General features: G+C 54.3%; 10 protein-coding genes across 24 annotated transcripts; 3 read left to right on the top strand and 7 right to left on the bottom strand.

Annotated features, from left to right (window-relative positions):
- Positions 1-15,967: 15,967 nt before the first annotated feature.
- On the bottom strand, positions 15,968-34,807 carry CPT1C (carnitine palmitoyltransferase 1C). Of its 2 annotated transcripts, XM_032325006.1 has the most exons (20): positions 34,233-34,805; positions 33,621-33,854; positions 33,356-33,510; positions 29,122-29,261; positions 27,340-27,511; positions 26,979-27,080; positions 26,741-26,878; positions 23,022-23,099; positions 22,682-22,789; positions 22,482-22,566; positions 21,742-21,937; positions 21,416-21,598; positions 20,720-20,825; positions 18,934-19,050; positions 18,488-18,652; positions 18,117-18,251; positions 17,338-17,490; positions 16,783-16,896; positions 16,552-16,644; positions 15,968-16,306 (listed from the first exon to the last, which is right to left on the bottom strand). In XM_032325006.1, the coding sequence occupies exons 3-20, from the start codon at positions 33,494-33,496 to the stop codon at positions 16,121-16,123; spliced, it is 2,412 nt and encodes an 803-aa protein (XP_032180897.1). In that variant the 5' UTR covers positions 33,497-33,510; positions 33,621-33,854; positions 34,233-34,805; the 3' UTR covers positions 15,968-16,120. The 2 variants fall into 2 exon arrangements, with proteins under 2 accessions (XP_032180897.1, XP_032180898.1); XM_032325007.1 differs by lacking the exon at positions 22,682-22,789 and having other exon boundaries at positions 34,233-34,807.
- Positions 34,808-35,221: 414 nt separating this feature from the next.
- ADM5 (adrenomedullin 5 (putative)) lies at positions 35,222-35,756 on the bottom strand. Its single transcript, XM_032326071.1, has 2 exons — positions 35,689-35,756; positions 35,222-35,477 (listed from the first exon to the last, which is right to left on the bottom strand). The coding sequence occupies exons 1-2, from the start codon at positions 35,754-35,756 to the stop codon at positions 35,222-35,224; spliced, it is 324 nt and encodes a 107-aa protein (XP_032181962.1).
- Positions 35,757-37,211: 1,455 nt separating this feature from the next.
- PRMT1 (protein arginine methyltransferase 1) lies at positions 37,212-47,407 on the bottom strand. Of its 4 annotated transcripts, XM_032325009.1 has the most exons (11): positions 47,242-47,407; positions 45,021-45,074; positions 44,366-44,467; positions 43,415-43,570; positions 43,210-43,273; positions 40,978-41,120; positions 40,107-40,194; positions 39,884-39,999; positions 38,853-39,003; positions 38,490-38,611; positions 37,212-37,513 (listed from the first exon to the last, which is right to left on the bottom strand). In XM_032325009.1, the coding sequence occupies exons 1-11, from the start codon at positions 47,275-47,277 to the stop codon at positions 37,430-37,432; spliced, it is 1,116 nt and encodes a 371-aa protein (XP_032180900.1). In that variant the 5' UTR covers positions 47,278-47,407; the 3' UTR covers positions 37,212-37,429. The 4 variants fall into 4 exon arrangements, with proteins under 4 accessions (XP_032180900.1, XP_032180901.1, XP_032180903.1 ...); XM_032325010.1 differs by lacking the exon at positions 45,021-45,074 and having other exon boundaries at positions 47,242-47,392; XM_032325012.1 differs by lacking the exons at positions 45,021-45,074; positions 47,242-47,407 and adding an exon at positions 44,716-44,813.
- Positions 47,408-52,322: 4,915 nt separating this feature from the next.
- On the bottom strand, positions 52,323-59,868 carry BCL2L12 (BCL2 like 12). 2 transcript variants are annotated; one of them, XM_032325503.1, is made up of 8 exons: positions 59,804-59,868; positions 58,464-58,565; positions 57,706-57,835; positions 57,357-57,499; positions 56,407-56,493; positions 56,211-56,302; positions 54,405-54,692; positions 52,323-52,544 (listed from the first exon to the last, which is right to left on the bottom strand). In XM_032325503.1, the coding sequence occupies exons 3-8, from the start codon at positions 57,810-57,812 to the stop codon at positions 52,494-52,496; spliced, it is 768 nt and encodes a 255-aa protein (XP_032181394.1). In that variant the 5' UTR covers positions 57,813-57,835; positions 58,464-58,565; positions 59,804-59,868; the 3' UTR covers positions 52,323-52,493. The 2 variants fall into 2 exon arrangements, with proteins under 2 accessions (XP_032181394.1, XP_032181393.1); XM_032325502.1 differs by having other exon boundaries at positions 57,706-57,820; positions 59,804-59,864.
- IRF3 (interferon regulatory factor 3) lies at positions 58,654-64,966 on the top strand. Of its 6 annotated transcripts, none has more exons than XM_032325495.1 (7): positions 58,654-58,850; positions 59,570-59,742; positions 60,380-60,551; positions 60,638-60,708; positions 61,349-61,541; positions 61,640-62,020; positions 63,856-64,966. In XM_032325495.1, exons 2-7 carry the CDS (start codon positions 59,578-59,580, stop codon positions 64,176-64,178), a joined length of 1,305 nt encoding a protein of 434 aa, XP_032181386.1. In that variant the 5' UTR covers positions 58,654-58,850; positions 59,570-59,577; the 3' UTR covers positions 64,179-64,966. The 6 variants fall into 6 exon arrangements, 5 of the variants coding, with proteins under 5 accessions (XP_032181386.1, XP_032181385.1, XP_032181384.1 ...); XM_032325494.1 differs by having other exon boundaries at positions 58,654-58,885; XM_032325493.1 differs by having other exon boundaries at positions 58,654-58,889; positions 63,856-64,965.
- Positions 64,967-65,417: 451 nt separating this feature from the next.
- On the bottom strand, positions 65,418-78,842 carry SCAF1 (SR-related CTD associated factor 1). 3 transcript variants are annotated; one of them, XM_032325489.1, is made up of 11 exons: positions 78,584-78,842; positions 75,782-75,895; positions 75,472-75,529; positions 74,622-74,716; positions 74,199-74,299; positions 73,992-74,107; positions 68,200-71,040; positions 67,497-67,579; positions 67,048-67,266; positions 66,151-66,279; positions 65,418-65,847 (listed from the first exon to the last, which is right to left on the bottom strand). In XM_032325489.1, exons 2-11 carry the CDS (start codon positions 75,887-75,889, stop codon positions 65,656-65,658), a joined length of 3,942 nt encoding a protein of 1,313 aa, XP_032181380.1. In that variant the 5' UTR covers positions 75,890-75,895; positions 78,584-78,842; the 3' UTR covers positions 65,418-65,655. The 3 variants fall into 3 exon arrangements, with proteins under 3 accessions (XP_032181380.1, XP_032181381.1, XP_032181382.1); XM_032325490.1 differs by lacking the exon at positions 78,584-78,842 and adding an exon at positions 78,236-78,577; XM_032325491.1 differs by lacking the exon at positions 78,584-78,842 and adding an exon at positions 78,121-78,206.
- A 1,390-nt stretch (positions 78,843-80,232) lies between these two features.
- Positions 80,233-84,150, top strand: RRAS (RAS related). The gene is made up of 6 exons (XM_032325504.1): positions 80,233-80,466; positions 82,351-82,438; positions 82,534-82,636; positions 82,720-82,828; positions 83,603-83,721; positions 83,795-84,150. Exons 1-6 carry the CDS (start codon positions 80,314-80,316, stop codon positions 83,877-83,879), a joined length of 657 nt encoding a protein of 218 aa, XP_032181395.1. The 5' UTR covers positions 80,233-80,313; the 3' UTR covers positions 83,880-84,150.
- Positions 84,151-88,188: 4,038 nt separating this feature from the next.
- PRR12 (proline rich 12) lies at positions 88,189-114,813 on the bottom strand. Its single transcript, XM_032325488.1, has 14 exons — positions 114,223-114,813; positions 112,587-112,699; positions 111,475-111,636; positions 108,071-111,390; positions 106,874-107,540; positions 104,601-104,989; positions 96,309-96,425; positions 95,932-96,065; positions 95,223-95,695; positions 91,575-91,700; positions 91,369-91,466; positions 89,825-89,971; positions 89,633-89,728; positions 88,189-89,168 (listed from the first exon to the last, which is right to left on the bottom strand). The coding sequence occupies exons 1-14, from the start codon at positions 114,306-114,308 to the stop codon at positions 89,022-89,024; spliced, it is 6,075 nt and encodes a 2,024-aa protein (XP_032181379.1). The 5' UTR covers positions 114,309-114,813; the 3' UTR covers positions 88,189-89,021.
- A 181-nt stretch (positions 114,814-114,994) lies between these two features.
- Positions 114,995-120,812, bottom strand: PRRG2 (proline rich and Gla domain 2). The gene is made up of 7 exons (XM_032325505.1): positions 120,365-120,812; positions 119,588-119,685; positions 119,211-119,392; positions 119,025-119,064; positions 116,960-117,095; positions 115,936-116,082; positions 114,995-115,617 (listed from the first exon to the last, which is right to left on the bottom strand). Exons 2-7 carry the CDS (start codon positions 119,670-119,672, stop codon positions 115,599-115,601), a joined length of 609 nt encoding a protein of 202 aa, XP_032181396.1. The 5' UTR covers positions 119,673-119,685; positions 120,365-120,812; the 3' UTR covers positions 114,995-115,598.
- A 112-nt stretch (positions 120,813-120,924) lies between these two features.
- On the top strand, positions 120,925-134,045 carry NOSIP (nitric oxide synthase interacting protein). 3 transcript variants are annotated; one of them, XM_032325500.1, is made up of 9 exons: positions 120,925-121,186; positions 130,185-130,255; positions 130,846-130,951; positions 131,225-131,306; positions 132,784-132,943; positions 133,035-133,153; positions 133,315-133,502; positions 133,622-133,730; positions 133,934-134,045. In XM_032325500.1, the coding sequence occupies exons 2-9, from the start codon at positions 130,186-130,188 to the stop codon at positions 134,003-134,005; spliced, it is 906 nt and encodes a 301-aa protein (XP_032181391.1). In that variant the 5' UTR covers positions 120,925-121,186; position 130,185; the 3' UTR covers positions 134,006-134,045. The 3 variants fall into 3 exon arrangements, with proteins under 3 accessions (XP_032181391.1, XP_032181389.1, XP_032181390.1); XM_032325498.1 differs by lacking the exon at positions 120,925-121,186 and adding an exon at positions 121,226-121,328; XM_032325499.1 differs by lacking the exon at positions 120,925-121,186 and adding an exon at positions 121,230-121,328 and having other exon boundaries at positions 130,157-130,255.
- Positions 134,046-134,435: the final 390 nt, after the last annotated feature.

The raw sequence follows: 134,435 nt of genomic DNA, 5'->3' as shown, positions 1-134,435 counted from the left end.
TATAAAGGGGTGCCTGGGTGGTGGTGTTAAGTGTCTGCCTTCAGCTCAGATCATGATCCCAGGGTCTTGGGATCGAATCCCATATCAGGCTTCTTGCTCAGCAGGGAGCCTGCTTCTCCCTCTGGTGGCTGCTCTCCCTGCTTGTGTGTGTTCTCTCTCCCTCTCTGTCGAATAAATTCTTTGGGAAAAAAAAAGATATTACTATGAAGATGTTACTTCTTTCTAGTTGATTTATAGATTAAATGCTTGAAGATTTGAGGTTTATTGATGTGGCTTCATTTGTACCCACAACATGATGGGAACTGGGGGTTCTGAAACCTTCAGAGAGTGAATAATTATTCTTATTTTACAGAGTGCTACAGACAATATGCTTGTATCCACCAAAATTCATATGTTGATGCCCTAATCCTCACTGTGACTCTTGGAGATGGGTCCACTGGGAGATTTAGATGAGGCTGTAAAGGTGAAACCCCATGATGGGATTAGTACCTTTACTTATTTATTTATTATTTTTAAATTTATTTTTTTATTTGTTAAAGATTCTAATTTTAAGCAATCTCTATATCCAAGTTGGGGCTCAAATCCACAACCCTGAGATCAAGAGTCACATGTTCCTCCAAATGAGACAGCCAGGTGCCCGGGGATTACTGCCATTTCAAGAAGAGACACAATCTCTCCTCTCTCCCTCTCTATCCCTCCCTCTCTCTCCCTCCCTCTCTCTCTCCCTCCCCCTGCAGCATGTGAGTACACAGTAAGAAGGCAACCATCTGCAAACCAGGAACCGACACCAAATCTGCCAGCAGTTTGATCTCGGACTTCCCAGCCTCCAGAACTGTGAGAAATAAATGTTTGTTATTTAAGCCGCCTGGCCTACGGCATTTTGTTATCTCAACCAGAACTGACTAAGATATAGAGGAAGAAATAAGGCCAAAGGGGTTCCTGGCTGGCTCAGTCACTGGAGCATGTGACTTTTGATCTCATGGTTGTACGTGTGAGCCCTATGTTGTATGTGTAGCGATTACTTAAAAATAAAATCTTTAAATAATATTTTAAAGAAGAGAGTCCAGGGACACCTGTGTGGCTCAGTTGGTTAAGCAGCTGCCTTCAGCTCAGGTCGTGATCCCAGCGTCCTGGGATCGAGTCCCACATCAGGCTCCCTGCTCAGCAGAGAGCCTGCTTCTCTCTCTGCCTCTGCCTGCCTGTGCTCGCTTTCTCGCTCTCCCTCTCTCTGACAAATAAATAAATAAATAAAATTAAAAAAAAAAAAAAAAAAGGAAGAGAGTCCAGAGGGGATGTTGTATACATAAGGACGTGGTCGTTAAGAGTCCAAGAACTATTCTCATTGCGACACATCTGTCGGCCCCCAAGCCTCTTCTACATTCCTCCGAGAGACAACATATTCTAGAAAGAACTGGACTCCCCTTTTCTACCTGCAAAGATATCATTTCATTAAAGCACACACCAGTGAACCAGCTAACCCCAGAACTCCAGCTGGGGGATCTGTTGCCTGAAGCCACTCTTGACACCGAGAACAACTGTAGTAATCAAGACCGAACCGAACCAACCAACAGCAACTACTCGGAACGGGTGAGGCAACTACTTGGAATGGGTGAGGTAGGTGTGAGGTAGCATTGAACGTGTGGTTGCCTGGGTAATGGGAGACCTGAGGGGCCAAAAGGGGATGTTGAGGGAAGCCAGAGATCAGCATCAGGAGGAAGCCACAAGCACTCCTAGGCTGGAAGGACAAATGGAGGAAGTGGTGATGTTCAGGGACTGAGGTCACCTGATGGAAGAGGAACCACAGCGGGTCTGTCTAGAGAAAGCTACAGCCACTGCCAGAGAAGCTCCCTGAGGCAGAGAGGGAGCAGAAGAAATGTTCTGTCATCTCTCCATCACATCAGTCTCTCTCCTGCAGGGGCTGGGCGGTACGGAGAGCTGGGGAACAGAGTCTCTGAGGGCCCCCTCCGAGGTACAGGGCAGATACTGAAAACCGTAAAGAAACAGATTGGATGTCAGACAAGACCTGGTATGTGAATGTTGTCAGAGATGCTTCTAGATACCCAAAAGGAGATACTGAGTGGACTACTGTGTCTTTTTTTTTTTTTAAGATTTTATTTATTTACTTGAGAGGGAGAGCATAAAGGGAGAAGGGGCAGAGGCAGAGGGGGAGAGAGAGGCAGGTTCCCCACTGAGCAGGGAGACTAACCAGGAACCCGGCATCATGACACAAGCCAAAAGCAGACACTTAACTGACTGAGCCATCCTAGGCATCCTGTCTATTGGATCTTGAGTTAAGGAGAGAGGCTGGGATATATAAATCTGAAAACCATTGACATAGAGGTAGTAGTTAAAGAAAATTATTGGAACAAAAAGAGTAATATATATATATATATTTTAAGAAAGACAACAGGGGTGCCTGGGTGGCTCAGTTGTTAAGCATCTGCCTTTGACTCAGGTCATGATCTCTGGGTCCTGGGATCAAGTCCTGAATCAGGCTCCCTGCTTGGTGGGGAGTCTATTTCTCCCTCTACTCTTCCCCCATGCTTGTCATCTCTCTCTCTTTCTCTCAAATGAAATCTTTTAAAAAAAATTTTTTTTAAAGTAGTTTCAGTGGAGTGGTGGCAGGGAAAGCCTGGAGGAGTGTACAGATTCCCCTTGGTATCTGAAAAGAGAGCGTTCATATGAAAGCTTTCATGAGCAGAAATGGCATAAAGCAGAGAAGCAGTTTGCATTTCGTAAGAGCGAAAACCCTCTTTGGATGTCTTTTGATTAGCGTCAGTAGGTACCAGTGTGGGTCCTTGGTAAAAATGAAGTTGTGTAAAATGAAATTTTGGATAGTGGGGGGTGGCTGTGTTTTTGTTTTGTTTTAAAGATTTTATTTTTAAGTAACCTGTACACCCAATGCGGGGTTCAAACTCACGACTCAGATATCAAGAATTACACACTCTACTGACTGAACCAGTCAGGTGCCCCAGGAAATCTGTGCTTAAGAAAGGATGGGTGGGGACGCCTGGGTGGCTCAGTTGGTTAAGCAGCTGCCTTTGGCTCAGGTCATGATCCCAGCGTCCTGGGATGGAGTCCCACATCGGGCTCCTTGCTCAGCAGGGAGCCTGCTTCTCCCTCTGCCTCTGCCTGCCGTTCTGTCTGCCTGTGCTCGCTCTCTTCCCTCTCTCTCTCTGATAAATAAATAAAATCTTTAAAAAAAAAAAAGGAAGAAAGGATGGGTGGCATAAAATCTTTAAAAAGGAGGGGGCACTTGGGTGGCTCAGTTGGTTAGGCAGCTGCCTTCAGCTTAGGTCATGATCCCGGAGTCCTGGGATCAAGTCCCACATGGGGCTCCCTGCTCCGCATAGAGCCCACTTCTCCCTCTCCAACTGCCTGCTGCTTCCCCTGCTTGTGCTCTCTCCCTGTCAAATAAATAAATAAAGTCTTTAAAAAAAAAAAAAAGAAAGTAAGGATGGAGAGGCAATGATTTAGAGATGGTAGGTATAGATCACTCTTTTGATGACCTGATGACCTTGGTCACAAAGGGGAGTGGAGAAATGAAATGGCAGCCAGTATGGAAAAGTAGGACAGAGAAAGTTCAAGATACTTAGGTTTATCTGTCTCCAACTAGACATCCCCACTGTAAGTCTCAGGATCCCACTCTTTCCCATTCAATGCCCAAACCTTTATATTAGAGGTTTAAGCCCTGGAGAGGGTTTAAGTTCAATGGGCTACGTCATTCTGCAACCCACACAGCCACAATTTCTGTTGGATTTTCAGTACTGCTAACCTTGTATTTACAAGAAATATTTTATTGGGGCTTCCACAGAAGCTAGCTGGCTCTCCAAGTATAATTGGAGCTGAAAGTTTAAAGACCTGAGCTTATAATGTTTGTTCAATAAGCATGTCAGGCACTCAGAAGAAGCCACCGAGTATTGGTATCCTGTGGCCATCATGTCGTAATGATCGATCGATCGAAGCAGCCATTTGATCTCCCAAGTCACTCGCTCCAGTTGGAACTCCATCAAAGTCAACCCAGGTGATAACATATGATTGACCTTGATGCCGCCGCACACCACGGATCACTAGCATCTCATTTCTCGTTGGCAAGGAGCTCATCACTGGGTCCAACCCCTAAACAACAATGAAACCACCCCTCAAACCCTGCCTTTGAGAATCGGCCTCCTGTTGCAAATACTGGTGCCAGTCAAGGTGTATCGGGAGACAGAAATCACACCATGATCGTCACAGAGCTGACTGCATATAAATGTTACTTAGATTATAAAGGATTGGTGAAGCAGGTAACGGAAAGGCAAAAAGAGAATCCAATGGTATCACGGTAGTGGTTAAGTACAGGAAGCAGCTATTAACCCTGCGACAGAAAAATCAAAGGAGAAAATTTAGAATTACTGAAACTAAAGATTTGGATGAGGGGTCCGTAGCGGACGAAGGTCAGGTAACAGAAGGGGACACTGCTCATTTGATGCAGGCATGTCCGAGCTCAGGGGACCACTAGCGGCTGGGGCCCTCTTTGGAAGCACACTGTGAAATGGTGTTGGTCTCTGGGGGCGTCCAAGATTTGGGAAAACTGCAAATTCTATCCAGCAGCTGCTACAGGAAGGAACTGCCTCACCCTGGGGCAAAATAGCTGTGCTTGGTAATGCTGATGCTGATGGGAAAAAGCAAGGGACAGGAAAGAAGCAGAGAGCAAACAGGAAGGAGCACGGTCCCTACTGCTTCCTCCAGGCTTTCACAGTCTCTCTGGCGCCCCCTGTTGGCAGAGTCCAAAGCAGCCCATGGGCAAAGTGGCTGCGTGGTTAGCAGGGCGTCTATCTCAGGTACAGGAAGCTCAGAACCCGGGAATGGATCTGGAGCCAAGAGGTAATAGCTTAGTAACTGGCACACCAAACAGCAGCGTGTGCCAAGGGCCAGTGACTATGAGTAATCCTGTCTATACCCCTAAGGCCCAAATACACTTTCAAAAGAGTACTTGAACGCACGACGGACTAATTGTTTTCCTGGAGAGAGAGTCTGAATGCTATAGTGATGTGAATTCTATCCAAATTATATCGTGGTTTTAGTACAAGTTCAATCAAAATTCCAGTGAGATTATTGTTTTTAAAGATTTTATTTATTTATTTATTTATTTATTTATTTGACAGACAGAGATCACAAGTAGGCAGAGGCAGGCAGAGAGAGAGAGAGGAGGAAGCTGGCTCCCCAGTGAGCAGAGAGCCCGATGCGGGACTGGATCCAGGACCCTGAGATAATGACCTGAGCTGAAGGCAGAGGCTTTAATCCACTGAGCCACCCAGGCGCCCCCAGTGAGATTATTTTTAAAGGATCTGACCCAATTCCTCTTAAGATCTTCTGAAGAAACAGATGAGAGAAGCAAAGATTCTATTTTCAACAGAAGAGTAAGAAGATGGGTCTAAAACCAATATATTAAACTATCCTGTAACACTTACCAGCATGGTCCTCAAAGATTAGAAAGATGAGAAACATTAAAACTTCGTAAATAGGGGCACCTGGGTGGCTCAGTGGGTTAAAGCCTCTGCCTTCGGCTCAGGTCATGATCCCAGGGTTCTGGGATCGAGCCCCGCATCGGGCTCTCTGCTCTGCAGGGAGCCTGCTTCCTCCCTTCTCTCTCTCTGCCTGCCTCTCTGCCTACTTGTGATCTCTCTCTCTCTCTGTCAAATAAAATCTTAAAAAAAAAAACTTCGTAAATAATAACAGTTGACAATTTTTTTTATAGATTTTTATTTATTTATTTGACAGAGAGAGATCACAAGTAGGCAGAGAGGCAGGCAGAGAGAGGAGGAAACAGGCTCCCCGCTGAGCAGAGAGCCCGAAGTGGGGCTTGATCCCAGAACCCTGGGATCATGACCTGAGCCGAAGGCAGAGGCTTTAACCCACTGAGCCACCCAGGCGCCCCGACAAATATATTATTGTAAAGCAATCGAGAATAGCGATATTCTTCAAAATCTTTTTTTTCAAGATTTTATTTATTTATTTGACAGAGAGAGAGAGAGAGATCACAAGTAGGCAGAGAGACAGGCAGAGAGAGGAGGAAGCAGGCTCATTGTCGAGCAGAGAGCCCGATGCGGGGCTCGATCCCAGGACCCTGAGATCATGACCTGAGCTGAAGGCAGAGGCTTAACCCACTGAGCCACCCAGGCGCCCCGAAATTCTTCAAAATCTTATTTTGAGGGTTGAAAGGTTTCTTTTCCTCCGTGACATCAAATACATCGTGTTTTTCCACACCAACTAATTCTCAGATTCTCTGCCACCAACTAAATGTCCAACAGGTCAGTTCAATGTCCATGCTAGCGATCCAGAGTTAACCCAAACCCCAAAGGTTAAGGGCTCAGTCCCACAAGACTGCCCGCTTCGGATGCTGGTGGCAAATAGCGTGCCCAGGCCACGCACATCTCTGCCCAGCCGACCACAAATTCAGGGGATCCCATAACACCTGCCTCTCAGGGTTAAATTCATTTACCAGAACAACTCACAAAACTCAGGAAAGCACTTTAGTTACTATTACTGGTTTATTATAAAGGATACAGCTCAGGAACCACAAACAGAAAAGAGGTGTAAGGCTAAGGGTGGGTAAGAGGTTTGGAGCTTCCGTGCCCTCTCCAGGCACACCACCCCCACAGCACCTTGATGTCTTCGTCAACTGGGGAAATCACTGGACCTGATGTTTAGGCCTTTTTTTTTTTTTTAAAGATTTTAAAAATTTATTTGAGAGAAAGAGTGTTTGTGGGCCAACTGAGAGGAGGAACAGAGGGAGAGAATCTTTAAGCAGACTCTGCTGAGCAGGGAGCCTGATGTGGGGCTCCATCCCAGGATCCTGGGATCATGACCTGAGCCAAATGCAGACGCTTAACCAAATGAGCCACCCAGGCGCCCTGCCCAAACATTTTTGTCATTCAAAAGATTCCAAATAACTCCTTTTTCTTCCTTCCTCCTCCCTCTCTCCCTTCCTCCTTCCCTCTGTCTCTCTCTTCCTCCCTTCATCTCTTCCTTCCTTCCTTTCCTTTCTGTTTAAGATTTTATTTGTCAGAGAGAGAGAGAGTGCGCACAAGCAGGAATAATGGCAGGCAGAGGGAGAAGCAGGCTCCCGTTGAGCAGGAGCCCGATGTGGGACTTGATCCCAGCATGCTGGGATCATGATCTGAGTCGAAGGCAGACGCCCAACCAACTGAGCCACCCAAGCATTCCCTGTTCTTTTTTAAAGATTTTATTTATTTATTTGACAGAGATCACAAGGCAGGCAGCGAGAGAGAGGAGGAAGCAGGCTCCCCGCTGAGCGAAGAGCCTGATGCGGGGCCTGAACCCAGGACCCTGGGATTATGACCTGAGCCGAAGGCAGAGGCTTTAACCCACTGAGCCACCCAGGTGGCCTGCATCCCTCGTTCTTAAAGTGATTTTTAGGAGTTCTGCATCAATGAAGGGCATCAGAATATGCCACCCCAAAATATACCACTTGGGCATAAGGACTTTTTTGAGCTGGAGGCAAATGAGTATCAACAGAGGCAGAAAGAAGCCTTCTCAGAGTTTCTTTTATCTGACCACGGGCAGAAATTCCTGAGAAATGAGGACTTCTGTAAATATCCCAGGGGGGAGATTAAGGCTGTGGAGAAGATGGGAAGTTGGCACCCAGAGGGTTCTTCAAACAAGCGTTTCTAAGATAATCCTTATCTCTGCATATTTCTCAGTCACTTCCCCGCAACTTAACCACCCCTAGCCTAAAACCCTTTTACTTTGGTCTCGTGGTTTCTTCAGAGTTTATTATTCGTTGTTAAAAGGTATAGAAGTATGGGGGGGGCACCCCTGGCTGGCTTACTTGGTTAAATGTCTGCCTTCAGCTCAGAGAGGCAGGGAATAGAGTCACTCTCACAGCTTTGGAAGGAACCAACCCCTGCAGACACTCTGATCTGAGACTTCTAGGCCACCTGTCAGACAAGGTTTGTTACTGAAGTCACCCAACAGTGGTACTTTGTTACAAAAACCCCAGAATACTAATATATCCCTTGCTACCAGGATAAGCCCTCATGGCAATGTTTGCCTATTAGCCAAAATACAACTGAAGGTAAGAGAGGCTACTTTCCTTGTTTTAAGCCCCAATCTTTTCAAAGATTTATTTACTTGAGAGAGAGCGTACGAATAAGCTGGAGGAGCAGAGGGAGAGAGGATCTCAAGCAGACTGCACTGAGAGAAAAGCCCAATTCGGGGCTCGATCTCACCACCATGAGATCACAACCTGAGCCGAAACCAGGAATCAGAGGCTTAACCAACCACGCCACCGAGGTGCCCCATAAACAGGAAGGATTTAATACAAGGAAATAAACACGGGAAATGTCAGGAAGGGTTGGAGGAGTGGACTCTGGGCTACAAGTTCAGGAAAGCCTCCCGGAAGGACACTGCTGAAGCATCCCCTCCAGGGGAGCTGGGACCCCTGACTATCCTGAGGGTGGAAACTAGGGAGCAGGTCGCTGCAGGAACACACACAGTTCGCTGCTATGGTAGTCCGTCTCATCAGAGGCCCAGTGAGCCCTAAATCCCAGGGGTCACACCCTGTGTAGGCCCCGCCCCTTCAATCTGGCCTGATGACTTCCTTTCACCAGTTGGACAAGACGGAAGTGAGGTTCTGCCTATTCTAGATTGAAGCTTTACAAGGCCAGCAGGTCTGTTTTTGTACCCTGGGCAGCCCTGGCCTACCATAAAATAGGTCAGGCTGCCTTGCTGGGGAGATCTCTTGAAGAGATCCCGTGAAGGGGGAGGGTCCTGGCCACTTCCCAGCGGAGCTATGCAGCCACTCCGGTGACCGCCGCAAGACAGACAAGACCAACCCAAACAAGGTCGCAGGATCGTGACCAAATGGAACTGCCGGCTTTTCAGATTGTGGCTAAAACAAGCATGGCATAAAAGTTCCCATTTTAACCATCTTTACCTTTACAATTTAGTGGCATTAATTACTCTCCCAATGTTGTCTAACCATCGCCACAGTCTATTCTACTGGCAGAACTTTTCATTATCTCCAACAGAAACTCTGTGCCTATTAAACAAAACCGCCTCATTCCCCATTCCTCCCTTCTCCCAGCTCCTGGCAACCACCAGGAACATCTTTTCATGTGCTTATTGGCCATTTGTGAATCTTCTCTGGAGAAATGTCTATTCAAGTCCTTGGCCCATTTTTGAATGGGGTCATTTGTTTTTTGTTTTATGGATTTGGAGGAGTTCTGGATATTAACTCGTTATCAGATAGATGACATGCAAATATATCCTTCTAGTATGTGGGCTGCTTTTTCACTCTGTTGGCTGTGTCCTTGGATGCATGGAAGTTTATTTGTGTTCTTTTTTTAATGTGTTTATTTTATTTATTTTTTAATTTTATGTTTAATTTTGTTGTCTGTGCTTTTGTTGTCACATCCAGGAAGTCACTGCCAAATCCAAAGTCATGAAGCTTTTGCCCTGTGTTTTAAGAATTTAATAGGGACACCTGGCTGCCTCAATGGGTGGAGAATGAGACTCGATCCTGGGATGTGAGCTCAAGCCCTGTTGGGTGTGGAGATAACTTCAGAAAATAAATAAATATTTTTTTAAAAAAGTTTTAATAGTTTTATTTCTTACATTTTGGCCTTTGGTCCATTTTGAGTTAATTTTTGTACATGGGATAAGGTAAAGGTCTTATTTTGTTCTTTTGCATGTGAATATCCCTTTTCCCTAATATCATTTTTTAAAAAATATTTTATTTATTTATTTGACAGACAGAGATCACAAGTAGGCAGAGAGGCAGGCAGAAAGAGAGAGGAGGAGGAAGGCTCCCCGCTGAGCAGAGAGCCCAACACGGGGCTCGATCCCAGGACCCCGAGTTCATGACCCAAGCTGAAGGCAGAGGCTTTAACCCATTGAGCCACCCAGGTGCCCCTCCTAATATCATTTTTGAAAAGACTGTCCTTGGGGTGCCTAGGTGGCTCAGTGGTTTAAGCCTCTGCCTTCAGCTCGGGTCATGATCCCAGGGTCCTGGGACCGGAGCCATCCATCAGGCTCTCTGCTCTGCAGGGAGCCTGCTTCCTCCTCTCTCTCTGCCTGCCTCTCTGCCTACTTGTGATCTCTGTCAAATATATAAATAAAATATTTTTTTAAAAAAAGAAAAGACCATCCTTTCTTCATTGAGTGGTCTTGGCACACTTGTCAAAGATCATTTGACTACATGTAAGAAAGTTTATTTCTGACTTCTCTATTCTTTTCCATTGGTTCCCATACCTTCCTTTATGCCAGTACCATGCTACTATGATTACTGAACTCTGTATTCACGAGCTCCTTCTGCTGGACCCCCTCAAGCATTTTAGGTTGGGTAGACCAGAAGATGGACCTGGGGTCAGACAAGCAGAGCCTGTGGACACAAATAAACTGCATAAGCAGGTGGGCTAGACCCCTGTTGCACAAGCCCCTGTCCTTGAGTTGACACTTAAGACTACACTGAGCAGGGCTGAAATGAGGAGGAGTTCCCTAAAATCAGCTGACAGAGGTAGAAAAAGTTTGGGCAATATTTTTATTCATTTAACTCTTCGTTACAGAAATTCGAAGCATATACAAAAGTAAAATAATATGATGAAGTCAGGACACCTGAGTGGTTCAGTCATTAAGCATCTGCCTTCAGCTTGGGTCATAATCCCAGAGTTGGGGTTCCTGGGTGGCTCAGTGGGTTAAGCATATGCCTTCAGGTCGGATCATGATGTTAGGGTCCTGGGACTGAGCCCCGCATTAGGCTCTCTGCTCAGTGGGGAGCCTGCTTTCCCCTTTCTCTCTGCCTGCCTCTCTGCCCGCTTGTGATCTCTCTTTCTCTCTCTGTCAAATAAATAAATAAAATCTTAAAAAAAAAATAATCCCAGATTCCTGGGATTAAGCCCCATATCGGGCTCCCTGCTCAGCAGAATCTGCTTCTTCCTTTGCCTCTCCTGCTCCCCCTGCTTGTGCTTTCATGTGCATGCTCTCTAACAAAATCTTTTAAAAAAAGGAACAAAAATGGATACGTATTTTAAAAATAATATGATGATAATGAAGTTTCCACCCCCCCCCATGACCATCCCCTAGCTTTACTACTTATCAATTTGTGTCCAAGCTTGTTTCACTCTTGCCCCTGTGGTGGGCTGAAGAATGCCCCCCCACAAAGATGTCCACGTCCTGATCCCTAGAACCTGTGACGGTGTTCTGCTACATGGCAAAAGGGAATTAGGTTGCAGATGGAATTAAGGTTTCTCAACAGCTGGTTTTAGGATAGGGAGCTATTCCTGGATTTTCCAAGTGGTCCCACAATATCACAAGGGTCCTTATAAGTGCAAAATGATGGCAGGCATCAGTCACAGGAAGATATAGAACAGAAAGGCACAGCGGGGACAACAATGCTGGCAAGGAAGAGGGAAGAAGCAGCCCAGACCCCAGGAGTGTGGGTGGCTTCTAGAGGCTTTCTAGAGGACAATGATATGGATTCTACCCTGGAGCCTACAGGAAGAAACCTGCTGACGCCCTGCTTTCAGCCCAATGAGAACCATTATATACTTCTGGGCTCCAGAGTGTAAGATAGTAACTTAGCATTCATTACTTAAAGTGCTGAATTTGAGGCAACTAGTTACAGCCACAAATAGACAGCAATGTAACGCCTCTCCACGGGATCCCTGGGAAGCTCACCCATACAGTCTTATTTTATCCCTAAACACTTCAGTGTGCATTTCCTTAAAGATAAGAGTTCTTTTTAACATGACCACAAGACCACTATCACCCATGAATAATTAATTATTTCCTAATAGCAAATACCCAGTCAAGAATGGAACTTTATAAACCATATACATATATATATATATATATATATATATATATATATATATATATGACACTTAATAAAGTTTGTTGAATGAATACACGAACGAACTGGTCTTTGACAAGATTTAAGCTAGTCATACGAGTCTCTGATCCACACTTGTTAGCCTCACCGTTGAGAAGCCCTTAGCACATATGTCCAATAACCTTAAAAATGGTTATTTTAGGAGCACCTGGGTGGCTCAGTCGATTGAGCAGAGGACTCTTGGTTTCCACTCAGGTCATGACCTCAGGGTCCTGGGACAAGCCCTCCTTGGGCTCCATCCCCAGCGGGAGTCTGCTTGAGGATTCTCCACCTCCCCCCTCAAATAAACAAATAAAAGTAAAAAATTAAAATACAAAGAATAAATGGTCACTTCACCTTTCCAAAGAGCTGAAAACACGGCGGAAGCAAAGCGGTGAAAGTAGAGCGCCCTTATGTGAATTCATCTAGAGGAGGGTGGTCCTCCACCAGCTGCTGGTGCCGTCCATGAGCGTCCGACGCTCCTGACGCATATGACGCTCCTGACGCATATGACGCACCAGACGCACCTGACACACCTGCCCAGCGCCCCGCGTTTGCGCGGGAAGTGGCGCTCACTGCTAAAGTGCCTGTGCAAGGCCAAGAGGGGGGCTGTGCCCTGGAGAAACCCCAGATGGTTGAGTTGCCCCTGCGGGATGTGATCACCCTGCCCGAGGTGGTGGCGCTCCTGGCGGGTGTCTCCCAGGGCAAGACCTTTCCCAGATGGGAATCAAGCCCAAGATGACTGGCCACCACCGGGGCGAGTTCTCCATCACCAGAAGCCTGTGAAACCCAGTCGGCCTGGTATCGGGCCACCCATTCCTGCCGCTTCATCCCTCTCAAGTAGCCTGTTTGGCCAATAAAGGCACAGCCTTCTATTAAGAAAAATTTGAAATAAATTTGGATTAGAGAAAGTCGCAAAAGTGATGATGACGTGTCAGTGTTGGTTCCTGAATTGTACCAAATGTCCCACTCTGGGGTTGGGGGTGGTGGTGGATGGAGATAATGGGGGAGGCGAGCAAGGGGGTAGGGGGTATATGGGAACTCTCTGTGACTTTCATCAATTTTTCTGTGAACCTAAAGCTGCTCTAAAAAATGAAGTCTATTTTATTATTATTATTTTTAGTTGTAGATTACAGAGAGCATGAGCCCAAGTGGGGGGCGGGGCAGAGAGGGAGAGAATCTCAAGCCAACTCTGTGCTGAGCAACCGACTCTGGTGCGGGGCTCATTGCAGGGCTCAGTCTCACAAACCTGAGATCATGACCCCAGCCAAAACCAAGACTCAGATGTTTAACCGACTGAGGCACCCAGGCACCCCAATAAAGTCTATTTTTAAAAAGTAGTACAGGGACACCTGGCTGTCTCAGGCAGTAGAACATGGGACTTGTGATCTTGGGGTCATGGGTTCAGTTCCATTTTGCATGTGAAGCCTAATTAAAAAGAAAAAAAAAATACAGATGGTTCCTGCACACCCTTTGCTCACCTTCTAATGTTAACCTTTTTCCTAACCATGGTACAGTGATCAAAACTCTGTACAGTGGGTTGAATAACGACCTTTATATCAGTTTTCTTAGGCTGCCATCACAAAGTACCATAAACACAGTGGCTTAAACAACAGGATGAATTCTCTCACAGGAAGTGGGGATGGCTTGGTGGGAAATGAAACGGGATTGTGTTCATTGTTGCTGCATGACAAATTACCCCAAACTTAGAGGCTTAAAACACACATTGATTATCTCACAATCTCCATAGATCAGAAGTGCAGACAGAGTTCAGTTTTTTTCTCCACTTCGGGGGCACCTGACTGGCTCAGCCAGAGGAGCACGTGACTCTTGATCTCAAGATTATGAGTTTGAGCCTCTTGTTGGGTATAGAGATTACTTAAAAATAAAACCTTAAATAAATTTTAAAAAAAGATTCTCCATTTCAGGGTCTCCCCAGGGTAGAATTCACGTGCTGTCCAGGGCTGTGTTCTCATCAGAGACTCTACTGAGGGGACAGCCACTTCCAAGCTTCCTTAGATTGTTGGTGGAATCCATTTTCTTTTGACTGTATAGCTGAGGCCTCCAGAGCCTTCCAGGGTGTTGGCTGGTGGTGACCTCTACTTGGCCACCCACAGTTCTTTGGAAAGGAAGCTTTCTCAACATGGTTGCAAGCCAGCAAAGAGAATCTCTCACCCCATGGAGAGATTAAGGGGGTGACATGCCATTCCTTTTGCCATATACTGTTGATTGGAAGTAAGCCACAGATCTGCTCACACTCAAGGGACTGACACAAAGGTGTGGACATGAAGAGGTAGCAGATCGTGGGGGTTCACCTCAGGGTGCGTCTCCTATAGGGATGGATTTGGAAATGGGATTTGGAAGGGGGGTGAGGTTAGGGATATGGGGTTGAAGCTGACGTATTGGGAGTTTGCATTACTTTTTATCCTGTTGCATACAAAGACATAACCCAAGACATACAAAACCCAAGACATAACAGCTGAAAACAACATTTATTATCTCAGTTTCTGCAAGTCAGGAGTCTGGCTCAGGATCTTACATGAGGTCACAGCAAAGAAGTCAGTTGGGCTGCTGTCATCTGCAGGGTTGACTAGGGTGGGAGATCTGCTTTCAAGATGGTTCCCTCACTGGTAGTTGGCAGGAGGCCTCAGAGCCTCAACATGTGGGCCTCCCCACAGGCTGCTTGAGTGTTCCCACGACACGGCAGATGGCTTCCCACAGAGCAAGTGATTCCGAGAGAGAGTGAGAAGGAACCAGAAGTCTTTCATGTCACAGTTACTTCTACCATATTCTTTTACTTGGGGGAAAAGAGTCACTAGTTCCAGTCCACACTCAAGGGTGCAGGGCGAGGGGGGAGGATGAAGGGATGAAGGTCCACCTTGTGGAGGGAAGAGGGTCACAGCACTTGTCAAAAATTTTTTTTTGATTAAGTGAACTCGATCTCCAACACAGGGCTTGAAATCATGCCCCTGAGATCAAGAGTTGCAAACTCTACTGACTGAGCCAGCCAGGCACCCTACTTGTCGACGTTTTTCAGAATCACTAGAGTTAGTGGGTTAGATGTGGAGGTTGGAATGGTGGCAGTTAAGGTGTTCAGGATTTTAATGTGTTGTGGGGTTTGGGTTATTATGCTCAACTTGATGGAAAAAAGGGGCTTGGGATCATAGAGTATGGAAATTATGGCAGTAGTGGATTGGATCATTGGATTTGGTGTGGTTAGATGGGGTTGGTATTGATATGACTGCGGCCGAGCTGGTGGGGGTTGTAGGGGTAGTAGGGGTAGAGTGGAGGTGCGATCAAGGAGTGTGCTGTTTAAAGTCATAACTATGGGTCAGGTTCAAGTTTGGGTTATGATGGGGATGGGATGGAGTTTTAGTGGGGTGATGGGAATTTAGGGTTGGACATTTTCATGCTGGTCGTATGCTCTGAATTGTGGTTGAGGTTTTGGGTGTAGTGGGGTGTGGTGTTTTGGAATTGTTGGTTATTGGAATTGACAGTAGTGCAGGGGGAACATTAGTTGGTGCATTTCCTGGTTATGGGAGCTGAATCCCTCACCGAGGTAGAGGTTGAAATGGCTGGGGTTGGGGTTGAGTAATAAGAATCTTGAGTGGATGGGGCGCCTGGGTTGCTCAGTGGGGTAAGCCTCAGTCTTGATCTCAGGGTCCTGGGATTGAGTCCCACATCGGGCTCTCTGCTCAGCGGGGAGCCTGCTTCCCCCTTTCTCTCTGCCTGCCTCTCTGCCTACTTGTGGTCTCTGTCTGTCAAATAAATAAATAAAATCTTAAAAAAAACGAATCTTGAGGGGTTCATTTGAGGGGTGTCAACTAGAGTGAGTGGAATGGTGTCGATTTTTACTTTTGGGGCAGGCAGTGGTACTGGGGCTGCAGGAACTGGACTAATGAGAGTTTAGGGGATTGTTTGGCTGGGATGGGCCTTGGATGCTTGGCTTTGGTGTGCAATGGAATGGGCAGGGTTGGGGGTTGGAGCTGAAACTGATTGTAACTGAGAATTCAGGTTGGGCCTGGGGATGGAGGGGAACTCTTCTCCTTCTCCACCCTGATCCTCACCTCTCCCACCCCTGCCCAGCCCAACAGCACCGCAAACACCACAAGCCCAGCTTACGGATCTTTATTGGACCAGATGTGGGATTTTCCAAACCCAAAAGGCCACCTCTGTCCTGCACCAGCCCAGTTGTAGAGACCCTCTCCCTAGTTCTTGGGGAGACCAGCTCCCTGCAGGGAGGGGTCAAAAGTTGGTGGATTTTGTGGTTGCCTTGGAGCCCCTCTTGTGGCAGGGGAGACAGCTACCCCCATGCCCCGAGTCCTCCTCCGGTAACCCTCTGCATCTGGGCTTAGGACGCTGTCCCTCCTGGAAGAGGGAGGCTACGTCCAACAAGGCATCCTCAATGTGCTGTCCCAGTCGGTGGGAGTCCTGGAAGGAGAAATACATCATGTCCAGGAGAAGCTGGGAGAGGGGCTCCTCGGTGCTGGAAAACAGGAGGGCTGGTATCCCCGATGCCCCGGTCGGAGGGAGGAGGGGGCTGGGCTTCCTGGATCATAGGGGCAGCAGGGAGCTAGGATTCTAGACTGGTTGGTAAGAGCAGAGGGAGTTAGGAGTCCAGACCCCTGGGTCCTGAGGGAGGAGGGTCCAGGGGTGTGTGTTCAAGTCTGTCTCACCGTTTTTGTGCTAGATTTTTTGCTGGAGATGTGGAAGGTAATGGTGTCATCCCCCATGAAGATGTACGAAACGCCATAACCGTGGTCATCGGCCTGGAGAGGGACAGAGGGAGGGGAACCAACTAGACTCCGAACTCCTCCTCTCCCACTAGGCCGGAGTGCAGACCCCAATGCCCTTCTCCCTCAGGGTCTAGGGTCCAGGGAGGTGGGATCAGGCCCAGTTCCACTCACAGGCCCGAATCCACCACCAGAGGAAACGTAGTCAGGGTAATTGTGGACGTCAAACAGGTGGATTTGCTGAACAGGGATCTGGCTGGTGGCGAGCTGCCACTGCTCCGAGTGAACCTGAGGGGCAGAAGATGGGCAAGCCTGCGATAAAGACAGACAGACCCACCAGTCCACGCCCCCTTGGCTCAGCTCCCTGCAGCTCTGGCCCTTTCTCACTTCTAAATCATCAAGTTTCTCCGCCCTTCCCCTCCCTGACACCTGCCCTTCCACTCCTTTCGGACCACACCTCTCGGCTTCTGCCTGATCCCGCCCTTTTCTCAGGTCTTCCAGACCACACCTCCTTTCACCCCACCCCCCCCGCTGGCCACGCCTCTTCTTCTCCCTGACCAACCCCCCACCCCGTCCCATCCCCTTCTCTTTTCCCCTTTTCCCTCTCTGCGCCCCCTACCGACTCTCTCCTCTAACCCCCTTTTCCCACCTCACCCTCCTTGTCCTGAAGTACCCTTCTCCTCCCATGGTTCCCCTCTTCCATCTCTAACCCTTTCCCTGCACCCCAACCTGGTCCAGAAAGGGTGAGCGCAAGTGGAGAAATTGGGACACGATGTAGAGCGCGAAGAGGTGGCGGTCAACTCCCTGTCCGCTCATCGCTGCCTTCAGCAGAGCCTGGTGCTTTTCCACCGCCAGGCGGAACAGAGCACGGCGCTGGGGTTCCTGGGGGTCCCCCAGGGGGAGGTGACAGGTCATGGAAAGACAGGAAGTGGGCTTACTGCTGCGGTTTGTCACATACCCCTGGCCTCAACCCAGCCTGCAAAATCCCTGCAAGGCAGAGATATCAATTCTACTTTACCAAGAGTAAACAGGCTCAGAGAGGGGATGTCACTTGCCCAGGGTCACACAGCAAAGCAGAATCAGGTAGGTTCCCAGGTCTGTCTGATCTAGGGCCCCAACTCCTTCCACTGATCCAAAATAGGTAGGGGGAGAGGGAACAGAGGTACCCAGGGGGGTTCTGAGTAAAGAGGTTACATAGGGACTACATGGGAGGGTACCAACGGAAGCCACAAGGTCACCTAGAGGTTAAATAATCAAAGAGAGCTACATTGTGGAACCCAGAATCCCTGTTGGGTACTACCCCATGAAAGCATATATCACACTCTGCTGAAATATCTCTGTCTCCCCCCACCAGTGAGTTCTTAGAGGTCAGAGACCAGGTCTGGTTCCTCTTTTGTCCTTAATGCCCATCATGGGGTCTGGTCCTCTGAAGGTACTCCAGAAATATTTGCAAATGTAGGAATGAGTGTATGGAAATGACCAAAGCCTCAAACGAGGTCTTCACCCACTGTTTTCTCTTTGTCCTCCATGGCTCTCACGAAGTTGCAGGCCTCCCTCGTACAAGACCGCACCGTTTCTGTCCGACCTTCCAGGAACAAGCGAGTCATAGTCGACTCATAAGTCAGGCAGAATTCACCCCTGTCCTGGGGGACAAGGGAGGAGCCTGTCAGCTGGTCTCTGGAAATCTTCACAGACTTGACCCGCCTCTGTGTAGGCCTCCCGCCTCCTCACACTCAGGGAATATGTGGTCGGGAGAGAGAAATCAAGATGGCGGACCCCCAAGGGCAATGACCGAGAGGAGTCATTAAAGGGACTGACAAGGCAGGCCCAGGGGAACCAAAGTCCTGGCAAGGGGCTGAGGCCGAGGGCCCCGACTGACCCGGAAGTGGGCCAGCTGCAAGGCCACCTGGGTGAAGCTGTCTGAAGAGAGATGGCAGCGTTTGATGAAGCTCTTGCCAAAGTGGGAGAAGGGGAAGACGTGGCAGTCAATGTTTCCAGACAAGGTCTTGGCTCCCCTCAGGGCTAGAGAGATGGACAGACGGATCTGCCAGAGGAAGAGGGAGGGACGGATGGCTGGGGTTACAGATGGGGTAGGGTTAGAGCTGGGAGTGGGGCTGGAAGTGGAGGTGGGAATCGAGTCAGAGTAGGGGTGGAATGCAGAAATGAGGACAGAGACGAACATGTCACTGAAGGATGCATTAAGGATGGGGGTCAGGGTGGGACTGGGGTCGGGGTTGGGGTCGAGTTTGGGGGTAGGGATGAGCTTCGAGTCAAAGCCAAGGGGGCTGTGGGACTTGGAAGAGAGCCCCCAAAGTCCGGTCTCACCTTTTCTGGAAGGTCCCAGTGCAGCCGCTGGGGCTGGGGCAGTGAGGGCTCAGGATGGCCCTTGCAGTGGCCGTCTGCCGAGTAGCCCAGCTGAAAACATTCCGTGGCCAGAGTGAACTGTGTACAAACAGAGGCTGTCAGAGTCCTTTCTTCCCTCTGGGCTGAGAGCCGTCTAACCAGGGACTTCTTTTCATAAGTCCCTCTGGGGTTTGGGGGGTGGGAGGCAGTCCTTGGGAATCAGAAACCTCTGATATTCACAGGTGGGTTCTCAGGGTCAAGTTCATTGAGAGTAGGACTAATACTAACACTCAGAGGGGCCTTACTGACCCTTTGCTTCTGACTGGTAGACAAAGAGCCATCAACAGCTGCCCCCGCCCTCCCAAGACACCCCACCCCCACCACTCCCACTACCCCCACCAGGATCCTGAGACAGCAGAGGAAGAGCCCAACACAGCATGGACCTCCAGAGGGGGCCGCCTCCATTCTGATTGTTAAATATATACATTTTTTTAAGATTTTATTTATTTATTTGAGAGAGAGAGAGAGAGCATGAGCAGGGGCAGAGGGAGAAGCAGACTCCCCTCAGAGCAGGAAGCCTGATGCAGGGCTCGATCCCAGGACCCTGAGATCATGACCTGAACTGAATGCAGAGGCTTAAATCCATTGAGCCACCCAGGGGTCCCTTGTTTCAATATTATAAACCAGGAGTTGGGGCACCTGGGTGGCTCAGTGGGTTAAAGCCTCTGCCTTCCACTCAGGTCATGGTCCCAGGGTCCCGGGATCGAGCCCCATATCTGGCTCTCTGCCCAGCAGGGAGCCTGCTTCCTCCTCTCTCTCTCTGCCTGCCTCTCCGCCTACTTGTGATCTCTCTGTCAAATAAATAAATAAATAAAATCTTAAAAAAAACAACAACAACTAGGAGCACCTACCACCTGCCAGCCTTCCACTTAATTCTCACAGTAACTTAGGAAGAAGGGATTCACATCCCCATTGTAACGTTAGAAACCTCAGAAGAACAACTCACTTGGGGCCTAGTTGTTTCCAATGATCTATACCATATTCTATGTGACATCTCTTCTTTCAAAGTCAATGGGCTGAGACCATAATGTTGACAAGAAGGGTCTGAGGGGGGCACACCTGGGTGGCTCAGTGGGTTAAAGCCTCTGCCTTCAGCTCAGGTCATGATTCCAGGGTTCTGGGATCGAGCCCCATGTCAGGCTCTCTGCTTAGCAGGGAGCCTGGTTCCTCATCTCTCTCTCTGCCTGTCTCTCTGCCTACTTGTGATCTCTGTCTGTCTAGTAAATAAACAAAATCTTAAAAAAAAAAAAAAAAGGGTCTGAGGGGTCTGAGGTTCAACTGTCAACTGAATTGACAGTTTCATTTATCAGTACCACCAAAGGGGGAAATTCTCATTTGTGAAACAGTGCTTACTGGGGACTGCTCTTATGAGCTGAAAATGGCCTCCCTTCTCCACATACATGCCAGATCTCACCCTGGGCCCCATCCAACACCCCGTGTAACACTACGGAACAGCAGGAACCTGATAGGGCACAGATACCACCCCCTATGATTTAGGGACTACATAAAATAGAGATGCTAAGGTTCTTAGGATTGGATGGGAACTTACAGATCAAAGAAAATCCAACCCTTTCAACCTGATGAAGGAAGAACCGAGGTTCCTGGTCCCGTCTGAGCCTCTGTCTTCCCCCTGAGTGTAACACCCTGGAGAAGAAGGTCTTTGGAAGTGGGGCTGATGGTCCCCAAGGCAGGGGGCTGGCTCTCCTACCTCCCACATGTGTCCCGAGATGGGGCAGTCTGCCCACGAGTGCTCCACGCTGAGGCCCAGCTTCCCGTTGGAGAAGACAATCAGAGTGAAGGATTTGTCAAACCAGCTGCAGGGGGAGAACTCAAAGTGGTCACCAGGGAACCAAGAGGGAACTCAGGTGCTCGAGTTCTGTGGGACGTAGGAGTGTCAGGGTGGATGGATTTTTCCGGAACCAGGGTTGATCTGGGGCTCTCTGAGAGGGTGGGGTCTCTACCAGGTGGTCTAGATGGTTTCTGGGCACGTCTAAGGTTTGTTAAATTGGAAGATTTTGGGGGGAACATGCCCAGAAAGGGTCAAGGCTCCCAAGTTGCTGAGAGGTTAGGGGGCCTCTTCTGGGAACCTCAGAAATCAGAGTGATGCCTGGGGGTGCATCTAGGTTGTTGTCTGAGGATCTCTAGGTAGGAAGTCCCACAACTGAGGTCCTGAGTCTGGGATGCCTGGATGAAAATCGAAGGATTCTGTGGTTCTGAGCCTGAGGTCCCCAGGCTTGAGGTTCTGGCTTTGGGGTCTCTAGGTCTGTAGGTCCAGGTGTGGGGTTCAGTGGTCCTCAGATCTGGGATCCAGGGTCTGCTTGTCTAGTGTCCAGAATCCTAGGTCTGGATACCAGGTTCTGGGGTCACCTGTTGGGGTGGGGTTCAACTCCAGGGGCTGACTCACCGGTCATGGCCCCTGCCAGCCAGGAGGGCACGGGCATAGGCATCCAGTGAAGCTGCAGGGTCCTCCCTGGTGAGCCCCGCAGGCTCGGAGTCCAGTGATACAAAGAAAGCTGCTCCTTCCACGGCCTCCAACGCGTCCTCGGCCTGGATCTTCAGGGAACTCCGCACCTGGGCCCACATATCCCTGGAGGGAGAGTGGGGAAAGACACGTGCCTGAGCCCAGGCCACCCCTGCACCCCACCCAGCTTCTGCCCAGCCTCCCACCTTGCCTTTCCCCAACCTCCAGAGGGTGCTTGGGCCTCCATGACCCTGACCTCTTACTCTCACCTGGGTGCAGCAGTCAAGGCAGCCAGATGCTCCTCCTGGGGGCAGGCGGGGGAGGGGTCGTCCAGGATTCGCTGGAACTGCTGCTCCAAGGCCCGTGGGGAGAGTAGGCCGCTTGGGGAGTGGGTCCCCACACGGAAGAATCGGCCTCGGTGGAAGACAGCCACATGTCGGCTGTCCCGGAGGTGGCGGATGTGATCTGGGGGGAGTCGGGGGGGACAGAAGGGCGGAGGGCAGGAAGGTCAGATACACTGCAAGAATAAGAACCATTTAGGGTGCCTGGGTGGCTCAGGCGGTTATGTGTCTGACTCTTGGTTTTGGCTCAGGGCATGATCTCAGGGCGGTGGGATCCAGCTGTTCCAGGCTCCCCGTTCAGCTGGGAGTTTGCTTGGGATCCTTGTCCTGCCCCTCCCCCTCCTCCTCTGCTCTTCCCTGTGCCACCCCACACATGCACACATTCTCTCCAAAATAAATTTTAAAAAAGAATAAGAACCATTTATTAAGCCCGTCCTGTATGGCTCGCACTGTTCTAAACACTCATAGAATCCTCCCGACCCTATGTACCCTTATTTTCCCATTTTAGAGATAAGAAAACTGAGTCTCAGAGAGGGCTACAACCTACCCGAGATCACACAGCTAGGGAGCAATGGTGCTGGGATTCGAACCCAGGAGAACATGCGCTCAACCCTATACTGTATGTATACTGTATGCCTTGCTCAGTGAGAACGCCGGAGAAACCTCACCTTTTTGGAGGCCGGGAATGCGCGTGGTATTGAATATCTTCTCGTACTGGGCGGAGCACAAGGGCCGCATTCCCATCAGTAGAGTCTGCAAGAGACCATGGGCTCAGGATGATGCCGCCTGCCAGGACCCACATGGCCACACAGCCACAGGACCACAGCCACCGACCCCAGCCCATGGGTCGGGGAGAGGGGGCTCTTACAGGCAAGATCTCCTGGCGGTTCAGCCGGTGGCGGTAGAGGAGGAGGGCATGGACGGCGTTCCCCGCACGAGCGGCCTGCACTGGTGTGGGAGTGACGTACAGGAAGTCCTGGGGGCCAGCCGAGGGGACGGCAAAATGCCTGGGATCAGGTCGGGCCCCTGCTCGGGGCACAGACCCCAAACACAGATGCTGACCCCAACAGTCGGCAAGATGGTGAATTAGACTCTGATGGGGGTCACTGACCCTAAACCCCACTTTTTATAGAGACATCCCAACCCTAGACCCGGGGAGCTAAGAACCCAGCCCCTTCCCAGCTCCTAATCCCGTTCCCCCGTCTCACCATCATGTAATAGTTACTGTTCACCATCAGCGAGTGCCGGGAGCGCAGATATACGAATTCTTCCCACCAGTCACTGACCTAGGAGTGGGGCAGAGAGACGCAAGGCTGGGGCAGCTGTGGCCAAGGTCAGGGGGTGGGTCAGTGGGAGCAGCAAGATGCCCCAGACTTTGCCTTGTCAAACAGGAGGGTAGAGCTCAATGCAGGAGGCCATCATGATCAGTAACTAGCAGTAACCTATCAGTCTTACAGTTGGGGAATCTGTTAGCTAACCCGTGCTACACTCATGTCCTAGAATATCATCAAGCTCTCCAAACAGATCAAGGTGCACCTATCTGACCGCTGCGGAATGAGCGAGCACTGAGACAGCTGCCGACTAGGTGCACAATAAGATATGTGAAATGATATCATATAAGATTTGACTTATTTTTTTTTAAAGATTTTAAAAATGTATTTGTTTGGCAGAGAGAGAGTGTGCACAAGCAGTGGTAGCTGGCAGACAGAGGGCAAGGAAGAAGCAGGCTCCCCACTGGGCAGAGAGCATGACCTGGGGCTCAATCCCAGGACCCCAGGATCATGACCTGAGCCAAAGGCAGATGCTTAACTGACTGAGCCAGCCAGGCACCCCACATATGAGATTTTTAAAAAATACCACCGAGACCGAAGTATCCATCAACAGATGAATGGATAACGAGTGTGGTCAATCCATACATAGAATGGGTTGGGTTTTTTTTTTTAAAGATTTTATTTATTTATTTGACAGAGAGAGAGGTTATAAGTAGGCAGACAGAGACAGAGAGGGGAAGGAGGCTCCCCGCTGAGTGGAGAGCCCGACGCAGGCCTCGATCCCTGAGATCACGACCCGAGCCGAGCTACCCAGGCGCCCTAGAGTGGGTTTTTTTAAAACAAAAGATTTTATTTTTAAGTCCTTTCTACACCCAATCTGGGACCCAAACTCACAACCCTGAGATCAAGAGTCACATGGTCCACCCACTGAGCTAGCCAGGCGCCTCTGCGATGGAATATTCATATAAAAAGGAATGACAATGGGGCACCTGGGTGGCTCAGATAAGTGTCTGCCTGTGCCTCAGGCCATGATCTCAGGGTCCTGGAATCGAGTCCCACATCGGGCTCTCCACTCAGCGGAAAATCTGCTTCTTCCTCTGACCTTCCCACTCACTTGTTCTCTCTCTCTCTCAAATAAATAAATAAGAATCTTAAATAAATAAAAAGGAATGGAAACCTGATGTGCACTATGACATGGGTGGACCCTGAAAACATCAGTCCAGGTGAAATGAATCAGACACAAAAGGACAAATCATGTATGATCCTACTTACACGAAAACTCCAAAACAGACAGTTTCCTAGAGGTAGTAAGTAGACTAAAGTTTACCTGGCACTCTGGGGAAGTGGGAATGGGGATGTGTACAGAGTTTCTCTCTGGGATGTTGAAAGGTTCTGGAAGTAGATTGTCGTGATGGTTGCATGACATTGCAGATGTACTTAATACCACTGAACTGTATACTTAAAAATGGTTAAAATGGTAAATTTTGTATTTTGTCCATTTTATCACAATAAAAATTATATGTTACATATATTTTATATCATATATTTAATATGTTTCTGTAAGTTATATAATATATAATCATGTTATATATTATATAACTTTAAAATTACGCATAATTAGGAACACCTGGGTGGCTCAGTGGGTTAAGCCTCTGCCTTTGGTTCAGGTCATGATCTCAGGGTCCTGGGATGGAGCCCTACATCGGGCTCTCTGCTCAGCAGGGAGCCTGCTTCCCCCTCTCTCCCCGCCTGCCTCTCTGCCTACTTGTGATCTATGTCTGTCAAATAAATACACAAAATCTTTTAAACAATTATACATAATTATATAAATAAAATTTATATTATATATAAATACGTGTTATATATATAATATACATATTATATAAATAAAATGTATATAACATAAGTAAAAAAATAGATAAAAAGTCTGATAAGATAGCACTGTATCAGACTTTAGTTGGCCTTGTTTTTTTTTTTGTTTTGTTTTCTTTGTTGTATTTAAGATAATGGGGTATGTTATAATGGGCAGTGCCTCAGAGATACAACGAAATATATACAGTGTGTGTGTGTGTGTCTGTCTGTCCGTCTGAACACACATGAGCATATGTACTGGCACAGAACCTTGCCCAAACAGCTTGAAGGGAAAAAAGTGTAAAAATTAAGGTCTGGCTTTCCTCCTACCCCTCTAGACATGACTCAATCCCCTCCATGGAGTTTGTCTGACTGACCTTTCCATGCCGCTGCCCCTTGGGGGACAATGTTTCAAGTTCCTTCTGCCCATGAAGGTTCCGTTTGCTGTCACCCAGGCCTCTTTCCTGAGCCCTCACTCAGGAGTCGGGCTGCCCCAGGGCATCTCCCCACCACCCCCCAGGCACTCCCATGGAGCTCAGTGGCTTCACCCCAAAGCTGCTCCCCTTCTCCCCATCTCAGGGAGAGCCCTCAGGGGAGGCCCGTGGGTGCCATCCTTGCCATCTCCCCACCCCCAGCATGGCCCTCCCCTCCTGCCTTCGACTCTGCCTCATCCCCCACTTGTCCTTGTCCTCTCCCCCACTTGTCCTTGTCCTCTCCCCCTTGTCCTCCCCCCCAACACCCTCTCCAGCCCCCCAGGCTCCACTGTCTTCCCTCCAGTCTTTCCCCCACAGCAGAGGTGATCCCGACCCACCCCTGTGCAGAACTCTCCCATGGCTCCTTGGCATCCCCTAGAAAAAGTCCTGGGTCCTCAGCTGGAGTTCAGGCCTCTCCCCACCACTCTGCCGTCACCTCTAGTGAGGATCATCCTTCAACCCTTTGTTCCAACCAGAGGAAAGCTCTCCTGGCTCCCAGCCCTTGCCCTGCAATCTCCTTACTTCCTCACCTCTCTCTGCTCAGCCCTTTCCCTCCTGCCAACCAGCTTGACAGATTCAAGTTCTGTCCAGTCCTCAGGGCTCAGCCCTAAGAACTTCTCCTCCTGGAACCCTAATCCTCTCAGCCAGTGGTGGTGTCCCCAGACCACCCCATCCCTCAGGCATTCACACCACCCAGTGTGTCCCTTCACTGCTACCTCCAGCTCAACCCACGCTGCCCGTGGCTATTTATGACTTCCCACAGAAAAGGACACCCATAACCCCTGATTTGGGTGAACTGCTGTCTTGTTCTGTGCCTCAGTTTCCCAAGAAACTCAAGTCAGAGTACTACCAAAAGCCTACTAGCTCCTCAACTCAGAATAGAAACCCATCTGGGGGAGCTGCCCTCGCGCAGAAGGAGCGGGTAAAACAAGAACATCTCCGAGGGCGGGGGCTCAAAATGTTTTTTGCCTCCTGCCAAGGGAGAGCTGAAATGTTGGGTAAGTCCTGGAATTGTGGTTCCAGTCCTGGAGGGTTGGGGCGGGGCTGTGGAGGTGGGCAGGCTGAGATTATTGAAGTCAGACTCAGAATGTCGGAGCATGGGGTGGGGAGGCTCAAAATGTCGGCCCATGACGGATGGGGTTCAGAATATTGGAGAGTAAGAGCAGCTTGGAGGAGCATCTGGGGCTGGGTTTAAACTATAGGAGGGGGGGGCGGGGCTCAGAGTATAGAGCAAGGGGTGGGGGAGTGGGCGGGGCATGGGGCGGGGAGGGGCCTAGACCTACAGGGGCTTAAGGATCCCTCAAACCCTGCGGATCCGAGTCTGGGACTCACGTAATTGGACGCCCACCAGGACTTAAGCTGCAGGTACCACTGCAGCAGCGACGCCTGCAGCCGCAAGAATTCCTGCGCAAGGACGGACGTCCAGTCGAAGTCCTCGTTGGAGAGGATGGGCCGGACGGATTCCAGGTACTGAGCGGCAAGAAAAGGGTAGGTCACGCCCCCTGCCCGCCCCCGCCCGCCCCCGCCCGCCCCAGTCCATCCCAGGTGGAGGTCCTCCAGGCAGACCCACCTTGCGCACAGTGTCCTGCACGGAGGGCACGGGCTGGCGTGGCAGGGAGCGCTGGTAACTGAAAAGCATTGTTTTCCGGCCGGAGAAGATGCGGACCAGGGCCTGGAGGGAAACGGGAATTAGTGGATCATTACACCCCTCACTAGGGTGGGGGACCAGGTTTGGGGGTGGTGTGGCAACCTACAGAGAGAATGGGATAGAGAACCAGAGGAAGTGGGGGGACAGAAACTCAGGAAGAGGAATAGAGACCAGAGAGAGGTGGACAGGGTCCCAGAAAGGTGGGGACAGAGACCAGAGAGAAGGAGACAGAGAATTGGGTCCCCGAAAGGCCTAAGGAGGGAGGGCTCTGCCCCTCACATACCAGCCAGGTCTTAGTGGGTGAGGACATGGCTCCATGGGGTTCAAGGAGCCAGCCATGGTAGGACAGAAGCAGCCTCAGGGCCACATGAAGCGTAAAGATCAGGGCTCCCCACAGGCACGAAGCAAACAGCGCAGCTGCCAGGACTCCCCGAAGCCTGTGGTGCTGCCCACCCCTGGGGGAGTAGAGAGAGAAGGGGCCTGGGTTTCCTGGCCCCTCGGCCTCGGACTGCTCCTCCCCTCCAACCCCACCCAGCCCTTGCTTTCCCCAACAATGACACCAAAGCTACTAAAATCACTTCCCATGGAAACAGATAGGTACTTAATACGTGGGAGCTGGTTTTTTTTTTTTTTTGGAGGGATACACACTTGGGGTGCCTGGATGGCTCAGTCAGTTAAGCGGCTGCCTTCAGCTCCTGCCATGATCCCAGGGTCCTGGGATGGAGCCCCACCTCGGGCTCCCTGCTCAGTGGGAAGTCTGCTTCTCCCTCTCCCTCTGGTCTGTCTCCCACTATGTGCTCTCTCTTCCCCCCCCCCCCTCTCAAATAAATAAAATCTTAGAAGGAGAAGGAGAATAAGAAGGAGGAGGAGGAGGGGGAGGGAGAGGAAGAGGGGGAAGAGGACGAGGAGAAGAAGAAGGGACACACTTCTCTCTCCCAGCATCAAATTATACTTTAAAGCAATGGTTCTCAAAGTGTGGCCCTTGGCATCTGCATCTGCAGGGCCTGGAAGCTGGTTGGAAATGCAAATCCCCGGACCCCACCCAGACCTACTAGGACAGACTCTCTGGGGGTGCCCCCCCCATCAGTGTTTGAACAAGCCTCCCAGGTGGTTCTAACACACACTCAGGAAACGCTGATCTGCGGATCGGAAACTATCACAGATCAGCAAGTTTGCAAAGCGGCATCAGACACACGAGCAAGGCCCACCTAGAGGACTTGGGTCCTCCGAGTAAGGACTTGGGGCCCTTACTTCCCCTCTGTAGACGGGGTAAATCTGGACTCCCTGGAAATTCCTACCCCTGATCCTGGTTCCTACCTCTGATCCTGTGTCTGCCTTTTGGGACTGTCTGTACAAAACTGGAACCTTCTTCCCCAGGAGGACCAAGCCAAGAATTAGAACCATTAGAACCTGTCACTTCCCCTGCACCTGGGTTCCAAATCTTTCCCCAAAATGACAATTATGATAACACAACCCCTCCCGTTTAGTAACCTCCTGGCACTGTACTGAATGGATCATGTGCATGCTTTTTTAAAAGGAATTTATTTGTTTATTTATGTATGTAGGCTCCATGCTCAACATGGGGCTTGAACTCACGACCCTGAGATCAAGTGTCTCATGCTCCACCAATTGAGCCAGCCGGGTGCCCCTCCAAAATGGGCATGCTTTTGTTTCTTTCTCCCAACCACCATGGGAACCAGTTATTATTACCTGCACTTTATAAATGAAGACTGACAAGAGAATAACATCTCTTGCCTAAGACTACAAAACTGGAGCATCGCATAACTCCAATTTTTGTCAGTACATAAATAACCATATCTGGACATTTTCTAGCTTGTCAGTGTCCCTCTTAGCAAGAAAGGGAGGAAATCACCTCCATTTTACTCATGCCATACCTTTATTAATCTGACCCAAAGTAAATCTCAGAGGTTACTTTTCTTTTTATTTATGTATTTGTTTATTTGTTTTTGAGGTTACTTTTCTTTAGCAGGCATTCCACGCTGAGAGAGAAACTCACTGGTTGGAGGGAGAATTAGGGATACTAGGCTCAGATGGGGGAGCTTACCAGTCTGGCAGCAACTCTTTGATCTTTTCCATCAGTCCTAGAGAAGGATCCAGCTGGAGGAACCAGGCGAGCTGGATTGCACTGAAGAGGAAGAGCCAGCTGAGGGGGCTGGCAGGGAACACACCTGTGAGAAAGTCATTCTGTGGGGAGGAAAGAGCACCCATTCAATCAATGATCCCTCCTCTGAGCAACATTCTTAGATACTGTCAGAGCACCCAGAGTGTGCTGAGCCCCGAGCTGGGTGTTCAAGACCCAGGGGAGACCAGACAGATCTGGGTCCTGCTCTCAGGGAGGTTAGTCAGGAATGAAGTGAGTTCTACTGGACATAAGGCACAGGAGCCCTGAGGAGGCGAGTTGCTCAAATTGAAGAAATCAGGGAGGGTTCCCTGGAGGAGGGTACTCTCAGCCAAAATGATCCCCCATATGTCACAGGGTCTGGAGCTTGGTAGGCCTTCTAGAACTATATGACCATGAGATGAATGAAAGTCCTGGGGTACTAACCAGACTCCCAGGGAAGTGCCATGGAGATAACTAACGCTTAACCAAGTCTGACGACTAAGCACCATCATTGTTCTAAGCACCACCTACAAGAATGAACTCTGAAAATCCCCCCAGCAACCCTGTGAGGTGGTACTTAAGTGACCTCATTTTACAAAAGAAAACACTTCGGTCCATGGTCACGCAGAGAGTATGACAAGAGCTACTGTTAGTGGGGGTACTGGCATCAGGGCTGAAGAAATCGAGTTCTCTCTGTTCTCCACATTTAGCCAATAGAAAAGGCTCAGGGTTCATGGATGAGAGCTTGGGCTCTGTCACTAACAAGCTAAGTGATCTCAAGCAAGTGGCTTCCCCTCTCTGTTTCAGTTTTCTCATCTCTAGAACGGGAACAATCCCAGTAGTGGGCTCACAGGGCTGTCACGAGTGTGGGATGAGAAAACGTCCTTCGGCAAATGCTGATCGCAGTCCTAGAGCAGTGATGAGACAGTAAAAGTCCTGCTGTCCTGGGGGACAGAGACAGCAGCTACCCAAGAAAAGTATTTAGGGTAGTGTGACAGAAGGTAATAGAGACTATGGAGAAAAATAAAGCCAAGGGGACTGCGGGGACGGAGGAAAACTGCATAGCTCAGAGCCAGGCACACAGTAGGTACTCAATAAACATGATTACCATGACCTGTTCTGTTGCTACTCTGCCTCTCCTTGGGGATTTATTCACTTGACGATCTTTCTTTGGTTCGGCCAGAAAAGCTTATAGGCAAACGTGGTGATTTCATTATTTATGATTCCTTTTTTTTTTTCTTTTTAAGACTTCTTATTTTATTTTATTTATTTGACAGAGATCACAAGTAGGCAGAGAGGTAGGCAGAGAGAGAGAGAGGGAAAAGCAAGCTCCCCGCTGAGCAGGGCCCAATGTGGGGCTCGATCCCAGGACCCTGGGATCATGACCTGAGCCGAAGGCAGAGAGAGGCTTTAACCCACTGAGCCACCGAGGCGGCCTATGATTCTTTTTTAAGAGCAGCTACAGGTTCCTTTATCTGCTGCTCTGAATTGTGGTAGGACAGGGGCTTCGTAATAAGGGGAAATGTCTCCCGAGCACTTTCCAGGGACCAGGAGCATCAATAAATCATCTCATTGCCCCGCTGCTCAGTAAGGTAGCAGTAAATATCACTATGCCCATTGCATGGGTGAAAAATACTGAGAAGACAAAAAGTTTGAAGAACTTGTCCAAAGCCATGGAGAGGCCACTGTGAACCCCCTCAAATCATCCAGAGGGTCTCGGGACCCTAATGCGACAGATACAAAGCAAGGTGTCACGTCCCACGTGCTTTGGGAAACCATCTCGGGAGTCACTCTGATCTCCTGCTGATGAACAACCCACACGGATGCTGTCCCACATGCTTGGCCAAAATGACCCACTGCACGTGATGCACGACAGCCCTGTGGCACAGGTCATTAATACTAATTAATTAATACTAATGAGAGAGTCTGGGGGGACACAAAACTAGGGGTCCGAATAGTCAACAGTGCAGCACCAGTCAAAATCCACCGGCAAGCCTAGAAATCGGAACAGTGGTTGCCTTGAGGGGGGGTGCACACCGGGAAAGGGCTCAAAGGAACATTCTAGAATGGCCTGTCTTGCTAGGAAATTGGTTACACAGCTGTTGTCAAAATTCAAGGGCTGTGGGGCGCCTGGGTGGCTCAGTGGGTTAAGCCTCTGCCTTCAGCTTGGGTTGTGATCTCAGGGTCCTGGGATCAAGCCCTGCTACAGGATCTCTGCTCAGCCGGGAGCCTGCTTCCTCCTCTCTCTCTCTCTGCCTGCCTCTCTAACTACTTGTGATCTCTCTCTCACTCTGTCAAATAAATAAAATCTTTAAAAAAAAAATTTAAGGGCTGTACATTTTAAAAATCTGTGCATTTTTTCTGAAACTATATCTTAAATTAAAAAAATATATGTGTGTATATACATGTGTATCTAACCACAGGCTAATGGCCACATGGTAATGTTTTAATTTGATGGATTAGCCTGAGGGCGGGGGGGGGGGGTTCCTAGCAGCTGCTGACAAAGGCCTTTGGGTGGGGGATGGCACGTGGCTGGTTCAGTCAGTAGAGGGTGTGACTCTTGATCTCAGAGCTCTGGGTTCAAGCCCCATGTCAGGTGTAAAGATTACTTAAAAATAAAATCTTAGGGGTGCCTGGGTGGCTCAGTGAGTTAAAGCCTCTGCCTTCGGCTCAGGTCATGATCCCAGGGTCCTGGGATCGAGCCCTGCATCGGGCTCTCTGCTCATCGGGGAGCCAGCTTCCTCCTCTCTCTGCCTGCCTCTCTGCCTACTTGTGATCTCTGTCTATCAAATAAATAATAAAATCGTTAATAAAATAAAATCTTAACAACAACAACAAAAGCTCTTTAGAGGTCTGGGGTAGGGGCTTTTTGTCCACTGGAACAGATATGTCTCTATTTTAACAACTCATAAGGCTATAGAGGTTCCATCTAGCCTGCCCTGCTATAGAGGTTCCTGAAGCCTGCTTCAGGAGATCCTCCAGGCCCCAGCCACCCCCTCTTTTAGTGACAACACCCCCAGCCTCCCTCTTCCAGCCTGGCTCTACTGTTCTTCTCTGTTCTTCCAGCGCACAAGTCACATGATCTGACATACTCCCCATCTTGCTTATTTGTCCTCTTATTGCCTTCTCCTCCAACTAACTCTAGAGTTCCACGAGGGCAGGATTCTGTCCTGCTCCCTGTCATGTCCCCAGTGTCCCAAGCAGTGGCAGACCCTTAATAAATGCTCCATAGATATCTGATTAATGAATTAAGAACAATATTATCAAAAGCTAACACTTACTCCACACTTGACACAGGCCAGGTGCTTACGTGTAAGAATTCACTTAAACCTTGCGACTGTCCTGTGGGGGGGGGGGTGTTATCATCCCCCCCTTTTGACATGTGGGGAAACTGAGGCTTGGAGAGGTACCCTTGCCCAAGGTCACACAGCTGGTAAGTAGCTGAGCCATGATGCAGTCAGGCTTGGCCAACCCCACAGGTGTTTAAGACCCGTGTTCACAGACAGGACATGACCACCAGGGGGACTCTGGATGCTCTAGAACTGGGGACCCTGGGGGCAGGCATAGGCTCTGGTTAGATGTTGGGCCAGGACAGCAGGGTCTGTAATGATGGAGAAGTGTGGATATAGACATTTGGAGGTTCACGTCTGGGAACCACAGGGAAGGTGCACCGCCTACTGGAGACGTGTACTGGGGATTCAGAAGCAAGGGCAAGGAGATGGCCCCCAGACCTAGGGACAAGAGCTAGGGGGAAGAAGGGCCCTTCAAGACTGGCTGAGGGCTGACAAGATCAGGTCACAGTGTTCAGAAATGAGCACCCAGATTAGAACCTGGAGATGAAAGGGGAAGCTGAGGGGAGCACCATGGAATATAGGGTATGAATTCTAGAAATTGGGTGGAAGTTGGGTTTGGGGGTTTGAGGAAAAAGGGAAGTGATCCAGGAAATGGTATTAAGAGGTGAATAGAGGTTCCCAGTAGGTGAGGTTGAGGGTTCCCAAGTGAGCCTTAGAGAACCCAGAAACGGCTATTTAAGGGGTTCTAAAAGTCGACAGCAAAATTCCCAGAAGGGGGAGATAGGATCCCATTAGTGGAACCACCAAGATGCTGGAGTTGGGCCTCGCCCACCCCAGAGCCTAACTGGATTCCTGAAAGGAAACCAAGACGTTGCCCTCCTCACCCAGAAACGGGCGAGGTGCCTTTTCCAGGAACGCAGTCCGGAGAGGTAGATCTCCTGCAACACGGGGGCACTGAGCTCCACTTCGGCCCCGTCCGAGGTCATCGAGGGTCGGAAGCCCACAGCCTGGTGCGCTTCAGCCATGTCCCGCTAGAGCCCTGGGAGGTGGACAGAGGGTCATTCTCCATGTCCCCAGCCTCAGACCCAGGAGTCCGGGTCCCCAACCCCCTCCTCCTTACAGACCCAGGAATACAGGACGGCGGCTCACGCCTCCTTAACCACCTAAGGGGTCTTGAAGGACTTGGCCAGACACCTCCAGTGTTAGAGGGACGTCAACTGAGGACCTCTGTGAACGCATAGAGAGCCAGGAGGAACAATTCGCGTTAATCCCTTTTGCGGTTCTGCTGAGAACGAGGTGCAAGGCAGTGCGCCCCTCCCCATGAAGGACTTTCAAGATTCAGGGTTGGGGGCGGGAAACCGGTCCAGGGTTGAGTTGCGGGGTCTAGAGAAAAACATCAGTCCGAGACCCATTTGAAATGAACACCTGCCAGACGTTGGCACCGTCCGCCCCATTTCCGCTTCCCACGCCGGGGCAAGGAGGGGGGATGGGGTGGGTGGGGAGTGGCGGGGGAGGAGCGGGGGCGGGTGGCGGGTGGGGAATGTCTATAAATTCGTCCGCTCTAGGGCGTCCCCCTCCCCCCGCGCTGGGAACTGGAGGGGATGGGGTAGGGAGCACCCTACTGCGCATGCCTCACAGCCAGGGATGCTGAGGCTGTGAGCGGCTGCGAGCTTCGAGGACGGGTGATGGAGACGCCCGCACGCCCAACACAAGCCACAGGCCTCCAGGCTCTGCAGGAGCTCGGGCCCCTCCGATACTTACCACGCTGAGTCAAAGGTCCGCCGATCCGATCCTGGAGACCCAGCCCGAGCACAGACCCCCACCCTCGATTTAGAGTGCCAGACCCAAGTCTCCCACTTGCATATGTCCAATCCCAGTGCGATTAGTCCACGACTTGGTCGTCGGGCCTCCTGAGCTTCTGGTCGCCCCCGATTATCCAACATTCAGGAATCCGGGTTTCTGCCACGCGTGCGCCTGGCCGGGTATTCCAGTCTCTGGTTTTATCCCCGCCCCCTTCTAACCCTCCGCGTTCTATCCCCGCCCCCTCGAATCCCAGCGTCCAATCCTCTCGCTCCGTTCGAGCCCCAGTCCTCAGTCGTTTTCTACTCGGCCGGATTTCTCCACCGTTGGCTTCCCGGGTTCTAAGCAGCTCCTCTCCTCCAAACCCCAGGTTCTTGGGCTTCCCACTCCGCCTTGTCTCACTCTCCCTCCTCTCTGCAAAACGAGGCTCAGCTTGGAACTCACAGCCCACATTTGGGCACACGTAAAGTCACGCGCGTGGGTATTGAGCCAGACCGAATCAAAGTTCTACCAACCCGAGGAGGGAGGGCTGTTCTGTGGGTTGGGTCAGCCTCCCGGGACCGCCCACAGAAAATGCAGCTGCGCGGACTTAGTGGTGCGAAGGAGAAGCTACAGCGGGTTGGATTCAAGTTAGACAGGCAGAGGGACTTCTGTGTGGGGAAAAGGTGCATAGATAAAGGGAAAGATTATGTTAGAGACTGGGCTCTGACTGGGAGGCTGGAATGGGCACAGACAAGCGAGGCTGAAAGAGGAAACTCGTTTTATTAGGCTCCGGACTCTACGGGTATTCTAGTCCCGGTGTCCCCCTGGGTCCAGCCCAGTCACAGCGCGGGGAGAGTTTTTGAGTGAGGCCAGGAGATGGAGTTAGGGGAAAAAGAAATCTGGGGTCGTGGCCCCAATACCGAGATGGGTAAGCCGAGGCCACGGGAGGGCCAGGGACGTGCCCAACGTCACGCAGCAAGCTGGGCACTGCGCTGGCCTCTTTTCTTCAGGCCAGGGTCCTGGAGACGGAGCAGGGCTCTGGCCTCGCGCCGACGGCGGCGTCCGTAGCTGTGGGGGTCCTGGGGTTCGCGGCCGGCCTTCCCTGAGAGCTCCTTGGTGGAGGCGGAGCTGAGCCAGTAGATCATCTCTGGCAGGCGGTGGGTCTGGCATGTGACCAGGGAACAGAAGCGCCTGCGGTGCTGGGCGACCTGGCGCTGGGGCTGCCTGGGGAGGGAGCAGGGGAGAAGGCCGCGCTCAAACAGAATCTTCTCGAGGAAGGGGTGTAGGTGGGATCGGGGCCCGCAGAACTCCGCGACCGCAGAGGCGCGCTTACAGTTCATCATCCCTCCACGCAGAAAGCAGTGGCCTGAAGGGGGCGCACGCTCCTCGCCGTGTCTTTCCCTCCCTGTCCCCGCTGCCGACCCGCCTTGCTCACCTGCCCACGGGGTCCCGGTCCCCCAGGACCGTGGAGGCGAGAAGCAACACAAGGATGTGGGGGGTCATCGTGGGGCGGGGCCGGGAGTGGTCCTTGAAACCCGTGAGCGAAGCGGCCCCTCTGGGGTGCGGCTCCGCCCTCTTCCCCGAGTCGGAGAGTTCCCTGGAGGCCCCCTTGAGATCCAGGAATCACGGCCAGTCCCCACTACCCACGCGGGGAAAAATGAGGCCTAGACGAGGAGGCCACACCACACCAGAATGGCAAGCTTAGAACCCGGATTCCCACGTCCTACTCGGCCTCCGAGCCCTGGCAGGCACAGTTAAACGGAAGAGCTGTAACCCTGGGAGGCCTTGGGAGAGGGACCCCTTTAAGGCGGAGGGAGAGGGGCGGGGCAGCTGACACCTGCTAGTGGTGACACAGCTTAGGGCTTCCAGGAAAGGGAGGTGCTGGGCTCCTGCGACCTCGACCTCAACCTCAACCCAACCCATCGGGGACCATGAGGTTTCGTGGGCCAGGCTCCTTTGTGGGTTGGACGATGCGGGGCGCACACGGAGCCCTCTTGAATGGTGGACAAAGGGAGTCTGGGGCCTAGCACAGTCAGCAGACGTCATCCCATAAGAGGACTTGGTGTAGTCGGGTGTGAAAAGCCACCGGGCCTAGGGCTCCAGCTGTACTGAAGCACGTGTAGCCAGGACTGTGGACAGCGAAGTCATGGTGGCTTAGGTGACCTGGGTCCTGTGGACAGCATCCTGGGGGACCAAGGACTCTGCACAAGGCCATGGGCAAGGGTCAAGTATATATGCCATGCCTGCAGCAGAGGGTGAACACAGTCCCTGGGGAGCTGTCAGTGGGGCCTCTGAGTCCATCTCTGTAACTAAGGGAAACAGGGAGGCCCGGCTGCCCTCCAAGGGAGGCCCTCCAAGTCTCCAGCGGACTAGGGAAGGAAGCCGACACACAAGGAATTCTCACCCCTTAACACAACCCCCCCATGACTCAGTTTCCCCAGCTGCAGAGGGCAGGACAGTAGTCACTGCCAGTCAGCCCTGGCCTGGCCTTGGAGGGTCCTGGACAGGAAAAAACAGCCAGACACTGAAACAATGTGTGTGCTGGGGGAGGAGGTGGGGGGGGGGAGAGATGGCTTTCTGGGAAACTTAAGGGCCCTGCTATGCTGGGAACCCACACCCCAACCCTCCCACAGCCCAGCAGGGCAACTAGGGGCAGGAGCCCTGCCCAATGGGGACAAGAGGGAACAGGGCCTCAGGGGGCATATGGGGGGGACGGGGGAGGTGGGGGAGAGACATGGACCCGAGGAGGAGGACAGGGGAGCAGACCCTGGCAGGGGGCCATGGATGACAGAGACCACAAGAGGCCAGAGCCAGGGAGCGAGACCTGGAGACACAGCAGGGGCGACAGAGACCTACAGTGACCATCAGGCGCCCATCTCAGGACCGCCAGCTGCTCAGGCCGTCCTAGCAGAACCTGCATGCAGAACCCCAACCCCACTACCCCAGGAAGCCGAGCCATCCCAGCTGAGGATTTATTGGCGTAAATGCAACCATATAAAAACATAAGTTATGAAAAACACAGTCACGATGTGCCCTGCCCCAGCCCAGACCCCTAAAACCCCCTTCTGAGGGAGGGAAGGAGAGGAAGGGGGCGCCCCCAAACTGCCTAAGAACGCCGCAGCCCGTGGGCCCATGCAGGGCCGGCCCGGCCGGGGTGGGAGAAGCCGGGTGTCGCCTCAGCGCATCCGGTAGTCAGTGGAGCAGGACAGCTCGCACAGCTGGCCCTTGAAGTCCAGGTCAATGGTGAAGTCCAGGTCGCGCTGTAGGGAAACGGGAGATGTGAGGGGGACTGGACACAGGACAGGCAGAGGTCTGGAATGGTCTGAGTCGGGAGGCCGCGGCAGGGGGTGTGCCCCCAGCCTCCTCCCATGCTCCCCAGAGACCCCATGTCCTGGCTGGGAGACGCTTCTTTGCTGGTCGCACCCTCAGCACCTGCCCACAACCCTGACTCGAGCCTCGGCTCCCGTGACACCCTCAGAGACTCTGGGATCCCAGCCAAGCCCGCCCCTCCAGACCAGAGCTCGGCAGCTGTCTCTTGCATAACGATTGTTCCTGCCATCAGAACCATTCCCACCAGTAAAGCAGTTACTCCTTCCCTCTTTTCTAAGAGGCAAACATCTCTTCCAGCACACCTCCCCACTCACTGGTCCCAACCCGACTGTCCATACGTCCTCGGCTCCCTGGCTTCCAGAAAGCCAGGCCTCACTCTGTGCTCCCCACCCCCCAGCACTCTCTGGAAAAAGCTTGGGCCAAGGTCGCCAGTAACCGTGAAGACTTCTGCCCTCAGTCCCACCACCTTGGCCCAGGCTTCAGGCTTCCTCCTGGCTTCTCTGGGCCTCTCCTTTGGTCTCTTTAGCCAGGCTGTCCCAAGCTCTGTACTACGGACATCTGGGGCTGGAAATGAGGCTTCTCCACAGTCCTGTGCTAGAGGCCACCAGCATCTTTCTCCAGGTATGAGCGCCCAAAATATCTCCAGACAGGGACAAATGCCCTCTGAAACGGGTGTACCCTTGGGACAACCCCTCTGGCCACAACCCCTGAGCATTACCCAGGCCCATACCCACAGATCCACACTTCTAGCCCAAGCCCTGGACTCCAGGCTCCAGACCCTGTGTCCTCCCATCCACTTGGGGTCTCCCCAGCGGTCGCACACTCAACCGAGTGGAGGGCTGCTGGGACCCTGGAGCAGGCAGTGGAGCCCCTCCCGAGCACTGCCCCGCCCTGGCAGTGTCTCACATTGTTCTTGGCATTGGGCCGCATGCCGATGGTGCCAAAAATCTCCTCTCCCGTCTTCACAGTCAGGTAGTCCTCCATGTAGAACACGGTCTGCTTCCAGTGCGTGTAGGGAGACTCGGGGCCTGGGGGTACAGTCGGGTCAGCCAGGCTGTGGCCAGACCCCGGGGCCTCCTGCCCGGCCCCCACCCTAGGCCTTGGCCTGGCCCTTCCCTCTGACCCCTCCACGACCCGAGTCCCTTTACCCTCATCAAGCCTGAGAGAGGGACTGTTGGGTATGGTTTTAGGGGTGGGGAAACAGACATGACAGGCCCCCGGCTCCCTCGGCTGCCCCCGTCCCACACCCTGGCCCCACCCCACGCTCACTGGTGGAGAAGCCCGTCCTCTTGTGGCAGCGCGTGAACTCGATGTTGAAGTAGGCCACGAGCGCATGCACGTAGTCGTTGCGCTTCACTTGCAGGCAGAAGGGGGACGTGAAGGTCAGGTCCTCCACCTTGACGGTATAGATGTCCACCTCCTGCGGGACAGGTCCCGTGAGCCCCACGCCCCAGCACCTGGCCAGCAGGTGGCGGGAAAGCCTAGGCTGCCACACTGCAGTCCTGCCCCCTTCTCTCCCACGGCCAAAGCCCACACTGGACAGGTCCGCGTCCTGGAGCCACTACTGCCGCTTCGGAGAATCGCCCATTGTCCCTTCCCCATGGCCTCCGCCCTGTCCGGGGCCACCATCAGCACCTGACCACTGCAGGGGCCTCTTCACGGGGCTCCCTACTTCTGTCCCCGCCTCTCCCCACATCCTCTTACTCGACAAATCAGCCAGTGTGACGATTCTAAACATTGTCCATCAGATCACATCAAACTCCTGCTCCAAATCCCTCCACCGCTCCCCGGCGCCCACCCTCCCAGCTGCCGTCTTCACTCCCTCTGGACTTCCTCCTCCTCCACCAGCTTTGGGCCGCCTCTCGCAGCCCAGCGCCAATTCTAGGGTTCACCCCAGTGTCCAGCTCAGTGCGCGCACAATGGGGGCTCAGAACCGATCACTGGCCCGGCAGCCCTCATCAGCTCACTCGTGGCCTTGGGCTTCTTGCATCTGGGGCACAGCCAAGGGGCTTAGCTGCCTGGCTCACGGGTGCCCCCGTGGGACGCATCCCCCAGAGCAGTCTATGCCGGTTGGGTCTTGCTCACCCTGGCACCTGGAACCCCAACCCAGCTTGGCTCATAAGCTTTTTAAAGGGATCCAGTGGCTTCTCCGGGCCTCTACCACCACCTCTGGCCGACTGGCCAGACTCCCAGGCCTCAGGCAAACACTGCGAGACCTCCTGTCTTGCTCAGGCTCAGGCTCAGCTGGTGGCCCTTCCTTGGTTCCGCCCCTGGGGACACCGGCCACACCCCGCCCTCACCTTTATGAGGCAGGCGTTGGTGACCAGCTGCTTGGGGTCCACCACATCCACCAGAGGCTCCTTGATGGCCACATCTTTGATGCAGGACATGTCAAAGCCATATACGTTCTCCCACCCTGGGGAGGCAGGCAGGTAGGCAGGAGGAGGGGTGAGTCCATCAGGGGCGCCCAGCCCAAGCCTGCCCTGCCCCCCGGAGTTCCTAGGGGGCCTCCCCCGAGCTCACAGTGAATCTTGTAGTCTTTGTACTGCCGATCTTCAATGGCTGTCACATACAGTGTGGCTCGGTCCGGGAAGATGAGGCCATCGGGGGCCTGCCAAGGGGGAGGGGGTGTGAAGAATGTGGGGGGCCTTGGAACACTGCCCCCAAACCTTGACAGTTTGGGTCTCTATCCACACACACTATCCCCACACTGGTCTGAGCCACCCGGGCTCCTACAATGGCCTCCTCACTGGTTACTGGCTTCTGCCCTCACACCCACCTCTACTCCCCACATGGCTGCCGGAAGGCATCCAGGAGCACCTAAGTCTCAGACCTGTCCTTCACAGGTTGTAAAAGATCTGCAGCATCCTCCCCGGCTCCTCTTGCGACGGGGTGCGCAGGCCCCTCCACCCCCTTCCCTTCTACTGTTCTTCCTGACCCCCCCCAGTCCACTCCCTGCTGTTCCTCAACACCCAATAAGGAACACTCCTGCCCCAGGACCTTTGCACCAGTTCTTCTGCCCAGACGTTCTTCACCCCGGATCTCCTATGGCTCCTACCCCCTGTTCAGGTCTTAGTCACCTCCCCCTGGGAGGCCTGCTTGGATCTGAGCACCTGGAACCATGGCCCTCCAGCCTCTCCCCCATCCTTCTGCCTTGCTGTGGTCTTCTTCCCAGCACCACCCACCTCCTGACACTGTCTGCTTGTTACTGTCTAGCTCTGGTGCCTGTGACCTCCCATTCTGGCTCTGGGCCCTGCAACATCTGGGCCATCAACCCCCTACATGAAATCCCCGCTGGGGGAAATATCTAGCCCAGCTTTTGGTTTTCTGCCCAGACCCCTGATGATAGGCGCTCAACCTGTGTGAGCTGTTCCCACCCCAGCGCAGGCCTCACCAGCCACTTGTCTCGGGCATAGAGCACGGTGTTGAGCATTGACTCGTAGAAGAGGCAGTAGCCCATCCACTCGCTGATAATGATGTCCACCTTCTCCACCGGAAGTTCCACCTCCTCCACCTTCCCCTTGATGATGGTCACCACTGCGGGGGGCAGAGACAGCCACATGCAGCCAGCCCCATGGCGACCCATTCGCTCGCCTCCCCTGCGGGGCCAGGGCCCGGGGACCCCGCTGGAGCTGCCCCCGTCTCCTCAAGGAAAGGCTGGGAGCTGCAGGTAGACATCTTCAAAGAACTCTGCTGGCTGAAGCCACACTCTCTGAACTCAGGGTTTTCTGCTTTGGGTTTTGGTTTTTTTTCCTAAGTAATCTCTATGCCCAACGTGGGGCTCGAACTCACCACCCCAAGTCCAAGAGTCACACACTCTACAGACCAAGCCAGGCAGGTGCCCCTCTATTAACTCAGTTTTAAAATTCATTCATCTCTCTAGATGTTTTGTTGGCTCCAACCCACTGAGCCACCGAGGCACCCCATCTCTAGATGTTTTTGTTTTTTTTTTAAAGATTTTATTTATTTATTTGTCAGAGAGAGAGCGAGCGAGAGCAAGCACAGGCAGACAGAGTGGAAGGCAGAGTCAGAGGGAGAATCAGGCTCCCTGCGGAGCAAGGAGCCCGATGCGGGACTCGATCCCAGGACGCTGGGATCATGACCTGAGCTGAAGGCAGCTGCTTAACCAACTGAGCCACCCAGGCGTCCCTCTAGATGTTTTTAAGGCAGAAGCAGAAATGCATGGATTAGGCACAGGATGGTAAGACTGCGTGGTCTTGTTCTTTAAAAGGGTCTATCAGGGACTGACACGCACACACACACGGTAGGATTTATAGGAGAAATGACATCATGTTTGAAACTTGCTTCCAGGGGAGATATATAAAGCTCAGTGGTATGTATCTGGGGGCTCACTATACTAATCTCTCTCTCTATATATATATATACACATATATAAATATATATAATCTCTTTTTAAAAAAATCACTTCATGGGGCGCCTGGGTGGCTCAGTTGGTTAAGTGGGTTAAGCCTCTGCCTTTGGCTTAGGTCACGATCTCAGAATTCTGGAATCAAGCCCCACGTCAGACTCTCTGCTCAGCGGGGAGCCTGTTTCTCCCTCTCCCTCTGTCTGCCTCTCTGCCTACTTGTGATCTCTGTCAAATAAATAAAATCTTAAAAGAAAACAAAAGTCACTGCAGGGGCCCCTGGGTAGCTCAGTCAGTTAGGCATTCCACTCTTGGCTTTGACTCAGGTCATGATCTCAGGGTCAGAGGATATGACCCCGTGGTGGGCTCCGCGCTTGGTGTAGAGTCTGCTTGAGATTCTCTCCCCCTCCTCCTCCCTGCACTCACTCAATCAATCAACAAAATCTTAAAAACAAAAACAAAAACTTCAGTTTCTAGAATGCTAGGAGCCTCCACACACAGAAAACCCATCCATCTTCCCACATGCGCTGCCCCAGGAACCTGGCAGGTAGGAACTCAAAGGCCATGTGGCAACATCTGCACCACCGGCCTTTGTGACCTGAGCTACCCTCCTTTAATAACCCGGCTTTCCAGATGCTCAAGTTCCTGCATGAGCCGACACTGTGGGGAAGGGGATGAGCATCGCAGGGGCTACTGGAATGCCCGCCCCCAGGGGCCTGAAGAAGGGAGCTGCAGGACACGCGGGCCACAGTGGTCATAGGAAAGAGCAAGAACCTCTCACATCTGGAAACGTGTGCAACTACACGGTGAGCAGGTAGAGGAAGTGAGGGCGAAAGCCTCGTGTGAAATGCTATTTACGTACAAGACGAGCACGTGGGCGTGAAAACATTTACACATGTACAAGCCTGTGGGTGCAGACTTCTCCGGAAGGGAATGTGGGCTGAACTTAAAGGGGTGGCCAAGAGACTCCTCACCACGGACCCCCCCACGCCTCTGCGAGCTACAGAGTGCTCCCTGCCCCAGGGTTTGACGGGTGAGGCCCCTAGCTCAAGACCTCGCCACTCAGTTTCTAAACCGGCAGAGCCAGCTCCTTGTCACTACCCGTTGTTGTGGGTGCTGAGAAGGGGGGATTCTTAGAGCCCATGGCGGGAGAACAGCTGAATCTGTTCAGTGACAATCCCTACCCCACTGCCAAGGGTCCCAGGGAAGCGGGAAATCACCCACTCCATCCCCACAAACCCATTCTCTTCCTGGGCTCACCATGGTCTAACTTGTTGGCTTTGACGATCTTCACCGCATAATCAGAGATACTGGAACACTCGATCTGGGGGCCCAGGAAGAAGGGAGGGTGAGACCCCCCCCACTCCCACCCTCCACCCCCAGTCCCCTCCATCCAATCCCTGAGCCCTGAGGGGCCCCTCTCCGTCCCCAGGCCCTGACCCACCCGCCTACATGCGACACTCACCCCAATGACCTTGCGGGCTCCAGCCTTGGCAGCAAACATACAGAGGATCCCCGTGCCGGAGCCCACGTCCAGCACCACCTTGTCCTTGAAGAGGTGCCGGTTGTGAAACATGGAGTTCCGGTACGTGAGGGTGCGTACCTCATCTTTCAGCATCTCCTGGACAGGGACGTGGGGGCACAAGGTACAAACATGCCATGAGGGGACCCGCGTTCCCAGCTGGAAAACGGTGTGCTGGCCTCTGACACACTGGCAGTTTGGAGAGCCAGAGCTCAGTCCTCCCACTTCCCCAGTCCCCTTGGAACAAATCGTTTCCTTCCCACCTGCCTCAGTTTCCCTATTTGTAAAATCAGACTGGATAGGCTAAACTCCCTACTGCCTTGGCCTGATTTTACCACTGCCTCCCAAGTTCTATTTCCTCGGCTTTCCCCAGAATTTAGTGCCACTGAACTGTACTACGCCGTAAGGAAATTTTTGTTACGTATCTTTTACCACAATTTAGAAAAGAGGTTTCAGCAAAAGGAAAAAAAAGAAAAAGAGAAAGAGAAAGAAAAAAATGTTCAGAATCCCATTCCCACCGCTTTCTTGTACAGGATCTCCCTGAGACAGGGTCCAGAAGCAGGGGGCACGGCAGGCGGGAGCAGCTGGGGGACAGTTCCACCGCGAGCCACTAGAGGGCGGCGGAGACTGGCAGGCCCTGACCTCCCGCTGAAGTCGCAGGCAAGCTCGCCTGCGCTCCCGTTCCCACCCCAGCCTCCCGAGAGCTCCTGGCGAAGCTTCGTCTCCAAGGCAACGGCTGGGAGAGGCGACCCCGGGGTGTGTGCCTCACACCCAGAGGGGCGGCTGGGCTCGGTGCCAGAGGAGGCAGTGCGCATGCGTGAGAAACTGAGTTCCAGCCCTCCCAAACATTAACCCCCTCAAGATCCAGCAGCTTTAGAAGCTGTTCACACTCACCTCGTGAATGCCGAAGTGAGCATAGGAATCAAAGTAGTAATCTTTGGACGTCATGTCCTCAGCATTGGGCTTCTCGCTGCTTTCTGCCTGGCCGCAGGAGACCTGGGAGGAGGTGGATGGGAGCATGGGTCAAATCTGAAGGCTCTCTAAGGCCTCTTAAACCTCCAGGTCCCTACTTCTCCCTGGAGAACAGACACACACACCCCAAATCATACCATGGCAATCCTACAGACCCCGTCTGCCATCTTGCCTCCCCAAACCCCAAAACCTACAACCCCACTCTCCTCTTCCAGGACCTCCCCCCCAGAGCACCATCCAGGGGAGTACCCAGATACCTCAGCCACGCCTACCATCTCTCCAGTCTCTCTGCCCCCGTCTCTAGCTCAGCCCACAGCTGGGGAGGGGAGGGGAAGGCAGAATTGGGGCAGACACGGGAAGGGGAAAGGGGGGGCTGGAAATGGAGTTAAGGAAGTAGCCACAGTATTTGGGGAGGCCAGATGGGAGCCACAAACCTGGAGGGGGGTTGTACTAACAGTTTGGGGGCACAGGGTAAACTGATTTGAAGCAAGAGGAATCATGGTTAGGTTGCCTGAAAGGGCCTGGGATGTGGCAAGATATATTTATATGGGGAAGGGTCTCACAAAAGGATATTTACTTCTTCAAGAGGCGGCTGGAGGCTCATCCCATTAGCCAAGGTGGCTACAAAATTCTAGGAGAGAGTAACAGGGAGACAGGATTAGCTACTGGGAGCGGCTAGGGGAGGGCCAGGCCAGGGGACCCCAGCTCACAGGGGAGGGGGTGTTTCTTGCAATTTTCCTTTTCCTTGGCATGGCAGGATGAGGCAGCAGAGGGAGCAAGAAAAGAGGCAGGGATGTTTTTAAAAGGGATGGGAGAAGTGGGGGGAGAAGAGATGGGGTTCTGTCCCAGCTATGGCTGGAGAGATGGTGGCCCGCCCCCACGCTGTCCCTCTCTGGCCAGACACCTGACCATACACACCTCCCCCAACCAGGACAGAGGAACTGGCACCCAGCAGGCACACAGGCACTGCCAGCTGTCGCTCCCCCTCATCATCTAATCCCCCCAGATTAGGTGACATTTCCTGACACACACACCCCATCCTGGGGTGCCATGAGTAGCTAGGGGAGGGGAGGGCTGGCAGGATGTGCCCACTGGGCATCTGCCACCTCTGCAAACAAGTCTCTTGTCTGAGAGGATTCCAGAAAGGAGGTGTGGCACAAAGGCACCCCCACCAGAGTTGGCACTCTGAGCCCTAGCTCCTGCCTTGGACTCAGGAAGCCCCAAACAAAACCACCTGGAGCCACTCTCCTAGCTTAGCACCCTCTTCCCAGGAAGGCAGAATCCCACGGAGGAGGAGGCCAGACTCTGGACCCTCAAACCCCACGACACGACACCTTGGGGTGTGGGGCCAAGTCCTGAGGCAACCTCTAAGAAAGATATTTCCTCCACCCATAAGGACCCTGGTCCAGAAGAGAGTCAAGGTGGGTGGGAGTCACTGGAGTGACCCCTAGGAGCTGCCTGCCCCACAACACTACAAGGCAAAGGAGGGAGTCCGCAGGCCCCATCAGACTACATCTCTTCCAGATGTGACCACCCTCCAGGCGCCAAGAAGCACAAAGTCACAGACATGACCCACAGAGCTCCAAGCCCCGCCCCTATTCTCTCAAGCCAGCGAGGACACCTATAAAAAAGGGTGACTGGTAAGGGGATTTCCCACTGGGACACATTTCTCAATACCACTAATACCAAGACAGCGCAAGTCCCAAGAGGTCCTGAAATAGCACCGGAGCCAACCCCACATGGCTGCACAAGAACCAAACCGCTCAGGAAACCATTTCAAGCCTTCAGGCTCAGGACTCTCAAACAGAGCTTCAGGAAGGGGGAGGTCATCTACCACCTTCGCATATGCGCCCGGGAGAGACAGATCTCCAATAGGTGGTAAAGCTAGTAGCTCATATTCCCCACATCCTCTTCCCAGCAGAGACTCTCCCTCCCCTCGCCCGGGAGGGCTTCAAAGGGGGAGATGGGCTTTGGGACACGCCCCATGAAAAAGATGTCCCTCCCACACACCCAGAAATGGCCACAAGGGGGTGCACGACACCTTATCGGGAAGGATCTCCTTCAACTAGAGGCCCCCCCACCACCCAGGGGGAGGTCACAGGGGCATGCCCCATCCCCCCAGCTCCCAAAGCCCCGAGCAGGGGAGAATCCAGGGACAGGAAAACGGGGGTCCGGAGGGAACCAATTTTCCCTCTTCCTCCAATCCCAAGCCAGGAGAGCACGAAACCTGGACCGAAGCCTAAGCATATGCCTCGGTATCAGGAACGGGGTTTTGGAGAATAGAGATACACTGCGCCTCCCGAAAGACTCTTAACTTCTCGTAGGGACCGAAGCAAGCCCTCCCCGAAGGGTACATCGCGATCCCGGGGGAGAGGGCAGGGGGCCTCCTAGGGAGGGTCGGAGCCTCCTCTCCGCCCCCCCCCGGGGCGCCCCTCCCCCGGCCGGGGGCGGGGCCTTTGTCCCGCACGTGGAGCCCGCCGGGCCACCGGGCACGGCACACCCCCTCCCCACCCACCGTGCCTCGGCCACGTGGGGGCCAGGCCGGAAGCGCCCCCAGCCCTCCTCCACGTGGGAGGGGGCACAACACCCTCGGCTTGACCCGGTGCCGCAGGCCCTCGAAAGCCAGGAAACCCGCACCTCAGACTATATCCCGGGATCCGGAGCATGCGGCGTCCCCTCCTTACGGCTGAGAGCCTTCAGCCCCAATCCGCCCATTCGGAGCCCCTTCCCCACGACGGAGGCATACAACATCGACCAACAAACCGCCCCCCACCCCCGACGGCGCTCCAGGCGCTCACCTCCATGATGCAGTTCGCGGCCTCGGCTGCCGCCATCTTCACCCGCACCTACTCCTCCTCCTACCGCCGCGACCCCCCCCTTTCTCCGCACTCCCCCGGGACCGCCTTATACCGGAGGGTCCACGTCCCGCCCACAACGACCCCGCCAGGAGATTTCATTGGCAATGGAGGCGGCCCGTCTGAGAATGTCGTTTACCAACTGGGCAAAGAAGACGCCCATCAAAGTTGAGGGTCCCGCCCAGTCTGGTGTGCAGAGCCCCGCCCCCTTAACTCGACCGGGATGGGAAAGACTGCCCGTCTATCGCAAGAACCACGACTGATGATTGGGCAAAATCTACAAGAAGTTCCCGCCCCCGTCCACCCCAGCACCGCCTCAAAGCTTCCCGACGGGCTCCGCGCTAAGCGGACATCTTGAAAAAGAGCTGTCCATCACCAAAACAACCCGCCTCTTAGTAGCTGCTATTGGTTTATCCTGGGTGTGACGTCACGAAGCCTTTAGACCGCCCTCGTCTAGCGGCTTGTCTCAAGGAGAATGCGGTGATTGGCCCACGAGGAGGGAGGAAGGCCGGCCTCTAGGCTCCAGCGACTGGCTCAAAGAATTGTCACTCCTCAGCCATTCGGTGGATTCTCCCAGCCGGAGGGGAGTTCAGAAGGAATGAGGGAGCTTGTGCCCGTTTACCTGAGGGACAGACTGGAGAAGTGAGAGCCCCAAAGAAAAGAGGGCTTGTCTGGGGTCCGACACAAGTCAGTAATAGGACTCAGGCCTCAAGACATATAACTATCTTGCCCTCTACCTAACTGTTCCGAGTTTTTTAAATCCAACAACCCCACTCAAGCCACTTGGCCTTTGCCAGGTCCTGCCCCTGCTGGAACACTCGTCTCGCTTTGCCTGCAGACTTCTATATATCAGCCTTCGATGCCACCTCTACCGGGGAGCCTCCCTCCTCTTGCAAAAAAAGTCGCTACAGATCTTCATGAGTTATGATGGGGTTACCTCCGACTCCCAGAAAACCCGCCCTAAGTTGAAAATATCATAAATTGAAAATTTAATCCACTTAACCAGCCGAAAACCAGAGCTTGGCCATGCTTGGAACACTTGGGGCCAACACAAGTGCTCAGCAGCTCATGTAACTCATGAATACTGTGGCATGGTCCTATGGGTACGGAACGGATGTAGGTGTATCCGTTGTTTGCCCTTGTAATTGCTTGGCTGTGAGCTGTGGCCTAACATCAAGAGAGAGTATCATACAGCATATCAGGAGCCCAGGAAAATGCCCAAATTCGAATTCAAAGTATGGTTTCTACAGAAAGTGTAGAGCTTCACATAAAAAATTGCAAGTTGAAGCATCTTGAGTCGAGGACATCTGTCATTAAATGAGGGTGAACGCAACTGGTAGACTAGATCCATTACCCTTCATGACTCTTTCCAGTCAGTACCTCTCCCACCCACCCCAGAAGCAATCACTTTGTTTTCTGTCTCTCCAATGTAGCTCTTTCCTTTTCTTTTTCTTTTTTTTTTTTAAGCACAAAGCCCAGCGTGGGGCTTGAACTCACCACCTCGAGATCAAGACCTGAGCTGAGGTCAAGAATCAGACACTTAAAAGGACTGAGCCACCCAAGGGCTCCTGCTTTTTCTTTTCTAAGATTTCACAGGGGGACACCTGGGTGGCTCAGTCGGTTAAGTGTCTAACTCTTCATATTCGGTCAGGGTACTGTCTCAGGGTCCTGAGACTGAGCCTCTATCTTGGGAGCTCCGTGCTGGGCGTGGACCCTGCTTAAGATTCTCTCTCTCCCCCATCTCAAATAAGAAAATAAATAAATAAATAAAATTTCATATGAAAAATTCTACAGTATGTTCTCTTTTGTGCCTTTCTTCTTTCACTTAATATAATGCTTTTGAGATTCATTCCAAGTTGTTGCATATAATGTTGGTGTGATCCATTTTTTTTTTAAGATTTTATTTATTTATTTATTTGACAGAGATCACAAGCAGGCAGAGAGAGAGGAAGGGAAGCAGGCTCCCCACTGAGCAGAGAGCCTGATGCAGGACTCGATCCCAGGACCCTGAGATCATGACCTGAGCCAAAGGCAGAGGCTTAATCCACTGAGCCACCCAGGCACCCCCCGTGTGATTCTTTTTATTCCTGAGAATTCCATTGTAGGGATGTATTCACAGTTTATCCATTTCCCTGTTGATGGACACTCTGGACTTTTGGGGGGTTATTATGAAGAAAGTGGGTATCCCATGCTCATGTGTGAGTCTTTCTGTGGATGTACCTTTTTGTTTCAGGTAAACCTAGGAGCAGAGGGCTGAGTTGGACGCTAGGTGTATGTTTTAAATTTTATGAGAAACTCCCAAGAGGTTTTCCAGTACATTCTACCATTTTGCATCCCCATCAGTGATGCATGCCCCCACACGCTCCACATCCTCACCAGCACTCATCTTGAGCAGGCTTTAATGTTAACAATTCTGGTGGGAGTGAAGAGGCATCTCGTTGCGGTTGTCATTGCCACTGTCCTGACCTTAATGTTGAGTGTTTTCTCACGTACTTATTGGCCATCTTTGTATCTTTTTTTTTTTTTTTAAGATTTTATTTATTCAGGGGCGCCTGGGTGGCTCAGTGGGTTAAGCCGCTGCCTTCGGCTCAGGTCATGATCTCAGGGTCCTGGGATCGAGTCCCGCATCAGGCTCTCTGCTCAGCAGGGAGCCTGCTTCCTCCTCTCTCTCTCTCTCTGTCTGCCTCTCTGCCTGCTTGTGATCTCTCTCTGTCAAATAAATAAATAAAATCTTTAAAAAAAAAAAGATTTTATTTATTCATGAGAGACAGAGAGAGAGAGAGGCAGAGGCAGAGAGAGAGGCGGGCTCCCTGGGAGCCTGATGCAGGACTCGATCCCAGCACCTCAGGATCACGACCTGAGCTGAAGGCAGATGTTTAACTGAGCCATTCAGGAGCCCTGTAGATCTTCTTTTATTAAATCCATTCAAGTCTAGTTTTACAAATGGTGTTGTTTTCTTATTCATGAATTGTAAACATTTTTTATAGAGACAGAGATGCAGGTGTCTGTCAGGCATATCTACTTTGAATATTTTCCCAATCTGTGACCTGTCTTTTCAGTTTCAGTTTTCAAATATTGTCTTTTTTTTTTAAGATTTTATTTATTTATTTGACAGAGATTACAAGTAGGCAGAGAGGCAGGCAGAGAGAGAGAGAGAGGAGGAAGCAGGCTCCCTGCTGAGCAGAGAGCCCGATGTGGGGCTCAATCCCAGGACCCTGGGATCATGACCTGAGCCGAAGGCAGAGGCTTTAAACCACTGAGCCACCCAGAGGCCCCCAAATATTGTCTTTTGAAGAACAAACATGTTAAGGTTTTTTTTTAAGTTTATTATTATTATTATTTTTAAGGATTTTATTTATTTATTTGACAGAGATCACAAGTAGGCAGAAAGGCAGGCAGAGAAAGAGAGAAGTGAAAGCAGGCTCCCTGCTGAGCAGAGAGTCTGATGCGGGGCTCTATCCCAAGGAACCTGGGATCATGACCTGAACCCTAGACAGAGGCTTTAACCCACTGAGCCACCCAGGTGCCCCAAGGAGACAATGGGCTACACCGGGAAATTGTAATCAACTATTTCCATTGATTTTCTCGTTGTTGTTATTCACTTGACAGAGAGAGAGAGATCACAAGTAGGCAGAGGGGCAGGCAGAGAGAGAGGGAGAAGCAGGCTCCCCGCTGAGCCGAAAGCCTAGAGCGGGGCTTAATCCCAGGACCCTGAGATCATGACCTGAGCTGAAGTCAGAGGCTTAATCCACTGAGCCACCCAGGCACCCCTTATTATTATTATTTAGTCATCTCTCCACTCCAAGTGGGGCTCAAACTCACAATCCTGAGATCAACAGTCCTATTTTCTTCCGACTGAGCCACCTAGGTGCCCAACAAACTAGCTTATACACAGGTACAGAGTCCAGGAAAGTGGTCTGAGCTGAAATCAGAGATGGGGGAGGTGTCCCCAAGGAACTATGCATCTTCCAGGGTGGCGGCCACTCCCCTCATGGGGCTAATGAACACTGGACTGTGGCATATCGGAATGAGATGTGCTCCAGGCGGTGAAGACTTGCAGGGGCATCTGGGTGGCTCAGATGGTTAAACATCTGACTCCTGGTCTCCACTCAGGTCATGATCGCGGGCTCTTGGGATCCAGCCCTGCATGGTGAGGGGGGAGGATTTTTTCCCTCACCCTCTGCTCCTCCCCCCAACTCACGTGATCTCTAAAATACAAGAAATCACCCCTAAAAGTACAAATATGCCAAGAAATGTGGCACCACATAGTTCGAGGAAGGGATGCTTATTTGCAGAGTGAGAGCAGAAGGAGGAAGGCAGGGTAGGACTCTTGATTGAACAGGAGCTCAATCTTAGCCAAAAAGGTCCACGCTGGGTGAGTCAAATCTTGCTTCTCTGGGCATTTGCATGCCAACCAACAACCACAAAAACCCAGTGAGTGTTAACTTGGGGGCTACAAATAAATTTTAGTGAGTAGGCAAATTCGCAAATATGGAATCCATGAATAATGAGGATCCATGGCTAAGTGGTTTCCTTTGTGATTATGTGCATCTCAGTTTATGCGCTTTTAGACATAATTTTGTGAAGTGGGGGTGACAGCCCTGAAAAGGTGATACCCCTGGTCTATATACAGATGGGGAGTAACCAGCCAAAAATGTTCAGAAGGAGCAGTGGGAGGAGAAAAACGAGAAGAGGGTGGTGTTCTGGAGGTCCTGTGTAGGAAGATCACAGCTTTCTTCTGGAACTAGCTAGAAAGACTAGCTAGAAAGACTTCATGACCGTCAACACAGGATAAGCTGGAAATGATGCAACAAGAAAAAACATGGAATTAGCTGGAACTGTATCCACAGATATCCTCAAGCAGGTTGTACGTTCAAGTGACAGGCACTTGAAGGTGCCCCAAATAAGTATTTCTAGAATGAATGAACTGGCTCTTTCCTCAATTCATAAACCAGAGAGAGAGAGAGATCTCTTACCCAAATCTCCTACTTAGAACTTAAGTTTTCGAGAGAAGGGACAAACAGTTCAATACCTGACAAAGTTTTTAATATGAAAAAAATCTTAATTTCTTTTTGGCAAAAACAGGGAGGGCAGCCACCACCCCACAACCCTGAGTGGAATAGGAAGGCTTGGACAAGCACACAAAGACCATAGAGACAGGAGGTCTAATCTTGTAGCAGCTTCTGAGGAAGATCTCAGTCCAGGGGTAAGTTCAAGTCCACGGGTGAAATGGCAAGGATGCCCTCCTGGAGGGGAAAAGTGGAAGAGCTCGTGAGCATTCACAGGTAGACCCTGTCCTCCATTCACAGTGGCATCCCCGCCAGCCCAATGACAGCAGAGACAGGGACAGGGGTGGGAGGAGGAGATCCGAAGAATCAGAGACCCAGGGGTGGACAGGGACAGAGTCCTGGGAAAAGGGAGGAGAGATAAAGCCCCAGGGTGGAGGGCAGAGCACCAGTGTCATGGAGACAGAGAGACAGGGACCAGAGACTCAGAGACGGGGAGCAGGGTCCCCGGGTTGTAACGATCAAGAGCACTGGCTTATGTCAAAGTCCTGAGTCCAATCCTCTGCATGAGGGACAATCTCCATAAAATCGGGATAACATCCAATCCCAGAAGGTTGTCGTGGGGTTTAAACTGAATCATTCCACTAAAAGTCCTTGGCTGTGCATGTGGCTGAACAAAAACAGAAACAAAAAACAAAACAACCCCCACAAAACCCCCAAAACAAAAGAACAATTTCACAAATAAACAAGCTTCTGCACTGAGCTCCAGACACGTATATCTACTGTCCCCTCCTCATCTCCCTTTGAGGTCTCAAGGACGTCTCTCCCCTACCTGGACCACTTCCAATCATCCCTGACTCAACCTGCTCCTCCCCACCTGCTCCTCCCTGTCTCAGGGAGCAACCGAAGCAGCCCTACTGCATCAGGCCGGCATCCTTGATTTCCGTCTCCCATTCATTAGCACTCCTAAATAGCACTCGTAATCCACTCATAAGCAAAATCTGTCAATTCTACCTCTGAATTAACTGGGAGACTCCTCCACTACCGCCACTGCGGTAGGATCCAAACACCATCTCCTCCCTGAACCAGCGGACACCTCCCCACTCCCTACTTCCGCCTCGCCCTCTATGGTATCGCCCCATGCGGCCGCTAGAGGGCGCAAGTTAACACCTAAATCAGCTCTCGTCGCCCTCCGCTCAGAGAGCTCGCTCAGTCAGTGCCCAAGTTCTTACCTTCACAAGCCCCGCCCGCTCCTGCTCTCAACTCTCGCCCTCTCCCCTTCGCTCACCCTGGTTCAGCCCTACCGGCCTCTCTGCTCCTCAAACACCCCTGGCCAGCTCCTGCCACTCTGAAGCAATAGTTTCATCAGTACCCCGGAGCCCAATCCAGCTCTGAGCCTGGCCTTGAATTTAAAGCAGTGGTCTTCTGAAGCTGATAGGTCGGGGCCAAGAGAAAACAAAAAGCAGAAAGAAATAAGTAAAGCAAGTCAATCCTACCATCTGGTAGAAGCTTGCGTTAGAAGGTGCAGGGTGTTATGAAGGAAGTAAAGCAATGAAGAGGCAAAGGGAGTGGGTGGGAGGGGATGGAGGTGGCTCTGATTTCAAACAGGGACCAGGAGAGGCCTCACAGGAGGGTGACACCCGAATGGAGCAGAGGAAGTGACACTGGGGGATACCTGGGCAAGTGCATTCTGGCAGGCAGTGTCAGAGCAGACAGTCACCAGATAATCACGCAAATGCCCACAGGGTGCCAAGATCTTACAATGGTCCCATTTTAATCTTTACAATAACCCTTTGAGATGGGTACTTCTACTTGCCCTACCTGATGGATAAAGAAACCGAGGCCCAGGAAGGGGTCTCCCATGTTTCCCACTCGTAACTGTCAGTATGTATCAGAATGGTTTAAGCCAGGCACAGGGTCCACACTGATTACCTACTGGTGTACAGCTGGTGCTCAATAAACACAGAACAATTGAATGATTGGGCTGGGAGACCACCTGTCATGTCTGAAAAGAAGCCAAAGAAGCCACCCCCCACCCCACCACACAGACACAAGTTACAGTTGGATAAAGGGGGGCCCAGAGAAGCTCTGGCAGCTCACCCAGCCCCCGTGTGCCTGGATCCAGGGCCCGAAGCTGTGCACGTGCTCCACACTGAGACCGGCCAGGGTGCCCCCAAGCCGGGCCACGCGGCGGCTCAGCTCCATGGCCAGGGCCAGACGGGCCAGGGGCTCCGGGGAAGGCGGTGGAGGCCCAGGGCAGGGCAAGTTGGGGCGTGGGTGGCTAGGAAGAGGGCTGTCCTCCCGGTTGGAGAACAGCTCCACTAGGCGGGCGAAGGAGCCCGCAGAGAGGCGGGCCAGCTTCCCACGCAGGGCCGGGTCGGAGGCCAGCTGTGGGGTGGGAAAGAGACGAGACTGGGTCGGCCTCCGCCACGCCCCCGCAGCCAGCCAATAGGAGGCTACGAGGCGTGACTTCCTGATTAAAGCACTCCCGACACTGAAGCTCAAAGCCACGCCCATCCCTCACACCAGCCAATCATAAACCAGAATCTGAGGTCTCTGCCAAACTACTCCTAGAAAGGTGGCCGACAGCCAATGAGGGCCAAAGCCCTAATTAGCTGAGTTCTAGAATACAGATCTTATAGCCACGCCCCCTAGAGGTTCCCTGAGAGTCCCTGGAACCAGGCCGGTCCCTACAACAATCCTGCCTTCCACCGTACAATTAATATTTTAAGGTCATACACTTTCCCCAAGCTCCTGAGCCAATGAAGTTCCAGGAGCAAATCATAAGCCAGACCTCCTCCGGCTGCTATTTCCCCCCACATTCCAAGGCATACCCCTATACAGCTAACCAGGGTTTCATATTTTAGACAGTCCTCTCCGAACAAACTCCCTTCCCCCCACCATACAGTCCCTAATTCCTCAACTGGTCCCAGTTTCCCAGATCACGTTTCGGGTGCCCACACCCCTTGTCTAAAGGCCACACCCTTCTCACTGTAAATACAAAACTATCCTGACCTTATTCAACCAGTAGCGGAGAAGCTTAGCACGTCTGACCCCATAATGCTTCTATTTCCTTACTGCTGGGACCTATAGTTTAGAAACTTCTGCTTAGCCCTGCACATTGGCACGCTACAGCTAAGATTCACAAAAACGGCTCTTTTACCAGAAATCTACTTCACTGGAGGAGATAAGGAAGTCCTTACAGAAATGACGACGCTCTATGTAAGATTTATAGGAACGACACGACTTGTACACAAAGATCAACTGACCAAGGACAGGGCGAGGGGGTGGCTCAGTCTATTAAGGGTCTGCCTTCCACTCAGTCATGATCCCAGGGTCCTGGAATGGAGCCCCATGTCGGGCTCCCCGCTGAGCCCGGAATCAGCTTCTCTCTCTCCCTCTGCCCTCCCCACCCCCACCCTGCTCATGCTCTCTCTTTCTCTCTCAAATAAAGAAATAAAATCTCTAATAAATAAATAAAAACGCTTGAAAGAAAAAGCTGACCAAGGACAAAAGAAGTCACACAACATTCCTCTGCTGTCTATAGACGGCAGCCACTTTTTGACTCCAATCCCCATCCCCTTCCCCTTTCTAACATAAAAGCAGCTCAGATCTCAGGCTGGGGGAGACAGTTCTTTGAGACGGTTGTATGCCATCTCATCAGTGTGCTGCCTTTCCAAATAAAGTCGCTTTCCTTACCCCAACATCTTCGCTCTTGGCTCACTGGCCTGTGGTGCTGGGAGCAGAATGGGCTTGGACCCCGTTACGAACCCTTCATAGAAGTGGAGACCCACCCTCTCCTCACCTGACCATCTAATGAGAATGCAGATTCAGGTTCTGATCCCAGTGCCCAGCCATCCCGCAATCCCCATCCCAGCTGAGGGATGGAACAGACAGACTTGTCACCTTCTGATTGATGACTTCTGCCTCTTCCTCCAGCAAGGCCACCAGCTTCCGCAGTAGGGCTTCCTTCTCTGTGGGTGGGGCTCCCTGTAACTCTGGGGGGTGGGGGGTGGAGGGCAAAAGAGAATCAGCTGGGGGCAGAACCCTGCCCACCCTTCTGCCCTCATCCTTCCTCGCCCGGGGCCCCTTGGTCCCTCACCTGGGCTAGGTGGGGATCTCAGTTGCTCTTGGACTAGTTGTTCCAGCCGCTGGGCCACCAGAGCATAGAAATCTGGAGTTGCTGGGCCTGGGGTCAAAAGGGCCAATGATGGGTCTCTGGGACATCGAGCAGTTATGGATTCTCTCCTTGTCCCAACCATCTTGCCAGGTTGCAATGATTTCCATTCCATAGTGGGGTAAACTGAGACCCACTGAGCACACTTGGTAAAAGGCCTTGGTACTTCCCATTTTACTGTGTCCCTCAAACTAGACTTAGAATGTTATGGCCGAACTAGACCTTGAAGATGATCCTATCCAAGACAGGCAAATGCAGGGCACTCCAGCGATTACCACCCTACCTACCCCTTGCTGATTTCAGGCATCATCTACTGATCACAGAACTCTTCTTCCCCAGCTGTGAAATCCCTTTCAAGTATAGCCATTACTAGTCTATCAAGGCTCCCACATGAGTAATCCAAATGGTTACTCTTGACCATGCCCAAGGACACCCCTCCACACACATGCACACATTCCTACTTTGCTTCTGGAGAAATATAGGAGCAAGAAACAAAAGGAATTTCCCAGAGTCATGTAGCCTAACAGCCAGGGAGTTGTGACTCAAAACCAGGTCTCCTTCCTCCCTACTGCGGGTACTGGAGGCTACAAAGTCCCAAGGGTAGGGAAGGATACATGGGAGGAGAGAGATAACAAACAGAAAGGGACCAAAAGCCCCATTGGGAAGCCAGTTCACAGAATGTAACAGGGGGTGGGGGAGCAGAGAATGTGAGAGTAGTTCCCACTCAGTTCCCCTCTTAGCTAAGTGATCTTGGGCTAGTTCCTTATCCTTTCTATGCTTTAAAGAATCAAAGCTTCTTAAAAAAAAAAAAAAAAAAAAAAAAATCAAAGCTTCTGGCCCTACTGGTTCATGGGTGATCTAGGGAAATCTCTTACCAGGCTCTGAAACATAGCATGGGCGGAGGGGCAGGGAGCAAGGCCGAGGGGATTCAGGAGGAACTGCTCCTCGACCCAGGGGGCAGGGAAGACATCGGCGAAGGCGGCTCAGGAAATCTGTTGTCTCCTCCTGGGCAGGACTCCTAGGAAAGGGGACCTCAGAGAGTGACCCCAGAGGCCCCTTTGCAAGCAGTCCCTTTTTCCTCCCACTGAGGGCCTCTCGGTGCAACCCCAGGGACAAGGAAAAGAGCCAGATATAAAGAGAGGGGAACACAGAGACAAGGCACAAGAATCAAGAGGGCGCCACCCCAGATGCAGGCCCCTGAGGGAGGAGGGCAACTCCTCTTACCTGGGTGGGATTGAAATGGGGGACCCGGCAGCCTCACCTCGCCTAAAGAAGGCAGCTAGGACTCTCACCGTGTCCTGCCGGAGGCCCAGCTCTTCCGAGCCTGCCATGGGGGCACCTGTGAAAGAGGGAGCTGGGGGATGGTCTCCAGGGTTGACTTGAGGTGGAGGATGGGGGCCCAAATGCCTCGTCCCTGAATAAGGAGGAGGCCGGGACCCTTTCTTCCCGAAGGGAAGAAAGGGCTGAGAGCTTTAACTCCTAAGTCCTTTAGGGGAGTTAGAGTCTGGGGACCGAGACTCTAGAATCCTCGGAGGGAGAAGAGGGAGGAGGACGAAGACTCCTTGATCCTTGGAGAGGAAGAGGCTGGGGACCCGGATTCCTGGGTCTAGGGGAGAAAGGGACTGGGGGCTGGACTCGAGTTTTCGGAGAAGGGGCCTGGGGGATCTGAATTCTTGAGTCTGACAAAAAAGGGGACTCGGGACTCCGACTTCTGGATTCTGAAGGCATATGCCAAGGGGCTCGAGCTCTTAGAGAATCGGGAACTACGAATCCCAGCCGGCTTCATGACAAACCTTCCCCTCCGTCCGCACTTGACTCGCCGCCGCGCAGCCTCCTTGGGAGGTGTAGTTCCCTTATCCGACCCAGGCTGGAATCTTGGGGTCTCGGGGCGCATGGATGTCGGAGAAGGGGGACTGAGGTGCTGGCTTCGAGATCCCGGCCTCTTCCCTTCTCACCCCAGCCCTCCCAAAAGCCCGGCTTACCTGGGGCCGGAGCCACCGCCCACTCCTCCTTCACTGAACTTGCATAAACTTCTCTTAGTTCAACTTTCCCGCGCCTGCGCACTGGGCAGGGTTGTCACGGCCCTATTGTAGAAGAGGCGGAGCGCTGGGGCCCATCTAATTTGCATGTGACGTTCCCAGCATGCCGTTGGCCAGAAGGCCTAAAAAGGGCATTGACGGGGGGCGGGGGTGCCGTCCGGGCTCTTGGTGCCGCCTCTTTGGCTCTGAAGTCTTTAGACCAACCGCAGTTGAAGTTTTTATTTCGTGAAATCGGTAGAAAAGAAAACTGCATTGCTCTGAAGCTCAGCTGACAGAAAGGAGGGTGTGCAGCTACAAGTTCGAGAGCTATCGGACCTTCAAAACCCAGGCGTGGGTCCTAGCATTTTGCGCCCCCGACTCTTTACGTAGGTAACGGCGGATCTGGGGAATTGGTGGCGTCCGGACCGAGAAGCGCGAGGAAAAAACGGGTCTACCCTGAGAGTGTAGAGGAGGCACTGTGTACTCGGGAAAGTGAAGCAGCCAGGGGAGAAAGTGAAACAATGGCCGGTGCTGGAGGTCGGCTGTAAAAACAACATAACAACAACAACGACAACAGGAAAAAGTAGCGGGGAGAGTGGGAAGGGCAGGCGTCCGCACTGGGGGATCTAAGGGAGAGAAGAGTGGACCCTGAAAATGGGAGGCAGTCCACCCTATAAAGCGTGTGTGTGTGTGTGTGTGTGTGTACGCGCGCGCGCCCTAAAGGAGCCAAGCTGTGTTTGGGGTGGGGTGGATGGAGGGTCTAGGGTGGAAATGGGTGAGCGGCTCTTCTGTGGGGCAGTTTGTAGAAGGGGTCTACAGCACGGTTAAGTGCAGGAGGTAGAGATCTACAATTGAATAACGTCTGCCCTGGTATAACTAGGGGAGGTTCTCTAACTTGGAAGTGGGGGTAACTGCATTGGGTGATGTGGGGGAGGGGAAAGGAGAAAAGGGTTTACCGCGGAAGAGGGAGGGATCTACACTGGCGGAATTGGGGAGGTAGGGGGCCTGCACAGAAGGTGGGGAAAGAAGAGGGGGGCCGTCCGCGCCCACGAACTGCCCTCTAAGCGCAGGCCGGACCATGGGAACCCCAAAGCCGCGGATCCTGCCCTGGCTTGTGTCGCAGCTGGACCTGGGGCAGCTGGAGGGGGTGGCCTGGCTGGACGAGAGCCGCACACGCTTCCGCATCCCTTGGAAGCACGGCTTGCGGCAGGATGCCCAGCAAGAAGACTTCGGCATCTTCCAGGTGCGTGAGCTTCCGAACACCGGGAACCCTGAGATAACCGCGGGGAGGAGGGGTGACTCACAGGGGGCTGAGCCGAGGAAGCGAGGGGGTTAGCACGCTTGCAGCTGGCAGGCGCTGACGCTGGCAGGTGGAGGTAGGTGGAGTTAGGACGAGACTGGGCAGGGTTAGTAGGATCAGCGGATTGGCAAGGTTGGGGGGGCCGGGTTCCGGAAAAAGAACCAGAAAAACAGGGTTAGAACTCGAAATGAATGCAAACGGAGCATTCGGGCTCGCAGAGGGCGGGGTCTTGGTCGTAGAATTCTGGGGAGGGGTCTCGGAACCTTAGAGGCAAGACTTGGCCCGGAAGCTGAGGTGATTTCTCACCAAATTAGGATACACCAGTGGTGGTAACCCGAGTTGGAGTGCGAGGGGCAGGGTTATTACAGAAGGTGTTCTGGGGCAGGTTGGTGGCAGAGTTTAGACACCTAGTAGGACCTGAAAGGCTTTTCAAAAGGTGAAGATAGGGGGCCTTAGGATGCAGAGAATCCAAGAATTTGGGGTTGGATCCTTGCCGAGTTAGAACGTGCCAGGGGAGAGAACCCTTGGGGCGGGGTCTTGGTCATCCTCCTCACTATCCTGGTACCCACTGGCTCCCCAGGCGTGGGCCGAGGCCAGCGGTGCCTACACTCCCGGAAAGGATAAACCTGATCTGCCCACCTGGAAGAGGAATTTCCGATCCGCCCTGAACCGGAAGGAGGGGCTGCGTTTAGCCGAGGATCGGAGCAAGGACCCCCACGACCCGCACAAGGTCTATGAGTTTGTGATCCCAGGTGTGCCAGAAGTGGGGCTTCACATGGAGAGGGTGGGATTTTGAGTGTCCCCAACACTCTGCTCTACTCACCATCTTCCTCGGCAGGAGCTGGGAACTTTCCTGAGTTGGACACATCGCTGGGGACCAATGGTGGATGCAGTACCTTGGCTACCCAGGTGAGAATGCACCCCAGCCCTCCCGCCCCATCTGACCCATCTACTGTCTGTCTCCCCACAGCCTTGTTCAGGCGTCCTCTTCTCCCCCGGACCATCACCCCAATCTTCCTCCTGAGCGTCCATCCTCTGCCCTGTGGGCTGTCCCGCATCTGATCCCTAGCTGACCCTGTCCCCCTGCCCAGAGCCCTTCCATGGCTTCCAGCACCCTCAGGACAAAGTTCAGAGCTTTCCCCAGACATCTAGGGCCCACAGACACCTACCAGGAATTTCATAGCTTCTGTTGCTAGAGTACCCTCAGCCTCCTGGGAACCCAGAACCACCCTACCCTTGACCTTGATGTCTGTGCTTGCTCTTGTGTCCAGCCTTCTCTGCCCAGGTCTTGCTTGCACAGGGCCAGAACCTTGGGCTGGAATTAGCTGCTCCCCTTGGGCCCCAGTAGCACCCAGCATATACCAGAGCACATATTTTGCTCTCTGTGCCCATGGTTTTCTCCCTGCCTCCCCCCAACCCTCCTCACAGGAAGCCCCTTGAGGGCAAAGCTCAGGTCTGACTTCTCTCCTGATCCCAAAGCCTGGTCCATATGAAGTCTCTCAAAAGGGCTATGGAAATGCCAGATCCTTTTCTTTTTTCTTCTCTCCAGGGAGACATACTAGAGGAGTTACTGAATGACATGGCCTTGGCCCCATTCCCAGATGGGGGGCCCTCGAGCCTGGCTGTGGTCCCTGAACAGACCCCTCCATTCTTGCTGAGCCCCACAGTAGACATCCCTCCTCCCTGCCCAAACTCAGAGCCCCCGGAAAACCCACTGAGGCGGCTCTTGGTGCCTGAGGAAGGTGAGTTCCAAGTATGGGGTGGAAGGGGCTGGGGCGCCACGCCCCCTTATACTCTCTTTGTCTCACTCTCCCTTCATGTCACTTCTGCCACCACTCAGAGTGGGAGTTCGAGGTGACTGCCTTCTACCGGGGCCGCCAAGTCTTCCAGCAGACTGTCTTCTGCCCAAGGGGCCTGCGTCTGGTGGCATCAGAAGCAGGGGACAGGACACTGTCTGGACAGCTGATCATATTGCCAGACCCTGGGCTGTGGCTGACGGACAGGGGTGTGTTGGGCTACGTGAGGCGTGTGCTGAGCTGCCTGGGTGGGGGACTAGCTCTGTGCAGGGCAGGACAGCGGCTCTGGGCCCGGAGGCTGGGCCACTGCCACACGTACTGGGCCTTGGGCGAGGAGCTCCTCCCTGACAGCAGTCACGGGCCCAGTGGTGAGGTCCCCAAGGATGAGGAGGGAGACGTGTTCGACCTACGGCCTTTCGTGTCAGGTGAGTGAGCAAGGCCTTCTGACTCTGCTGTAGAAAGACTAGGTCACGGTGGTTAAGAACTCTGGGTTCTGGGGGTGCCTGGATGGCTTTGTTGGCTAAGCGACTCTTGATTTCAGCTCAGGTCATGATCTCACAGTTGTGAGATCAAGCCACCGAGCCAGGCTGTGCATTCAGCTTGGAGCCTGTTTAAGATTCTCTCTCTCTTCCTCTCTCTCTCTCTGCCCTTCCTGCCACACTCCGTCCCTCTCTTTAAAAAAAAAAAAAAAAAAAAGATTTCAAATCTCCAGACTTCCAAGTTCCAGTTCAGGCCCTGCTGCTTTGCTTCTGCTATAACCTGGGGCAAACTGTGGGGCTGCTCTGCATCTGCCTGAGGACTATCTCCACTGCTGGAGGCACAGGGCCCAGTGTGTAGAAGGTGCTCGAGGAATTAGCTGCCATAGTCCTCATTGTTCCCAGTTATTCTTGTGGATAGACAGACGCAGGAGAGACAAGCCTTTAGGGCTTTATTACCGGGTAGATTTGTCTGCAGTGAAGGAAATGTTCTGGATTTGCACTGTTACATCTGGTATCCACCAGCCACGGATGGCTGTTGGGTACTTAGGCCAGTGCAACTGAGGAAGGGAGTTTTATTTTATTTTTTAAAGATTTTATTCATTCATTTGACAGGGAAACAGCGAGAGAGGGAACATAAGTAGGGGGAGCGGGAAAGGGGGAAGCAGGCTTGCCCCAGAGCAGAGAGCCTGATGCAGGGCTCAATCCCAGGACCCCAGGATCACGACCTGAGCAAAGGCAGCTGCTTAATGACTGAGCCACCCAGCTTCTCCTCTGTTTGCTTTTAATTAGTTACTACTTAAATGGAAATAGCCATAGTGGTTAGTGGCTACTACCAGGAGAATGTGGCCTTAGGGGGTTAAAGAGCAGAAACTGCCAGCCACCTTGTACTCAGAATCAGGGAAGTCCTTGAGGAGAGTATACTCCTTCTTATCCCAAATGAGGGCAGGGGTGGGGGGTCAGTGCAGAGCTTCCAGCCCCATCCTGATGGGAGGAAAAAAAAAATGTAAGATTGTGCTGGAACTTTTCCTAGATTAACAGCCATCTGGTCATGCTGTGGGTGTCAGGCTTCAGGTCAGGGGAGAAGGTGAGGCTGATAGGTCTGGGGGTGGTGGGCAGGGAGGGGCAGGTGGTAGAGGGTCCTCCTCCCATGCCTGACTAGGATCTCGGGCCTCCAGATCTGATTGCCTTCCTCGAAGGAAGCCGACACTCACCACGCTACACCCTCTGGTTCTGCATGGGGGAGCCATGGCCCCAGGACCAGCCGTGGACCAAGAAGCTCGTGATGGTCAAGGTGCTGCAGTCCTGGGCTTCTGGAGCTAAGGGGTGGATCTTAAGGGAGGAGGAACTACAACTCCCAGAAGCCCTCTGAGGAACTACAACTTCCAAGAGTCTCTGCAACCACCAGTTCCTCATCCTCAGGAGCTTCTGGGTGTCCCTCTCCTGGCCTCACCCCCAGAACCTGTTTTGAACTCTGAAAACCATGTGGAAGTCGGTCCTAGCAACCTCTGTGAGGAACTACAGTGCCTAGGAGTCCTGACCACAAGCTTCCCCGCCCTAGCTTCTGGGAACCCCTCCAGCATTTCAGCCCTAGGAAACTTCTCAGACCACTAGTGGGTGTGGTTATGGGGGGAAACTACAACTCCCAGCAGCCCTGGGCCTACTGATTCATCCTGGGTCACAGTGGGCGCTGCTGGGAGTTGTAGTTTTCCAACCCCACCCTTGACAATAAACTGTGTTGAGTGTTTTCCCTGACTCCCGTTTCTCCCCCCCACCTCCTGCAGGTTGTTCCCACATGCCTGAGGGCCCTGCTGGACATGGCACGATCAGAGGGCGCTTCCTCACTAGAGAACACTGTGGACCTCCACATTTCCAACAGCTACCCACTCTCTCTCACATCAGAGCAGTACAAGGCCTACCTCCAGGACCTGGTCGAGGACATGGATTTCTAGGCCATGGGGGAGGTCTGATCCCTCACTCCTCACGGGTGCTTCCCCCTCGTGCCTTCACCTTGGCAATAAACTATTTCTTGCCACTGTCACCACTTGTGTGCCTGGTGTTGGGTGTCAGCTGGGTTTCAGCTAGGTCCAGGGTAGCCCTGACCTAGACTGGGCCTTATTCCTTCTTAGGACCTCAGCATACACATCTGTGCAAGCAACTCCCACCCTAGATACTCTCTGCATGAGGACAGACACTGTGCAGGGGGCAGCTGATACCTGTGACGACCTTACCTCTTCCCTGGACCTGGTGAGGAGGGGACAGTCACCCCCATTTTACAGACCAAGACAATGATGCTTGGAGAAAAGCAAGGGTCACAAAGCAGGAAACACAGATGGGTTAGAATCCAGTCTGACTCCAGGGGTGCTGTTCTCCAAAGGGGCCCCTGGGGCAGAATCTAGAACCCCTGTCATGACTATGAACAGTTCATGCCACTGTCCAGTTAGCAAAGAACCTTTCACCTGGATCATCCTGTTAGTTGGGGGCTGGAGCCTTAGGTCCCCCCACAGCTTGTGCTGGGCGACCTCAGGCAAGTCCTCCCTGCCAGGCCCTGAGCCCCGCTCTGCACTGGGCTGGAACAGGCAGTTGTAGAGAAGTTCTGGGCTCCAGCCTTAAAGCCTGCCCACGCCAGCAGGGACTGATGGGAGGCCAGTGTGGCCCTGACTCACTCTGTGGCCCCTGCTACTCTGTGCCTCAGTTTCCCTCTCTACCGCAGGAGAATGGATAAGATCACTGCAGCCTCGGAGGACTGGTAAAAAGAAAATCCAACTCAATGGGGAACAAAGGTCCTGTTGCTGGGGCAATTCCAGGGCAGACCGATAGCACCCAGGTGCCCTGAGCTTGGAAGACACCGAGCAGGTGGGACCTGGGACCCCAACCTCCCACCCACTGCCACTTTCTGTCAAGAGCAACGGCTGAGAAGCGCCTGGGTGGCTCAGTGGTTAAGCCTCTACCTTTGGCTCAGGTCATGATCTCGGGGTCCCGGGATCAGCCCTGCATCAGGCTCTGCAGGGAGCCTGCTTCCCTCTCTCTCTGCCTGCCTCTCCACCTACTTGTGATCTGTCAAATACATTAAAAAAAAAAAAAAAAAAGGCAAAAAAAAAAAAAAAAAGCAGTGGCTGACTATGTACCAGGGGTGCAACAAGTGCTTCATTTGTCTGGGTCTTCACCCTTCCAACACCCACGTCAAAGATCAGGACACTGAGGCCCAGAGAGGCGAATGCACTCCGCCTGAGTCACACCTGGCTAGCCACCCTCGGGCATAGGCCAGACCACCTGTGTATCTTTTCCCAGCCCTTTCCCAGACTGGTCTCTGAAAAGAAAGGGCTGAAATCATGGGGCTTGGGGCTAACATTTCATGAAATCTTTAATGAAATTGGGGGAGGGACACAAACAGAAGGGAGGGGCGATGGGGACAGGCTTGGGGGCAAGGGGCACAGGACGGGGCAGGGCAGGGGGCTCTCCTCTTCCCTGCAGCAACCCTCCCCCAGTCATCCCACTGATGGGGGGAGGGAAGTGGGGAGGTGGAGCCATAAATACGTCCAGAATTCCAAAGAGGCGAAGGAAGGAAGGGGTGGCTGAAGGTCTCAGAGAGGGGGCAAGGGCAGTCCTGGGCCACCCTTGTCAGGGGGCCCGGGCTCCTTGGGCGGCCGCGGGGGTCCGGGGGGGTCGCCAGGCTTGCGGCCGTGCTTGCGAAAGTAGCGGTAGCGCTGGACGTAGGCCCGCACCAAGTTGCTCACCTTCACTGGGTTGATCTCCCCGCTTTTGCTGTGGCAGATCTAGGCAGTGAGGGGCAGCTTTGATCACTGCCAGACCCCCGGGGTCCCTGCCACCTGGACTGCTGCTCCCCTCCACACACACACACACACACACACACACACACCCCGTTCCAGGCTAACAACCCCACCTGTAGCCCTGCCACCAGCAGGCCAGGCCCCGGCGGGCTTGAGCAAATCCCATCCCGCTCCTCACCTTCCAGCTCCCTCCCAGCTCCCCGTCTGGGTAACATCTGTCTGCACGTGTCTGCCTCTCCTCCTGCTCCTCTCCCCACCTCGGTGTACCTGTTTGCCTCTGGGCCCCACCTTGTGGACAGCCTTCCGCAGGATGTCCTTGTACTCCTCCTTGGTGATGTCCTTCTTCTGATAGTACGGCTTGATGGCCAGCTTCACCTCCTCCACCGCCCGCTCCTGTGTGTGCAGCTTCTTCAAATACTGGCAGAGGCGGGGACAGGGCAGGAAAAAGGGACAGCAGAGGCCACATGAGTTCCTGCGGAAGCCCCAGCCTCCCCTCCCCTGCCTGTAGTCTCAGTCTCAGCCCTGCACTCCCCTCGTTGCCGTCGCCCCCGACCGCAGGCCAGGCTGGGTCTCCACCAGGCCAGAGCCCAGGCCCTCCCAGTGGCCCTGGACCAGGACCCACACGTCCACTGTCCACACAAAATGTACATGAAATGAGAGGTGGGCCATGGGCTGTCGGACCAGGACGGAAAACATGCAGACATGACCGAAAGGAAAACCGCCCTGAGGCCCCCCGAGCAGGAGCCAAGTGCAGCTGAGGAAAAACCTGTCCGAATCTGCCCGGCACCCACTCCTGCCCTCCAACAGATGCCTGACTTTCCTTTCTTAAACCATCCTCCCTCTCACACGAAAGGATGGGGAGGGAAGGAGGGACACGAGTGACCACGAAGTACACAGTCGTCCGGACACGTGTCGGCACGTGGGTGTGTTTACGTTGTCGTGCTTTTGTACCTCTCACCCTCTCTGTGCGCACGTAATGGGGGAAAAAATCTACCCAGTGCCCATCTCCCACTCATCCATGTGAGGGAAAGCCGAGCTCCTTACATTTTAATGACTTTGGTATGATCAAAGTTCCCGCCTGTGGGCATCAGTCTCCAGTCCTCCTTGGGCCCCTGTGTCTCAGCATCTGTTCCCGTTCTCTGCAAAGCTGTCACCAGCCACCCACTGCCCCCAAGCCCAGCTCACCTTGTCTGTGTCTCCCCGTCCCTCGGAGCTGCTGCTGCCCTCTCGCTTGTCAGACGCTGCAGCCAGCCCGGTGGGGGTGGGAGGGGTCGAGCCGCAGCCCCCCAGAGGGAGGCTGCCAGGGAGCAGGTAGCTAGAGGGACCAGGGGGCAGCCCCAGAGAGGTGGGCACAGGAGCTGGGGTCACCCCCAGACTAGAGGGTGGCTTTCGATGGCTGAGGATCTGTGGGAAGAGGTTGGAGAGAACATGAGCAAAGGGAGGGGGAGGGGAAGAGGGACCACGCACCCCCATCATTCCCGCCCTGGTTTCCCAGTAGTCTCATGGGCCAGAGATTCCTCCTCTGGCCGATCCCTTCCTTGTCCGAAGGCCCACTGGGAAATGCAGTTCCTCTCCGGACCAGAGTCAGGGCACAAGAGAAGGGACTATGGGGACTCTTCCCCAGGGGAGCCCACCTGGTTGGTGGCCTGGATCAGTTCCTGGGCCTTTGCTCGGCTCGCCAGATTGGCTTCTTCCATCTTGAAGAGAAGTGCAGTCACTGCAAGGGGCAGACAGTTGAGGACAAGGACATCAGGAGTTGACACAAGAAGGGCCGGTGAGTGACACCTGGCCACCTGCTGCCCCCTCCCACCCGGACCCCTAGAGAGGCCATGGGTCTTGGGCTCAGAGCTGGGAAAAGGGGACCTTGGCCCCTGAGAGAGCCACTCCGCACCACCACCACCCTGTTCTTACTTAAAACTTAAGGTACGTGGTCGGGGGCAATATGGCCAGGTTACTTGGGGACAAGGTGGTGGCAGAAGCGAGATTCCGTCTCAAGACCCCTGTGGCCTATAGCCATCCCCCAAGGGACACTGCTGCCCCCCACCCCCGTCTTCTCTCTGGTCCCTCCACACGTACCCCAGGTCACCTGCAGGTGGCCCCCAGTCTGCGCCAGGCTGGCCGCCCCACGCGCACCCACCTGCTCTCTTCCGGCATACCCAGACATCAGTGAGCCTCCCGGACAGACCCTGACCGAGCCCTCACCCACCCCAGCCCCTCACTGTCTGGGACACTGTGTACCGACCCCTTCTAGGGCATCCCCACTGCCTCCAAGTCTGACCCCCTAGGACCTCCACCTCTCAGTCCTGTCTGCACCCCCCAGCCCCAGGGCACACTCACGGGCCAGGACACCGCTGGTGGTGCAGTCCACACCAGCAGGCAGGTTCCAGGGCATGGGCGGGGGCAGCGTGGGCAGCTGGGAAACACGGGTGGCTGGCCCGTCCTCCGCCCCCGAGTCACCGGCTGTGGACCCTGCGCTAGGGGCAGTGCTTGGGGCAGCTGCAGCCGTGCTGGTGGCTGTGGTGGTGGCAGGCTGCTGCTCCTCCTCCTCCTCCTCTTCCTCCTCCTCCTCTTCCTCCTCCTCCTCCTCCTCAGCGCCACCTCGGACTCCAGCCTCCTCCGCAGCCTCTTCGGGAAGGAAGGAGACCTCGGGCGTCTTGCAGCTGCTATCCACGGTCTGCGAGTCCGGTGTGAGCGCGGGGGGCGGAGGGGCTGCCTTAGGGGGTGGGGTGCTGGGGGCCTTGGCTGCCCGTTCTTCCCCGGACCAGGAGGTCTCCTCCACTCCCTTGGCCCCCGCTGCCTGGCTGCAGCTGTCCGCCTTGGACTTCTTTAGCATCACAGGGCCACCGCTGCCCCCGCTGCTGCCCCCACTGCGGATCTTTTTCCTGGTCTTGGATGGCTTGGTCTTTCCCTTGGTCCCCTTGGCTTTCTTGGCCCCAGCCTTGGCCTTGACCTTGGTCTTTTTGGGCTTGGTGCTGCCCGGAGCTGCTTTGGCCACCTCAGCGGGGGCCCGCTCATCGGGCTTGAGGAAGGGGGAGCGGCTCTCCCGGTCTCGGCTAAACTTGACCCCAATGGAGCCCAGGCCCGCTGATGTGGCCTCCTTGGCAGGCGTGGTACTGCTGACGCCTTCGCGGATCAGCACTGCCACCTTGGACTGCAGCTTCACCTTCCGGGAAGAAGAGGAGCACGAGGAGGAGGATGAGCCCGAGCCACTGCTGACCGGCGGCTTTGGTGGGGGCCCCGAGGAGGGCGCTGACTCCTTGGGAGGCCGAACCTTCTTGGATGACCTGTCCCTGTCCCTATCTCTGTCCCTGTCCCGGTCCCGATCCCCCCCATCCAGCGCCTTCCGCCGTGATCCCTTCTCCCGCGAGGAAGAGGAGGAGGAGGCAGCCCCAGAGCGGCGCCGGTCCTTCTCGCTGCTCTTGCCACCCCGCTCCTCGGCGCTCAGTCCCTCCGAGTCGTACAGGACCTCTCGCTTGGGCGACGAGGCCGGGGCCGGTGAGGGGCCGCGGGGGTCGGGCTTGTCAGGCCGGCCCACGGTGATGGTCCGCTTGATGGCGAAGAGATCGTGGTCCGTGAGGTCCTGGATGGAGGGTGGCACGGCCCCCCGGCGGCGGCTGTCGCGCTCTCCGCCCAAGGAGCTGGAGCCGGAGGGCGGCTGTGTGGGCACCGGGGCCTTTTCGCTGTCCCCAGAGCGCTTCTCGCCCCGGGACCGTGAGCGCTTCTTCTTTTTCTTGCTGCCGCCGCCGTCTCGGTGCTTGCCGCGGTGCCGCTCGCGCCTGGACGACGACGAGGAGGAGGTGGCAGGGGGCGGGGAGGCCGAGCGCCGCCGCCGCCGCCGCTTTTCCCGGGACCGAGACCTGCGGCTGCCCCCGCGGCGGCGGTCGGTGCTGCGTGAGCGGTGGCGGGCAGAGCGGGAGCGGGAGCGGCGGCGGGCAGACGACGAGGCGTGGGAGCCCGGCTTGCGGTCCCGGGAGCGGTGCTTCTTGGAGTCCCAGGGGGAGGCCGGGGCCGGTGGGGCGGGCGGAGCGCTGGACGAGGACGAGGCAGCCTCCTTGGCCTCCCCGCCGCTCCGCTTTCGCTCCCGCCGTGACTTCTTGCGGGTGGGGGGCCCGGCGGGGGCGGCAGCAGCCGCAGTGGCGGCGGTGGGGGAGGGCGAGCGCTGGCGGTAGCGCTCCCGCCGCTGCGTCAGGATCTTGCGGCGCAGGTCCAGGCCGCCCCAGCGCGTGTCGGCGGCCGGTGGGGCGGGGGCAGGCTCCCCTAGGTCCACCTGCAGTGCGCCCTCCCCGTCCGACTCCGCGTGCAGAGACAAGAAGTCGTCCCCCTCCGGGGCCCGGGGAGCGGGGGGCGGGGGCGGGGGCTGAGCCGCAGGCGGTGCTGCGGCCGCGGGAGGGGGGCGCGCTGCCCGGCCGCCGCTGGGCCGAAACAGGGACACCGCCACCCGGGGCTCCTCCTCAGGCTGGACGATCTCGCCCTCCTCAATCTCTGAGTCGCCCGGTGGCAGCAGGGTTGGCGGGATGACAGCTCCACCGGCTGTCACCACCTCCACAGAGACCTTGCCTTCCCGACAGGCCTCTGCCTCGGTCCCCACCACGAAGACGCGCCGGCGGCTGGCTCCATCTGCCCGGGTGGAGTCTACCTGGGGCGGCGTTCCGGGGGCTGGCGTTGGCTGTGGGGGCTGGGGGTCCGGGCGGGGGCTCTCATCACCTGGGAAGTCCTGGCTCAGGCTGTTGTCATCATAGATGCCCGCCAGGGTCTCCGAGATGCGGCTGATGCTCTGAGACAAGCCTTCCTCCTCCTCTTCCTCCTCTTCCTCTTCCTCCTCCTCTTCCTCCTCCTCCTCCTCCTCTTCCTCAGGTGAGGGGGTCCCCGCGGATGAGCTGGGGTTGGAGCCAGTGGGCTCAAAGGGGTCATACTTCTGCTCCGGAGCAGGCGGAGGGGAATAGGCCTCATCGGTGGGGTGGAAGGGGTCATAGATGTCAAATCGGGGGGCAGGTGGGGCCGGGGGTGCTGGGGGTGGGGGAGGTGGGGGAGGGGAGGGAGAGGAAGATGAAGGGGAAGGGGAGGGTGAGGAGGATGCAGAGGAGGGGGCAGGGGGAGGGGCTGGGCCCCCATCTCCCGTGCCCAAGGTGAGGAGGTGGCGGGCACAGGAGGGTCGAGAAGAGTGGGGCTGTGGAGAAACTGCAAAGAAACGGTGGAGACGGAGAACCACAGTCAGGTGCACACCCTCCTCCCCGTGTCCTGCAGAGCGCCCACGGGCAGGACAGCACCCCTGCCACTGCCCTCCTCCGGCGGCCCTCAGGGCGCCAGCAGACACAGCTCTCAGCACTTTACTCGGCCTGACTCACAGCACATTCCCACAACTCCACGCCACTGGAGGACACTGAGGCTCAGGGAGCTGCACAGCGGGGAGAAGCTGGGTGTGGACTCAGTCAGTGTGCCACCGAGCCTGTGCTCCCATATCCTGACACATCCCCTGGCCTGCAGCCCAAGAAGCCCATGACCGGTGTTACCACAGAAGACAAGGGCCAGAGCGGGGCAGCCGGGATTTGAACCTAAAACCACCTGAGAAGCTGAGCTCTGGCCCACCACTCCGGCTGCCTCTGGGGTAAATTTATCCTGCTTCATGGAAAGAATCGCCTGTGGCTGCAAAGGTGATAACTTCCTCTCGAGAGCCAGGAAAGGGCAGAGCTGAGGAGCCCTGGCCACTGGAGTCCTCGCCCCATGCACATCACTCTGTGACGAGCCCCATCCAAGGGACTGACAAGCGACAGGAACAACCAGGGTCCGCCCCTCCTACCCACTGGCATCGTGCTTTCCCGCACCACCCTTGCTGCCTCCCGAGGCCATGCTTTCTTGAAGACAGGGTCTCAGGGCCATAAATCCCACATGGAAACAATGGACCAGGGCCACACCTCCAGACACACACAATGGGGTGCCCTCTCAACCACATACTACAGGGTGCTGCAACGGCCAGGATGCCAGCATGGTCAGGTGGACAGTGCCAGGATAGCCAGGGCTCATGAGGGCAGTCCCAGAGCCACCTCTCAACCCTATCCCAGGCTCTAAGCCCTCACCCATGACATGACCAAGGACAAGGACCTCAACTGCTGCCTGTCTCAGTTTCCTCATCTCTACAGTGGGGTCCACTCATTCATTCAGGACATTTTTACTGATCACCTATCTTGTGCCAAGGGCAGTCTGGGGTACGAGGAATAGAAGAGTGAGCATAAGGGATAAAGTCCCTGCCTTCAAGGAGCTCACATAAAGCAGGGAGAGAAATCTCAAGGAGCCACAGAGAAAGCCCACCAGCTACTGAGGGCTGAGGAAGAAGATAAAAAGCAAGAGGGGATGCCCGGGTGGTGCAGTTCAGCCTCCGACTCTTGATTTCGGCTCAGGTCATGATCTCAGGATCATGAGATCAAAGCCCTTTGTCAGGCTCCGCACTTGGCAGGGAGCCTGCTTGAGATTCTCTCTCTCCCTCTGCCCTCCCCACCCCTCTAAAATACATAAATAAATCTAAGAAAGAAAGAGAAAAAGGAAAAAAGAAACGTAAGCAGAGGGGCACCTGGGTGGCGCAGTGGGTTAAAGCCTCTGCCTTTGGCTCGGGTCGTGATCTCAGGGTCCTGGGATTGAGCCCCACATGAGGCTCTCTGCTCAGCGGGGAGCCTGCTTCCCCCCTTTCTCTCTGCCTGCCTTTCTGCCTACTCGTGATCTCTGTCAAATAAATAAATAAATAAAATCTAAAAGAAATAAAATCTTAAAAAAAAAAAGAAAAAGAAACGTAAGCAGAGGAGGATGGTGATGAGAGCATTCACACCTCACGAGGACAAGGGGACTGGACAAGCAGCTATGGGGACCAAACCAGACTGTGCCTGGCCTGCGAGGACCCGGTGAGCATGAGCTCTTCTACCCTGCTTACGAATTATTACTACCCCCAGAGGTATAAGGAATCCACAGGCTGGAGCAGTCTGGAACTGCAAGACAGCCACTTCTTTATATAATTTTTATATGATGTAGGATTAAGGGTGAGTTTTTTTCCCCCTAAATTCTTAATAGTTTCCAAATGGAGGAAGAAAACCGCCCGTAACAAGGAAATAAATCACAACCCCAGCATCCTCCCCACCCCACCCCAGGGCAAAACAGCTCTCAGGTTCCAGATAGTCTACATCACTGAATGCCTGGGGCCAAATCCCTAGGTCATCTGCTTTTGTCAATAAAGTTTTATTAGGACACTGCCATGCCCCTTTATTTATCCTCTAGACTTCTAATTTAAAAAGAAATGAACAGGGCGCCTGGGTGGCTCAGTGGGTTAAGCCACTGCCTTCGGCTCAGGTCATGATCTCAGGGTCCTGGGATCGAGTCCCGCATCGGGCTCTCTGCTCAGCAGGGAGCCTGCTTCCTCCCCTCCTCTCTCGGCCTGCCTCTCTGCCTACTTGTGATCTCTCTCTGTCAAATAAATAAATAAAATCTTTAAAAAAAAAAAAAAAAAAAAAAAAGAAATGAACATATTCTTGTGGGCCCCGAAGAGTGTGGTGGGCCCGAGGTATCACATTCCCTGAGCCTAATAGACAAGGCAACCCACAGCTATAAAAAAAGATCAAAGAAAACAAACTGGGCCAGGGTGGGGGCCCAAGGTCAGCTGCCGAATAGCATCCCTAGCTGCCCTCATGCTGCACCCGAGCTGATCGAGCCTTCCTCTTTTCCACCCCTCCCAACTGCAGACATCCATGCAGAAGGGAAGTCTAAACCTGGGCCCTGGGGGCCAGCAGCAGCAGCAGCCCTGAAGAACTAGTTAGAAATGCAAACTCCCAGGCCCCACCCCAAACCCACTGAATCAGAAACTAAGAGCTAAGGGCCTCCCGCTCCCAGGGAGATGAATTCTCACTGCAGCTTTGTAGAGCCTGGGACGCTGAGCACCTCACATGTGCTAACGACTCCTTCGTGCTAGCGATCACATCAGCGATTGCTTTCCATGTGTCTGTCGGCACGCACAGCCTTTATTTTGGTCTAACAGGCAAAGGCTTAAAGGTTTTGTCCAAGGGACACGATCACTACTATTACTACCAATGACAGCAGACTCCCGCACAACTCTGAGGTCTCCTGCTCAGCTCCGCCCTGGCCCCACATACCCGTTTTGCCTGTCCTCCAGGCCCTGAGACGGGGCAGCAGGCTAGGCACGGGCAGAGGGATCGGATCCCTGTCCCCGATTCGGACCTCAGCCACCAGCTCCAGCATGTCCTCGCTTCTGCAGGGCGGAAGGGGGTGAGTGAGCCCAAGGGAAGCTTCCAGCTCCCACGCCAAAGGCCTCTCCCACTCCCAGCTGCCCAACTACTCACTCGCCAGGCCGCAGGTCCAGGTGGCTGGGAACCCAGGTATCTGGGGGATCCAGAACACTCACCAGCCCCGAGAGGAAGCTGTCTGCGGCCATGTCCAACACCTGGAATAGGCCAGGAGGGGCTCCGTATCTGCTCATGTGAGGACCCACAAACCCCCTTTCCCCAGCCCCTAAATTCTCAGGAACCCAAACATCTGAAACTCCAAGAAAATGCCAGGATCCAACCAATTCCCTCACCCTGACTTGCCTCTGGGACCCAAGGCTCACCCCCACAGATGACGTCCCCAGCCCCTCCAACACCACTGATTGACTCCAGCCCCAGGAGTCTGGGTCCCCAAACCCAATGCCAGGATCCAGACCCCAGTGACCTAGCCCCCCGCAACCCTCCCCAAGTCTGGGCCCCCAGCCCCATGTTCTTACTCACAGTAGCCGTGTCAGTCCCCCCCGACTCCTGGGAACGGGGCTCTGACCGTGGGCTCCGGCAGCGCCTCCATCGAAGGCCATGACACCGGGAGCCATCTGGAGAGAGATTTGCATGGGGGATTGGAAACGAGACTAGACACAGAGACTCTGTGGAGCAGAGGAAAGGGGAGCCTGCTTAGCTCTTGCCAAGGGAACCAAGGACCTGCCAGCTCTCCCTGTCTCCTTCCACCACGCCCCAGCTCAGGTCCCGGAAGGACTCCCCAACACCATTCTGAGGCGCCAGTGCTCTCACCCCTCTGTCCTCCTAGCTGCTCTCAGGATGCTGTCCAGACAAGGCACTGTGCCTTTAGAGCCTTCCTAGGGCCCAGTCCCCAAGGAACTCCCCTGCCTTGTCTCCTACTCACACCCCCGCGCCCACCAGCCCCAGAAAACGATGACGCAGTCCTGCAAGGTGGCCCAGTGCTGTGCACCTGCTGGCTGCCTCTGCCTACCAGGCTTCCCTCTTTACTGGATCGCTCCTTAGATCGCATCCTTAGAGACCCAGTTCCCGTTTCCCCCCTCTAGGAAGCCTTCCCAGACAGACCCCATCTCCTCCCCCACACACTTCCTGAACCGGGCTTCCTCCTACCCTCTGACAGTGCCTTGGGCCACTTCTGCCCAGTGATGGTGTCTCCCCTCCATCAGACTGGCAGCCCCTCTGAGGCAGCCGTGGAGTCTGACCCACCTTTTGGCTCCCTGTGCCAGCATGAGAGTGGTACCCAGGAGGCCTCAGAAGAGTGGTTATGAATGAAATTAGGGTAAAGAACACAGAGATGGGACAGGAGGCTAAGAGGAACCAGAGCCCATCATACCTTTATCATTTGGCAGATCCCCCTGCAGGGAACTTCCCACAGCCTGCTGAATGGCCCGCTAGAGAAAAGGTGGAGGGTGAAGGGGATGGAAAGAAAGGGCAGTCAGGGGACTCGTGCAAATGATTACAAGCTCTGCTCCTGGGAGACAGCCATTCCAGACACCCCTATAGCCAAATCCAAACCCATCAGAGGAGCCAAAAGTCCAGGCCCCCAGCCCCTCCTCCCCACCAGGGCCCAGGTGTTGGGCCCCCAAATCTGAACTTGCAGCCCATCCCTGCCTGCCTTGGCTCCGGGTGTCTACCAGCCTTACCAGGATAAAGGCAGAAGGAGAAAGTGTGGGGTCTCTGTCGGGTGGACCATCGCCCCGATCCTCGCCCGACTCCTCTGTCTTCCCTCGGGACTCATCTTCTTCCTCCATGGTCACCTGGTAGTTGAGAGGGTGACAGTTTGGAGTGGAGACCAGGGCGCAGGGGGGTTCCGGGAGGAGCAGGAAATGGATGCAAAGACCTCAAGGGCCTCCAATGTTGCTTTGTTCAGCAACCTCTCTGGAATCCCTCCCTTCTATCGCTGCACTCCAGTCCTTGGGCGAGCCCCACGCCCAGTGCAGCCATCGGAGGGACCAGAATGGGCTCTCTTCCCTTGCCTGGATCCCAGCTGCCCCCCTTTGTGGAAGGGAGGCCTTCCCAGCCTCCCCTTTCAACAAGGCACGCCCAAGTGCCCACAGCTTCCCCCACTGCCAAGCTTTAAGACCTCACTGCCCACCTTCCTAAGACCCAACCCAATGCCAAGATTTTTGGTTGAGTTGTGATTTCAAATACCGTGTCCCATAGTCTCCTAAACTCTCCTTTCCCAAACTAAGACACGCACCAGTGGGCTGGGTGTACCTCAAATACCACACCACTTCCTACAGCATCAACTCTCCTCGATGGCGCAGAACCAAAAAATTGTATTTATATGCAAAAGATGGAACTGCAATAGAGCAATGTATAAAACCAGTACTGAACTGAAAACACTGCTTTCAGAAAGGCAGTCTGTTCACCTGACCCCACAGAGGGCATCCACCTAAGGCCTATGTGCCCACTGGATGAAAGCATGGCTCAAGCTTTCATGATGTCACAGAAATTCTTAGATTATACTAAAGTGGAGAGATGATCCCTCGCACTGGTGGGTGTCTGGATTAGGACTTCAGAAAGCATGACTATTTCAGCTGCTAGCTTCCCTGTAACCATCAAATCTGCCACTTTGAAAACAATATCCAATCTGAGTTCCCAGAAAGCTTTGAAACCCCTAAACTGCCCCCCACACTGACTCATTGTGCTTATCTGGACAGGCACAACAGGAGTATCTACATCCAAGAAGGGCTGTGAGAATTCAAAGTGGACTGACTTCTGCCACAGAGTCAGCAGAGCCCAAGCGTTCAATACAAAGTAACAATAACTAGCATTATTAGCCTCCAGAGGCCCAGGTTTATCTCTGCCACTCTCCCAGCCGTTTCCTGCAAAGCAAACACCCAGGTCCAGGTCTCTCTCCTACCACAGATTTCCAAGCTAAGCCAAAGCTCTCAGCAATGAGCCTGGAGCTCCTTCCCTAACTCCCACTAACATGTCCTGCCTATAAACCCCTGTGGACAGTTCCCAGCCCTGGAGCTGCTCTCCAGCACCTCTGGGGGAAGCACCTGCTACGCTGAACAGTGACTGTCACATAACAGAAGCCTAATTGAGACCTGCTGAGTATAGACACACAGATCTCCAAGCCCTCTGCAGCGTATGAAGATGATTCCTTGCCCATGTGGCCGTGCCCTGGGCTTTGCAGACACACCCAGGGCTCTTTAGATCTTTTCAACATGAAAACACATTTTGCAGACATTGTTAAGTCCCTATAGGTCAGTGTTTCCCCAACTACAGTATGATAGAAGTATAGTGGTTCACGAATAGATTGTTACAAAAAAAATAAATTGAACGCAGGAGAAAAATCTTTACAGTACATTGCAGGGCGTTAAGTGGAAATATGAATTAATGGAACTTTGGTATTCAACACATAGGGGAATATGCAATGGGTCTCAACAAAAAATGTACTTCTTACTGTAGATCAAGGTCAAAAGAGTTTGAAAAGCATTGCACTAAATGAATCTAGGTGATCCTACAGACTTCCCCACACAAATGTGGACTAATTCTAATCTCTATAGCTCCAGGGCAATGCAGAATTTAAAAACATTTTTTCATTTGAATTACATTATAAAGTGCAAGTACATTTGAGCTGGGCAAATTTTCCAATACTCTCCTTTGTCTTGTTCTCCACGCGATTATACAGCCTCAAAAGGCATTCGAATTTGCTCCAGGCATAAAGACTGCACTCTTGCAGTCACACTGAAAGTCAACTAGATGGTTCCAGGTCCTTCTAACTGCCCCCAGCCTCCTGTCACCCAGATTAGACACTCCTCAGAGGTTAGAGACCCATCCAGGCCTCACAGCACACCTCAGTATTTGCCTCCCTCCCTTGGTGGGCATACCCCACCCGTCAGGGTGGCCCTAAAAGGCTTCCTGGCCCTCCAACAGTTCTCTCAGGCCCGCTAAATGGCCCCAGACCCATGTAGGTGAGCCGCATCCTCAAGTCAGCTCATGCAGACACTCCCAGCCCTAACAGACATACCCCGGGCGCTATAGATGGCTCTGCAGATACTCCTCAGCTCTTGCAGACCTCCTTCACCCTGGGACATATCTCAAGATCTCAAGATGGCCCCAGAACCCTATAAACAGACCCTAACCTCTGGTCAGCCCATAAAGACGATCAGCAGTGCCTATAGAAATGACCCACGCCAGCTAGGTGATGGAGAGCAGGCTCCAGTCCCGGTCCAGCCCGGTGGACGTCCCCACTCCTCACGGGGACGCCCCGCAGATGCCCCTCGGAACCCACAGACGCGTCCCGGGGCCTTAAGAAGGCCCCCCGCTCGGCACCAGGTTCCGCCGCCGCTACCGGGCCCGAGGCCTCCCCGCTAAGTCCTCCAGGCCCCGCGGCGTGTGGGGAGGACCCCAGGACAACTAGCGACCCGACTCCGCCCCGCCCACCCCGATAGGCCCGAGCCCCGCGGCCCAGACTGCCGCCGCCATCTTACCCCGCCGCTCGGGCTGCGGCTCCGGCCCCGGCGCGGGGCGGGGCGGGCTGGGGGGGGCTCGCGAGCAGAAGGAGGAGAGGGGCGGAGCTAAAACGCCGCCGAGCTTGCCGGGACTTCAAGTACCGAGCACGGTGCCGTGAAGGCTGGTGGGAAGACTCCGGACTCAGTTTCCCAGAAGTCAATGGGGCACACAGGCAGGGGCGCGCGCGACGGACGCCGGGAGGCGTAGTCCGCGCGTCGCCTTCGTCGCGCGGGGACAGCAAGGAAGTGAGAGGTGAAGGGGGCGGGGTTGCAGTAGCCCGCTACAAGGCCCCACAGTGCCCTGCGCGCGCGCGGAAAGAGCTGCGGAACAGGAAGTGACGTGAAACCCTGAGCAGGGTGGCTGCAAGGGAATTGTAGTTCCGAAAAGTGGATGGTAGAAAAAAAGCCGTGCTGGCTGGGAGTTGCGCCGCCCACCTGCTGGGGAATCCCAGAATATCCCCGTCTCCTAAGTCCCCTCTAAATATAGAGCCGAGGAGCCCGACCCTACAACCTCCTCCTTATTTAAGATGGAAAAGTCCAAATTCCGATTTCCTCTCACTCAGCAGGAGTTCGGACTCCCATTTTCTTCCTTCCTGGGACTGGGGAGTTCGATCTCTCCTTCACTCACAACAAGAAGTCGGGCCCTCATGCCCATCCTTCCTCCATCCTTCCACTCCTGGTCTCAAACTCGTACTTCACTTCACACAGACACAGGTATTCGGGTTCCCAATCCGGATTCCCTCAGATCCAGATATCTGAATACCCGGCCCCACCAACCCCTGGACCCAAGAGTCCACGCCCCCAGCTCTCTCCTTTGCGGAACCTAGTAGTAAAGACTCCCTGATCCCCTACTCCCCGGGACCCAGGAATTCAGAACTCCAGTCTCATTCTCCCCGAGAGACCCCGGAGTCTGGGCCCTCATCTTCCTCCTTCAGGACTCAGAAAGCCTGGCCCTAGGCCCTTCAATGACCCAGCCACCCCAGTTTGGGCGAGCTGGCTCAGGGATTAGGAATGCAGTGATCTCACGGCCCCTCCCTGTCCCGTTACCCCGCTGTCCCCCTCCAGGGCCCCACCTCCCCTCCCAGTCTGTCTTCCGCTTGGCTGGGACTCCGGGAACCGGAAGCCTGGGTCCCTTAGCGGGCGGAGACTCCGGCGTCCAGCCTAGACGCCCGGGTCGGAAGTTTGGCTAGGATCCCAGGACGGAGGTGGAGCTTCCCTTCAAGACCCGCTCCTTCCTTCGAGCGCGCCTATATACGGCCGCGCGCGAGTCGACGAACCCCGCCTACTAAAAACGGGGCCTAGGGGATGGTACCCTGAAAAGCGATGCCTCCGGGATCCTCATTTGCATAGCACCTCCCCGAACGATTTTCCCGACCCGTCCGCCGAAAGCGTGAGGGCTCGTATTAGCATATCCCCGCCCACAGACGGCCCGCCCGCAGAGAGCGCGTGGCGCTGCTCCGGGTGAGCTTAGCCCTCGCGTTAGCATATCCCCGCCCCATTCGGAATTCCCCTTCACAAGGAAAGCCTTTCCCCCTCCCTTATTAGCATAGCTCCTCCTTTTCCCGGGCCTTACCTCCTAAGCCTCCCGAGACTCCAGTCCTTCTCTCCGGAGCTCATGATTATGCAGTAGCCTTATTAGCGGGGCCCGCCCCTAGGCCCCGCCCGGCTCCCCCCAAGGCGGTAGCAGCGGCGGCAGCAGCGGTGGCGACATGAGCAGCGGGGCGGCGTCCGGGACGGGGCGGGGGCGGCCCCGGGGCGGGGGGCCGGGACCCGGGGACCCCCCACCCAGCGAGACACACAAGCTGGTGGTCGTGGGCGGCGGCGGCGTGGGCAAGAGCGCGCTGACCATCCAGTTCATCCAGGTAGTGGGCCCTCACCCGGGGGGGTGCCCCCGGGACCTAGAACTGAGCCCTTTGGGAGATCCCTGAGACCCCGATTTCCCCTCGATCCATCACTGAGACCCTCCTATGAGACCTTCTAATCTTAAAAAATCCCCTCAGATGGTGACCCTGAGCCCCCCAGCTCCAGGGCCTCCCCCCTCTACACAAGGGACTTATACTCGCATCCTGAGACTCCCCCCCATCCCTCCCCCCAATACCCAAGACCCCGCTTCCCTGCTGACTTGACCTTGAGCACCTCCTGGGAGCATCCTAAATCCAAAAGTCACCCCATATAGACCCTAAGCACTCCCATAGGCCCCCACCCCTAGGTGTCACTTCCCCCTACCCTGAGCCCCATCTCCCCCAGATCCCAGGTCCCAGCTTCCCGTCTGAGCCACCCAAAGCCTAACTGGGAGATTACCCTCCTCTAGATACTAAGCTCCCCCAGAATCTAGAAAGTGTGCCCAGACTTTGCCTGGGGCCCATCCAGTACCATCTGGTCCTGAGAAGAGACACCGTCAGACCCAAGAGATTTCAAAAAGATCCTGCCCCTGGGCCATTCCAGAGAATTCTTATGACTGCACGTCCTGTTCTGGGGATCCCTCACCCCACCAGACCCAGACCTCCACCCTCCCCCAGGGAAAACCACCCACTCCTCCATGTTGAGTTTTCTTCCACTCTAACTCCTTGAGCATCTCTCAGACACCTTGGCTAGCCCCCAGATCACCTCCTTGAAGAAACCCCCAGATTCTTGACACCCCCAGAGAGACCCACTTCTTAGGAGTTTCTCTGACTCTGTAAATGCATTTGGGGATGTCTCAGATTCTCTAGATGTGTACAAACCTCCCAAATGTATTTGCACCTTGGGGCTCACTCCAGCTCTCACCCCAGACTTCTCCAGATGTGTTCTGAAGACACACTCATAATCCCCCCATGGCGTGGTCCCTGCACCCGCCCTGCAGGCCACGCCCTCAACAAGCACCCCTCCCCTAACAGACAGGAGGCAGCTGTCAGACCCCCAGCTACCAGATCACCCCTTCTTTCCTGAAAATCTACCACTGCCCAGGAAACCTCCAGCCCATTCCCAAGGGAAACCCTCCCACCTTAGAGAAACCTTAGAAAGGTGTCTCCTTTCTGAGGTGCTACCGCAGAGGGTCCTGGGCCTCAGACTCCTTAAGAGACCCCAGCCAGGCCCTGCATGGGAGCCCCTGCCTATATAGAAGGCCCCAAAGCTGGCCAAAGGCCTGGCTGGAGGCTGGCCTGACCCAGGCAGGAAGGGAGGGGCCCAGCCTCCGGGCGGGGCAGCTTCTCGGCAGCTGGATTGGAACAGGGACCTTCTCCTGGGAGGAGACACTAGAAGCTGCCTGAGAAGGAGGGGGAGAGGATGGAGGAGGAAGAAGGAGAAAAAAAAGAGGGAAGAGGAGGAGGAGGGAAAGATAGAAACAGGCAGACATTCTGGGCAATAATAGCTCCCAATAACTGAGCACCTACTAGATCCAAGCCATACGTGAAATGCTTAGCAGGGATTTCCCCCAAATCTCACAAATGCTGGATTAAGTGTAGTCTTATTTTTATTCTTATTTTCCAAATGAGGAAATTGAGGTTCGGAGAGGGGAAGTGATTTGATCAATACTGCACAGCTAGGACGTAATCACCATGTGGGAGATGTACAGAGAGAGAGGACTGGGAGAGACTCAGAAAAAGGAGACTAGGTAGGGTGGGAGGAAGGGACAGAGACCCACAGAGAGGGGAACAGGGATCCAACAAGAAGGGGCGGGGGAGGCAGAACCCAGTGATAGGGTTAAGTCCTCTCTCCTGGGGCACTGCAGGAACCGCAGTAATGATGTCTTCTCCCTGTCCCCCCAGTCCTACTTTGTGTCTGACTATGACCCAACCATCGAAGACTCCTATACGAAGATCTGCGCTGTGGATGGTGTTCCAGCCCGGCTGGACAGTGAGGGCGGCGGGGAGTGGGTGGGAGGATGGTGGTGGGGCTGAGGTCTCCCGGGAGCCTCATCCCCACGGCGGCCCCTCTCCCTCTGTCTGCAGTCCTGGACACAGCAGGCCAGGAGGAGTTCGGTGCCATGCGGGAGCAGTACATGCGCGCTGGACACGGCTTCCTGCTGGTGTTTGCTATTAACGACCGGCAGAGGTGAGGGGAGTCGAGGGTGGTGGAGCAGGGCGGGCTGGGGCCCAGCAGCTGGCCAGAGCTCACGCCTCTGGCTTCATCTGCAGTTTCAACGAGGTGGGCAAGCTTTTCACACAGATCCTCCGTGTCAAGGACCGAGACGATTTCCCCATCGTGTTGGTTGGGAACAAGGCAGATCTGGAGACACAGCGCCAGGTCTGGGACACTCCCCACCGCCTCCAACCCCTGACCCCCATCTCAACCTGGGAGGCTCCTTTGGGCATCCTCCTCTGGCTCCCCTGGTCCCGCTCCCTCTGTTGTCACACTCATCACTACATGGGTTGCCCCCAAATTGGTTCTTCTGCGTTCCCAGTGTTGCACGTCAGACTTCCCATTAAACTGTTGGATGGGACCAAGGGTACCCGCACCGACCCCCAGGTCAACCTGCCCCAACTCTGCTCCATTCCCACCTCAGTGAGCCTCCCTCCAGGCCCCCCACTGCCCCTGACCCTTCCCTGCTCATAGCCCTCCCTTGGCACTCCCTCCTCCCCCAGAGAGAACTCCAACTCTTGGACTTGGCACTTGATTCCCACCAGGTCTTGTCCCTTTCTCTGCTCTCACCACTTCCTACACACAGAGACTGTGATTTCCACACCGAACTCAACTTTCCGATTAAGCCTTTGGGGGTTTCCAGGCTTCCAAGCAAAGCTTTGCCTCTGCAGGGGACATCCTGACTTCCCCGCAGGAGGAACTCTGTCACCTAATGTTCAGAAGGGCAAATGTCTACAGAGCCTTCCCAGACTGCTTACTTAATGGAGCTGAGCCCTCTCAGCACGTTCCCCATGATCTCCTTGAAACAACTTCTCTTCCCCTGACCCCCACACTATGGCACCCCCGTTAGAGTGTGTAGTGTGTCTTTCTGCCTCCCTCCCACAGCTGGGCCCCACCCTGAGTGCAGACACCTGACTCCTCCTGCTGTCCCCCTCCCAGGTCCCCCGATCTGAAGCCTCTGCCTTTGGTGCCTCCCACCACGTGGCCTACTTTGAGGCCTCAGCCAAGCTGCGCCTCAATGTGGATGAAGCCTTTGAGCAGCTGGTGCGGGCTGTCCGGTGAGCAGAGCACCTTTCCTGTTGTCCCTGTCCCCAGTCCCAGCGACCCGGACTCACCAGCTTCTTCCTACAGGAAGTACCAGGAACAAGAGCTCCCGCCCAGCCCACCCAGCGCCCCCAGGAAGAAAGACGGAGGCTGTCCCTGCGTCCTTCTGTAGCCCCAGGGATGTGAGAGGAGCGACCAGCACTCGGGACCAGCTGCCTTCACCGAGCCTGTTTCCCCATCTGGGTTTCCCAGGATACACTACACCCTCACCCGTAATTCCTGGCCTCCTCCGGGACATCGCCACTGTGTGCCTTCTGCCAATGCCTCCCTTCCCCACCCAAGCCCCTTGTTGGGGTGAGGGGCTCCCGGGCATCCGGGTCACTGCTGTATATAACTCCCCTCTCCACCCCCAGGGAAATAAACTTCACTGCCAATGTCAGAAAGTGCTTTTTGGGAAGGGAAAAGGGGTGGTGGGTGAATTCATGGCGCACAAAGGTAAAAGTCTCACTCCACCTACCACCATCAGATCTAGAACCCTTTGCTTGGCTGGGTGGGGGTGGGAAGGGTGGGCAGAGAACGAGCCAAGGCAAGCCAAGTGGCTGCACCTCTGCATCACCTTCAATGAAGGCCATTCTGCCCTTTCGTGTTTGGGTGGGCATTTTACCGGGATGGGAATAAACAGCTCGAAAATTTTTTTTCTTCCCTGAAAAGTTCTAGAACTGCACTGTTCAGTTAGCTAGCCAGAAACTACATGTGGCTATATAAATTTACCGGGTAGTGATGTCCCAGAAGGCTCCAGGATCTTGGAAACTGGCCTCTGCTACAACCCCTGCCTGTCCCCTCCCACTGCCAATATATATTGAAAAAGACCTTTTGGCTACAGGAGGGAGCAGGGACAGGTGGGCAGAACGGTGTCCAATCAGCTGGCTGGCAAGTTCTCGTTTCCAGAAAGTCCCCAATTGGACTGACATCTGAGTCCAAACCCTTAATCCAACTTGTGGCCGGTGTAGACACACTTTCCATCTGAGCCTCTCTCCTGGAAAGGGCTGAAGTGTGGGTCATCTTCAGGCCTCCCCCAAAGTTGCTAACCAGCTTGTCTGGGGAACCCTTGGATTCCTCCAAATTCCACCCAGGACCCCTAATTCTTCAGTCTATTTGCTTAACCTGGAAGGCTGGTACCACAGGGAGACCACTCCTTGCCTACCTACCAAGCGTGACAGGTGTCCCTAAACTCCAACACCGAGTCAACACTGCAGGCCAGAAACCTCACCCTCCGATCCCATGCCTTGGAACTTTGATCACCATTTGTTAACTGTCACCAATCCACAATCTACTCCTCCTACCCCAACGTCTGCCATGCTTGGACTCGATCCCTTGACCCTTGGTTCCAAACAGCAACCCTCACACCCACCCCAGAACCCACTTCCTGGTTCAAGGGTAGAGGATGGCCCCGGCAGCCCCTCTGACTTCTCAGCTGTCGAACGGGGAAGATCACAGAACTACTTCCAGGAGGCCTTTAGGAACCTACCTGGACCCAGAAGATGAACAGCGTTTGGAGTATACTAAGTGCTCTGTATCAGCGACGGAGGCCCCACTTCTCCTCCTGCCCCAGAACCATGAATGTCCCTCTGTACTCCAGATCAGAACAATGATTAGCTCAGTATCCCCTTCCGGGTTTCATTATCACAGAATCCTTGGCCTGTGTTCAACCTTCCGCCCTGGGAATAAGCGTGGCTCCCACGTATTGTGTTGCACGTTCACTCCCTCTAGCCCCAGGACCTCTGCTTGCCAGGGCCCCAACCCCTGCAGGACAAGGATGGGGGTGGGGGGACAGGTTCTATCACTTTCCAGATGAGCTCTGACCTCTCCCCCTAACCCCAGCCAGAGAGGTGAAGCACTCTAGGCAATCAGGGGAGTCCTATGCCAAGGTCTCCCTCCCTGGTCAGCCGCCCATCGCCGCCACCTTGGCAGAGGGCCTTAGTCTTTTTTTGCACTGTCCATCGGTGCCAAGTTCTCGCCTGGGACACCCTGCTTCTTTAAGGACGACAATGAGATTTGCAGAGGTGACGGAAGCTACTGCTCACCCCCAGAAAAAGGCACACATACAAACCCACACAACAGCTGGCAGGCCATTTCTGAGCGAGCATCAGCTATCCCAAGCTCCTCAGGGAGCAGTGAAGGGGATGGTGTGGCCCTAGTTGGCATCTCCCTAAGTGTGCGCATGCCTCTCCCGTTCCTGCCCTCCCCAGTGCTCCGGCAGGCCCTGCCCATGATTCAAAACCTCTCAGGGTTCTGATGTCCCTCTTTAAACATCTTTGCCACCCTCTCCTTCTGCCATCTCTTGGACCTCCAACAAACCTCTTGGGGCCTCTTGTTACAGTTTAATGGGCATCAAGTGCTTCAAACATTTGGGTTTCCTTCACCTTGACAAATGCCCATTTTACAAACAACGAAGCTGGGGATACAGGCCAGTATCCAATTCACCTGGTTAGTGCTGGAGCTGCGATTCGAGTCTGGGCAGCTGGATTCCAAAATCCAACCACAAGGTTATCTTGCCACCAAGGGAATGATAGGGCCCGGCCACCTGCCTTCTGAAAAACCCACCCACTTTTGATAGAGAGCTCTGATCCAAGGCAACGCTGATCGTGGAAATATTTGGCTCCAATCGGAGGTACTAGCCCAGAGCCTCGTGCTACAGGCCATGGTTCAAGGACACCAAGGTCCATCCTCACTTCTCCCAACTTCATTAATTCTAAAAAGCCCACAGTCCATCACTGACTCTCCCATTAAGACCCTTAAATGTTACTGTAAAACCAGGGCTCTGGAGTCATTCACCTTGGTGATAGTCTAGACAATATCCAAGGTCACAGAACACTCGGGGCTCCTTCTCAATTTCACCAAGAAGGGAATCTATCTAGAATGCAGATGGTCTACCCTTAAATCTTACACCAGGTCAGAACCCACTGACCAGACATCATTGGTGCTGAAGCCAGAGTTCTAGAATACCAAGAGTCCCTTCTTTAAACGGTCCCAGCTCTCAAATGCCAACGACTTACTCACTGCTCCCTGCTGGGTTCCAGCTGACTTCCAAATTGTTAACTCTTACTCTAGAACGCTGCTCCTCAAACTTAAGTATTAGAATCCTCCCAGGATATTACTGAAAAGTGGGTCCTGACTCAGCCGATCTGAGAATCAGCCCCAGAGTCTACATTTCTACAAGCTCTTGCAGGGGGTGGGGGACTACTGGGGATGGGGATGGATGGACAGAACTCCCAAGGGCGGCAAATCACACTTCAAGCAGCAGGTCTCCAGAACACAGGAATCCATCCACATCTCAACTGCCAGTCTGCTGGTGACCCTGCAGTTCCAGGGTTCAAGAATACAAGAGATCCACCCTTGAGTCCACACTAGGCAGCCAAGAAAAAAGCTGGCCAACTCCTGACACCTGCCACAGCCTACACTGGTCTGAAAACGTATCGAAAAGTACCTACGCTTTTCCCTGCTCAAAGCAAAGCTGAAACTCCCTTCAAGTGGGTACTGGGTTCAAGGACCCCTTGTCCACGAGCAGTATGCAGGAGCCAATGCTGTGTTAGGACAAAAAACTCTACTGGCTTCTTTCTGCTCTCTCTCTGGGATCCCCTGCTCTGGGGGAAGCCAGCTGCCATGTTGTGGGGACACTCAAGGTGCCCGTGGCGAGGTCCCCACAGCACAGAAATGCAGTCTCCAGCTGGCAGCCGATTCACACACCTTAAAAGGGAGCCACCTTGAGCCAACTGGGTGGCTCAGTTGGGTGAGCAGTTGAGCCTCTGCCTTCAGCTAGGGTCACGATCCTGGACTCCTGGAATCGAGTCCCGCATCCAGTTCCCTGCTCTGGAGTCTGCTTCTCCCTCTGCCCCACTCCCCTCTCGTGCTTGCTCTCTCTCAAATGAATATTTAAAAAACTCAAAGTGAGGGGCGCCTGGGTGGCTCACTGGGTTAAAGCCTCTGCCTTTGGCTCAGATCATGATCCCAGAGTCCTGGGATCGAGCCCCACATCAGGCTCTCTGCTCAGCGGGGAGCCTACTTCCCTTCCTCTCTCTCTGCCTGCCTCTCTGTCTACTTGGGATCTCTGTCAAATAAATAAATAAAATCTTTAAAAAAATTAAAAAAACCTCAAAGTGAGCCACCTTGAAAGCGGATCCTATGACCCCAGTCACTCCCCGGAGAACCGCTGTTCTGGCTGACTTGACTGGACCCTCACAGCAGACCCTGGGAGGGGACCACCCGGTGGACCTGCACTTTTCTTGTTTTAGGTCACTAAATTTCGGGGTGGGGCTGTGGTGGCTGATTTTACACAGCGAGATCTAAGGCATACAACAACCCCAGCCTGGCCACTTCCGGGGGCTTCCAGAGAAGCCACATTGCAACTCCAGATCCTTTCTCTTTCCGCCACCCCTGGGCCCACCCAGACGCCGCAGGACAGAGGCACTCCAGCCGGCTGATAAAGTGTTTGCTGTTGGGTTTTCGTTTGGCTGGTTGTGTGTACACAGTGTATACAAGTTGAGTTGTACAGAAGCCCAAGAAAGAGCAAGAGACAAAGGGTGGTCGGGAGGTAGGAGCAGAGGGGTTGGGGGGAGGGGAGGGGAGAGGAGACGGATAAAAAATAGAACCACATCCAGACAACAAGGGGATGGGATGGTGGGGGAGGGGCAGACACAGACAATCGCAGTAGAAAAGGAGCAGGAGGGCCAAAGGGAGGGGACCCTTCTCCCCCCTCCACCTCCCCAGCCCTCCGCCCCAGGTATGTACAATAAATAAGATTAAAAATAATTAACAAGATGCGATTTCCCCCTCCCACCCAATGCCGAATGCCCTGGGGAGGGAATGGCCTTTAGCAAAGATCTTGGCCTATGAGGGGAGGATTGGGGGGGAGGGGGGTCCCCCAGCTCTCTGAAGCCACCCCGCCCCCCTCAACCATACATAGACTTTTCCTATACATTATGTACAAGGTGGAGGGGGCAGGGCTGTGGCCATGGAGAGAGGATTGGGGCAAGGTGGGGAGGGAAACCGTTACTAAATAGACATTTATACATATATATAAATAATTTCTCTGTACACCGGACAGTGGGAGGGTTGGGGGGGGAGTGGAGGGGGTGTGGGAGAGGGGAGGAGTCGAACTTTGAACCCTGCCCTGTGGGGGCAGCATGGACACACCCTGACCGATGACCCCCCCCCCTTCCCTGGCGACAGGGCCCAGGGGGTTAGCTCCTGAGGACACAGTTCTGTCCCAATTCTCCGTTCGTGGAAGAGGTGGCTCCCCCAGGCTGGGCGGGGGTCACCCACAGCGGCTGTGGGCCTGTGCTTGGGCCAGCAGGTCGCTGAAGGAGTCGAAGAGCTGTTCCAGCCACGGCTGGTTCCGCATGCACTGCTGGACCACCTCCTCCTGGCCCAGGTCCTCAGCACCGCCCTCGATGGCCAGGGTCTGCAGGGCGTTAGACAGGGAGCTGCGGCGGGCAGCCATTGGGGCCTGGAGGTCTAGCTGTTCCAGGGAAATGGGGGCTGGGAGCGAGACCCCTGGCTGGGTCTGAAGGAGGAGGGGTGGGGGCCAGGACGGTTGGGTCTCAGGGAGGATGGGCTGGGAACCTGGACTCCTGGGTCTGAGGGTGGAGGAGGGGGCTGGGGGCCTGGACTCCTGGGTCTGAGGGAGGAGGAGGGGGCTGGGGGCCTGGACTCCTGGGTCTGAGGGAGGAGGCGCTGGAGATCTAGCCTCCTGGGTTTGCGCAAAGAGGAGTCTGGGAGCCTGGACTCCTAGGTCTGAGGGAGGAGACGCCGGAGGTCTGGATTCCTGGGTCTGAGGGAGGAGGGGGCTGGGGTCCAGACCCCTGGGTCCAGAGCAGAGCCTGTGGGGCAGAACCCCAGGGCATCGTGTACAGCAGGTGGGCTTACCTGGTCCCGGCAGCGCAGGAAAGTATGGTACTTATAGTGGTGGAGGGAGTGGTAGAGCGTGTAGTATCCCGACTTGTCCAGCTCCACCTTGAACTCCTGGACAGACGGAGTGGAGAAGCTTCACACCACTGCCCAGGGCGGGGCAGCTCCTGTCGCCAGGCGCCTGCGCCGCCCACCCACCCCCAGCCACACCTGGGCTCGGACCACGCTCCTCTTGAGTTTGCTGAGCGTCTTGCGGTTGTACGGCTCCCCCGCCGGCCGCAGCCGCACGGCCCCCTCCTCCGGGGAGCCCTCCCCACTCTGCTCCACTTGCAGTTGGGGGAATGTGTGCAGGGCGTCCTGTGGGAAGTCAAGTGGTCAGTGGGACATCCCCCGGACCCACACTCTCCAAATGTCCCGCTCAATTCCACTCAGTTCTCAGCTGCCTCCATTTCCCTCAGGCTGCAGATCAGAAGACCCTCGGGAATCCTGGGTGTCTCAAAGGACAGAGGAGCTTAGGCCTATCTGGTGACCATGTACTGTGCTTTGGGGCCGAGCCCAGCTTCTCGGAGACCTCTAATAGTCCACTCAGGGGGGGGCCTGGGTGGCTCAGTGGGTTAAAGCCTCTGCCTTCAGCACAGGTCATGATCCCAGGGTCCTGGGATCGAGCCCCTCGTTGGCCTCTCTGCTCGGCGGGGAGCCTGCTTCCTCTCCTCTCTCTGCCTGCCTCTCTGTCTACTTGTGATCTCTGTCAAGTAAATAAATAAAATCTTAAAAAAAAAAAAAAAAATTCTACTCAGGATTCTCAGCCCCAGCCTCACATCCTACTCAGAATTTCGAGACACGGCCCAAAATCCAGAATCCCCAGTGCCAAGCGGACATTCCATCCCAGAATGTTAAAACCAGAGGAAGACTCCATCCCACCATTCCCAGACTTATCCTAATATTCCACCACAGAAATGTTAACCCTGGGATAACACCCTACCCAGACCTGTCAGAGCTGGACTAACTCTACATCCCAGAACTCTTGGTTACCCTGACATCCCACCCGGACTGCCAGAATCAGATTCATTATTTTTATCCTGTACCATCGGGGAGACTAACATGCCATCAAGAATTTTCTGAACCAACCGAGAATCCACCCCAGAATTCCCAGATCCAGACCGGGACCCATCCGGACATTTTAAGGCCAGACTAACACTCCATCCCAGAATTCTGTTGCGCTAACACTGTATCCCCAAGTTCTCAGTCCCACACAACGCTCCCCATCAGAATTTTCAGAGTGGCCCGAATATTGTACACCTGAATCTGAGGCCGTTCCAGAAAGGAAATCATACAGGTGACTTAACAGTGAGGCCTGAGACGCTAAGAATTCCACATGAGAAGAGAAGCCATCAGAATCCGCTTACTACTGTCTCCCAGCAAGGCCTTGGCCACCTGCTGTCCCCAAACCTTCCCTCCATAAACTCTGCTGGGCTTTCCCAGCTGCGCACCCCCAACCTTTGCAAGTCTCTGGATCTCTCCCCACCAACCAAGCCCCAACCAAGCCCCCACCAAGGCCCCTCCATCTTGGTGGACAGAGACCACCTCCAGCTGGAGCCCCACCCTCAGCTTTGCCCCTGGCCAAGCCCGAACCTTCTAGCGGCTGCTCCCTCCAGGGCCTGAAGCTCTGCAGACCCTGTGGCTCACTCATACCCATCTCTCATGATTCCCACCGCTGGGCTCCAGACCCCTCCTAACCCAGGCCCCACAGGCACCTGCAGGGCTGGGCTCAGTGACAGCCGCTTCAGGACTTTCTTCTTGTGCTCATTGAGGAGACCATCGATCTTCCGCATGGGCGGCAAGTACAGCTCGTCTGCAAGATCAGGAGGTGGCTTCAGGGGATCTGAAGCCCCATGGCGCACAGGGAGGGGGTGGGGCAGAGCGGGAGTGCCAGAACCTTCTTCCCCAGGCCTCGGCTCACCGTGCGTGTCCTCCAGGGCCTGGATCATGTCTGGGTCGAGGGCTGTGCTCACCAACATCTCCACGTAGCTGCGGTACATCTCCCGCATTGCCCGCGTCTTCAGCAGACGCCCAGGGACTGCCCGCTCTGGGGGAGAGGGGGGTGAGAATGAGATCCGAGCTCACTATTCGGCCTTCATCGGAGGCCACCTGGGTGGCAATGTTCTACGTACCAGGGCCAGAGAGAAACCCCTGTTTTCAGGGAGCCCTGAGTCCCAGCGCAACACGCTCTGAGGGTGGGCGTCACAGGCATGGATAGTAACCAGTTCGGCCTGGCCAGCCAGGGAAGGTCAGTTCAAGGTCAGCCAGGAGCCAAATCTTGACTGATGGGGAAAAAAGCATTCCAGGCCAGTGAACTTCATGTTTGACTAGTTCCGTGTGGCTTCAATAAAGTCTAAAGAAGCAGCATAATTGGTTTCCAAACCAGCGAAGCCACTCAGAGATCAGATCACAAAGGGCAAGACTGTGGGAGGAGGTGGGAAGTGAAGAGAATAGGGGCTTTTCGTGGTGGGTGCTAGGGAGCCATGGGAAAGCTGTGAGCAGGGGAGGCGCAAGGGTTAAGTGTAGAAAGACCCCTTGAGGCCATGTAGGGGATGGATCAAAGGGATGAGACCAGAGACCAGAGGCCAGGATAATGGACATAAAAAAGGATGAAGACGTAGCAGGGTCGTAAGGACAAAATCCAGAGATGGAGAACAGGAGGACTGGAGGGCCAGAGCTGAGGACTTCCCAGCTGTGGAGGTGAGGGAGCAAAGGCTTGTGTGCCGGGAGATCCGGCCTGCTGACTGAGTAGCCAGTGGGGCTGAGATAGAGAAATTGGGACAAGAACTCAGTGGGATCCGGAGGGCGGAGGTTTGGGGGAGGCCTGGAGGGGGGCCAGTGGGAAGAAACTAGCAAGGCTCACTGGGAAGCTGAGCCTGCCAAGTGAGAGGTGAAGCAACAAGGCCAAGGTCAGGAGTGAGGGACACTTACATGAAACCCAAAAAGGAACATCGGGGAAAAAAGAGAAGTAGATGGCCCTGAATGGTCCTAAAATGTCCCTTACGAAGAGGCGTGAGAAATGTCCATTTGACTCATCCACGCGGAGGGTCCTTGGTGACAGTCATTTCAGGAGCCAGAGTGAAACCCTGGCAGTGGCTGTCAAACTCCACCATGCCTTAGCCCAAACCCTCCTATGGCTCTTGTGTCGCTCCGGGTAAAGTCTTTCCAGTGGGAGCACCAGGCTCCAGGACTCCTGTCCCTCCAAGATCTGGTCCTGTTCCTTCTCTGCCCTCACTTCTCACCCTCTCCTCTTACTCACTCGCTCCAGCCACTGGCCTCCTTCCTGATCCCCAGACACGCCCAGCCTGGAATGTTCGCTCTCCAAGTCACCCAACCCCAGCCCTGCTGCACTCGGATCTCTGCTCCAGTGTCATTTCCAGAAGCCTTCCCCAACTCCCTCATCCCCCTGAAAACAGCCCCCACTGTACCACCTGGATCTTCTGGACCAGAAATGCTTTTCTGAACTGCCTTTAAGCCTGGCCAGTCTTATCCTGACCATTTTTCTCATTGTTTTGTGCTCTGTTACATAACGTGTTTATCTGATGGACTCCCCCAGCTAAGACTGCAAACTCCCATGAGGATACATGTTTTTGCTTATTCTGTTCACTGCTGGAACCTCCTCCATGGCATGAAGTAGGTACTCGACAAAGATGTGTAGAACAGGGCTCGGGAAGCCAAATGGGAGCGGACTAGAGGAGGTGAGAGAAGACAGTCACTGCAACATCCTTCTAGAACATCTATGATGAGTTTAAGGAAGGAAAGAGTGTCAGTCTGGGACACACGGAGGATCCCTGCTCTCAGACAAGCAAGGAGGTTAGTTCTGCGGGCTTCTGGGCTGAGTGAAGCATGAGTCACACTCACTTGCTCCTGGTCCAATGGGCTGAGGAGAGACAGACCCAGACCCAGACCCAAAGTGACCCTTGACAGGGGAGCTGCTCCCATAAGAGGGTGGAGTTCAGCTCCTCCCCTTTCCAGTGCTCAGGAAACTCAGAGCTGTCCATGCATCTCCATACTGGGATTACTCACAACTGCTAAGGAGTAGAAACAACCCAGAAGTCCATCAACTAGTGCCTGGCGATACAGGGTGGTCTATCCATCCAAACAGTGGGATCATACTCAGTCACAAAAGGAATAAGGTCCTGACACACCTACCATGCGGATGAACCCCAAATATTAACACCAACTGAAAGATGCCAATCAAAAAACCTACACGTTATAGGATTTCCTTATGCATAATGTCCAGGAAGGGAGTGATAACCCATCGATACAGGGGTTCTTTGTGGGGTACTGAAAGTGTTCTAAAATTGACTGCCAAGATGGATGCCTAGGACTGTGCTAAAACCCACCGCATTGGGGCCCCTGGGTGGGTTGAGCCTCTGCCTTCAGCTCGGGTCAGGGTCCGGGGATCAAGCCCCACATCATCTCATCGGGCTCTCTGCTCAGCAGGGAACCTGCTTCCCCGCCCCCGCCCCCGCCTGCTTCTCTGCCTACTTGTGATCTCTCTCTGTGTCAAATAAACAAAATCTTAAAAAAAAAAAACACCGCATTTTATGTTTTTAAGTAGGCAAACTATATGATGTGTTAATTCAACTTAAATTTGTAAATCGCTGAAGAAATGGGAAAGGGAAATTGAAGGCCAGAGAAAGACCTGCAAATCTGGCCTTTGCTAAATGCTCCCCCTTGCGGCACCCTCATGACATCCCCTTTAACTGCTTCTACCTGGCATGATCTGGCATTGCCACGCCCAATTAAAAGACTACATTTCCCAGACTCCCTTGCAGCTAGGTGTGGCCATATGACCCAGATCTGCCCAATGGGACACGAGAGACAGCATATGTGCCATGCCCAGATCTGGCAACTTAAAAGAAAGGTCGCCCCCCTCCTCGTTCCCTGACCCCTGACTCACTTCCCACTGATAGGCCTGCAGCTTTGGGGCTGCTGGAGTGCCTCTGATCATGTGCTTGAGGACAGGAGGCAGGCGGAAGGCAGAGCAACAAGAGGAAAAGAAAGACAGACCCTGGACAACTTAAGAGCCTCTTATTTTCCAAAAAACCAACACCTAAGTCGGGCTTTGACGGAAAGAGACCTCATTCATTTGACTGCCGGCACGCTTTAGTCTGTTACAACAGCTACCCTTGGAGCACCTGGGTGGCTCAGTCGGTTGGGCAAGGTTTGGCTGGGGTGGTGATCTCAGGGCATGAGATCAAAGCCCCAGCTCAGCGGGGAGCCTGCTTCTCTCTCTCCCTCTGCCCCTTCCCCTGCTCGTGCTCTCTCCCCCCTCAAATAAACAAACAAAATAAAAAAAAATAAAAATTAAAAGGTTTAAAAATTACAATATCTACTTTGTAGCCCTGCTATGATCATCGCACAAATTAATCCGTGTACAGAATTTAGAAAAGACACCCATTCCAGTTAGGCGTCACGTAACTGACAAATACCGCTATTATTTTAATTTACAAATTCTCGCTGCTGGAACCCAGTGGCCCGAACTCGTCCACACCTCCTCCAGAGGCCATGGATTCACTTCCTCAGGCCTCCCCACCCGCCTTGTGGCTCCCGAGGGCCTCACCGTCCTCGCTGGGTGCTCCCGGGGATGACTCCGAGTCCGAGGAGCTGCCTGGCGGACCCCCACCCGCAGAGGCGTTGCCCGCTGCCTCCTTCAGCCACTTCTTCCTCTTCTTGGGGGGCGGCTCGGCCTTCACCTTGGTGGGCCGGGCCTTGGGCAGCCGGGAGGTGGCGGGCTGTCCCGCGGTGAGGCTCCGCTCAGGCCGAGTCTGCCGTCCGCCTGCGCTCCGCTCTCCCCGGGCCGGCCGCTCCCCGCGTGTCACCCGCTCCTTCTCCTTTTCCTTCTCGAGGTGCCGCGGCGGGGAGTGCTTCTCAGGAGCAGGGGGCTCGGGCATGGGTGTCTCAGGTGTCTGCTCCGGGGGCTTCTCACATACCGTCTTATCAGCGGTCTCAGGCTTAGGAGGTGGTGCCGGGGCCTTGGGAGGCGGTGCCGAGCTGCCCCCAGCAGACGCAGGGCCCTTGGCCTGCCCTGAGCGTCTGGAAGGGAACATGGAAGGGAATGGTTGCAGTCCACAGACCCTAAGAGACCCCAATGCTTCTCTTGAGATCCCCATCACAGTGAGCACAGAACCAGCTTCTCCTCCTGCCTCTGTCTGCCCGCCAACCCCAGACCTGGGTGCCTTTCTCTCTCTGGGCCTGTGTCCACTCTCCCTGTCTCTACCTCTTCTTGAACGTTCCATCCCCATGCCCATCGCCACCGCCCACCAGGGTACCTGACGGGCACTGGGGGCCGGTGCCAGGGTTTTCGGGCACAGACCCTCACATAATCCTTCTTGTTGACATTTTCCAGGAACTTGACATAAAGGCGCTGATACCGGTTTTTTGCGTCCCCAAAATATCCCAAATACTATGGAGGGAAAGAGGCACATGAGGAAATCCTTCATCCATAGCAGCCAGACAGCCTGGCAACCCGATCCCTGAGACTTCCACCCCTTCTGCCCCACCATAACAGCCCTTCAGCCTCCTGGAGGTGGGGCCTCCCTTTGGGCCACCCCCTAGAGAAGTGGTGAATCCCAGACATGCATGACGGTGGGGCTGCCCCCCCACCTCCCGGGCCTCTCCGAGTCCTCACTGCCCCCTCCAGGCTTACATTACTGGTGGCACAAAACTGCCGCTGCCCGTCCTTGATCTCTGGAGTGAATTTCTGCAGCAGGGCCTTCTGCACTCGCCAGATTGGGGGGGGCTCCCGCCCCGTCTGCAACGCCAGCTGAGGAGGGGTGCCAAGAGGCCAGCTAGGTCAGCCCTCCCTGCCCCCAATTCCTGGGCCCTACATTCTCCCTCGATAACCCCTTCGAGAAAAGGCACCATCGTCAACAGGTATCGCCACACACTGGCCAGCACCTGTCTTGGCCCTAGGATGGTCTCAGCCCTGGGGAGGCAGCTCGAGGCTGACCACGTCCTCCCCCACACCCCACACTGCTGCTTACCCTCAAACAAGGTGTTCCTTCTTGTGCTACAAAGTTTTAACTGTTACAACGTTACAGAAAGATGGCCTTTATAAAGGGACTTAAAGTAATGTCAATGCCTGTGCACCCAGCCACCATCTTCCAGACGCCATGCTGGCCCTGGGGTACAGTGGGGAATGAGACTGACTGCGTCTCTGACCGAGATCTTCTTCACAGAGACAACAAGACAGACAAGCAAGTAAAACAGGGTAAGGTTGCGGCTTGTGCCAAGAACAGACAGGTGACAGGTGACCTGCGGCCACTTAATTCATCCCCCTCTCCACGACAGGGCAAGACACAGTGATATGAGGCTCCCCCATCTCCACTCCACCTACACTCAGATGAATTCCCCACCCCGAAACTTTTGTGACCCCCCAGCTGGGCACTGGAAACTGAAGGCTATGGGTCAGACCCAGCGTGTATAATCTGGGGAGAGTAAGTGGCATAGCAGGAGAGCCAGACATGGCACCAAAAAATGACAGCACAGTAAGCACATGAATTGCAGACGCCCCTGTCCCTCCAGACACTGTGGAAGCCTAAAGGAAGGACCTCAAATGCAATCTGAATCCAATAATGCTTCCTGGAAAAGGTGACACCTAAGTGAGTCCTGGAAGGACAATGTCTTCTGTGAACAGGCTGAGCAATGACACGGGACAGTGTGGAAAAGTGTGGGACGGGACGCCTCATAGCTCAGTCTGCTGAGTGACTTGACTCTTGGTTTCAGCTCAGGTCGTGATCTCAGGGTTGTGGGATCCAGCCCTGCATGGGGAATCCACACTTAGTGCAGGTCTGCTTCTCCTTTTCCCTCTGCTCCTCCCCCTGCTCACTTTCTTTCTCTCTCTCTCATAAATAAATACAACCTTAAAAAAAAAAAAAGATGCAGTGGGAAACACGCACTGGGTATTGTGATAACCCACAGATGAACGGAAGTTAGTCCCTGTATTCAAAGAAATCACACTCAAGTGATAACAGGATTCAGATAATATCAATTGATTGGTCATGGCTCAGAACCAGCTCCAGCATAAGTGCTGCAATGAACTGATGATGTCTGCCCCGGGCAGGAGCTCTAACACTGGGGTCTGTTTGTCAGCTATCCACTGCCCACTCCTAGTTCGGGTCAGTGGTTTTCACATCCATTTTTGTGTGTGTGTCCATGATTTTGTGTGTCCCTCAGATCGACTTGGGTAGTGCCAAGAAGAGATGAAAATAACCTGATGAGAATGAGGTCTAAAAGGGCTCTTGGGGGCGCCTGGGTGGCTCAGTTGTTAAGCATCTGCCTTCAGCTTAGGTCATGATTCCAGGCTCCTGGGATTGAGCCCCACATCAGGCTCCCTGCTCGGTGGGAAGCCTGCTTCTCCCTCTCTCACTCCCCCCTGTTTGTGTTCCCTCTCTCGCTGTGTCTGTGTCAAATAAAATCTTAAAGAAAAAAATACACCAAAATTTCTCAAATAAATAAACAGGTAGATAGATAGAAGGGTTCTTGGCTTAAGTCACAAGAGGCAGGATGAGACAGGAATGCAGATGCCCTGGTCCCAAGTCCTTTTCTCCAGCTACCCTATGGTTCCCAGTCCTCCCTCCTGGTCACCTTGGGGAGTCAGGTCAGAGGCCCAAGGGTTGGGCCACATGCTACTGTGCTCCAAAACCTTCTAGGACCCCTAGTGCAGGCTCCACAGTCTGGCACAGTGAGGCTTTGCCTCAGTTCTCTTTCTCTTCTCTTGCCCCTGCCCCACAGGCCATCCAGATCCCTCCAAATTCAGCAGATGAACCCCAGATTGTTGGATTCTCCAGGTTTTTGCATATGCAGTGCTCTCTCACCCCCCACAAACGGGTGCCTTTTGCCTCTCAGTGTTAACATCATCGTCCCCATTCTAGTTCTCAGAAGCCGGCGAGAAAGCCATCAGAGCATCCCTCCCCGCCAGGGAAGACCACCCCGTCTCTTCCCCCTCCCCAACTGGCCTCCTCAAAGGCACTGACTGATTCTCTACCTGGACTCAGGCCCCTTGGCTCACCACACCCCAACTGAGCTTGGTGGCTTTCTCAGAACCACTCTTCCTCTCTGTGGTCATCACACTCAACCCCTGGAATCAGCCTTGCCTGATCTCCAACCGGAGCCAGTCAGCCCTTAGGCCCTCCTTCCCACCTCTCCTGATGTCAATCCTATCACTGACCACACCCACTTCTCCTGCCCCCGCCCCCGCAGAAGCCACAGCTGATTGGAAGAGACCTGACCAGGCAGCCAATCAACAGGCAAATCACTAATCCTATCTTGGCCCCAAATGCTGGGCTGGACCAATCAGATTCTCTTTTGGGAATGTGAACTCTTAAGAAGCAAAGACAAGGACAGTAAGCAGCAGGACCGGAATGAGCCAGAAGTACCTAGCAGGATGATAGTAAGAAAGCTTTGGGGCGCCTTGGTGGCTCAGTCATTAAGCATCTGACTCTTCATCTCAGCTTATGATCTCAGGGTTGTGAGTTCAAGCCTCACAGTGGGCTCCATGCCAGGTGTGGAGCCTACTTAAAAGAAAAGAGAGAGAAAGGAAGGAAGGAAGGAAGGAAGAAAAGCTTTCATGCTCCATGAACAAGGGAATCGGTGTCACAGGACTGAGGTGGCAGACAGACTACCATCAGGCCTACACACCTCCCCAGCCACCACCCTGCTAGCCAGGGGCCCTAGCAGCTGCTGGAAAACCCAAAAGTGGACTTCCCAGCAGGTGCCCATTGATCTCACTCCGGCATGACCTGGCAGCTGCTCACCTTCCCAGGTTCAGCGTTCAGCACTCACAACGCAGCCACTCAACCCCTTGAACGCCGTGTTTTTGCTCACGACACAACCTTTGCACCCTGCTCCCTCCATCGGGACCACCTGCCCCCTACTTTTTTCCATCCAACAAACTCTTACAAGCTCAGCGTTTACACCCTCTTAAATCTTGAACAAGAACTGGAAGTTAATGTTATCAGTCCCACTTTATAGCTGGGGAAGCTGAAGCAGAGACGAGGGCTAGCCTTGTGCTAATTTGGCTGCCCCAAATATGTTCCATGAGTAAAAAATATACCCAAGATTTCAAAGGATTGATATGAAAAAAATGTAAAACATCTCGTTAGCTTTTTCTGCGTTGATTACATGCTAAAATGATTGTTCTAAATAAGCTGTGTTAGAGAAAATACTTTGGCTATCTCGCCGATTTTTAAACTTTTTTTTAATTCTTTTTCTTTTAGGAAGGCTCCACGCCCAAAGTGGGGCTTGAACACAGGACCCTGAGATCAAGAGTCACATGCTCTACCGACTGAGCCAGCCACGCATCCCTCACTTTTTTTTTAAGCACGATACAAGAAAATTTAAAATGACGTATTCACGGGCACTTGGGCGACTCGGTCAGTTGGGCGTCTGCCTTCAGCTCAGGTCATGATCTTAGAGTCAGTCCCAGGATCGAGCCCTGAGTTGGGGTCCCTGCTCAGTGGGGCACCTCCTTCTCCCTCTGCTCCTTACCGTGCTTGTGCTCTCTTTCAAATAAATAAAGAAAATCTTTTAAAAAAGAAATAAAAATAAGGGGCGCCTGGGTGGCTCAGTGGGTTAGGCCCCTGCCTTTGGCTCAGGTCATGATCCCAGGGTCCTGGGATCGAGCCCCACATCGGGCTCTCTGCTCAGCAGGGAGCCTGCTTCCCCCTCTCTCTCTGTCTGCCTCTCTGCCTACTTGTGATCTCTCTTTCTGTGTCAAATAAATAAAATCTTTTTAAAAAAATAAAAGACATAAAAAATAAAAATAAAATGATGTATACAGCCCATGACATTTCTAGTAGACTACCACTGTTCTGGAAAAAACTACGGCCCCTTGCTCATTTTCAGAGATCTTTAAAATAAGAATGCTTCCTAATTTTTAAAGGATCGGGGCGCCTGGGTGGCTGAGTTGGTTAAGGAACTGCCTTCAGCTCAGGTCATGATCCTGGAGTCCTGGGATCAAGCCCCACATCAGGCTCCCAATCTGCTTCTCCAGCTGACCTCTCTCCTCTCATTCTCTCTCTCTCTCTCTCTCAAATAAATAAATAAATAATCTTTAAAAAAAAATAAAGGATCATAAAAACAGAACAAGAAGACATAGCAGAGACCCTGCACCCTGCAAAACCTAAAATATTTACTAGCTGGCCCTTTATAGAAAAAATGTGCCCAGCTTTGCAGAGGGAACTAAGCAAAGGGACACCTACTGGGTGCCACCCAGGGTTCCATGGAGCTTTAAGGCCTGGATTCTCCAGTTACCTGAAGGAGGTACTAACGAGATCACCTCTATCACCAAATCCAGTCAGGGAGGGTCGACACCAGCCCAGCCCAAAAGTGGCAGAGAATGAACCAGTCAGGTTAAGGCCAAAGCTGGGCTCTCAGCAACAATGCCGCCAGCCTGCCCTGACTCCAAGCACACCAACGGGTCTCCAATGTCTGCAGAAGTGATTCAGTCCTGGGGCTGTGTGTCCCCCCATTGTAAAGCACACTCATGTTGTATTTTAAGCATCTGAGTCCTTGCCCGGCCTCATGCCAGCTGGGAGGTGGTGTCAGATGGCTGTGGCTCCAATCCCAGCTCGGCAACCGCCAGCCGACTGAGTCCCTCTCCAAATGTGAACTTCCTCATCTGTAAAAGCCCTGCTCTTTCGGCCCAGTGCTAGACTCCCTGTCACATGTGCCACTGCCATTGTCAATGTTGGCCAGAATGTACACAGAGAAAGGTTGAGTCTGGTGCTGAGAGCCCAGGCTCCTGGGGCCAACAGAACCAGCGTGGATCCCGGGCCATGAATGTCTAGGAAGGCTACTGTGGCACTCTGCGCCTCAGTTTCCTTCCCTATAAAATGGAAGAGTAATCCCTATCATGGGAGGTGATTATAAAGATAAAACTTGAGGGTGCCTTGGGGTTAGGCATCTGCCTTCTGCCCAGGTGATGATCCCAGAGTCTTGGGATCAAGCCCCACATCAGGCTCCCTGCTCAGTGGGAAGTCTGCTTCTCCCTCTCCTTCTGCCCCTCCCCCTGCTCATGCTTGTGCCCTCTCTCCCAAATAAATAAATAAAATCTTAAAAAATAATAATAAGTAAATAAAGAGAAAACCCAGAGACAGCAGTGAACATCGCACAACAATGTGAATACACTTTATGGCACTGAATGGTACCACTTAAACATGGTTAGAATGATAAATTTCATGATATGTAAAGGTTACCACAATTACAGTAAAAAAAAAAAGGAGGGGTACCTGGCTGGCTCAGTCCTTATGGCACATGACTTTTTTTTTTTTTTTTAAAGATTTTACTTATTTACTTGACAGACAGACCATAAGTAGGCAGAGAGGCAGGCAGAGAGAGAGGGAAGCAGGCTCCCCACAGAGCGGAGAGCCTGACGAGGCAGAGGCATTAACCCACTGAGCCACCCAGGCTCAGGGCACGTGACTCTTGACTAAGGGTCATGAGTTCTAGCCCCACGTTGGGCACTAAGCTCGGTTTTTTAAAAAATTTTAACTAAGCTGGGGCGTCTGGGTGGCTCAGTAGGTTAACCCTCTGCCTTCGGCTCAGGTCACGATCTCAGGGTCCTGGGATGGAGCCCCACATTGGGCTCTCTGCACAGCAGGGAGCCTGCTTCCTCCTCTCTCTCTGCCTGCCTCTCTGCCTACTTGTGATCTCTCTCTGTGTCGAATGGATAAATAAAATCTTTAAAAAAAATTTTTTTTAACTAAGTTAAAAATATGAAGAACAAGAGGCACCTGGGTGGCTCAGTGGGTTAAGCCTCTGCCTTCAGCTCAGGTCGGTCCTGGAGTCCTAGGATCAAGCCCAGCCTCAGGCGCCCTGCTCAGTAGGGAGCCTGCCTCTCCCTCTCCCTCTGCTTGTGCACTCTGTCAAATAAGTACATAAAATGTCTTAAAAGAAAATTAAGAACAAAATTCCTAGTTCTGACTGTGATCTGTCTCAAACCCTGTCCTAAGGAGCTGGCAGCTGTCCCTCTCACTGATGTTCATTCAGTATCTTCCTTGCTTGTCCCAGCCGAAGATCAAATCAGCTTCAGAAGTCATGAAGTTAACATGAAGCAATGTGGGGCGCCTGGGTGGTTCAGCTGGTTGAGCGTCTGACTCTTGGTTTTGTCTCAGGTCAAGACAATCTCAGGGTGGAAAGCATGAGGACAGCATAGGGTTCAACGCTAAGAACAGAGTCTGCTTGAGATTCTCTTTTTCTGTCTACCTCTCCCTCTGTGCCCTCTCTCTCCTTCTCTCTCTAAAACAAATAAATAGGGGTGCCTGGGTGGCTCAGTGGGTTAAACCTCTGCCTTCAGCTTGGGTCATGATCTCAGGGTCCTGGGATCAAGTCCCACATCAGGCTCTCTGCTCGGTGGGGAGACCTGCTTCCCCCTCTCTCTCTGCCTGCCTCTCTGCCTACTTGTGATCTCTGTCAAATAAATAAATACAAATCTTAAAAAAAAACTAATGAATACATTGTTTCCCCCCAAAATGAAATAACGTACGTAAGACATAACGGCATTGAGAAGGACTGGGAGAGATACAAGAGGAAGGAGCAGGGAATTCTGGAATTACTGGCTGGTTTGAGGAACGTGACCAATCACTCTGGCATTTGGCTTTGTAATTCCCTAATATACCTTTCATCAATGTTCTTTTGGGTGAAGCAACCACCATGCTAAAAAAAAAAAAAAAAAAAAAGACAAGGTACGGAAGACAGAACATGACATCTGGAATTGGTGGGATAAGGCAGGGGACAGAATGTGCCAGAACAGAGAGAGAGAAGGACTAGCCAGAGGGGATGATGCTGGAAGCTGAGGGATGGGTACATACAGTCCCGTTACTCTAGTGGCTCTACTTCTTCTACAATAAGATGGTGTAAAAATCATACAGCAGAAGACATATTAAGTTCACCTCATAGAACATAGGAAGCAGCAAAGCATAACAACTGTTAACCTGATAATGAATTCGTCCCACAATACCTCCATCTTAAGAAGCCACACCAGAGAGTAAATTAAACTTGATAATGTACCTTAAGGGCCAAACATATTCCTGGCCCCTGTTGTCAATACTCAGTCTGTGACACTAACGGGAAGAAAGGCCGTCGTCTCTCGTGTTACCATCAAGGTGATGATGGCTTGCTGACCCACCAAGGACTTGTTCAGCCTCATGTCCCAAGAAAAGCCTTACATGAGCATCTCATGTCACCCACCCTTGCCAAGCACCTATGCTATGAATCCTCTGATCCAAAATCTCCCTGTCCAATGAACCGAGTACAGCAGCGGTCAGCAAACTTTTTCCATAACGGAGCAGATAAGAAAGATTTTTGGTGTGGTGAGTCAACTAAGCTCTGCCTCAGCTATCTCATTTTGCCATTGTATGGGGAAAGCAGCCCTAGGGGATTTTAAATGCATGGGCATGGGTTGTATGCCAATAAAACTTTATTCATAACAACAGGCAGGGGCCCGGATTTGGCTCCTGGAGTCCACAGTTGGCCAAGCCCTGAAGTAAAGTCAATGGAAGCAGGAAATGGGCCGATCTGCAAAGAGTGTCTTAAGATGTGGCCTCATAGTCCCAAATCATTGGCTATGTGTGTGTGTATTCACAGGAACATTTTGTTACTGCCTCACGTTTCCACCATTATGCTACACGTTGCAAAGCAGCCTGGCTCTCTTGGCTTGTACAATTAAATTAGAACCTTCACTGAGACCAGCACCTGTCTGCATTCTTCCTTATTGGTACCCCAGTGCCCAGAATGTCTGCAATAAACATTAACAATTACTTTTTCCCATTTCCAAGACCTCTCCTCCCCAATCTCAGAGCCCCACGCAGCGGCTGCATGCTCCAGACCCCATCAGCCTGGGAATTCAGGACGGCCCCCGCTGAGCCTGTCATCTAGCAGGCGCTCCGTCACCGCTTTGGGGCCAAATCCCGCGGGCCTAGCTTTCAGACACACTCACCTTGAGAGACGGGATGTCCTCGGCGCGGATGACGAACTCGTCGCGCTCCCGGAAGATGCCCTCCCCGCCGCTCTCGCCGGCCTCCTCGTCAGTCTCCCCACACACTGCCGCTGTCTCCTGCTTCTTGGCCAAGTGCAGGGGCCGTGCATCGGGAGGCTCGGGCTCCTCGGGGGACGGGGCAGCGGGCTCCTCCGGCACGACGGCCGGCGGGGGCGGCGGTTGGGCGGGCGGCGATGGCAGGGGCGGCGGGGGCGGCGAGCTGGGTACTGGGGCCACCAGAGGGGGCGGCGAGGGCAGGGCTGGCGGCGGGGGTGGTGGGGGCGGCGGCGGCTGCGGCGTCGGAGCAGGAGGCGGCGAGGGCGGGGGCTTCTCCTCCAGCAGCGGGGGCTCTGTGGGCGAGAGGGGCATCAGGGCAAACCCCTGGGCGCGGGGAGGCCCCCTCCACCTCCAGTGCATGCGCGGGTCCCTCAGGTCTGCAGTCAGTGTCAGTCAATGTCAATCAGTGCCTGCTGTCAGCCCTTTCAGGCTCCTCTCTTCCCCAGGGTCCCAGCAACCCTCTTCCTGCTGTGTGCTCCCATACCCCTTCTGATCAAACCGAGTTCTTCACCTAATACCCCAACACCCATCGCTGCTCCAAATCCCACTCATCTCCACTTCTTACTCTTCTGCTGTTACCCTTTGTCCAGTCAAAGCCTGTATCTGTCTCTCCCTTTCTTTGAAGACTTTGCTTTTAAATCTGTACACCCAACATGGACTCGAACGCAGGACCCCAAGATCAAGAACAGCATGCTTCACTGACTGAGCCAGCAGGGCACCAAGGCCCTCCCCTCCCCGACTTTTCATACCCACTTCTGCCCCCAGATAGCCAGAGAAAGCCCAGGTTCCCTTCTTTCTCCAACTTCCTACTAAGCCTTCCCACCTGGAAATGAAGATCTGTCCCTCCCCATCTTTTCCTGGCTTCCACATACTCCCCACTTCTGTCCCTTTGGGTAGTTAATACCATTACCCCATGTCCCTCGATCAAAATCAGTCATCCTTTGTCGGACCACCAACCCTTCCTCATCCCTCAACTGTCTCCTACCCCAGTCTATCTACCCCTTGTCTCCCCTAGTCCCTACAAACTCCTTGCCCTGCCCTGACACAGCTCCTAGTTCCTGAATGCCATTCACCATCCCTAGCACCTCTCCTCTTGTCCCTGAATGTCCCTCCCTATGCCAACAGCTCCTCAACTCCCCCAAAGCTTTTCCACTCTGCCGAAGTCCCTCCCTGAGGACCCCTTCCCAGCTCCCACGCTAATTCAGAGTCCCTGAATTTTCACCCTGTTGCCTCTTTTAGTCCTGAAACACCTCTTAGTTGCCTCAAAGCCCTTGCTGGCTCTCACCTCCCATTTTTTTACCTTCCCTCCCAATTCTCCAATCATTCCTTCTGTGCCTCTACCTCCTCGTATCTGCTCAGGAGTCTTGTCCTTCCTCCATCCAAAATTTTCCTTGCCCTTTCCTTGAACTGCTCTCTACTAGGGATCATTACTGCCCATTATAGCCCTGACTCCCCATGGGTTTTTCTAATGTCACCCTCTGACGCCTTAAAATCCCTAAAACTGCTTCTTCTCCGTCACTGTGTCCTTAGCCAAAAGCCTTCCTGACCCTTCCAAGGTTCTCACCCCCCAGGGCTCGCTTCCATTTAAGCAAATTCTGACACTGCTCAGAAGGCCCCGGTAGTTATCTCCACTTCTGCCTCCCATCATCTTGTTCCCTTGCTCCCCGTTTCCCACCTTCCTACAACCCCGGAGAAGTCCCCTCATGCCTCTGAGCCCTCAAGCCTCCTCACTAACTGTCCTAAACGTCCTTCTCCGAATCAATGCCTCCATTTCCCCCCATCCAAAGCACCTTAAAATTTGTCCAAAGCCTCTCTCAGGATAGACCACCATCCAGACCTTGCACACACCCCCAGCCTTTTCCTCTCACCGCCCCCCAAGACCCAATTAATCAACGTTCCAGTCTCCCCCTACCACTCCCACAGACATTCTTCCCTTACACCTCCCTGTCCCCATCACTTAAAACCTGCTGTCTCCCAGCATTCTCCAATGCCCACCTTGGGGCACCTAAAGCCCACTTAGCATCGTGGACAGGTCAGAAAATGAGTCCTTTCTTGCACCAACTGTATGCCCTCAATTTGTGAACTCGCAAATCTACTTCATCTACAGCATAACTGATGCCTCTTACACAGTGCGCGACCTGCACAACCCACCCCCAAACCATCTTCCCAGAGCTCACCGGGTGTGCCATTGCTGCTGGCACTAGGGAGCCCCGGGAGTGGGGGAGGCCCTGGCACCGGAGCCTCAGCTGCCAAGGAGGGCACATCTGGGGTGGAAGTGTCCTTAGGCCCAGCGAGGGGTGGGTCATCGAGCGCAGAGATAGCCGAGGAGATGCTCTCCTGCAGGTCCCGGTTCTTGGCCACCGAGTCTTCTTCATCGGAGGAGAAGGAGGGCAGCGTCTCCAGGTTCCGCTTCAGCTCCTCGTCTAGCCGCTTACAGGGTGAAGGGCAGCCCAGCCCCAGCCCCTCACTCTCGGCCGCTTCCAGTGCGCCCCCCAGCCCGAAGGCGCCGGAGGGCGGGGGGTGTGGCACAGTGGGGGCGGTAGGAGGCTGAGGCTGCAGGCCACGGGCGGGCACGGATGGCGGCACGCTCTTGGGGGGGCTGAGCGGGGGTGTCAGGCCGGCCTGGTAGAGTGGCGGATGACGCTTGCCGGACTTGAGGAAGTCCAGGAAGGAGGCCATGAATCCGGACTTCATCTCTGGCTGCTTCTCTTCCACCTCCTTGATCTTGGCCTCAATCTTCTCCCGGGTCAGGCTGGAATCCAGGCTGTTGTGGTCAGCGCCGGATATAGCGTCGCCTGAGGAGGCTCCCAGACCCTCGCCGGCCTTGGGCACAGACAGCTTGATCTAGGTATCAGGGCAGTGGGGAGTCAGGGTCCACAAGTCTGGGGCCCCAAGTCCCCTCCCTGCTCAGAGGCTGAGGTGCAGGCCCCCAACACTTCCTTAAGGCCTAGATCACTTTCCCACTTTCAGCCTGTAAAACCCTATAATCAAAGCCCCCAGACTCTGTCTCTCAGGTTCCAGAATGACAGGACTGGCATTCCTCCCTCAGCATTCACTGACCCCTCTTAGCCTCCACCCCAGGAATCCAGTCTCGAGACCCTCCTCCCACGAGACCCAGGAATCCAGAAACCCCCAATCATGGCTCCTTCAAGACCCAGAACCTAAGAACCCAAGCTTCAATCCCCTATGTTTCCCTTTAGACCCTGAAGTCTCAATTCTCAGATTTCTCTGATGGTGGAAGCCTAGAATCCAAACCCTCAGGTTCATTGCCTCCGAGACTCAGGAATATAAACCCCAGCCCCCACCACACCCAATTGCAGTCCCAAGCCTTTGCCTTCTCCAACCTTAGCCATCTGAACCCCAGTCCTTCTCACCTTAAGTGGCTTTAGGGGCTCCAGCCGCGTGCCCCCCGCCTCCTCAGCCTTCCTGCCCCGACCACGGCCCCGGCCCCGAGGTTTCTTGGCCCCATCAGTGGGCGTGGAGACTGAGGCTGGCCCAGCAGTGGCGGGGACCTCCAGCGGGCGGATCCGGGGCCTCCCCCGGGGCCGGGGTGGGCCATCACGCTTAGCCTTTGTGGGCTTGCGGCCACGGCGCCTGGGGCCATCCGGGCCTGGGTTGGGTGGACAGAAGTCGATGTCGCCCAGGGGTGAGAGGGCTGGGCGGGAGCGGCAGCTGGACACCAGGTCGGGCAGGCGTCGAGGGTTCAGACGGATGTCAGCAGGCACATCGGCCTTGTCCTCATCCGCCTCAAACTCGTACTCCTGGGCGTACAGCTTCTTGGGTGTCTGGAAGGGCGGGTCACGGCGCCGCAGCAGGTGGAAGGAGGATGTCTTGAGCAGCTTCTTTGGCTTGGTAGAGCAGAAGATGGGCGAGGTGAGGCCTCCCTTGGGCTCCGAGGCAGGCGGCGGCGGTGGCGGTGGCGGTGGCGGTGGCGGGGCCGCCTGGTGGGGCCCGCTCTGGATCAGGCCCAGAGGCTCGGCGTTGACCGTGGAGGGCAGCTCAGGCGGCTTGCTGGGGTCCAGGCCCAGGCCTGGCGTCTCGGGCCCAGCTCCAGACGCCCGACCAGGGCAGTAGGGCCCATAAGGATCATAGGCTGGGGGGCCTGGAGGCTGCCCAGTTCCCGCCTTGGGATCGCCCTCGTCCTCAGGTGGCCCAGCCTTGCCATAGTCGTCCGCTGCCCCTCCGCCGAACATCTCTTCCATGGTGGGGAAGAAGCTGCGCTCCTCATCTTGGAGCAAGGAGTCAGGAAAACAGATGGACGTGAGTGGCACAAAGCGGGGGGCCTTAGTGCCCTGCGGGCTGGGGCTGCGGTAGGCACCAGAGGGATCCTTGCCCTCGGTATTAGGTGGGCCCACACCAGTGTCACCAGGCCCCGGGGGCAGTGGCTCCAGGGCCCCAAGCAATTCCTGCATGGTGCCCGGCGGCTCCAGACTCTCCTCAGGTCGCAGGCGGGGGCTGGGGGCACCAGGCTCCAGGCCGTGGCTGCGGAGATGGGCCTCGAGCTGGAGGGGCATGGGTGGTGGAGGTGGGGGCGGCGGCGGGGGCGGCTGGGGTGCTCCGTCGCGGGTGGCTGACTCCAGGAGATGAACGCCAACTTTGGGGGCGCTGGGAGAGGGGCTGGGGGCATGGCTGAGGACTGAGGGGAGTAGCTGTGGGGGCGGAGGTGGGGGCAGCACCAGTGGGAGGTCAGGACCCCCAGCCTCCAGGAGGAGGCCATGGGGTGTGGGCTGGGCAGGCTGAGCTGTGGGAGGTGGGGGTGGTGGGCTCTTTTGGAGGAAGGCCCCCAGCTCCTTGGCACCTGCCCCATAGTGGACAACTGAGGTGGCCAGCCCCTCTGGGGTCTCGCCGCCCCGTTCCGGCCCTTTCTTCTTCTCCTTCAGCCTCCCCAGGCCCAGCTCCAGGGCTGCCGTGGTACCCTCATCAAGGCTGCCACTGCTGCGGATAACGCTCTGTAGATGATACCTCTGGGGGTCTTCCTTAGCCAGCTCGTAGGGTGTGCCCGGTGGGCCCCCGGCCCCACCACTACCCCCAAGTCCCTTGGAGGCATCTGCCGCCCCATCTTCCCCCACCAAGCCGTCTGCCCCTGAGGTCCGCGGGGGGCTAGGAGCCTGCAGGAGATGCTGGATAAGGAATTCCTCATCTTCCGTGCGCTCGGCAGGAGGGCCGCCGGGCCCTGCCAGCAGCTCCGAGCCATCCCCCTTGCCTTTGTAGCCCCCTGCTCCGGCTGCATAGCTGCCGGCTCCTGGGGGTGCCAGGAACGGGGCTGACGCCAGGACGGAACTCAGGTATTTGCCGGGGGCCCCCGGAGAGCCGACTCCGGGCGGGCGGCCAGGGGCCGGCGGCGACTGCAGCGGGCGGATGATGTGAGAAGGGCTGGCCTCCCCACCACCCCCCAGAGAGCTGGGCCCCCAACCACCTCCGTGACCCGAGAGCGCAGGGGAATGGCCAGTGCTGTAGCTGAGCGAGGGGCTGGCCGTGGGCAGCCCCTGGGAGTGGGCAGCTGGCCCTGGGTATGGCTCACCCTGAACACCATAGAGCTGCCCCTGCAGCTGATCTGGGGAGTAGCTCTGGCACGTGGCTAGGCCAGGAGGTGGGGGGCCACTGGGAGGCTGCGGGGGCCCCCCTGAGTAGCTTGGGCCTTTGCTCAAGTCCTGGGCTTGACCCCCTCCAAACCCTTGCCCATAGGCCTGGGGTCCTAAAAGCCCTTGGGGCTGACCAGGAGAATAGGCTTGGCCACCTGCCCCACCAGCCCCAGAGGCCTTCCCGGTGGCATAGGCGGCTGCTGGCCCACCCAGACTCTGGCATTTGGGTGTGGCCGTCGAACGGGGTGGTGGGGGTCTGTTGGCACCGCCCGCAGCCGCTCCATAGCCACCTTTGCCCGTCTTGTAACCGGGCGACTGAATGATGGGGCGGTAACCTCCACCGCCACCCCCTGCCCCACCTCCTCCAGCTGCCTCCGGGCCCGCAGCCCGGCCGGATGCTCCAGCCGCCGCTCCACTGGGCCCGGCCTTGCTAGGCTCCCCAGCACCAGGAGAGGGCTCCCCACCGCCCAGGGGGCTGCAGGCCAGGTTAGCCCTGTGGCCCATGGAGGGATAGCTGCCTCCACAGCTCAGATAGTGCTGGAGGGCATGGGCTGGGGGCGGGGGTGGCGGGGGCTGGGCACTGGCCGGCCGCTGGTAGTGCTTGATGACGGTGTCCTGGCGGGGCAGGGCCCGCTCGGGTGGCGGGGGGCCTGGGGCAGCACCCGAGAAGTTGTACAGCTGTGGGGAGGACTGTTCGGCGGCGGCGGCAGCGGCAGCAGAAGAGGAAGCCAGCAGGTTGAACTGAGTCGGGAGGTGGCGGGGAGGTGGCGGGGGGTCTGGGGGGCCGGGACGGTACGGAGGGGTCTGGGCCGGGCCAAGACCAGCGGGCCCCAGGACACCGCCCCCCGCCAGGCGCTCGAAGCCCAGCGAGGATGGCACTGTGGGTGCCTGCGAGGGCTTCAGGTGCAACACGTCATGAGGGGACAGGAGCCCATTAGCTGGGGGACTGAATGGGGGGTCTTGGAGGCTGAGGGATGAGGGCACTGGGAAGGGGCGGCTGCCGAAGGAAGCCGGGTGCTGGTAGGCCGACAGGGCAGAGGAGGATGGAAAGGTGCTGGAACCCGGCAGGGCGCCTGAAATGAAGAGCTCCGTGGGGCCCGGCGTGTGCATGGCTGGGGACGATGGAGAAGACCACAGGTCAGGGCAGACCACATGCCAGCCCCACCCTGGCACTCCTGGGCCGGCGCTAGGCTTACCTGTTTGCCAGGAAGGACTGCGGAACTGGGAGAGGAGAGAGGAGGCAGAGGGGCCAGGCTGGGGGCCCCGGGACTCCAGGGCCGAGATGAGGTTCATGACGGAGGCGTCGGGCCCTGCTGAGCCCGCGTGGTGGAGGCCAGTGTCGAAGAGTCCAGAGAGGCCTGGCCAAGGACAAGGGGGCAGAGTCAGCTAAGTGGCAGAGTTGAAAGGGAAAAGGAAAAGGCCAAAAGCAAGTTGGGTTAGGGAAAAGGACCGGAGAAAGCAAAGAGGGAGATTCAAAGAGAATCAAGTGAACACAGCCAAACTAAGGAGACAGGGCTGAGGACAACAAAGAGGAAGAGGGAGCCAATCAGCAGGATGAAGTATACCCCAGTCATTAGGGCAGGGAGCCCAGGAGAGGAAAGGTAGGCAAAGGACGGGGGCAGGGGAGACACAAAAGGATTTGGGCAATTCTAGCAAGGAAGGGGAAGGTATGCGGTAACCAAGGCCACTTAGAAGCACTGGGAGGACAGGCCAAAAGGGGTTGATTAAAAGTGGAAGGATCCCAGGAAAAAAAGGGGCAAGAATAAAGGGAAGGAACCAACCAGGAAAGTTAAGGATCAAATCGGACAATATAATCTCCTTGTTGGTTCAGCCAGGAAGGAGGGAACCAATCAGAAGCCCTAGAGGTAGGTCTACACAGGGAAGAATAAGGTGGTGGGCAAACCCAGGAAAAAAAGGGAAGGTCCAAAGACTTAGAGCCATTCAGGAAGAGAAGGAATCAGGAAGAACGAATTCACAGGACCACGGAGTCAAAGGACGGGCAAACCCAGAGGGAAAGGACTGAGGTGGGATAGAGAGAAGGAAAAGCCTGGAAGAGAAGGTGGGATTTGGGGGCTGAGGGGACGGGGCCAATTGGAGCGAAAGAGGCGGGGCCAGAGACAAGGGTGGACGAATCCAGCGTGATATTGAGCAGGGACCAGCAGCCTCAGAGGCAACCAATCAGAGGAAAGGTAGCAAGGGGCGGGCCGGGACACAGGGCACGGCCAATTAGGAGGGGTGGAACTTTCAGCAGCCAACCAGCTGCCTCGGAGGGAGGGCCAGCCCAGGCGGGGCAGGACGGGGGCCGTACCTGCCGGGTGGTGGTTGGTGGCATAGCTTTGCAGTGGGTGGGGGGCCGCGTAGGCCTGGCGGTGTAAGATGTCGGTCTCGGGGTGCGAGGTCCTGGAGCTGCCATAGACCAAGCTGGGAGGAAGGGAGAGATGTTAGGGTGTCCTCCAAAGCTGCCCTAGAAGGGAACTCAGCAAATCCCCCGGGGTGAGGGGGGAAATCTTCCAGCTGACTGGGGGTTATCCTAAGGAACCTTGGGCCCTAAAGGAAAGAAGACAAGGGAATCGGGGTACCCAACGAAAAGAGCCATGAAACATTCCCCAATAAATAAAGCCCAGATAGTCTCACGTTTACAAACACAGCCATGCAGAGACGAGACAAACAGAAAAGGGTGAAGAGTCAGAGGAAGCACCTCAAGTTGAGAATGTGAAAGGCATGGACCTCCTACCGAGCCCACCACCCCCTGGATGACACGAGGCCCTGGGGCCAACCTGAGAGGTGCATGAGGACGCCCACTCTACTGCACACACGTGGGAACACATGGCCCTGAACTTCATGGGGTGATGCAAACAGAGTTGGGAGAAGGTAGATTGTTCTCCAAACGGCTGGGATGCGGGGTGGGGAAGGGATAGGACTAGGGGAAAGTACCAGGTACAAGTGCGAACAAGAACAACGTCCATCCCCAGGGGTTGAGGTTCAAATGTATGGCCCCTTGCAAACCCAGGTATGTGTGCAAACGACGATCCAGCTCACTCGTGGGGAAGGAAACATAGAGAGCGCTAAGTCCCAAGTGGAAAATCCTAACACATGCGGGATCTTGCCCAACCACACTGGGTAACCCAGGGGGCGGGGGGCTGGGGACAAGTGAAGAGTGAGGGCAGAACATACACATCAGCAAAGGGGCTGATTCGCCGGTGAGCAGGCTACCAACTAAGCACGAACAGGGCCCACGCTCACACACACAACCACACACCACGGGAACATCTGAATCTTCCCATGCTACGGCCCCGATTCATGGCTCAGACTCGAGAGGTCAAATACTCCACTCCTCGCCATCTACTAGGATTCTCTGCCTTTGGGGGTGGGGGAGCTAAAGGGGGCGTGTCTCAGATTCCAGGACCCCCCCCTTACACACACAGAACCCCAGCTTGGAAAGGGGGCGGGGCCCTGTGCCCACTCTGAGCGCGGAATTTCGGTGGGGGGAGGCCGAGTGGCGCGGCCTCGCGCAGTCCCGGAACAATAGGACGGGAGGGGGGGCGCCCCCCAGGTCTGCGTTCTAATTCTCCTTTCCATCCCACCTTAGCAAGAGCAGAGCCTGGGGCGCAGGGGGTAGGAATCAGCAAGCCGGGAATCCAAGGATGGGGGGAAATCCAGGCCTTGCTTCGCCAGTCCCTCCCACCTTCCCGGGGCCTTTCCGTCCGAAATTGTTTTGCACCCCCATTTTCCCGCTGCATCTCTCCCTTTGCATGCCGGAGCTGGCTTTGGCGGAGTTTGCAATTTGCAAACTGGGGCGGCGGCGTTGTTGCAAACCGAGGAAGGCCGCTCCCTTGCAAGCCGGAGGGGAGTTTGCGATGCACGCGTCGCCAGGCGGGCCAGGCCCGGCCCGGCTGGGCCCCCACCCCTTGGCCCCTTCCTCCAGGCCACCCTCGGCTCCTTACCTAGCTTTCGCTGACCTCTCGTAACTCCATCCCGCCCCGGCGCCGAGCGGGTCCCCGAAGCCGGCGCTGGGGTAGTTCCTGTCCATGAATTGGCCGCGGTGGAAATTGGGGGGAGGGGGAGGGAGGGAGGGAGGGAGGGGGCGCGCGCGCGCTCTCCTCCGCCGCCGCTCCCTCCGCTGCTGCTTTTTTTTCCTCTCTCTCTCTCTCTCTCTCTCTCTTTTTCTTTGCAGCCGCCGAAGGCCCGGGAAGGCCCCGGGCTGGGGAGGGAGGGGGCAGGGGCGGAGGGGCGGAGGGGCGGGCAAGGGAGGGGGGTGCAGCCGCCGAGCCAAGGAGGGGGAAGGGGGGTTCCCCCTGGAGGGAAAGGGGGGTAGGAGGGACCCCGCTGTCTCCGCCTTTGCCCCGGCGCTTGCAAGAGAGAAGGGAGGGCGCGCGCTCAGGAGGGGGCGTCCCGGGCGGCCCCGGGGTGGGTGCGGGCGCTGGGTGCTCGCTCTCTCGCCGCCGCCGCCGCCGCCTCCTCCTCCTCTGCGCTCACGGTGCAGCCATCTTTGCACAAGGCGGCTGGGGGAGGGGGGAGGGGAAGGGGGGGCGGGCGGCGGGGTGTCTGGCTGCGCTCCGCTTCCTCCCACAATCCCGTGCAAATGCAAAAAAAAAAAAAAAGAGAGAGAGAGAGAGAGAGCGCGCGCTAGATACTAAGCGCTAGCAGGGCCTGGGGGTGTAGGGCGCAGCGTTTGTACAGAAAGCCAACTCCGCCGCGCGCACACGCGCCCCTGAATGCATTTGTTTATTTAGTTTATTTTTTTTTTTTGCCTTGTTTCACTTTTTGTATCTTTTACAAAGGTTCTTCATTTAAGAGAGGAGCTCAACTCCAGTCTCCCGGTGCAATGCGAGCCCTCCCCCCAAAAGCACTCTTGCATATATGCCCCCACCCTTACCCTGGGTTGCAGAGCGCCCGCGAGCGTGCACGGGGAGCACACGAAAACATGCATGTGCATAAGCAGGGCCCTGCGTGTGCGTGGCCCATAGCACTGTAAGGCGATGATGGCCTTGTCACACCTGCTCACTCACGCGAGTGGGTATACCCGGCCTACGCGCCGGGGTCCGAGTTTCCACGGACGCCTACCCGGGGGGGTAGGACTGGCGGTACCCCCCCTCCCAGTCAGAAAAGCCTGGGGACCCGCGAGTAGCCGGGGCGAGGAAACACGTTGGCCGGGGATGTGCGCGTATCCGTACTCGGCGGAAACACGTGTGCCAGGGTAGGCCTCGGGCCGGACGACCCCTACTCCCACCACTCCCCGATCTCAGCTACGTAGTTTAAGAGGCATGGGGGCTCTGAAATCCGCTGTGAATCTGGGGAACTTCGGCTCCGAAGCAGCTCCTCACCGAGGCCTCCTAAGGCTGCAAGAGGAGGGGCACAACAGGGAGTCAAAGACCCGGCTGTTTTTCCCCCCTGAATCAAGACCACTCCGACCCGCCCGCGGGCGTCTCAGCCAATCGCAGACCCTCTGGGCACAAGACCCACCCTCCCGTAAAGCTCCACACAGACAACACTGGACCACGCCCCCAGACAATTGCCTAGGACCCCGCCCCCACGCTCCAAGCCTCGCCCGGGATAATAAGCTCGAAATTCCAAGTCCCGCCCCTGAGACCACGCCCCTCCTCCCGCAGCATCCTCCCATCCGCGCCCCACCCCCGGGTAGAAGCCCAGCCCAGTACCTGGTGTAGGGGGGCGGAGGTGCATCATGCACCCCAGAGGCCGCCAGCGCCTGCTCGTAGGTGGGGAGGCCTGGGGGTGGGGGTGGAGGCAGGGGCGTCGGCGGGCCTAGGTCGCCCAGGGGACTCAGGGGATTAATGAGCTCAGCTCTGTGGACAGAAAGTACACCGTTAGCAGGGGAAACCTACAGGATGGACTTGGGAGAGGGCAGGTGGGGAAGACCTAGGGACATAGAGACTCTGGGGGTGGCAGGGGGACACAAGAGGAAAGGAGCAATAGCAGGGAGAAAGAGGGTCACCTTCAGCCTGACCCTCCACTCAGAATGACAAGCAGACGAACAGAGACAGGCAGAGACAGAAATCAACTGTTGAGACACACTCTTATTCACAGACACACATGCGTTACAGCTACAGCGAGAGCAATGGAGAAAAAGACAGCCCCTCAGAGAGACAGGCAGACACACACACAAGCCAACACAACACAGAGAGACACCCACTCACAAATTTCCCAGTGCCGCTCTTAACAATAAACTCTTCTGAAAAACCCCCAGACCAGCCATACTTTCCAGACTGACACTCGAGCACTTTCTTGGACCCTGCCACTGAGAACCACATACCTAGACAATCATAAGGTGCACACACACACACACACCTACACACACATGTGTGCTACAGCCTGTCACTACAGAAACTGACAGGTCACGGACACCCAGAGACCCCACGATGCAGCCTCACCAGATGCAATACACACAGTAATAATCACGCAAAACCCAGTATCATGGAAACAAGCAGCAAATACTGATCGAGCTCCTACTGTGTACTAGGTACTGAGGATATAGTCAGACAAATGACAATACCCGTCCACGCACAGCCTCATGGTCTGACTCTCCACCTGATGGTCTCCTCAGATCCTTCCTCAGCACCGACCTGTCCCAATCCCTGACTCGTCTCCTGAGGTCCACCCTTCCTCCTTCCTGTTCACCCTGCTTTCCAGCCCTTGGGCCCCTTCTCTCTGAATGCCCCTTACTCTTGGGGACAGGGCTGCTGGCCTCTGCCCGGTCGGCAATGCAGATACCAAAAGGCTCCCAAGCTGGCCAGGACAATGAGCAGGATCCCAGACGTCAGCCCAACCACCAGGCCTGCTACGTCTACTCGTCCACGCCCTGCAGTGGAGGGGGAGACACTGTGTCAGGGGCTATCACTTACCACAATAACCCAATACTTTCCCCTGTGTCAGGAGTACAGATCAAGAAGCAACACAGAACCAGGGCCTCTTCCTAGGTGTGTGACTCCAAGCAACTCAACACATTTGGTTCTCTAAGCCTCGGTTTGCTGCTCTGTAAAATGGGAACAATAACTCGTCCCCCATGCATTGTGGAAATTCATTGAGCTCAAACACATAAAGGATCTAGGATAACTCCATCTAGGGCTAAAAAAATATGGCAGTGGGATCCCCATGGTGACAGAGGCCCCTCCCTGACACAGCGTGGCTGAAATCCCCCCAAACAAAATCCATCTGCTAAGAGGGCAATGGACACACTGAAGGTGGGGGTGGGGAGCTCAGGCAGGCAACTGGAGATTACGAAATTTAGCAAATGCCCACTCTGAGCATCACCAGATTTAGCAAATAATAATACATGATACCCAATTAAACATTCATTTTAGATACAAAATGATTTTTTTTTTAGTTTATGTCCCTTGGAGTATTTAGAATATATTTATACTAAAAAATTTATTCGTGTGTATTTGAAATTCAAATTTAACCGATGGGGGGGTTCCTGTGTTTTATCTGGCATCCCTCTCCCCTCAGGAACATAGTCCCTTTACCACACCCAGGCCACAGGGGGCCAAGACCTCAACACCAAAGAAAGGGCGGAATCACAGGAAGGTTTCTGAACTGACCAGAAGCTATGAAAAATTCATTATTAGTGCATGAATTTCGGGACCTTCCCCCACCCCAATAATAGATTTGGGGGTGTCTAGAACTCAGGTGAACCTTTTGCTAGGACCCTAGGCCTTTAGCCATCCCAGGCCACATGTCTGAAAGGAAGGAGACACAGGGATAACTCCAGCTTGGTGAGGCCCTCCGGGGTCTTGCAGCTGGGGACACTTCCTCTAGCACTGGGTCGGGAGCTTTGGTCAAATGGTAAACCCCAGGACTTTAGGCCCCTTAGCAAAGAGCTACACTGAGAAGGCAGGCCTTCCGGATTCTGACAGGTTCCAGGTGGATTCAAGGAGCCACCAGGCCTCACTAGGCCTGCAGTGAGGTAGTCACCTCCCCTAGCAACCAGGCTCCAGTGTGAGGACTCCCGCCCAGACCTAGGGCTTGTTGCTAAGGGGCATCCACCCCTAGCAACCAGGCCACCAGAATGGGTGGGGCGGGTGCGTCTGGTACAGGCAGGGGGTTCCTCCCTGGGCAGTGGGTCTTGGGTCCTGAGCCTGGCTAGGGGTGGTTGCTAGGGAGGCCTCTTTGGTAACCAGGCCAAGGCTGGGATGGGGCTGTGGGGGAGGGGAAGCCAGCCAGGTAGTGAATGCTGCAGGCTTCTTTGGTCGGGCCTGACCAGGCCTGGTTGCTAAGGAGCAGTCCCCCCTTAGCAACAAGACTGCGGCCATGGTGGGTCCTTAGAACTCACAGGAAGGGGTGGGGGTGGACAGCCTGGGCAGGTGAGGAAGCACAGGCTTCTACCACCTGGCCTGGCCTGGCCAGGCCCCGTTGCTAGGGAGCAGTCCCCCAGCAACCAAGCTGCAGAAGGGGCTGGGGCTCTGGATTTCAAAGTGGGGCTCAGGTGGGTCGGCGCCTCTGAGCCCGAGGCCTCACAGGCCCCAGGGCTGTAACCCCTCTCCACCTGTACTTTCTTCTTCCTAGAGACAGGAAACTCCCTCCAAATGAGGTGTGGTGGGCTCTTTGGGCAGGGACTCTAGTCTCAAAGAAGGGGACTCTTCTAATAACCACCTCCAGCATACTCAGGGAGCATGGGATTTGGAGGAGGCAAATTTGGGGTAGGGAATGTTGGATCAACCTCCAGGAGAAAGGGCTGCCTTAGCTGTCCAGAAGGAGAGCCACCCCCCCCACCTCCCTCCCTTTCACTCACCTCCTTTGCCATTGTAGATGTAGCTCTCCCAAAAGCGCTCCTTGAAAGGATGGAAGTCGAGCAGATGGAAAGACAGCATGTCAATGGGAGCTTCCGTACCCCCCACACCAGCCCCCCCTGATTTCTGAGATCCCGGGTAGAGGGAATTGTGGGCCAGAATATCCCAGGGCCTAGAGAGGCTCTCACCGTCAGAGTATTGTCCTCAAAACACTCCCTCGCCTCCTCCCAGGAACATCGCTCCTCATAACACTCTCGTTCTAGGTTCCCTGGCGTGAGCAGCTCCAGGTCCCAGTGATTGGCTCGTGGAATCCGTCTATGGCTTCCTAGAAAGCTCTGGGCCTCTGGGGAGTCCAAGAAGACTCCTGGACCTAAAGGACACGAAGGACAGAAAAATGGAGAGTTCCTAAGACTGGAGACATGGAGGAACCTGGGCCTAAGGGGACTGAGAACTGTGGAGTCCTGGGAGAGAAGAGGACTAGAGGCAAGGGTTCCTGAGTCCAGGGAAGGTGGATGGGGGGGGGGGGGTGTGCGCCTGGACACCAGCTCATCCCACAAACACTCACCTTGGTCTTGCTCCCCACCAGGTGTGGTGTCTGAGCAGGTGGTCAGTCCCAAGTACAGCAGTAGCAGAGAGGGGTAGCCCCTCATATTTTATGAACACCTGAAACCAGGAGCAGTATCAAGTGCCTCAGCCCCTGGGGAATGAGGCAAGGTCCCCCCGACTGGATGCTATGGTCCGTGATAATAGTCATAGCAGACACTCATGTAGCTTGTATTCTGGGCCAGGTCACGGAGCTACTGTTCAAGGTAGTTTCCCTGTAGCAACTCGATTTAATTTTCACAGCCATGCTATTATTATCCCCATTTTACAGATGAGGAACATGAGGCACAGAGAGGTAAAAGAATTGCCCAAGGTCATATGATTTTGCCAGATTCAGAAGCAGGATTTGAGTGAAAGAAGCGTGCCTCCCGAGACTGGGGCAGGGAGCTCGTATCTTTCCTCTACCAAGTCTGCAGCACCCAGCACGAATCTTGGCACATAGTAGGTGCCCATAAACACGTCCATCGGTGATCAGGATTCCTTTCTTCCTAGTAATTTCCACCTACACTTGCCTCTCCCTGTGCCCATTGCCACATCCACCCCCAAAAGATGAAAGATTACAGGAGAGACAAGAGCAGGAGAGGCAAAGAGCCTATATTCTTGGGTCCAGGGGGAGAAGGGAGTGGAGGTCCTGGACTCCTGGGGCTGGGGGACGGGAACTTCTGAGTCCCAGCTGGGCAGGGAGCCAAGAGGCCAGAGTCCCCAAGCCAGGCTCTGCCTCCAGGGGACATTCACTTACCTGCCCAGACTTGTGAGCGCTTTCCCTTCCTTTTTAATCGGGGCTTCCTCCCGCCAGCTGCGGCCAGCTGTGAATGAGGGAAAGGGGAGAGGGGAGGGGAGAGGTAGGAGGGGTGCCCCTCTCCGGGGAATCCACACGATCCCGGTTTCTGGCAGAGAGGCGGGGTTTGTGATTACCTGCCCTGGGCGGGACTCAGGTAAGGGACAAAGTATTTAAAGGGACCTTAGGAGGAAGGGCCCAAGGTCCAGAGAGTCCTGAGGGAAGCCAGGGTCTCCGACACCATGGAGGCACTTAAGGGATTGGATATGTACCTCTTCCCTTTTTGGTCTCTCTGAGATGGAAGTTTCCGTGGGTGAGCTAGGAAATAAATATCGAGGTCTCCAGATAGCTAGATAGCTAAAAACTGGCGGGAAATGTAAGTATGCCTTGGTTCCTGGGGGTAGGTGGGCGATGCTGTAGTCAGTTCCTATTTCCTGAGGTGATATGAAGGGTTTGACTTCTGATTTCTCAACTGCTCTCCTTATAAACTGGGAACAGAAGAATTGTCCCTTCTCAGTTGTCTCTCAACATGTCACAAGTGTTTGATACACTTGGGGGAATTAATTTCCCAATCTCTGGACAAAGTGGTTAATCCTTAAATTCGGACTTGGAGAGACGCAAAGCCTGGGTCTAAGCAGGATAACCGCCCGCCTGGGGAAATGCCTACTGTATACTAAACGCGCCCCATATTCACTCCAGTTGCACTAACCGGAACCTTCAGGTTGCTACTCCCGTTTCCGGAGGGAGGGAAAGAAGAACGGAGGATTTACCAAGTCAGACGAGGTAACTCGGGGCATCTGTACTTCCGGTCTTTTTTTTTTTTTCCGGGAGGAAGTGGGCGAAGCGGAGCGGGGAAAACAGCCCTCCTTTCCGGTGTAGGGGCACAGTTGAAGAAGCAACGAAGGAACGAGGAGTCGTTTGTAAGGTGAGTTCCAGGCGGTGGTGGGATAGTGTTGCTGCGATCGCCTTCCCGCGGGCTGGACTTCTGGGGTCCTGAGGGCGACAGCGATAGGATTTCGAATTACCACTCCCTGTCAATCATGAATAGAGCCCTCCAGGCCTCCCAAGTTTGAAGCTGAACTACATCTCCCAGGAACCTCTGGAGGTAGCTGAGCCTCCATCCGCCAGTTCCGCTGAGAGTTGGTATTCCACGGTAGACGGCGGTGGGCCGGGGGTCCCAGGGGAAGGGGAGACTGGGACTCTTGGTTGTATGGGAGGGGGGGTTCCTAAGGAGATGGAAGTTGAGGAAGACGGATCCCGTACCTGCCTCAGTTTCCCAGACTGTGACAGGGAGAGCGAGAAGATTGTGCCCCCGCGGGCCGCCGCCTTTGCACCTTTTGGACAGTCCCTGCCTTCTCTTACTTGGTGTAGGGTTTAACCTTTTCGTCCCTGGAGTTCTGGGGTCCGGCCGACCTGGGCTCTCATCCCGACGGTGCTGTTGAGTCGGTGTGAACTTGGACCTCAAAGCGTTTTACTTTAACGTTCTGTTATGAAAATGTTCACACTTGGGGCGCCTGAGTGGATCAGTCGTTTAAGCCTCTGTCTTCGGCTCAGGTCGTGATCTCAGGGTCCTGGGATGGAGCTCCGGGTAGTGCTCTCCACTTAGCGAGGAGTCTGCGTCTCCCTCTCCCTCTGCCTGCCACTGCACCTGCTTGTGCGCCCCCCCCCCCTTTCTGTTAAATAAAATTAAAAAAAAAGAAACTCTTCAAACTTACATAAAAGTGAAGGAATGATATAAGTATCCGTACCACCCGGATTTACCGATTAGTAATCTTTTTGCCATATTGGCTTAACGTACTGTTTTAATTAAATATGTAAATCAAATCCTACCCATCGTGACATATCATCCCTTAAACTTTAAGGATGCATGTGTAAAAACAGGGGACATTGACATGACCGCGATACCATCATCACACTTTCCAAAAGCAAAGATTCTAGAATATTACCTATTACTTGGTTGATAATCAAATCTTGTGGGCCAAAAATGCCTTTTTAAAAAGTTTCATTTGTTTGAATCAGAATCTAGTCAAGTTATTGCTGTTATGTTTCTCAAATTCCTCTTAATTTAGAACAGCCCCCTCCATCCCACCCTTTTTTCTTATTGGCATAATTGATTTATAAAAGAAACTGGATCCCTTACTCTCTTGATCACACCTTCTGGATATGAATTTGTCTTTTTCCTTGTAATCTCATTTTACTTATGATCTCCATGCCAGGGGTCAACAGGGCAAAACCAAATTCTGCTGACTTACCTTTTTTTTTTTTTTTTTAAACAAAAATCAGATTTATTTATATAGTTCACCCATTTAAAGTCTACAATTCAGGGGTGCCTGGCTGGCTCAGTTGGAGGAGATTGCAACTCCTGATCTCGAGACTGTAAGTTCTAGCCCCACCCTGGGTGTAGCGATTACTTTAAAATAAAATCTTTAAAAAAAAGTTTTAAAAAAAAGTATACAATTCAGTGGGGTGGTGTTTTGTTTGGGGTTTTTTTGGTGGTTTTTGTTTGGTTGGTCATTTGCTTTTTAAGTAAATTCCGCATCTGAGGTAGGGTTTGAACTCATGATGCAGGCATCAAGAGTTGCCATGCTCTACTGACTAAGCCAGCCAGGTGACCCTCAGTGGTCTTTAGTATATACAGAGAGCTGTGCAGCCATCACCATAGTCAGTTGTAGAACATTTTCATCACTCCAAAAAGAAACCCGATACCCATGATCTGTCATACCCCCCACTCTCCCCTCCACCCAGCACTAATATCTCCTACTCTATTTCCTCTCGCTGTGGATATACCCAATCTGGACAGGTTACATAAATTGATTTTTTCTTTTTTTTTTTCTTTTATTTTACTTCTTTCTTTCTTTTTTTTTTTTTTTTTACTTCATTCAGCATCATGTTTTCAAGGTTAATGCAGGTTCAAGGTTAAATTCAAGGTTAATTCTGTAGCATGTATCTATCTATACTTTCTTTTTATGGCTGAATACTATTCCTTAGTCTAAGGTATACCGTAGTTCATTCATTCATCGGTTGATGGACACCTGCGTTGTTTCCACTTTTTGGCTCTTCTGAATACTATAAACGTCTGTGTTCAAGTTTTGGGGTGGACATGTTTTCATTTCCCTTGGAAATGGAAATTCTGCATGAAACGGTAACTCTATGTTTAAGCTTTTGAGGAACCTCCAGACTTTTCCAAAGTGGCTGCCCCAGCTTCCATTCCCACTGCTGGTGCATGAGGGTTCTAGTTTCTCTATACTTGTGGTTCTCTGACATTTTGTTTGAAATTCTGCTACTGGGCATGAACTGGTATCTCATGGTTTTTCTGTTGTGTTCCCTTAATAAGTAATGAGGTGGAATGTTTTTTTCATGTGCTTATTGGCCATTTGTCTGTCTTCCTTGGAGAAAATGTTTATTCTAATCCTTTACCGAGTTTTATTTTATTTACTTACGTATTTGTTTTTATTTTATTTTATTTTAATATTTTATTTATTTATTTTTCAGAGAGAGAGTGAGACAGCAAGAGCACAAGCAGGCAGAGAGGCAGGCAGAGGGAGAAGCAGGCTCCCTACCAGCACCCCCCCTGCCCCCCCACCCCGCCCTGAGCAAGGACCCCGATGCGGGGCTCGATCCCAGGATGCTGGGATCATGTCCTGAGCCGAAGGCAGCCGCTTACTGACTGAGCCACCCAGATGTCCCTTATTTATTTATTTTTAAAGATTTTCTTTCTAGAGACGCCTGGGTGGCTCAGTCAGTCAGTTGAGTGTCTGCCTTTGGCTCAGGCCATGATCCCAGATTCCTGGGATAGAGCCCAGCCTGCATCCGGCTCCCTGCTGTGCAGGGAGTCTGCTTCTCCCTCTCCCTCCACTCCTCCTCCTCCTTCTGCTCTCTCTCTCTCTCAAATAAATAAATAATTTTTAAAAGATTTTATTTATTTATTTGACAGACAGACAGGGAGAGAAAGCAAGCACAAGCAGGGGGAACGGCAGAGGAGGAGGGAGAAGCAGGCTCCCCACTGAGCAAGGGATCCTGGGATCATGACCTGAGCCAAAGGCAGACACTTAACCAACTGAGCCACCCAGTCGCCCCTCTTTTTTTTTTTTTTTTTTTAAAGTAGGCTTCATGCCCAGCACAGAGCCCCAAACAGGGTCCAAACCCACACCCTGAGATCAAGAGTCGGCAGCAGCTAACGGATCCTATCACAATCTGTGAGAGCCCTCCCAGGTGCCAGGCAGTGCTGGGTCCCAGATGAGAGTCCTTTCCAGGCCCATCCTTTCCAGGGGCTCCTAGTCTGGAGGGAGAAATACCAAGAGATAGCCGCTCTATTGGAGGTAACTCCGGGTATTATCAGAGCACAGGGATCACCTAGTTCAGCCTGGAGAGACAAGCTTCCCACAGGACTGGGCTGCTCAATGGAGTCTAGGAGGAAAAAGGGGACAGAATTTCCAGGGGAGCAACGAGGCATAAGCTAGCTGTCCCGCTCCACACTGAGAGTCAGGCCCAGTGCCTCAGGCTGATGGTCAAGGCCACAGACTCAGATGCCTGGGTCAAACATCAGGTGCAGTTGAGCACCTTCTCTGAGCCTTGTCCTTGTTTTCAGCAGCCATTTGTGTGGTTGTGGGATTCGGTGAAGTTAATACGCGTAAAATGCTTAGAACAGGGCCAGGTTCACTGAACCTCTTAAATAAACATCAGCCTTGTTTGCTTTTTTAAACATCAGCCATTATTTTTTAAAAAGATGTTATTTGTTAGAGAGAGAGACAGAGCACAAGCAGGGGGGAGAGGGAGAAGCAGGCTCCTTGCTGAGCAGGGGGGTCCAGTGTGGGGCTTGATTCCAGGACCCTGGGATCAAGACCCAAGCCCAAGGCAGATGCTTAACCGACTGAGCCCCCCCCAGGGACCCCTAAACATTAGCCATTATTAATAGAGAGTCTCATATGCTAACTTTTGCACTTAGGGAACTCTCTCTGTACTGCTTACATCGTGTCCTATTTCTGTCTTCAATTTCCTTGAGTGTAATTAGCCTCTTGGTTTTCCTTTATTTATTTATTTATTTATTTATTTATTTATTCTTAAGATTTTCTTTATTTGACACTGACAGAGATCACAAATAGGCAGAGGGGCAGGCAGAGAGAGAGGGAGAATCAGGCTCCCTGCTGAGCAGAGAACCTGATGCGGGACTCTATCCCAGGACCCTGAGATCATGATCCAAGCCGAAGAAGGCAGAGGCTTAACCCACTGAGCCACCCAGGCGCCCTTGGTTTTCCTTTAACACAGAAGCCTCCACACCTCTGGAATGGCCAGACACATGCCATTTTCGGGAGTGGGTGTGGAGCATTCTCTACATTCTTGAAGGGATCACCGGCCCCACCAAAAAGGTTAAGGACCCCTGGCTCAGGATTCAAGCAGACCAACTGCAGAAAAAGATAGCTGGGAGAGAATCAGTGATTTGAACACCAGATAGGTAGTAGATGTTACGGAATCATCAGTGAGTCAGTGGTACTATGGCCACGGTTTTTTAAAATCCCATCTCAGCATGGTGCTATTCGAGCAGGAGCCTGGAAAGCACTTGGATCAGTAGCTAGTTTGACTGAGGGACTGGATTTTCTAGTTCTTTAATTTCAGTTTAGGTTTTTTAAGATTTTATTTATTCATCTGAGGGCTGGGGGTGGGGCAGGAATAGGGAGAAGCAGACTCCCCGCTGAGCAGGAAGCCTGACAGGGCATCCATCCCAGGATCCATGGAATCATGACCAGAGCCAAAGGCAGCCGCCCAACCAACTGAGCCCCCCAGGGGCTCCTCATTTTCATTCATTTAAATTGTAGCACCAACATTTGATTCAGTTATTGGAAAGCTTTTAAGTGTGCTTGGAACAAAGGGGATATACGAATGTACCTTTGCAGCAGGAAATCCCAAAACCTAAATGGAGGTCACGGGTTTCTGGTGAAAATTTCGTGTCTGCATTGAAACGGCCTGAAAGATGAAAATGCACTCTGGAGTGTGAAGCCTCCGTACAGAAGGGGAACGGGTTGGCCCATACTCCCTTCCGGGGAGGACTGACAGCTGCCACGTGGTCAAGAAGGTGGCCCCACAGCCTGCTTGCCTGCGTTCAAATCCTGGCTCCATGAGTTCCTAGCTGAGGGATCCCGGGAGCCTGTCTTCTGCCCAGGAAAGTGGGCACGCTGATGAGTGGCTGTCGTTTTGGATAGTTCCTCTCTGAAACACCAGTGACAGCAGATGGCAGTAGTTCCATTTTCTATTTTGGAATTGGCCTTAATGAGGAGACAGTACAGAGCAGTGGGTGGAGAGCTCAACTTCCAGAGAAATCCTGGCCCTGTCACCTGGCAGCCCTTCAACCTTTGGCCAGCGGTTCTTAAACTCTTTGGTCTCAGTGTCTTAAAAGTCATTGAGGACTCCCGAGAACTTCCGTTTTTGTGAGCTCTACCTATCAATATTTGCTGTATCAGAAATTAAAACTGATGCTAAAAAATTTTTCGTTTTTGAGTTATAATTCCTGTAACACAAAATTCATTCATTGAAAGTAGTATATTCATGGGGTGCCTGGCTTGTTCAGACAGTAGAGCGTGTGACTCTTTTTTTTTTTTTTTTAGAGCACGCGACTCTTGATCTCAGGGTTGTGGGTCTAAGCCCCACATTGAGAGTCCTTAAAAATAAAAATCTTTTAGGGGCACCTGGGTGGTTCAGTGGGTTGAAGCCTCTGCCTTCGGCTCAGGTCCTGGTCCTGGGGTCCTGGGATCAAGCCTCGCATCGGGCTCTCCGCTCAGCGGGGAGCCTGCTTCCCTTCCTCTCTCTCTGCCTGCCTCTCTGCCTAGTTGTGATCTCTGTCTGTCAAATAAATAAATAAAATATTCTTAAAAAATAAAAAATAAAAATCTTTTAGGGGGCGCCTGGGTGGCTCAGTGGGTTAAGCCTCTGCCTTCAGCTCAGGTCATGATCCCAGGGTCCTGGGATCCAGCCCTGCATCAGGCTCCCTGCTCCATGAGAAGCCTGCTTCTCCTTCTCCCACTCCCCCTGCTTGTGTTCCCTCTCTCTGTCTCTCTGTCAAATAAATAAATAAAATCTTTAAAAAAAATTTTAAACCCAAGGACACGAAAGCACATATTCAGTTAGTGGTCAGAGCAGTGACATCCTCATGTCACACAGTCTCCAGAAAACTCCATGGTACACTTGTGAGAGAATAAGAGTCACAAAGGCAAACACATTTTAGTATTATTATGGATATAGTTTGTGGATGCCCTGAAAGCATCTTAGGGAACCCCCCACAAGGGTCCCCGGACCAACAGTCAGAGACTGTTGCTATCATTGCCTGGCCAATTAAAAAAAAAAAAAAAAAAGAGGTGCTCCCTCCGTAGCTGCTTCTCTCACTCTTGGAGGGAAAGTGTCCCCGGCCATGAAGCCGAAGAGCGTAGAAACCCCAGTTGTTTGGCCACAAGACAAGCATCCCAGTGCCAAATACCGCAGAGGGTCAAGGCAGTTGATGACTAAGAATAGAGCGGAGAATTTGTCCAGGAGAAGGTCAGCGCGACCTTCGGGAGTGGCAGTGGGGGAGTGGGGGGCTGGGACGGAAACCGGAGGGCCCCGGGGAGGAGCAGGTGGCATGTGAGCCAGGGGAGACAGCAGGTGCTGGACACTTGCTCAAAAGCTTGGGGGAAGAGGGAAGGTCAGAGGAGGAGGGTCTGTGGGTCACATTTGGCGTATTTCACCAGGGTTAACTCCTGCAGGCAGCACTGTGACTGCCGCTGGGGTGGTGGCCACAAGGGCAGATACATTTGTCAGAATGCATCAGACTGCATCCCTAAGGTCAATGCGTCTATTCTGTCCCTATACCGAAGACCAGAAATTAGTCCTGAGGGCTGACGCCAGCCGGTAGGGGGAGAGCGAGATCCACGGCTCAAAGAGAGGTTTGGGGTTCAAGTTCTGAATGTGAAAGCCAAGTTTCCGAAGGCAACCAGAAGAGGGGCATAAAGACAGAGCTGCTTTTTGCATTCTGGGAGCCCTCGGTTACGCCCCCACCCCCACCCCCACACCAGCCTTCTGGATCTTTCTTACAGTCAGAGAGCTGGAGAGAATATTTCCCCAACACCCGCTGTGTGCCGGGTTCTGAGCAGCTCTCGCAGTTCTCACGGCAGTCTGGTCCTGTCATCTAGATCCCGCGGTTATCCCCACTTTTTGCCAAATTAAGCGAAGGCTCAGGGAAAGGAAATGGCCAACCCTGGACTCAAGGTCGTCTTGCCCAATTCTTGATCCCTATAACCTGAAGCCCCTGATCGGTCCCTACCCCGTCTGCACAGTGTGTACCCTCCTTGGGGTCCTGGAGGACATTTTAAAGAAGACTAGGGTCTTCTTTAAAATGTACTGTCCTTGGGGCGCCTGGATGGCCCAGTCAGTTAACATCTGCCTTCAGCTCAGGTCATGATCCCAGCGTCCTCGGATCGAGCCCCTCGTTGGGCTCCCTGCTCAGGGAGTCTGCTTCTCCCTCTCCTTCTGCAGTTTCCCCCGCTTGTGCTCTCTCTCATTCTCTCTGTGTGTGTCAAATGAATAAATAAAATCTTAAAAAAAAAAAAAAGTACCACCTTGGGCACGTGTAGACTAGTAGCGATCCTATTTCATTTCTTACTTTTCCCCCCTTACTTTTCATACCCAGTATTGCCCTAACATCCACCCACGATGCCTCGCACACGTCCAGCGGGTTGCATCCCACTAGCTGAGTGGTCTCCAGGCGGGGCCCATCAGCACCCATTCTCCCAGGGAGGGAGGTCCATTTGCCTTTGAGTCCCCTCTGGTGCAAATGACACTGCTGTGGACGTCTGTGGGCATGCTCCCACACAGATGTCTCTGATGATGTCTTTGAGGCATGTCACCCAAGTGCAGAGTCTCCTATGCTTTCTTTGCTAACGTTCCGAACACCAGCCTGTGTTCTGGGCGGCGGACCCTGTCCATGGTCCCCGCCACAGTGTGCAGTCAGCCCCGCCAGGAGGGTCATTTCAATGATGTGGATTTTTTCCGGTGCAGTTGGTAACATTAGGCAACAGTTCAAGCAGAATGCGGATTTCACCTCTGCTTTCAGATGCTCTCACCCACCCCGGAGAAAGAGGACAGCACTCAGTTGTGTGAGCCTGTGGGAACCCACAAAGCGCGCACACGCTCCTCACCCCCGAAACGGAGCTTCTCCGAGGCCCCTCGCTTCCCCCATGTGTGTCAGGAGACACACTCAGCCTCATCTGCAGCTAGAACTTTTTTTGGATTTCAGATCTTCTACTGCCTCGGAGTAACTCACACACGCACCCCCTCCAATGCCTGCTTCCTCAAGCGGAATGTGGGTCTTTTTCAAAGTCAAATGCCAGACTTCCTTTCTGAGGTGTTTAGATACCTCGTAAGCACTGTCCTCCCCTGGGGGCGCCTGACTGGCTCAGTCAGTCACATGTCTGCTTTCAGCTCAGGACATGATCTCAGGGTGCTGGGATTGAACCCTGCGGCAGGCAGGAAGCCCGCTTCTCCCTCTGCTCCTACCCCCATTCGTGCGCACGCTCTCCATCAAATAATTAAATAAAATCTTTAAAAATAATTAAATAAAATGCAGATCAGAGAAGAAACAGCCCATTAAATCTTGTTCTGCGGCCCCTCCAGCAGTTTGTTTTAAATAAATAAATAAATAATGTCCTCCCCTGACCCACGCCCAGTTTTCCCATCTGGCGGGGGCAGGGGCAGATCAGCTATGAGGGCCCCCTTCTCCTTCCACCACAGCCTCGCAACTGTCCCCTCCGTCCCTCAGGATGACACGGCATGGCAAGAACTGCACAGCAGGAGCCGTCTACACCTACCACGAGAAGAAGAAGGACACAGGTACGGGGTCTGGAAGGGGGACAAATGTCTCTTGAAGTCACCATCCCTGCTCTACCTCTCTGGTTGTACCTTCAGGGCATGTCTGCCCCTGCTCTCCACAGATGGTCATGACTTATGAGGAACAGCCTGCGTGATCCTCTACTCCCTTCCCCCCACCCCTGTAATGGGCACTTCTGTACGTGACCTCACCTAAGACTCCCGACCACCCACTGAGGAAGGAATCGAATCGCCGTTGTCATGGCTGTGTTCCAGCGGCAGAAATGAGGCCCAGAGAGATAGAGGCCCTTGAGTTGGAGCAGAGGGGCAGAGGGGTGAGGGGAGTCATCCGTGAGCCTCTCTACCTGGCTACCTCAGTGACAGGGCCTGCCTGTCTGTCACTTACCCTCCGGATGAGCACCTTCCTGTGGGTTGTGCCCCTGTCCCCAGCACAGAGACACACAGACTGCCTGTTTCTTAGAGGTTCCACCCCACCCCCCTCCTCCCCCTTCCCCCCTACCCGCTGCTGCCTCCAAGATTTCTCTGTGCCTTTCTCTTGGAGTTTGGCAAAGGCCACATCTCCTGGCACCCCATCCCTCTGTCTCTGTCCTCAGCGGCCTCGGGCTACGGGACCCAGAACATTCGACTGAGCCGGGATGCTGTCAAGGACTTTGACTGCTGCTGCCTCTCTCTGCAGCCCTGTCATGACCCTGTTGTCACGTGAGCTGGGGACCTGCATGGAGGGGGCCGCATGTGGGGGTCTGGCCACCCGCATAGCCGGGGCACCCTGGGCAAGCCCCTTCACCTCTCAGAGCCTCAGTGTGCTCATCCAAGACACGGGCGTGATCCTAACGTGTTCCACGGGATGTGGAAATGAATATCTTAGGGTTAGGGAGCCGCGACGAGCACCCAGTGACCTCCCTCTAAGAAGTGTTAATGGGTGCCCAAGGTAGGGAGCCGACACTTACCACCCTGTCCTGTCTGTCCTCACAGCCCGGATGGCTACCTATATGAGCGGGAGGCAATCCTGGAGTACATTTTGCACCAGAAGAAGGAGATCGCCAGGCAGATGAAGGTGATGGGGAGGGATGGGGGTGGGACAGGGGAGGGGCAGGCGGATCTGATGCTGAGCTCACAAGCAGAACCACCCTGGGCTTCCTTTCTGAGTTCCTTTTCCCTCTGAGCCTTCCCTCGATCTTCCCGCTGCCCGGTGCATGACCCCCTCCCACTTATGCTTAAATCCTTCTGCCGCAGGTATCAGCCCAGGAGTTGACTCCTCTGACCTGCTAGTGCAGAGCCCCCCGGGGTCTGCCCTTGCCACAGCTTCTCTTGACACGTGTTGGATTGTGATTCTGTCTGAGGCCAACACGTGCCCACTTCCCCCACAGATCTCTTGCCCGCCCCCTGGCCCTAGGTTCTCCGCCAATGCTTGTTGAGAGAATTGATGTCACCTCATCTCTCTGGGCCTTCATTTCAATGGCTCCAAAATGGGCTGATGGGGCAAAATCAGGCAGCGCAGGGCAAGCGGGAGATATGCACAGATCAGAATTTAAAGGGCCATTACTTGGAGCCACGACCACTTCCCATGGGTGAACTATTTTCATGGACAGGAAGGACCCCGTTTATCACCATGTTTGCGGCACAGCTGCCCTGCCGCCCTCCTTTCCCGGCCAGGTTTCCCATGCCTCCAGAAACACCAAGGGCTGATTCTTGTTGAGCCATCTGTCTTGACCAAGTGGCTTCCACGGCACCCGTGAGCCCCGGCATGGTCTAGTGGCTGCCTGGGTTCTCCCTCATCACGGTGACCACACCAGATACCCCTACCCCACAACAGCAGTCACCTGCAGTGCTCTCTTCCCCCACCCGGGGTGGCCAATCTCAGATCTCAGCCCCGCGTCCTGCGTCTGCGCACGCGCACATCCACACCACCTGCTCAGCCCAGGCTGCGCGAATGTTAAGTGCTCCTCACTCTCCTGGAACTCACCTCCAGGGAAGAACGGGTTCTGTAGTACCTACACTCTATAATAGAACATGGCCCACAGGTACATTTATGGAGCGCTTGCTGTGTGCCAGGCAAGGTTTTAACTTAAAAGCGTTTCCAAAAATCATCCTGCATAACCCGGTGAGCCTGCGAGGTAGGTCGTGGTTGTTAGCCCGTTTTACAGACGAAACAGACCAGAAGTCACAGTGCTAACTGGAAGCCACAGAGCTCATCAGTGACAGAGGCAAGGTTTAAGTCTGGGCATCTGTCTCCGGCTGACTACTCTGCTGCCCAGGAATAGAGAAGCCACTGAGTCCCAAACCAGCTAAATGGGAGATGACCTCTGTGCCCTGCAGGAGGGGAAAGGACAAGTAAGGGCAGCAGAGCCACACCCTGGCTCTAATCACAGCATAATAAAGGTTCACACTCTGGGAGTCACCAGCCTCAGAACAGTACCAGGATTGTCCCCTTTGTTGGCCTCAGTTTATCCACCTGTGAAATGGGAAGAGCCACCGTCAGACTCACAACCCACAGGGAGATGCACAGTCCACTTTTTTCTGGCTGTCCACAGGCCTACGAGAAGCAGCGGGGGGCCCGGCGGGAGGAGCAGAAAGAGCTGCAGCGGGCTGCGGCCCAGGACCAGGTGCGGGGCTTCCTAGAGAAGGAGGCAGCCATCGTAAGCCGGCCCCTCAACCCCTTCACGCCCAAGGCAGCCTCTGGGAACAGCCCAGGTGAGGGGGAGCAGATCTGCAAGTGAGTGGGGGTCCTTCGGGGCCGGGTGCCTCCCCAGGTATGGCAGCTCAACCCGTTTCCCCCCGGCAGATGATGCCCGACCTGGGTCCAGTGCAGGCCCCACAAGCAAGGACAAGGACAAAGCGCTGCCCAGCTTCTGGATCCCGTCGCTGACCCCCGAGGCCAAGGCCACCAAGCTGGAGAAGCCTGTGAGCATTCCCAGCGCCCTGTGCCCACTTGGGCCCAGAGGGCCAGAAGACCCCAGGGTCCCTTCCCTGCTGGCACACCCCCCACCCCACCCCCCGCAGTCCTTAACTACACCTGGCCCCAGCCCTGCCCGCTGACCCTGCCTCCCTTCTGTCCTGCGCAGTCGCGCATCGTGACCTGCCCTATGTCCGGGAAGCCACTGCGCATGTCGGACCTGACCCCCGTGCGCTTCACGCCGCTCGACAGCTCCGTGGACCGCGTGGGGCTCATCACACGCAGTGAGCGCTACGTGTGCGCCGTGACCCGCGACAGCCTGAGCAACGCCACGCCTTGCGCTGTGCTGCGGCCCTCGTGAGTCCCCCGGGGGAGGATCCCGGGACTGGGGGGGCGGGGCGGGGCTCGGGGGTGTGGCGCTCCTTCTTGGGGGCGGGGCCTCTGATCAGTGCCCCCGACCCTCACGCTCACCGTAGTGGGGCTGTGGTCACCCTGGAGTGCGTGGAGAAGCTGATTCGGAAAGACATGGTAGACCCCGTGAATGGGGAGAAGCTGACAGACCGCGACATCATTGTGCTGCAACGGGTGAGCTGTGGCCTCGCTCGCCGAGGCTCCGCCCCCTCCTCCCTCACCTCCCCGGGGCCACGCCCCTCCCGGGAGGCCAGCGTCCTCCACAGCCCCGCCCGCGATCTTCCACCCGGGTCCTGCCTTACCTTATACGGTTTAGGACTCTCCCACCCCGCTGCGCCCGACCTGCCCCCAACTTGGCCTTGTCCCCACCTCCCCAGGGCGGTACAGGCTTCGCGGGCTCTGGAGTGAAGCTGCAGGCTGAGAAGTCGAGGCCCGTGATGCAGGCCTGAGTGCACGGGAGACCAAATAAACGGGCTGGGACTCACTGGCCTCGTGGTGCCTTCCTTGGCCGCGCTGGAGCCCTAGGGCCCCCCCTGGGCAGCCCTCCACCCTGTGCCTGCTGCAACGACCAGAATCTGAAGGCGCGGGCTAATTATGTTAAAGATGGTCTGACGTTAGGAGTAAAACCTGGAGTGAATGCACACGCACAGCAGCAATATTGAGTAAGAGTGGCCCGAAGTCCCAGTGCAAAGCGTGAGCACCCGAAGGCGTCATGTGAACAGGCTAAGTAGAAATCCCCCTGCATCGTTCTGCCTTAGCCACACTGGAAGCCGGTGAGATCTCCCCAATAGCTGAGAGCAAACGCCTGGGACCCAGCCTAGAGAAGGCAGTTGGGAGCCCTGCACTCTGACACCACTGCAGAGCCCAAGAGCAGGAAGA

The sequence above is a fragment of the Mustela erminea genome, chromosome 19, assembly GCF_009829155.1.
Source record: "Mustela erminea isolate mMusErm1 chromosome 19, mMusErm1.Pri, whole genome shotgun sequence".
Classification (NCBI taxonomy): Eukaryota; Metazoa; Chordata; class Mammalia; order Carnivora; family Mustelidae; genus Mustela; species Mustela erminea.
Note: the sequence above shows the minus strand (reverse complement) of the source record. Positions and strands in the feature narration are given on the sequence as shown.

Bases quoted from the DNA above. Each gene is read 5' to 3' on its own strand.
- PRR12 (XM_032325488.1), bottom strand. From the start codon at position 114,308: ATGGACAGGAACTACCCCAGCGCCGGCTTCGGGGACCCGCTCGGCGCC. The intron at 112,700-114,222 runs GTAAGGAGCCGA...CCTTCCTCCCAG, and splicing joins GAGAGGTCAGCGAAAGCTAG to CTTGGTCTATGGCAGCTCCA. The intron at 89,972-91,368 runs GTGCCTGTGGGG...GACTTCCCACAG, and splicing joins CACTGAGCCCAGCCCTGCAG to GACGCCCTGCACACATTCCC.
- SCAF1 (XM_032325489.1), bottom strand. From the start codon at position 75,889: ATGGAGGAAGAAGATGAGTCCCGAGGGAAGACAGAGGAGTCGGGCGAG. The intron at 74,717-75,471 runs GTATGATGGGCT...ATCTCTCTCCAG, and splicing joins GGATCTGCCAAATGATAAAG to ATGGCTCCCGGTGTCATGGC. The intron at 67,267-67,496 runs GTGGGCTCCCCT...CTCTTCCCACAG, and splicing joins TGATCCAGGCCACCAACCAG to ATCCTCAGCCATCGAAAGCC.
- BCL2L12 (XM_032325503.1), bottom strand. From the start codon at position 57,812: ATGGCAGGCTCGGAAGAGCTGGGCCTCCGGCAGGACACGGTGAGAGTC. The intron at 57,500-57,705 runs GTAAGAGGAGTT...CCCCTTTCCTAG, and splicing joins CCCATTTCAATCCCACCCAG to GAGTCCTGCCCAGGAGGAGA. The intron at 52,545-54,404 runs GTGAGCTGCCAG...TTTCCCCTCCAG, and splicing joins TCCAGGCACACGGGGGCTGG to GAGGGCATCCTTGCCATTTC.
- ADM5 (XM_032326071.1), bottom strand. From the start codon at position 35,756: ATGACCCCCCACATCCTTGTGTTGCTTCTCGCCTCCACGGTCCTGGGG. The intron at 35,478-35,688 runs GTGAGCAAGGCG...CTCCCTCCCCAG, and splicing joins GACCGGGACCCCGTGGGCAG to GCAGCCCCAGCGCCAGGTCG.
- PRRG2 (XM_032325505.1), bottom strand. From the start codon at position 119,672: ATGAGGGGCTACCCCTCTCTGCTACTGCTGTACTTGGGACTGACCACC. The intron at 119,393-119,587 runs GTGAGTGTTTGT...CGTGTCCTTTAG, and splicing joins TGGTGGGGAGCAAGACCAAG to GTCCAGGAGTCTTCTTGGAC. The intron at 119,065-119,210 runs GTGAGAGCCTCT...CATCCTTTCAAG, and splicing joins TTGAGGACAATACTCTGACG to GAGCGCTTTTGGGAGAGCTA.
- NOSIP (XM_032325500.1), top strand. From the start codon at position 130,186: ATGACACGGCATGGCAAGAACTGCACAGCAGGAGCCGTCTACACCTAC. The intron at 131,307-132,783 runs GTGATGGGGAGG...GGCTGTCCACAG, and splicing joins AGATCGCCAGGCAGATGAAG to GCCTACGAGAAGCAGCGGGG. The intron at 132,944-133,034 runs GTGAGGGGGAGC...TCCCCCCGGCAG, and splicing joins AGCCTCTGGGAACAGCCCAG to ATGATGCCCGACCTGGGTCC.
- PRMT1 (XM_032325009.1), bottom strand. From the start codon at position 47,277: ATGGCGGCAGCCGAGGCCGCGAACTGCATCATGGAG. The intron at 43,274-43,414 runs GTGAGTGTCGCA...CTGGGCCCCCAG, and splicing joins GAGCCCGCAAGGTCATTGGG to ATCGAGTGTTCCAGTATCTC. The intron at 41,121-43,209 runs GTGAGCCCAGGA...TGCCCCCCGCAG, and splicing joins AGCCAACAAGTTAGACCATG to TGGTGACCATCATCAAGGGG.
- RRAS (XM_032325504.1), top strand. From the start codon at position 80,314: ATGAGCAGCGGGGCGGCGTCCGGGACGGGGCGGGGGCGGCCCCGGGGC. The intron at 80,467-82,350 runs GTAGTGGGCCCT...CTGTCCCCCCAG, and splicing joins TGACCATCCAGTTCATCCAG to TCCTACTTTGTGTCTGACTA. The intron at 82,439-82,533 runs GTGAGGGCGGCG...CTCTGTCTGCAG, and splicing joins TGTTCCAGCCCGGCTGGACA to TCCTGGACACAGCAGGCCAG.
- CPT1C (XM_032325006.1), bottom strand. From the start codon at position 33,496: ATGGCTGAAGCGCACCAGGCTGTGGGCTTCCGACCCTCGATGACCTCG. The intron at 26,879-26,978 runs GTGGGTCTGCCT...CTTGCCGCTCAG, and splicing joins TGCAGGACACTGTGCGCAAG to TACCTGGAATCCGTCCGGCC. The intron at 22,790-23,021 runs GTGAGACGGGGG...GCTGGCCCCCAG, and splicing joins ACAGTAACTATTACATGATG to GACTTCCTGTACGTCACTCC.
- IRF3 (XM_032325497.1), top strand. From the start codon at position 59,578: ATGGGAACCCCAAAGCCGCGGATCCTGCCCTGGCTTGTGTCGCAGCTG. The intron at 59,743-60,379 runs GTGCGTGAGCTT...CTGGCTCCCCAG, and splicing joins AAGACTTCGGCATCTTCCAG to GCGTGGGCCGAGGCCAGCGG. The intron at 61,542-61,639 runs GTGAGTTCCAAG...GCCACCACTCAG, and splicing joins GCTCTTGGTGCCTGAGGAAG to AGTGGGAGTTCGAGGTGACT.